Source organism: Phyllostomus hastatus, unplaced genomic scaffold, assembly GCF_019186645.2.
Source record: "Phyllostomus hastatus isolate PE091 unplaced genomic scaffold, TTU_PhHast_1.1 phas_contig_148, whole genome shotgun sequence".
Classification (NCBI taxonomy): Eukaryota; Metazoa; Chordata; class Mammalia; order Chiroptera; family Phyllostomidae; genus Phyllostomus; species Phyllostomus hastatus.
In genome coordinates this window covers 22,952,062-23,061,987 of record NW_025333607.1, presented here as the reverse complement: position 1 = coordinate 23,061,987, position 109,926 = coordinate 22,952,062, and the positions used below count along the sequence as shown (strand labels likewise).

The 109,926-nt window shown below is 69.8% G+C and overlaps 4 protein-coding genes across 8 annotated transcripts; 3 read left to right on the top strand and 1 right to left on the bottom strand.

Annotated features, from left to right (window-relative positions):
• Window positions 1-11,892: 11,892 nt before the first annotated feature.
• IGFN1 (immunoglobulin like and fibronectin type III domain containing 1) lies at window positions 11,893-36,302 on the bottom strand. The gene is made up of 27 exons (XM_045861512.1): window positions 36,211-36,302; window positions 34,217-34,267; window positions 33,915-34,028; window positions 32,718-32,857; window positions 31,911-32,010; window positions 31,407-31,448; window positions 31,141-31,180; window positions 30,468-30,645; window positions 28,781-28,894; window positions 27,598-27,766; window positions 26,371-26,643; window positions 25,697-25,740; window positions 23,516-23,518; window positions 23,374-23,402; window positions 21,247-21,338; window positions 20,670-20,794; window positions 19,950-20,091; window positions 19,367-19,666; window positions 18,569-18,868; window positions 17,931-18,104; window positions 17,197-17,325; window positions 16,322-16,624; window positions 15,479-15,567; window positions 15,055-15,250; window positions 14,203-14,502; window positions 13,224-13,550; window positions 11,893-12,352 (listed from the first exon to the last, which is right to left on the bottom strand). The coding sequence occupies exons 2-27, from the start codon at window positions 34,221-34,223 to the stop codon at window positions 12,339-12,341; spliced, it is 3,744 nt and encodes a 1,247-aa protein (XP_045717468.1). The 5' UTR covers window positions 34,224-34,267; window positions 36,211-36,302; the 3' UTR covers window positions 11,893-12,338.
• Window positions 36,303-51,019: 14,717 nt separating this feature from the next.
• On the top strand, window positions 51,020-61,604 carry TMEM9 (transmembrane protein 9). Of its 4 annotated transcripts, none has more exons than XM_045817776.1 (6): window positions 51,020-51,113; window positions 51,489-51,587; window positions 53,186-53,277; window positions 53,975-54,074; window positions 54,692-54,823; window positions 60,893-61,604. In XM_045817776.1, the coding sequence occupies exons 2-6, from the start codon at window positions 51,513-51,515 to the stop codon at window positions 61,043-61,045; spliced, it is 552 nt and encodes a 183-aa protein (XP_045673732.1). In that variant the 5' UTR covers window positions 51,020-51,113; window positions 51,489-51,512; the 3' UTR covers window positions 61,046-61,604. The 4 variants fall into 4 exon arrangements, with proteins under 4 accessions (XP_045673732.1, XP_045673722.1, XP_045673715.1 ...); XM_045817766.1 differs by lacking the exon at window positions 51,020-51,113 and adding an exon at window positions 51,119-51,243; XM_045817759.1 differs by lacking the exon at window positions 51,020-51,113 and adding an exon at window positions 51,127-51,298.
• A 7,660-nt stretch (window positions 61,605-69,264) lies between these two features.
• Window positions 69,265-69,774, top strand: ASCL5 (achaete-scute family bHLH transcription factor 5). The gene has a single exon (XM_045859488.1). It carries the CDS (start codon window positions 69,265-69,267, stop codon window positions 69,772-69,774), a length of 510 nt encoding a protein of 169 aa, XP_045715444.1.
• A 1,431-nt stretch (window positions 69,775-71,205) lies between these two features.
• CACNA1S (calcium voltage-gated channel subunit alpha1 S) lies at window positions 71,206-108,633 on the top strand. Of its 2 annotated transcripts, none has more exons than XM_045860040.1 (44): window positions 71,206-71,466; window positions 72,899-73,004; window positions 77,066-77,205; window positions 77,954-78,096; window positions 78,266-78,418; window positions 78,605-78,810; window positions 80,389-80,492; window positions 81,210-81,355; window positions 81,768-81,849; window positions 83,797-83,957; window positions 84,427-84,652; window positions 85,300-85,507; window positions 86,513-86,633; window positions 87,427-87,541; window positions 87,736-87,829; window positions 88,544-88,613; window positions 88,744-88,876; window positions 89,459-89,588; window positions 90,465-90,524; window positions 91,608-91,714; window positions 92,152-92,239; window positions 92,513-92,620; window positions 93,496-93,548; window positions 93,822-93,968; window positions 94,316-94,517; window positions 94,848-95,006; window positions 95,482-95,592; window positions 96,225-96,308; window positions 98,606-98,662; window positions 99,413-99,541; window positions 99,675-99,740; window positions 100,190-100,281; window positions 100,780-100,939; window positions 101,685-101,812; window positions 102,681-102,777; window positions 103,077-103,179; window positions 103,275-103,376; window positions 103,661-103,785; window positions 105,053-105,181; window positions 105,619-105,869; window positions 106,985-107,055; window positions 107,697-107,788; window positions 107,894-108,037; window positions 108,155-108,633. In XM_045860040.1, exons 1-44 carry the CDS (start codon window positions 71,315-71,317, stop codon window positions 108,404-108,406), a joined length of 5,607 nt encoding a protein of 1,868 aa, XP_045715996.1. In that variant the 5' UTR covers window positions 71,206-71,314; the 3' UTR covers window positions 108,407-108,633. The 2 variants fall into 2 exon arrangements, with proteins under 2 accessions (XP_045715996.1, XP_045715988.1); XM_045860032.1 differs by having other exon boundaries at window positions 71,207-71,466; window positions 107,891-108,037.
• Window positions 108,634-109,926: the final 1,293 nt, after the last annotated feature.

Here is a 109,926-nt window from a genome sequence, read left to right as displayed (position 1 = left end):
CTGGAGTGCGGTGTTTCTCACCGGTGCCCCTCTGACACCGCTGTGACGGGAGGTAGAGGCTCGGGGAGGCCGGCCACCCACTGCTCAGCGGCAGCGACAAGCCCAGCGCGGGCAGCCTGGGCCCCGGCCTGGGCCCGGACACTGGGCACGCTCCCCGGGACCAGTCCCTGCAGCGCCCCGTCCCCGCTCCGGGCATGAAACCGGGCCGCAGGGGTCCCGGCTCCTGGGGGCCCCTGGCTGGCTTCCCGAGGCTAGACGGGCCCCTTCCTCTGGGCCCAGCGCCAGATGTGTGAGCGGGCGGTTTGCTGGCTCGCCAGACCCCTCCTGCCCTAACACCGCGGTGCTGCCGTCCACTGGGGGCCTCTGGGGGGCAGGAGCTGGCGGAGGAGCCGGTCAGGGCTGCGGGGAGGCCGCCGGGGGGCTGATGGCCGATCCGGAGGGGTTGGAGGGCCGTGTGGGAGGGGCCAGAAGGCTGAGTTGCAGCTGCCCCCCTCCCGGGGCAGGGGCTGCTCCCAGCACAGGGACGGTGGGTGTCGGGGCCAGCAGCTTGGCCTGTCCCGGGAGGTCGGCCGGTGTGGCCTGGACGACGGGCTGGGCTGGCCCAGCAGAGGGGCGAGGCCGGGGCGTACCCCCGGGTCCCGACACGCCCGCACTCTCTCGGAGCTGCCATTCTGGTCTCTCCAGGCGAGCGGGGTGGGGCGGCGGCCGGGACGGCGATGCATGACAGGGCAGCGACCCAGCCCCGTCCCAACCGCGCCGTCAGCACTAGGCTGGCTGGGCCTGCCGCCCTCTGCCAACCGAGAATTCCAGTCCTGTCCTCCCGAGGCCGGTGCCCTGGGACTGCCTTTCCACTGGCCCCTCCCCCGGTCCACGGGGCTCCAGGCCTGAGCCCCGGCCTCGGGCTCCAAAGGGCCCCTAGCTCTCCCCAGGACCAGACAGCACCCCGGCACAGACCCCGGGGCCCGCCCAGGGAGGGGGCCTGGAAGCGGGACAGGCATGTGCCCAGCTTCCCCACCGCTGGCTGCGTGGCCTGGAACAAGCCCTCAGCCTTCTGGTGCCTCAGTTTCCTCGTTGGTGACACCGGATTAGCAATACCTCACTCACAGGGACCCTGTGACCAGAATATGTATCTAAAAACACATAAACGGCCTGGCCGCATGCTTGGCATACTGTGGGAGCTTACTAATGAACCGACTTCCTCCCTCCAGCCGCACCGCCTGGCCTTCTAACTGCCCTCTCCGCTGGACTCCGCCGTCCCCTGGGGCCAGGTCCCCCAGGGCCTCTCCTCCTGGCCCGGCCCGCACCCTGGGCTGCCGAGTGGCCCTCTCGTTGCTGGGTGGGAGCTTCGGACCCCCAGAGGGGGAGGAGCCTCACAAAACGCTGGTCTAGCCTTGGGTTTGTCGGAAGGTGTGCTGAGTGCTGAGAGGCAGGTGGCTCGGCCTTGTGAGGGCCTGGGCGCCTGGCCCTGCACCCCCTTGGGGGCATGGGGCCCCTCTCCCTTGTGGGGGGAAGTAGTGGGGGGACCTGGCAACAAGCTTGGGGCTCGAAGGGAAGCCAGGCAGGGAGGCATCCAAGAGGGCTTCCTGGAGACGCCGCTCCCGCTGCGGGGTGCTGGGAGATCGCGGCCCCGGGAGGCGGAGCAGGGCCCCGGGAGAGGCCGTGGGAGCTGCAGAGCCGGCGGGAGCCTGCGGCGTGGGCACAAGCAGCCAGCCGGCCCCGCGCTCTCGCCCTGCGTCTCAGTCACCTGCCCAGCCCCAGCCCCAGCCCCAGCTCGGCACGGCCTCCCGGTAATTTGATGAGTCACCCACCCGCGCCTGCACACCGGGCGGCCACACCCAGGGCAGCTGGCACCCTGGACAGTGTTTCTGTTCTGAGCTGCTGAGCCGGCAGCCCGCCAGGCTGCCGAGGGGCGCTGCCGGGGAGCCAAGGCGCTCCGGGCCCTGGGCCGGGCTACGAAGCTGCTGAGTGGCAGAGCCGCCTCCCGTCTGCGTTGCCCCATCCCTGGGCGGCCGGCCCAGGTGCCTTCCCACGGGGAGCGCCAGTCCCGGGCCTCGGCCAGCCCCTCCCAGGTCTGCGCTCCTGGGGCCCGCTTCAGGCTGCTCCGGAGGGTCTGTGGTGGCCCCGAGTCAGGGACCCTGTGGGGGGCCGTGCGGCAGGCGTGGGGTGTCCCGCCGGCAGGACGCTGCTTGTCCCTGCCCACCCTGCCCCCCACGGGCCCCCAGACGACCTGCGACCTGCACTGGGAGGGCCCTGCCCCCCCAGAGCCCCCTGCGCCTCCTGGGAGAGCCCCAGCTCCTGGAGAGCCCTCGGGTCGCCGGTGGGCCTGCCCTGCGCCCTGCACCCTGAGCGTCGCCCCCTGGGAGCTTGTCCTGGCCACCGCCACTCTCGGTGCGGCCGGGCCGGTGACAGCGCCCGACACCGACGCCGGCCCCTGTCCACCCCCTCCTCCCCCACCCTCTGCACAGGCCGGGTCTTCCCGCCCGAGGCCCTGAGTTCCGGCCCTGCTGGGTCGGGGCTCGGCTCGGGGCCCATTTGGGCAAAGAGCCCTTGGGGGGCTGGGGGTGGGGGTGGGCTCCACGGCACTCTGACCCTCCGGCCGTCTCTGGGCTCAGCCCTCCACTGGCCACCACTGGTCACGGCCAGGGTCCTCCTGCCACCGCAAGCCGAGTGCTTCTCCAGCACACAAGCCACATATGCACCACACGTGCCACACATGTCACAAGTGCCACATGCCACACACGTGTGCCACATGTGCTGCACACGCCACACGCCATCTCTGGGCAGCAGAGAGCCGCTGCGGCGCGGGGTCCTGGGGTCGAATGGCGGCACCCCCAGCAGCTCCGCCCGTGGCGCAGCCGCAGACCCGGTGAACGCAGCCTTGCCGGGGAAAAGGTCCTCTCAGCCACGGGGATCTCAAGGTGAGGTTGTCCCGGATTTAGGGGCGGCCCCAAACCCAAAGGCCAGCGTCCTTCGGAGAGAGGGGGAGTCCGGGGCCAGGGCGGAGAAGCCACTGGGGACCAGGGCAGGGCCCGGAGCAGGGCCGGGAGCCGCGCCAGGGGCTGGAGGAGCCCGGTCCTCTCTCAGAGCCCCCGGTCCCCTGGAAACTGCGGCGGAGGGGCCGGCCCAGAGACAGCCATGGGCCTGAGACTGTCCCAGGCACCTGGTGTGAGCGGCTGGCCTCTCTCGGCGAACACACTGGGCACCGGGCTCCAGGGGACGGACCCGGGACTGGCCCCAGGGGGCCCAGCAGAGCCACACGGCCCTCAGAAAGGGCGCCAGGCCCGGGCCCACCGACTCCCGCCAGCCCAGATGGCCGGCCCCTCGCCGAGAACAGGAGACACCCCCCCCCCGAGGGCCTCCCCTCCCCCGGTGGGTGGGGGTTCGGGACGCCAGGCGTGCCCTGCCCGAAGTCGGGGGCCCGGCCCCCAGCGCCCCGCCGCTCCCCCTCTTGGTCCCTCTCGCCGGACGGGTGGCTCTCAGCGGCCAGAGCCGCGCCGTGGCAATTAGACGAGGACACAAAGGGACTCTGTCTCTCCACGGCCTTTCATCCTGAGGGCTGGGCACTCAGGTGGGGAGCCTGGGGGAGGCCTGTTCTCCCTCCCCAGGTGGGTAAACTGAGGGACCGTCCAGGCGGAGGACCGGAACAGGGGTCAGGCCACTTCTCAGCCAGTCTCCAGGCCGAGGACTTGGCCCCGAAGGTCCCCCCGGCCCCCCCCTTCTCCGGGTCTGCCAGGCTCCCGAGGAGGGTTCGCACTCTTCCAGAGGAGTCTGCGGGATTGGCTGCGCCTTCTCCGAGGTGGTCGGCCTGGGGCTCAGCCCACCTGCCGCAGCCGAGGGAGGCCGGGGGTCACGAGGGCGCATGCGGGGCTCCGGGGGTCCCGGGGGCCTCCGTCTGCTAGGCCAGGCCGGCTCTGGGGCAGAGCCCACTGAGCAGTGAAGCCCGGTTATGTGCGAACAGAACAGTCACCCCAAGTGTCGTCTGTGCCGGGTGCCCGGCCGGCACCGGTCTGACAGCAGCAGAGGTTGTTACAGTCACCCGGCCTGGTCCGGGGGGCCCCTGGGCCGCCCAGAGCCCAGGACACTGGGGGGTGGGGCTCGGAGGGACCCCAGTGCCCAGTCCCGGCCCGTCTGGGCCTCGGGTGTGCGGCTTGGTCCCCAGGTTTAGGTCCGTGGCCGTGTGGTGTTCACGTGGCAGGCACCCCGAGTGTGGGACCCACAGGGGGGCCCCGCTGGAGAGCCCTGTGCGCCGACCAGCAGAGAAGCAGTGCCCGGCGAGAGCCACGGACGGTAGAGGAGCGAGGAAGGACAGGCCTTGCCGCGCCCCCGGGATGGGGACCCGCGGCGACCGCGGACGGGCCGCGTGGCGCAGGGCAGGGCGGCGGCCCGGGCGGCGGGGATGAACACGGGGACTGAGGCAGCTCCCCGGCGCCTGGCGTGGCCACGAGCCCTGGCTGCCGTGACCCGGCACGGCCCTGCTGGCCGCCAGCCAGTGTCCGCCCTTCCCCAGGCACCTCTGCGGAGATGTCCCCGTGGACGAGCCCGTGTGGACGAGGAGTGGGCCTGGGGCCCGGCCACGCACGGGGCGGGGTCACGGTGCGGCCGGCCCTGCCCGCCCCAGTGCCGCTCGGTCCGAGGGAGCAGCTCTGCGGGCGGTGGGGGACCGGGCCGCAGAAGGAGCGGGTGGACCCCCGGCCCCGCTTGGGTGCGGGGTCGGTCTGCGGGGAGAGGGTCCGGGGAGGGTCGGACTGTGACGTGACATGCCCAGGTCTCCTGCAGGCTCCCGGCCAGCCCCCCGCCCCCCCCCCCCGCCTGGGGGGTCCCGGCCAGGTCCGCGCCCTCCGCCAGCCCAGCTTCCTGTCCCTGACGCCTGAGCCGGTGGCTCGCATGTGCCCTGGAGAACACGGAACCAGCGGGACGCTTTTCCGAAGGCCCGTTTCAGGAACCCGCCCAGGCGGGGGTGGGGAAGCAGCCGGGGGGGGGGGGCATTTGCAGAGAGCCCCCCCGGCCCAGCTCTCCGGGCCCAGCTCTCCGGGGGCGTTTTCCACGTCGTGGTGAAACGTGGCCTGAAATCCACCACTGTCGCCATCTCTCAGGGCCCCGCGCAGGGGCCTGAGGCGCACCCACCCTGCTGCGCAGCGCTGCCGCCGCGGCCGTTGCCAGAACTCTCTGTCGTCCCAGACAGAAACTCCAGGCCCCCTGGAGGTAGCCAGGGAGTCATTGGCCCCACCCTCGGCCCCGCCCTTTGCTGTGCTGTTTCCCAGAGCTCGACGCGTCCGGGACACAGCAGTCCCGTCGCAGCCGCCGCCGCGTGTGCGTGTCCTGCGGCGACGGGCTTGTCTCCCTGGGCCTCGTGTCTGCGGGGGCCACGTGTGCTGCGTGATGTTCTGTCCAGGCACGGACCTCCCCGTGTTGGCCCGTTTGTGCGCGGGGGGACACTTGGGCTCCCCCTGCCGCCGTTTGGCTGTTGTGAACAGGGCGGCCGCCGTGCGTGTGGGCGGCAGACGTCTGTGTGGGTCCCTGCTCTCGATGCCGTGGGGTCCTGCCCGGCCCCGTCGCCAACTCCCAGCTCCGCCGCTCGCTCCCCGGCCCTGGAACAGCCCCTGGATTTCTGTGTCCCCGGCCCCACCCTTGCTCCTCTGAGCCCAGCCCCACTCCTCAGGGCCACCGTGGGGTGGGCGAGCGGGGCGGGGCCCGCGGGGCCGGGGAACAAGGTCCGGAGCAGGAGGGCGGGGCTCCTGCGGATGAGGCCACCCCAGGAACAATGGAGGGCGAACGTGACTCACCTGCTCTGCCTCCGAGCCCGGGGAGGGTGTGGCCACGTGGCCACGTTACCCTAAGCACGGGAAAAAGGGACAGCACAGCAGCTAGGGACATACCCGTGGTGCCCCGGAGGTGGGAGGGACCGGGGGAGGGGGGGACAAAGAAACTAAAAGCCAAAACATATTCCTTGCCCAGGCCCACATTTCAGAGAGCATGCTCACGCAGTGCGTTCAGACGAGGCCACAATTAAAACGAGGAGGTGCAGAGAGATTGCCACGTAAGAAAACAAAATTGAGAACGAAATACAATCGCTTGTCTAATAAAAGGCTGAAGAAAAACAACAACAAAGGCTAAAAATAGAAGGGCACAAAGGCTCGAAACCAGTGCAGTGAGCCGGATGCAGGGAGGCAGAGATACATTGTAACCACACGGGCAGGCAGGGAGGCAGAGATACATTGTAACCACACGGGCGGGCAGGCAGGGAGGCAGAGATACATTGTAACCACACGGGCAGGCAGGGAGGCAGAGATACATTGTAACCACACGGGCAGGCTGACCGCAGACGGAGGGGAGAGGATCTCCGGGGGAAACCAGGGAGAGGGAATCGGGAGCGGCTGCAGCAGGCTCCGATACGGTCGGCTGCAGGCAAGGCGGCGGCAGGAGGCAGGAAGGGACCCCGGGTTTCGATGAGGTGGTCGAGCCACCCTCCCACCGAAGAAGTGAAGGGACTTTTGGGCCACCCATTGATGAGTGGCTTGGGGCGCCCGAGGAGTCACGTGTGGGCTCTAGGCGCGTGGCCTGGGGCAGCGCTGAGCTCTGTGCCCGCAGGCTCCGTGGGCAGAGTCACCACCTGGGTCTGCTCTGAGAGTTCGGTTCTCCCGGGCCCAGGGTCTCCGGGGAGGACCTGCGGCTGGACCAGGCACCGCCCACTGTGGGGGGTGGGGTGGGGGAGTGGTCCCAGTGCCAGTTGCTGCCCCCTCCCCAGCCCAGCCTCCTCGCCCTCACACCCTAGGCCCGAGGGCCATCCCTGAGGGTGGCACCCAGTGTCACTCAACGTCCCCCTCGCTGCGCCTGGAGCACACCCCCCCCCGGGAGTTCCATCAGGTCCCCCAAGTCCCTGGGCCCGGGGCAGGGCCCCACTCTGCAGGCTGGCTCCCGGGCCGCCCTGGGCCCCATGCTCTCCACCGCCTGCCACGGCCTGCCCTTGCTCGCTCTCTCTCCGGCCTCGGTTTGCTAGTCTGTGACATGGGCAGAGTAGGGCGCAGTCCCCAGACCTCGGAGGGTCGAGGGAGTCGATCCGGGAAACGTGAGGCCAGACCCCCCTCTGCCCAGGGCTCACCCATTCGAAGCGTTTCTTCTCCGACACAGTGAGCTCGGTGGTTTTTGTCCAAATGGTACGTGCTGACGGTAAGAATTCAAGCTGCGCTGAAACCTACCCACGGACAGTAGTCCAGACCCCACGGCCCAGAAGAGCCAACGTGGGTGGGTGCTGGGTGAAGGTGCCTCCTGACCGTCTCTGGGGGTCCGCGCAGGCAGAGCGGGGGGTGCGTGCGGGACAGAGTGACGGACAGAAGCAGTGTGTGAGAACGGGCTTTGGAATGCGGAAGTGCTGAATTAGTGTGTAACAAAATTACAACGAAGGGAGAGAAGAAGGAAGCCGAAGGCGTGATTCTATCTTGAAACCAAGGTGTCCTAATCACAGTAGGCATTTGTACCTGTACGATCCCTCCAAAGATAAGACGAAGAATTATTTCGCAAAATCCTTTTCAAATGTCGCAGTCATTGATTTTTTTAAAACTATGTTTCCGTTGCTGACCGGGCAGCTGACCCCCAGCTGTGCCGGGCTGACCCTAACCCTGCGCTGGGCCCTCCCCCTCTCCGGAGGCCGGACCTTCGGTGCTGACGGTATCTGTTTTGTGGGAGTTTTAGATGTTTCTGTGCTGCGGTGAGACAGCCCTACACTCAACTGATACAATGTTTCCACCACCTGGACCAGGGTCTCTCCCCCGGGGTCTCCCCCCCCCCCCCCGAGTTCCTCCAAGGCTGCGGCCATTCCCGGTTTTCCACCTCCTAGGATCACGTAGTTTGTTCGAGGGGGGTGCCCAGGCCCGAGGACGTCTCTGTGGGCCCACGCTCTGCCCCTAACTGTGGGCGTTGTGGACCTGACCTCGAGGTCCCCTGGCGTCCAGGGCGGGAAAGCGTGAGCCGGCCTGAGCGTCCCTCCGGTGCTGGCCGGCTTTTCCCCCCGGGCACCTGGGAAAGCCCGGATGCCTCGGGGTCCGGTGACCCAGGCAGGCCGGGCCTCGGCGTCGGCCGTTCCGCTTCCTTCTGCTCTGTTTCTGTTTCTTTTTTCTTCTGGCACGCCCTGCGTATCTCCCGGTTCCCGTTGTGTGGCTGTCTGCCTCAGCGATGTTGATTCTCCTCAGACCAGCGGATCTCCACTTACTTTTGCCCTCCAGACCCCTCTCCCCTCTGCACTTGCTCCTGTGGGGTTGCCCAAAAAGCCCGTTTCCTTTTTTATGGAAAATAAAAGGCACGTTTTTTTATGTTCACCAGTAACTTCGTTGGTTTGGACATTTCCAGTGTGCCGGCTCTCTCCCGAGTGGTATGACATGGACTGTTCTCGATCAACGTCTCCATTCGATCGCTGTCAACCTCAGCCGTTCTGCCTGGCCGGGGAGCACCGTCCAGCGAGGAGCCTCCAGCACGTACGTCACAAACCACTGGGCACGCCCGGTCAGCCACGGGGCCTTCTCCACACACGCACGGATCCCTCTCTCTCTCCCCCCCCCCCGTCTCTCTCTCCCTCCCTCTCTCCCTCTCTCTCCCTCCCCTCTCTCTCTCCCTCTCTCCCTCTCTCTCCCCTCCCCCCTCTCTCCCCCTCCCTCCCTCTCTCCCTCTCTCCCCCTCCCTCCCTCTCTCCCCCCCTCCCCTCCCTCTCTCTCTCTCCCCCCCTCCCTCCCTCCCTCTCCCTCTCCCTCTCTCCCTCTCCCACCCCCCCGTGTGTGTGTGTGAGTTTCAGCTGCATCTTTCCCTCCTTGAAATGACAAAGCAAAAGTATGTGGAAAATGCTGCTTGTCTTCCATCTTCAATTTTAAAATGGCTACACAAAAGTTCACCAGTTTGGATAAGTTTTTATTTAAAACGGACGTCGATGCCACAGCTGTCACATTATCACCAAACAAATTTGTTTCCAATGAAGCTGAAGACATCGAAACGCTACTAGAGCCGTCCCACAGAAGAGCAAACAGACTTCTCGGCCAAACCCGGGAAGCGAACAGACTTCTTGGCCGGCCGGCCGAACTGTTTGGACAGCCCGGTACAGAGAGCACGGGGTCTGGGCCTTCCTCGTCTCCCCCTGAGCCCGGGGCCCGGGGCCCCGGTCCCCAGGGGCCTCTGCGGAGGGGTCTCCGGGAGCCCCCGAGGATAGGGCGTGAGCTGCCTGCGGCGTGGGGCGGCGGACTGCGAGCCGTCTCATCGCTTGGGAAGCCAGAGCAAGTGCAGACAGCTCCCCTGACGCAGCCGGGGGGGGGGCGGGGGGGGCAGGTGTGCCCGACAGTCCCCTTCCCCCCCGCAGCCTCCCAAGGCCTAGAGGTGGGGGAAGCCCCGCGGTGAGCACCCCAGGGACCCGGGGTCCTTCCCGAGGCATCCGGACCCCACAGCCCGTCCTGGCCCCGCACAGGAGGGGGGCTTCCCGGCGGCAGCACCCTGGGCAGGGCCGAGCCTCCGGGAAACAGCACAGCCACAGCCCTGTCACCTCCGGCAGACAGGGGGGGCCCCCTCCCCTCCCGGGGCCAAGCCCATCTCCTGCTCGTCCCAGCCTCCCGTACCCAGCATGGCGGCACGCCCGCCGGCCCGCCTGCTGCTACCTCGGCAGACCCGGCTGCCGCAGCACCAGCGAGGCCAGCCGGCACCCTGCCCCCGGGCCACACGGAGGGCCCCAGGAGGGCCGCCGCAGGGCTCGGCGGTGCCTCCAGGAGGAGCCAACAGGGACTACCCCCTCCCCATTAAAAAAACAAAAAACCTCTCAGGAAAGGGAGTAAAACTGGTAGGCTCAGCAGAACGGGGACCCCGCCCCCCAAACTAAGAGGCAGAGGGAGGGACTCCCCTGAGCCTGCAGGGCCCCCAGGACAGTCCGGGGCTCTGGACCCCAGGGGCAGTCCCACACACGGGCGGTCCCACACACGGGCGGTCCCGCACACTGGTGGTCCTGCACACTGGTGGTCCTGCACACGGGTGGTCCCTCACACGGGTAGTCCCACACACATGTGGTCCCACACACAGGTGGTCCCGCACACTGGTAGTCCCTCACACTGGTGGTCCTGCACACGGGTGGTCCCTCACACGGGCGGTCCCTCACACGGGCGGTCCCACACACAGGCGGTCCCGCACACTGATGGTCCCTCACACGGGCGGTCCCACACACAGGCGGTCCCACACTGATGGTCCCTCACACGGGCAGTCCCACACACGGGCGGTCCCTCACACGGGTGGTCCCGCACACAGGTGGTCCCGCACACTGGTAGTCCCTCACACGGGCGGTCCCTCACACGGGCGGTCCCGCACACGCGTCTGCTCCGACCTTTGGACGCGGGGCAGGCCGTCCCGGTGGGGCTGCCCGCAGACGTGGACAGCACAGCAGAGGGCAGCGGGCCACCGGGTCCGCCGCCCCGTGGAGTCAGGCCCGCTCCGCAGCCGTGGCCCCAGCGGAGGCGCTCTGAGCACCGAGAGCTCGGGCAGGCGGGGTGCGGGTGGGCTCCCGCCCCAGGGGCACCTGTGCGTTTCCTCCGTGGCCCGGGCTGAGCGGAGAGGGCGCCCTGGAGACCCGGCCTGGCTCACGGGCCCCTGGGTGGGGGAGCGGCTGTGGGGGCTGGGAGGAGGGGGTGAAGGGGACAGAGGGGCAGGGCCGGGTTTCAGGGGTCCCACGGGAGCAGAGCTCCTCTGAGGACCGCCAGGGCTCGGTGGGCAGCCGGCACCGGCAGGCGCGCCCAGGGCGCAGGGACGGGGTGGCTGCGCCGGGCGGAGCCCTCCCGTGGGTGTGCGGGCAGCCCCCGCCTCCCGGTCCGGCACCTGCTGCGGTACGTGCCGGAGAAGCGCCTGCCCCTGCCCCTGGGGTCCTGCCTCTGGGGCCCGGGCCCAGCCCGTGGCCCACATCCCAGGCACCTCACCCAGGACACGGTGTCCCGGCTGCAGCCCTCTGTCAGCAGTCGGCGCACCCCGGGGCCCTCCCTCCCTCCCGGCCGGCTCCCGGCTGAAGTAGGCCAGAGCGAGGGGAAGGGCTGCACCCCACACGGCCGCCGCCCGGGGCTCTGGGCCTGACCCCTGGCCGGTCCGGCCTCAGTGTCCCCTGCCAGCAGCCCTGTCCACGCCTCCTCGGCCTAACTGCATGGTGTCCTCGATGGGACGCTGCAGTCCTGTCCGGGTCAGCTGCGCCCAGGCCTTGAGGGGCTGTGCCCTCTGCACCCCTCTGTGACCTCAGGGAGGCCCCAGCTTTGGGCCCAGGAAGGAGGGGCTCTGCTCTGTGGAGCTGCCCTCCTGTGTCCCGCAGAAAGTCCCCCAGAGAGGCCCACTGGTGCCCCCGCCAGCCCCAGCCCACCCTCTGTCCCTCCCTGTGCCCCTGCCCCCCCTCCAAACACCGGCCCCCACGGCGGTCCCCAGGTTTCTCCTTCTGCAGCCTTCCAGCCATTGCAGGGCCTATGGCGCCACCTGGCGGTTAAGTCAGGGACGGCAGGCCGCTTGACCTGGGGACGCTGAGGAGGCAGAGGTTCCCTACCCCTGGCCGGCAGACCCCACCCCCCTCAGGAGACAGGGGAGGCTGGTGCCTGGGGCCTGGAGCTGCTGGCCCCCAAGCCCCAGCCCTGGTAGTCGTCCTGGGACAGAGAGCCCGCAGCTGGGGGATGTGCTTGTGCAACATGTGTCTCCACCAGGGCCAGAGACTCGGCCTGGGAGTGGGGCGCCCACCCCCCACCCCCCACCCCCAGCGGGCCTAGCTGTCACCGGACTTTGACCCAAGTCTTTCCATAGCTCCCCCTCCCGCCGCCCCCCCACACTGGAGCCCAGTCTGCAGGTCCCGTGTGTCTCTCCGGCGCTCCAACCTCCGGCGCATTCCACGCGGACTCGCCTGCCCCGGCCCAACGCTTTAATGAGCAGAAGTACAGACACCAGTGCCCACCCCTGGCACCCGTGTGCCCTCCAGGCCCGTCCCCGCCCGGCTCCTCGGCCCCTGCGGCCCCTCCCTGGGCTGCAGCAGGCCCGCTCCGCCACCCACGGCCGGCAGGTCGCTTGTCCCCGGGGGGGCCGGAGCGAGGAGAGAAGCCGCGCCGGGCGGGGGGTTCTGGTCCTGCTGCTCAGCGGAGCCGGGGCCGGGCGGCGGAACGTCCCGGATTCTCCCTCTTCTTCCCCGAGGACTCCAGGCTTCCCTGGTGGCTCCCCCAGCGGCCCCCCCTCCGGCCCCCCCGGGGCTCCGGGCAGTGCCCTCCGGCCCCGCCAACGGGCCCTCGGCCAGCGTGGGAGTCGGGTCGGAGTCTTCACCGTCCGGGGCCGTGCGGCCGGGCAGGGCCGGCCCGGGGCGCCCCAGGCTAGGGGCTGGAGTCTGGAAGACACGGGGTGCCGGGTGTTGTCACTGGGGGAGTGGCGGCCCGTCCCCCCAACCTGTTACTGTGAGGGTCACACGGCAGGGGTCAGGCCTGGGGTGCTCTGCCATCGGGAGCTCGGGCTCAAGTCCCGGCCACCAGGCGCTCTCAGAGCTCAGGCAGAGCCCTTCCCGGCCCACAGGCAAACCGAACCGCCTGGACACTGGCGTCTGCCCCGACCCGACCTCCAGGAAGCCCCCTGGGTGCTGGGCACAGAGGGCTCGGGCCCGGCGGGGAGGGGGAGGGAGCCCCGGGCCGGAGCGGCACAGAGGACTCTTCTGAGTAATTAGTGTTCCGGGTTATTGCTTATCTGTGGATTTGTTCGGCTCTTCCAACTAGAAGATGTTTCAGTATTATGGGGGGCGGGGGGTGAATGTTTTCTTATCAACATATATCATTTGCTTTGCTGGAAAGTTTACCAAGAGGGTCAGCGTGGCTTTGGGGGTGCTGAGGTCCAGACCAGGGTGTATTCAGGAAGGCACGGCACAGAAGCAGCCCCCCCGCCTCATTGAGAGGGGTCATGAGCCCACCCCGGGCAGCTGAGGTGGGTGACAGGGGCCCCTGTGCCAAGAGCCATTCATCAGTGACACAGCGCAAACAGCTCGGAAGTAGACAGCCAGTCAGGGCCCTGGAGGGCTGCTAGGGGCCAGTGACAGCCAGGTTCAAGGGTAGAGTCCACAGGCCGCTGCTTGGAGAACCTGGCATCCTGGTGGATCTCTCCAGAGAGGGCGGGTCCCCTGTGGGCCCCGGGGGTGGGGGCAAGCTCGTGGTCCCTCCTCTGACTCCCACCCCCCCTGCTCTAGCCCGGCCTTTGCCGGGGTGGCGCCTTACCTGTGACGAGGAGCGTGGCCGTGCTGATGGCCTGGCCCAGCGCGTTCTCAGCCACGGCCTTGTACAGGCCGCTGTCCTCGAGGGAGACGCTGGCGATGACCAGGGAGCACACGCCCAGCGTGTCCGTGCTGTACACGGCGGGGCTGCCGTCCAGGTTCTCGCCGTTCTTGAACCAGGTGACGCGGGGCGGGGGCCAGCCGCGCACGGCGCAGCTCATGCGGCACTCGCAGCCGGCCGGCAGCAGGTGGGAGCGCAGGCCCACGGCGAACCAGGGCTTCTGGTTCCGGTCGGGCTCCCGGCGGCTGGGGGCCTTCACCGTGACCGTGTCTGCGGGGCGGCCGGGGTCGGACGGGAGCGTCAGAGGCGGACAGGCTGGCCGGGGTCAGCCGGGCTGGGCGGGGTCAGCCGGGCTGGGCGTTCCCGCGGGGACGCGGGCTCCTCCCTCCCGCAAGCCGCGCCCCCGCGGCGTCCCTCGCCCTTTGGTCCTTTTGTGCAGACCAGGGTTTGGGGTGTTTTAAACTGTAGGCCGACGCACATCCGCTGCGGACATGCTAGAACCCCAGAGTGAGTCGTGGGCGGGGGGGGCGGGGAGAAGGAGTGAACCCCGAGCACAATCTCACTGCTCGGTGCGGGGCGCTGTCACTCGGGCACTAACGGGAAAAGGAAACCCCGCCCCCGGCTTTGGCAGCGGTTTCCCAGCGGCGGCGCTGCAAGCCCCTCTCTCCGGCCACGAGTCCCTCTCGGTTTTCAGAGGGGCCTTGGCCTCCCCCCTGCCTCCCGGAGGGCGTCCCGGACCCCCACAGCCCCGCCCCTCCTGCCCACGGGGCAGGGCCCCCCCCCGAGTGGGGGACCTCGTGCGGGTGGGGTGGGGGGACGGGAGCGGGGGAGGGACCGCCCCAGGTCCGGCTGTGCGTGCGAACGCGCCGCGGTCCTTTCGGGCCCAGCGGCCCCGGCGCCCCCCTCCGCCCGCGGAGCTCACCTCGCTGCCGCGGCAGGCACCAGGGCTGGCTGGTGTCGGAGGGCTCGCTGGCGCCCAGCTCGTTCTGCGCCACCACTCGGAAGTAGTACTCGCGGCCCGGGAGCACGCCCAGGAGGGTGAAGCGGTTGGTGTAGACGCGGCTGGCCGCCTCGCGCCAGGGCCCGCTCCCGCAGCAGCGCGTGAGCACCGTGTAGTGCAGCGGGACGCCCTTGGCCTCGCTGGGGGACGGCTCCCACTCGGCCGTCACCGTCCCGGGCACGTTCTCCTTCAGGCTGATGGGCCCCGGCGCCATGGGCTTCACTGCGGGGCAGAGGCCAGAGGAGCCGGGTTGGGGGCGCCCAGCGGGGCGTCCGCGGGACCCTCCCTGGGTCCCGGCCCCCTGGGGTGGGGCGGGGTCTTGCTGGGCCGGAAGCCGCCGCCAGAGGGCGCTCTCGCAGAGCGGGCGCCTCCCCCGGGTCTGCGAGTGACCCGACCCCGGACAGGGACAGCGGGGCTCTCTCTGCTGGGTGACAGAGCCCGCTAGTCACTGGCTCCTGCCTTCCGGGGATCACGGCCGTGGGGACAGCGGCGGCAGCTCCCACGAGGACCACAGACAGGTCTCCCCGGGGGTTTTAAGGGACGCCAGGGGGTGACCGTCTGTCCTCTGAGACCCAAGGGGACGACTAGCCAAGGTCCAGATGGGGGCTCCCTGTCCCTGAGGTCCCAGCCCGGTGAACCGCCCCCCCCCCCCCCACGCACCGGGCCTCCCCGCCGGTCAGGCCTCAGCCCCCAGGGGGCTGGGGCGGGGTCTCTGCGTGGCCCGCCCCGGGAGGCAGGACAGCGGAGACCGGCCGCCGGCCGGGGCCGCCTCACCTGACACCCTGAGGAAGAAGGTGTGGGAGGCCTCCTGGCCCTGCGGGCCCCGCAGCACCACGGTGTAGGCGCCGCTGTCGGCCAGGCTGGCCACGGGCACCAGCAGCTGCGTGAGGCCGTCCTCCGTGGAGGTCACGCATCTCCTGGGCAGGAGCAGGCCGTCCTTCAGCCAGGTCACCTCCGGCGTGGGGGCAGCCTGGGGGCCGGGGAGGGGCAGGCGAGGGGGCCTGTGAGCCGGCGGCAGCGGCGTGCGGGGGAGGGGCCTGGGCCTCTGAGGCGGGCTCCTCCCTCCTTCCCCGCTCTGGCCTGACGCCCCGCACCAGCCCCGGGCGCTGACCGGGGGCCAGAGGGGACCGCCGGGCTGCGTCTGGCTCCCTCGGCCACGACTGCCCCCCCTCCACGCCCGCAAGGCAGACACACTCACTTCGAAGCGGACAGGCACGCGGACTGTGTCCCCGACTCTGACCATCAGCGAGTCCTTCGTGCTGGAGTCCACGAGGAACTTGGGAGAGACTGCAACGCAGGAGACGGCGTGTCACCTCCCTCTGGGGGCGGGGGCCCTGGGCCAGCTGCCCACGGCCGAGGGGGAGCTGGGCGCGGAGGGTCAGGCGAGGCCGGAGCAGAGGAGGACGCGGAGAAAGTTAGCCGGCCCCTCACTCTGCAGGCCAGGCCACTGCAGGTCTGCGGCAGGAGGCGACCCGCCTCAGCCCCCGGGGGCGGGGCGGGGCCCAGACGAGGCCCCAGGATTCTGGGCTCGGGTGCAGCGTCTGCTGTCTAGGTACGTCTCCCTTATCGTCACAGTGACACCAGGGGACGGGGACGCTGTGATGGTCTCAGGGGTCAGCCTGAGCTGGAGACGGGCCGGCTGCCTCCACGGTCCAGGGAGTGAGGCCGGCCACCTGTGGACAGCAGGAGGCTGGGACTCCTGGACCCCGAGCAGAGGGTGCTGAGCAGCCCCTGCGACTTGGGGCCGGGCTCGGGGAGCCGGGGTGCTGGGGACGGGCCGGCCTCTGGAGTCCGCGGCCCCTCTAAATCCTGCCTCTGCCCCAGCCGGCTTGAGACCCAGGGCCAAGGGCCTCGTCTGTGGACGGGGGTCACAAACGCCAGCCTCGCGGGGGTTTTACGAGAGGTCACGAGAAAGCGTTCCTGAGGCAGAGTCTGCCTGGCACCTAGCAGGTGCTCAGTAAACGCCACGTGATTGAGCAGGGGTGGGGCGAGGGGATTGCAGCTCTGCCACGGAAGGGTCCCGCAGGGAGCCGGCACTCACCGGACTCGGGCGCGGCGTGCACCAGCATGTCCAGCGCCTTGGGCGGGCCGCGGCCCCCCTGGTTCACGGCGACGACCCGCACGAAGTAGCCCGCCTGGGGCCGGAGCCCCTTGGCGGTGTAGGAGGTGGCCAGCACGGTGCCCGCGTGGCACGGGGCCCACTCCAGGCTGTCCGAGGCGCACAGCTCCACCACGTACCCCTGCGCCTCGTCCCCGTCCTCTGCGTCCGGCTGGGCCCAGCGCAGGCTGATGCCGGTGTGGGACGTGCCTGTGACCTGGAGGTCCCGTACGGGCCCGGGCGGTCCTGGCGGAGCGCCGCGGGGCGTCAGGAACGGGGCCTCCTCCAGGCAGTCTCCCCGACTCATCCCACGTGTCCGACCCCTGCCGGCCCCTTCCCCAACCATCCTCCTGTGGCTTGACCCCTAGTGTTGCCGCCGTGGGTGGCACTCAGGCTCCGAGACCCCAGAGCCTAGCATCCTGCATCTCTCTGCCCGAGCTCCAAGCTGCTGCTGGTCACCACCGCCTCCCACGGGGGGTCCAGAGCCGCCCGCCCGGGCTGTGTGCCTCCCCGTGAGGGGGTGGAAGGTGTTTTGTGGAAAAGGTATTCTCTGCTTAGATTTGGGGAACTTGGGTCAGACAGAGTGGGCCGGCCTCCTTCCTGGCGGCTCCCTGAGTGCCCCGCTGTACCCGGGACTGAGCACAGGGAGGCTCCTCCAGGGCAGACCGAGTTGTTGGGAATCCTGTCCCGGCACAGGCTGGTCCCTTGGGTGAGCAGCCAGCGGCCGCTGGACAGGGAGCCTCCGGGACCCTGCCCACCCTGCAGGGCCCCCCCCGATGCACCCCCACCACCCTCACTCTGGGTCGCGCCCCGCTTACTCATGGGGTCCCGAGCAAAGACGGCATCCGACGGGGGCCCGGGTTGCCCGGGGCCGGAGGGGGCCACGGCCGTGACCCGGAACTCGTACTGGCAGTCGGGCCTCAGGTCGGCCACGGTGCACTTGCGCTCTGTGGAGGTGTGTGCCACGTCAGGGCCACGTCAGCGCCACGTCCGCGCCACCAGGCGGAGCAGCCACTGGGACGCAGGTGGTGCCTGGAGAAGACCCAGTGGGGGCCCAGGCCTCCCCATGGGGGAGCGTGCTGCCCCAACCCGAGCCTCGGGCCCGAGTCCCCGCCGTGGCCGCACCCGTGGTCGTGGGCGCGTGCTCGACCTCTCGCCCTGCAGGAGTGGGAACTGAGTCCTGGGCAAGCAGGCAAGCTGCCTGGGGCAGGTGGACAGACAGGGCGACCGCTCCATCGCTGGCTTCCTTCTGAGACGCCCATGAAACCAGGGCCTTCCCCGCCCCCCGGCAATGTGGACATTTCAGCCACGTGAGTCTTTGCTGGGGGAGTCGGGGGGAGGGGCTGTCCTGCGTGTCACCGGGTGTGTAGTGGCATCTCTGGCCTGTTCGCACTGGGTGTCACTCCCCCACTTCAGTGGTGACAATTTGAAACGGCCAGGCATTGCCCGATGTCCCCAGGGCAGAGCCACCGGTGGGCACCCCGGGCACGCCAGGACCTGGGGCCAGGCTGCCGCTTTGGAGCAGCAGGGAGGCCAGGCGCCGGCCGCTTACCGGGCACGGGCTGGTCGGCCACGGCCGTCCACGTGTTGCTGCCTTTCTTGCGCTTCTCAACCAGGTAGCCCAGGAGGTGGGCGCTGCCCGGGCCGCGCGGTGCCGTCCAGGTCAGAGTGATGCTCTTGCTGGAGGCCGACAGGATGGCCGGGGCCGAGGGGGGCCCGGGGAGTGCTGGGGGTGGAGGGGGCGGTCAGCCAGAGGCCGGGGGAGCGCCTCGGGGGCGGGTGGGCCGTCTGGGGGAGACACACTCTGTCCCTTCCTTGGGAGCGCTGGGGCTGAGCCGGTGCTCGGGGACACTCTTCTGGCTCCTCAGGGAGCGATGGGGACAAACAAGCCCAGCAGCCTGGGGGTGCAGCGGCCCCCAGGCCCCGGAAGAAGGCTCCAGACGGGGTGCCCGTGAGGGTGACGCCAGCCCACCCAGCGTCCTGAGAGTGGGTGCCGTGTGTCCGTCCCCTCCGCCAGGAGAGCCTCAGCTGGGAGGGACCCCATCAGCCTGGCCCCCAGACTCCATGGTGCCCTCCAAGGGCTGGAGACCTTTCCCTGCCTGGAATGGCCCCCCGGGCCCCGGCCCCAGCCCCAGCCCCAGGCCCAGCCCCAGCCCCGGCCCCAGCTCCAGCCCCCGCCGGACCGCTCACCATCGGGAGCCACCAGCACCTCCTCCGACTCCAGGGCCTCCCCCGGCCCCTCTGAGGTCACGGCCCGCACGCGGAAGGCGTACTTCTTGCCCTGCTCCACCTGGGCGTCCGTGAAGCTGGTGCTGTCCGCGGGGGGCTCGCCCACCTTCAGCCACGTGCTGCGGCCCGCCTGCTGCCTCTCCACCACGTAGCGGTCCACCGGCCGGCCCCCGTCGTCCCGCGGGGGCCGCCAGCGCAGGCAGACGCCGGACCCCCGGCAGTGCTGCACCTCCAGGGGGCCCTGGGGCGGCTGAGGCTTGTCTGGGACCCAGGAGAGCAGAGGGAGGGAGGGGGCGTCCGTCAGAGGGGCCGCAGCGGAGCCGGCTGGGCCCCCTGTCAGCAGAGAAGCCTGCCCTGGGGACTTGCACGCACGCAAACACATGCACACACATGCACACTCATACACGCACATGCCCAGGACGGCCCCGTGGGGAGCGCCAGCCCCGGCAGTCCACTCCCCTCCGCCCTCCTGCCCACCTTGTGGGCACCATTCCTGCCGGGGCCCCATCCCACCCAGCGAGGCTCTCAGGGCCGGTCCCGTGTCAGCACAGCCAGCCCTCCACCCGCGGTCAGGGCTGCTGCTTTGCACCCAGGCCGCGGAGGGTGGCCAGGGGACCTGCAGTGTCAGGCGGGGGGCCGCACAGCCAGCAGGGGGCGCCCGGAGCCACGGCCCCATTGGGAAGTGGGCAAGCAGGGCGCCGCACAGCCAGCAGGGGGCGCCCGGAGCCGCGGCCCCGGGCGGGGGAGGCAGGCAGGCACCTATGACTTGCACAGTGACGTCGGCCCGTGCCGAGCCTCCCTTGCTCCTCAGCGTCACGCTGTAGCGGCCGCTGTCCTTCCTGCTGGTGCTGGGGAGGCACAGCCGCGTGATGTCGTCGCCCAGGGACACCTGGGCCCGCCCGCCGCCCGAGCCGTCCACCTCGGCTCCGTCCTTCGTCCAGGAGGCCCGGACCGGCAGGCGGCTCTGGAAGGCCACCTTCACGGTCAGCGGCTTCCCGGCCTTCACCACCAGCGGCTCCTTCAGCCTCTCGGCCACGTCCGGCGCGATGACGGGCGGATCTAGGGAGGACACGGGGCCAGGGGTCAAAGAGGCCAGGGCTCCGGCACTGGGGCCCGCAAGGAGGGACCCAGAGACCAGAGTTTGGGCCCATGGGAGGCAGGAGCCCCACCCCCACCTCTTGAGGGTTCGTGGGGGATCTCATCTCCAGCTGGAAGGACCCCTGACAAGGAGTCTTAAAACCGTCTCCTCCAAACTGGACGCAGACCACCCAACACCCGGGTGACCGCGTACCACCGGGGGCAGGCGGGCGGGCGGGGCGGGGCAGGGCGGGCTGGGCCTCACCTCGGACGGTCAGGGTGGCCTCGCTCTTCTGGCCGCCGGCCTCGAAGGCGTACCGCCCCGCGTGGGCTTCCTGCACGCGGGCGATGAGGAGCCTGTGCACCAGTGCGTCCTGCTCCACGACGAACCCCTCCTGGGTGTCGAGCTGCGGACAGGCCGCGGCGGAGCCGGTCAGCCCCAGCCCAGGGCGCCCCCAGGCCCGGCAACCAGGCGGGAACCTGGCGGGACCGCCCGCCGGCCACGTGCGGGCGTTCTGCTCCGCCGCCTCGCCGAGTGGCCGCCGCGCCCTCACGCAGCAGGGGGCCGCTCGTGGTCCCAGCTGCCGATGGAGCCGGAGGCCACACCGGCGGCGCCGGAAGCCGGAGCTCTGAGGCCCTGTGACGGCCCTGCCCGAGATGACAGCCAGGCTGGAGGACAGATGGCTGTCCCGGGGCCAGGAGATCTCGCCTGGTGAGGCCGGCAGGGCGGCCCTTGTGTGGGGCCGTGAAGGGCGCTCAGAAGGCGACAGGTGTTGGGGCAGAAGAGGCATTTGGGGCAGCTGAGAGCTCGGGGTGGGGGCGGGGGGCGGTGACCGGGACACAGGAGGCTGGAATCCTCGGCGTTGTAAACACTGAGCGGCTGGCTGTCACACTTGCAGAGGCACCGGGACAACCAAGGACGAATGTGCCCCTCTGCCGCCCTCTGCCCCCCCCCCACTGGCTGGTGGAGGTGAGGGGGTGGTACCTTGACTCCGTCCTTAAACCAGGTCCCAGGTCCCAGGTCCCGGCTGAGGATGCAGGACAGCACGGCTGCCTCCCCCAGCCTGGCCTCCGTGTCAGCCAGGCCCTGGGAGAAGTGGCCCCGGGGGCCTGGAGAGACACAGACAGAGGCTGGGGACGGTCCCTCGGGCCCCCAAGGCCGGGCCTCCCAGGCCCTGGCCCGCATGGCACCCCGGAAAGCCACCGGCTCCTGCGAGCTACGCTCTGACAGCGGCAGCAGGTAGCCCCCTATTCTTCTTGGTGGGGCAGGGACAGCGTGGAGACCTGGGGTGCACGGGGGTGACAGGCCCCTGAGCCTCAGAGATGGGTGTCAGGGTGACCCACCGAGTCAGCGGGACAACTCTGCACTTGGACTTTGTGTGTCTGGACAGACGCCCAGGGGACTGCCAGCCCCTTGGCCGGGATCTCACCTGAGCAAGGAGGAGAGGGCTGCTTCCTGGACTTGGGGGGAGGGAGGACCACCCCAAATGGGGGGGCACTGGCAGGGAAACCCGCCTGGGGCTGGAGGCGGGACCGGGCCCGGGCCAGGCGAGCACACCCACCTCGGGCCTCCTCCAAGAGACCACCAGCGCCGGGCTTGCGTCTGGATCGGGGGCTCCGGGTGGCGTCCTCCTCGTGACCACCGGTGTCCAGCCTGCCCGCCGTGCGACCTCTGCCGCCGCCCCGGTGACCCGAGGGGTCCCAGCTCCCGTCCTCACGCGGAGTCTCCCCTGCGTCCCCTGCGTCCCCTGCTCCAGCCAGCTGTCCCTTGCCTCGGGCCACATCCGATGCCTGCCCCTCCGTGGCCGCGACCTTGGCGCCCCGCCGTGTCCGGGGCCTGCCCCCAGGTGGGCCAGGCCTGTCCGACCCTCCAGACTCGACGGCTGCCTGTCCCGTGTCCTCCGTCAGGGCCCCTGGGCCTTGGCTCTCGTCATCCTCGGCCCTCCGGGATGTCGGCTTCCCCAGGGGCCCCCTGTCCGCTCTCCGTTCTCTGCCGAGCGGGGAGCCCGGGCCCCCCAGGTCCCCGGGTCTGTCTCCAGAGTCTGTGCCGCCCAGAGGACCTTCTAGGCCATTCCGGGCTCGGTCCAAGTCCCTCCGACCAGCAGACCTGTCCCTGCCGGGGGCTGAAGCTTTGCCGTCCAGGAACCCCGGGCCCTGCCCCCCGCCGGCCTCTCCTTGGCCTGCACCCCCCGCCTGGCCCCCGGAGCCGGGTGGCTGGGCCCCAGCTCCTGCACGCTCTCCCTCAGACCTCTGGCCCTTCCCGCCTGTGCCCCGAGCGTGCTTGAGCCCCGGCCCAGTGGAAGCCTCTGACACGGACCTGCCCCTCTCCCGGGGCGCCTGGCCGCTGTCCGGACCCTGGCCTGGGCTCATCCCTGATGCCTCCGCCTCCTTCCCACCTCCCAGCGAGCCCTCCGCTCCCTGAGGCCCCGGTCCTGCCCGGCCAGCCGCTCCATGCCGGCCCGCTGCCCCTGGGCCTGCTTTCCCGGAGCCCCCTGCGTGTCCGGGTCCCGGGGCAGCGGCCCCTGCCCAGGCACCCCCGTCCACTGCCCCCCGACCGTCACCAGAGCCAGAAGCCCCCACGCCCCCTGCCTGGCCTGCAGACCCACCCTCCCCCGTGGGAAGCCCCCCACCTCCAGAGCCGACCCTGGAGCCCCGCCGGGCTGCAGCGCCTGCCGCTCCGGGCATCCCAGAGTCCAGCCCGGGACCGGTCCCGTCCACCAGCCCCAGTCCCCTGCCCCTCTTGGGATCCCCCATGGAGCTGGTGCCACCGTCAGGCCCCTCTGATGCTGCCCAGCTCCCTGACCCGGGACCCTGGGCTTCTCGGCCCCGGGGCCCACCCTCATGTGCCCCCGCGGCCAGAGAGCCTGTCAGCCCGCTGCCCCCGGGACCGTCTCTGTAGCCCTTCTCACTCACTGGCCCAGTTTCCGCAGACCCTCCTGAGCCCCCTCCGTGACCCGCCTCTCTCCCCGACCCCATTCCCTTAGGGCCCCCCAAAGCATCCCTGTGACCCGCCCCATCTACTGACCCCATTCCCTTAGGGCCCCCCAAAGCATCCCTGTGACCCGCCCCATCTACTGACCCCATTCCCTTAGAGCCCCCCAAAGCATCCCTGTGACCCGCCCCATCTACTGACCCCATTCCCTTAGAGCCCCCCAAAGCATCCCTGTGACCCGCCCCATCTACTGACCCCATTCCCTTAGAGCCCCCCAAAGCATCTCTGTGACCTGCCCCATCTACTGACCCCATTCCCTTAGAGCCCCCCAAAGCATCTCTGTGACCTGCCCCATCTACCGACCCCATGGCCCCAGCACCCCCCAAAGCACCCTTGTGACCCGCCCCATCTACTGACCCCATTCCCTTAGAGCCCCCCAAAGCATCCCTGTGACCCGCCCCATCTACTGACCCCATTCCCTTAGAGCCCCCCAAAGCATCTCTGTGACCTGCCCCATCTACTGACCCCATGGCCCCAGCACCCCCCATCCCGTCCCTGTGACCTGCCCCATCTGCTGACCCCATTCCCTTAGAGCCCCCCAAAGCATCTCTGTGACCTGCCCCATCTACTGACCCCATGGCCCCAGCACCCCCCATCCCGTCCCTGTGACCTGCCCCATCTACTGACCCCATGGCCCCAGCACCCCCCATCCCGTCCCTGTGACCTGCCCCATCTACTGACCCCACGGCCCCAGCACCCCCCATCCCGTCCCTGTGACCTGCCTTGCTCCCCCACCCCATGCCTTCGAGGCTCCCTGGACCGTCTCTAAAGCCTCCCTCCCCCACTGACGCCATCCCCCTGGGCCCTGGACCCCCTGCCTCTCCTCCAGAACCTTCCACAAGCTGCGACCCTGGGATTCCAGACCCTTCCCCATAGCCCGGCACACGGCCAGGCCCGCCGGGCCCCCAGCTCTCAGAACCGACCCCCAAGTCAGAGGCCTGTGCCTCGGGGCGCCCGGACTGCTCCCAGCGACCCACTCCAGCCCCAGGGACCCCGGTGCCTGGTCCCTTGGAGCCGTCACCCCCTTTGTCACCTGCTCTCAGGGCGCCCAGGCCCCCCCCAGGGCCTCCTTCTCCAGGGACCCCCATCGCCCCTGCGGCTCTGAAGCCCCCACCTCCTCCGGGCGAACCCCAAGGCCCTGTGCCTCCCGAGGCCCCGGGCTGTGCTCCTGCGGGTGACCCCCCTGCAGGCCCTGCCGCTGCAGTGGCCCCAAGTCCCCCTCTGCCCCCAGGGCCGGCATCGCCCTGGGCTCTGGATGCGCCCCAGGCCTCTGGGTGCACCCCGGCTCCCCCGGGGCCCCCCTGGAGACCAGCCGGTGTCCCCCGCCCGCTCCGTGCAGAACCGCTGCCATCTCGGTTTCTGGCCCACCTGTCCCCCTGCGCCCACGAGCCACCCCCCTCCTCAGGCCCCGAGTCCCCAGGGGCCCCGGGTCTGGGAGCAGAGCCCGTCGCCAGCTCGCCCGAGCCTTTACCGTGCCCAGCCCCACCCTGGGGTCCGGCCCCCCCGAATCGCCCCAGGCCGCCGCCGTCCCAGGGTCCCGCTGAGCCGGCCCCAGCGCCCGCTCTGCCTCTGGGCCCTCCTTCCCCGGAGCCCCAGGACCCGTCGCGGGAGTCTGGCCCGGGCCCCGTGGCCCCCCACCCTCCTGCTCCATCCACGCCTCCCCGAGCCCCCCAGGGCCCCTGAGCGCCCCGGTCTGGGGACCCGGTCAGCCAGTGGCTGCTGGCATCGCCCCCCTGACCAGACCCCGTCGGCCAGGGCGCCTGGGCACCGGCTGCCCCCTCTCCCCCACCCCCAGACCCCTGCACGCCAGGCCCGGGGTGCGCCCCCGCCTGGCTGAGGCTGAACCCTGCACCGCCCCCAGGCCCTGGGCCCCCTGTCTCCATTCGGCCATCGCCCTCGGACCCCTTCTGACCTGCCATCCTGCCGTGGGGGTCCTGGAGGCTTCCGCCACCCCCCGCCTGGCCCGAGGCCCCCAGTGCCCCCTGGCCCTCGCTCGTCCAGCCCCCAGGCCCTCCGGGGCCGTCAGGACGAGTTTTGTAGCCCCGCCCCTCACCCACAGGCTGCCCGGGGCCCCAGCCATTGGCCTCCTGCCCTGCGCCCTCAGCACCCCAGCGCCCCAGGAGGCTTCTGCCCCCCGATACTGCAGAGCCCGAGAGTTCCTGGCCGGCAGGCGTCTGTCCTACAGACTGTCCTGGGGCCCCGAAGCCCTGGGCTTCCCCCTGGCCGCCAGAGCCCCGACCCCGAGAGCCCCAGGCTCCAGGGCCCCAGCCTGCCTCAGAGCTGGACCCCCCGCTCTCAGGGGACCCCAGGGCCCCTGGACCGACTCCTGCCTCGGAACCACCCCCAGCCCGCCCCAGGCGCCCCTCCTGCTGTGACCTCTGCCCCCCGCCCCCCTCTGGCCCAGACCCCCCGGGGCCGGACTGCCACCCCGCCTGGGCCCTCTTTCCTGCCCCGGGGCGCAGCCGAGCCCCCCAGAGCTGTCCCTGGCTGTCCCTGTCCAGCTGGCTCCCATCGTCCCCTCTGTGCCCCTGCCCTTCCCCACTGCCCCCGGGTCCTCCAGCCGCACGGGGCCGGGACCCAGCGCCCCAGCCCCCCGCTGACCCGCCGCGCCGGTCCCCATCGCTGTCTCCGCCCTGCTGCAGCTGGTGACTGTCCGGGCGGCCCAGCCCCGACTCCCCGCCCTTTCCTGGTGGGTGGGGCCTCCCCTCGAGTCTTGGGTCCCCGCCCCTGTCCCTGTGGAGCGCGTGCTCCCCGCGGAGGGAGTCTCTGTGCCCGTCTGCTTCCAGAAAGCCGTTTCCCGCCTGCCCAGGCCCCCAGGCTGCCCCCTCCCCCCCTGGCAGGGACTGGCCGTGCCCCCCGAGGCCGTCCCCCTCGAGGCCGGTGGTGAGCTGGAGCCCCAGAGCCCGCCCAGCAGCCTCAAGGGCGCCCCCCTCGGGGCCCTGCTCTCCGGGCCCCCCACCCCGGCCACGGGGGCTCCTGGACTCCCCTTCGTCTGCGGTCAGGGCTCCTTGCGCCGGGACGTGGCGGTCGGCGCCTGTGGGCGGAAGGCCTTTGTCCTTGCCGGCTTTGGTGACAGGTCGCCGCCCCCGTGGAGAGAGAGACAGAGAGAAGAGCCGTGAAACCAGGCTGACTGTCACTTGGCCAGACCCAACCGCTCCTCCCCCGACCCTGGGTTTCCCAGTAGAGACGCCGGCGGTCCTGCACCCCCCCGCCCCCACGCCGCTGTGGGGAGGCTCGGGGGAGGGGCTTCAGGGGAGAGTACACGGGCCGTCACGTGCTCATCAACACGCCACAAGGGCCACGTGGTTTTTCCAAAGACCCCCCCTTCCCTGCGGCTGCTTGCTCCTTGTCTCCTGGGATCCCCTCGACCCCCAAGCCCCCCGAGGTTCTTGGGCCTCATCTGGGGACTTCTCGTCCCCTGGACCTCAGCCCCTGTCTCCAGCCTGGACTGGGACCCCGGGGCTGTCTTGGGCCTTTGTCTCCAGAAGAACCCCACAGGCCCCGTGGATGGAGCAGAGGCGGCTGGGGGCACAGGGCTGGCCGTGGCGGCCCCACACTGCAGGGGCGGACAGGCCTGAGGAGCGGAGGCGCCGTCCAGGGGGGACTCGCGTGACCAGGGGCGGCCCCTGCCCCGCCCCCCAAGTGCTGCCCTGGGCCTGACCTCCGGCCTCGGCAGACAGCGGGGACCACTCACCTTCGACCACCAGCCAGGCAGTGGAGGCCTGGAGCCCGGCCTCCAGGGTGTAGGGGCCGGCGTCCGAGGGGCAGACACCCTTCACCACCAGCCGGTGGGTCTGCCCGTCGGGGGAGATGGACACTTCGTACTTGTCGCTGGGCCGCAGCGGCCGGTGCTGGAACTTCCAGGAGGCGTCGGGGCAGGCGTCGGCGAGGACGCACTGGAAGACGGCGTCACCCCCCTCCTCGCAGCGGGTCTCGGTAAGCGGCACCACCACGCCGGGCAGGATGGCTGCCGGGGAAGTGGGGACAGGCGGTCAGCTCGGCGGGGGGGTCAGCTCCGCATGACCTGGCGTGGTGGCGCTGGCCGTCTAGAAACCCGGTTTCGACCGGCTCAGCCACGAACCCCCCCGGTCATCTTGGAGGGGTCCCCTCTGTCCCCCGTGTCGGTAAGAGGGTGATAATTAGGCTGTGGACAGGGAGACTCTTTTCCGGCCTGGGATTCTGTAGCTCCAAACCCCAGGGCGGGTGCGGGGGCAGGGCGGGCGCCTGAGGACGCGGGAGCACACGCAGCGAGCGAGCGCTCTGCACTCGTCCCCGCGTCCATCCTCCCGGTCCCCTCCCAGGCAGGCATGGCTCTGTCCCCGTCACAGGTCAGGAAGCCCAGGCCTCTGAGGTCAAAGGGCCTGCCTGTCTCGCCCGCCAGGCTCCGCACCCAGGCCTGCGGGGGTCTCGCCCCTTCTGCCCCCTCCTCCCGCCTCAGCTTTCTTCCCCGGCCTCTCCTGCTGCCCGCCGGCCCCCTCCCGGTGCCCGGGGGCTCAGGGGTGGTGCGTGGGAACCTGCGTCCCTGCGGCGAGTAGGGACGCTGCCTGTGGGAACAGGACCGGGCGCGGTGGTGGGGGAGCAGTGGCGCCCAGGTGCGGGCGGAGGCCTGGGAGGCAGGGCGCTGCCTGGGTGTGCGGGCACCGTGGGCTGACCCCGAGGGTCGCTGGGAGCCGCGGGCAGGGAGGGCGGGCCGAGGACGGCGCCAGCCCCAGAGGCTGAGGAGGGCAGCGCGGCCCAGTCCCCAGGCCGCAAACGCCGACCTTGGCCGAGACTTTGGGAAAGAGGTCATCCCCAGACCCCTCCTCAGTCGCGGGCGCCCCTCCCCACCGTCATCGTCACACTGCTCTCTCTGCACCGGTGTCCCTGCCGCGTCCAGATACCCTGTCCCCCGCCCCCCCGGCCCCGCAGGGTGGCCCCTCACTGTCGGCCTCCAGCTCGGTGGTGAAGATCTCCACGTCCTCCACCTTGACCTCGTAGATGCCGGCGTCCTCGGGGCCCACGTCCTGGATCTGGAAGCTGTAGCGCTTCCCCAGCCGCTGCAGGCTGTGCTTGGCGTGGCTGTCGGAGCTGAAGGGGACTTCCTCCCCATCCTGAGGCCGGGAGAGAAGAGGGCGTTCGGGGCCTCTGCGGGCCCTCAGGACCTCCTGCCCCTGTCCCCCTCTGTGGCCCGGGCACCCGGCCAGTGTCCCTGGGCCTTGGAGGAGATGGGACAGGGGAAGAAGGGGGGGGCGGGGTGAACAGGCTGCAGGGAAATGAACCCTCTAGCAAAGCACACGACCCCGACCACAGAGCCCAGCGCCCGGCACTCAGATGCCCGGTGTGTGCCGGGCTCTGCGGCAGGCACGTGGGACAGACACACCAGGGAAGGGGACGGACAAGGGCCCTGCTCTGGGGACACGGACACATGCAAACATCCCAAGTAGGTGAGGTAGGGCGTGCTAGAAAGCGACAGAGCCGGGGGCAGGAGAGAGAGGAGGGTGTGGGTGCAGGGGTGCCCCGACGGGGCTGGGGGCCAGCGTCACACAGGGCGGTCGGAATCGGCCCCGTGGGTTTCGGGGACTGTCTGGCAGGCCGAGGGGGCCACTGAGCTGCAGAAAAGGGAGGCGGCCAGGCGGAGGGAGGGAGGGCCCCTCGCGCACCAGCTCGCCGTGCCCGCTCGGGATGGGCCTCCGGCTCCCTCCCGTCACCAGCGAGGACACTGAGGCACAGCCAGTGCGTGGTGGAGCCAGGACGGGTCTGACCGCAGAACCGGGGCTGTGCTCTGCTGCCCCTCCCGCCGGCCCCAGCGAGGGGTGACGGACCACCCCTGGGCCCGGGCAGGGGGGCCCCGCCTCTGGAGCGCCCCCAGGGAGGGGCACACTTCCTCAGAACCTCTTTTCACCTGCAGGTCCCGGAGGGAGAGCCTGGCTGCTCCGGGGAGGCAGGAGGTCTCCGGGCACGTCTGCCCCAGGCCCGGCCCGAAACGGGCCAGTGCGCAGGGCTCACCACCTGAGCGTCACCGCCTGTGCAGGGGCGCCCAGGACACCGAGGCCGCTGCCCCAGTCCCGCAGCACTGCCCCCCCCCCCGTGAGAACCCACCCCTCGTGCCAGCCCCCGGGCCCCACCTTGCACAGGGAGATCCTGCTCTGGGGGTCCTTGAGGTCCAGCTCCATTCCGAAGGAGGCGACGCCCTCCCTGCTGACGGCGATGTGGGTCATGTCGGAGGCGCTGTAGACGTACTAGGGGAGACAGGGCCCCGGGAGAGCTTGCTCCAGGGCACCCAGCCCCTCCGACCCCAGGCCCCCAGAAGCTCAGCCCAGCACGCGTCCCCCCCCTTCAGAAGTGGGGTGCGCAGCCCCGAGAAGCAGAAATTCTCCAGGAGGAGACAGTAGGTTGGGGGGGGCAAGAAAGAACCCCGGTGTGTGCAGGGGTCCCGGGAACATGGGGGGCTTTCGTGTCCGTCCGGTAAATGCGGGGGGAGCACCCGCCGTGTGCCAGTCCCGTGCTGGGGCCCGTGTCCCAGGGATGGGGGAGTGCGGAGGGGAGAGAACGGGCCTGGGCTGGCAGGTGGGTGAGGCACCAGTTTCAGGATGGGGAAACCTAGTCGTCTGTGTCCCCAGGACAAGGGTTACCACTAGACTGTGGTTGGGCTCAGCACGGGAAAGAGCCTCCCGTGGACGTCGTAAGACACTGGAAGTAGGAGGCCACTGGGGACCGTGCAACCCCTTCCCTGGAAGGTTGGAAATAAGACAGGTCCCCAGGGCCTGCGACGGTGGTGATGACGGTGGTGGTGGTGGGATGGTGACGGTTATGGTGCCAGTGGTGATGATGATAGTGGTGGTAGGATGGTGGTGATGGTGTTGGCGATAATGATGGTGGTGGTGGTGACGATGTTAGTGATGGTGGTGGTGATGATGATGGTGGTGATGATGGTGGGGATGGTGATGATGGTGATGATGATGATGGTGGGGATGGTGATGATGGTGTTGGTGATGATGCAGTGACGTGATGATGGTGTTGGTGATGGTGGGGATGATGGTGGTGATGATGATAGTGGTGGTAGGATGGTGGTGATGGTGTTGGTGATAATGATGATGGTGGTGATGGTGATGGTGATGATGGTGATGATGGTGATAGTGATGATGGTCATGGTGATGATGATGATGGTGATGATGATGGTGGTAACGATGGTGATGATGGCGGACAATGATGGTGGTGATGATGGTGATGATGATAGTGGTGGTAGGATGGTGGTGATGGTGGTGGTGATGGTGAGGATGATGGTGGTGATGGTGATGATGGTGGTGAAGGTGATGATGGTGGACAGTGACAGTGATGATGGTGATGGTGATGATGATGATGTGGTGGTGATGATGGTGGTGAAGGTGATGATGGTGGACAGTGATGGTGGGGTGGTGATGATGGTGGTGGTGACAGTGAGGTTGTTGTTGGTGGTGGTGATGGTGACGACAGTGCTGGCTGGCGGGAAGCCCTCACTAGGTGCCAGCAACAGGCACATGCCCTCTGCACACCCCCTCCCAGCCCCGTGAGGCGGGCGTGACTGCACCACCCGTGCTGGAATTAGGGAAGCGAAGAGAGTGGCCCTGTCCTCCCAGAGCCCAGACTTGGTGCCACAGACAGGTTTCAAAGCCAGGACGCCGACGGCCAGCCCGGGCCCTTGGCCGGATGGCGCGGCAAGTCTGGAGGAGGGCGGAGGCCTCACCGGGCTTGCCCGCCCCGCCCCCCAGGCCCAGCTCCTGCCCCCGCTCCCGGGGGTGGCTGGCGAGGCCCGGCGGGGCGCGGCGCGGGCACCTGGGCCATCCTCTCCTCCCGCTCCTTGCGCATCTTCTCCAGCTTGCGCAGCATGCCACGGAAGTCCACGATGCCGTACTTGATGCACAGCCTCTCGTAGTCCTTGCGGTCCGCCGACAGCAGCAGCTGCCACACGTACTGCGGGTCCACGGCTTTCTGCGCGCTGGGGGGCGGGGCCCTGGGGAGCGGGGCCGGCAGGTCAGGTCGGGGGCCTGGGGGCCTCAGGGGCTGACACCCGGGGGTGGGGGCTGTCTGGGGGGCTGCCCTCTCTGCCCTCGAGGAGAGGGGCGCACTGGCTGGGGTCTGGGGGTGAGCCGTCCCCCCGCACCTAACAACCTGCGCAGTGCGTTTCCGAGCGACATGTCTTTAGGGGCAACTAGGTGCTGTTGCTGCAAAACACGCTTTAAACTCCCTGGGCTGGCGGAGCGCCCGCTCTACTGAGGAGCGAGTCAGCCCGGGGGTGGGGGGGGTGTTCACTCGGGGTGGAGCTCAGGAGTGGCCGGGCTGCACCCGGAGCCCCACCTCCCTGCACCCTGCTCCTGCCCCTCTGCACCTGCAGCCTGGCCCCCCGCCCGTGCCCAGGGTGGATTCAGGGGCCGAGCCTTGCACGCACACAGGAGCTGCAGGGATGGGGACCCTGCAACCCCTGCCCCACGGCCAGGCCCACACCTACTTCAGTGAGCTCCGTAGGTCCATCAGCTCCTGCCTGAGGTCTGCGGAAGGAAGGGGAGTGAGGCCCCGGCCCCAGGGAGGGCGTCCGAGGAGGGGCCGAGGCTGGGCTGTCCTTGGGGAGCGGGGGTGATGAAGGGGGCCGTGTAGTTGGGACGGGTGAGGGCCCAGGAAGCCCCCACATGGGCCTGGCCAAGTTGGGGGCACCAGACAAGGAGCCGCCCACCCCCCCGAAGTCACCAAGGAGACCTCGACGACCCTTGTACCTACCTGGCTGGGGCTCCTCCCTCTTCCGTTTCTTCCGAAAGCCAACTGGGCCGTCGGGGAGGAGAGGAGGACGTCAGTGCGGCCGGCAGGGGAGGAGCCAGGCACACTGGTCGTGGCTGGGAGGACAAGGTGCACCAGGGCCCGGCCTCCCGGTCCCCCAGGCACGGGCCAGCCCGGCCACAGGGAGGAGCAGGGTGCAGGGTGTGTCCGATGTACACGCTGACACCCCGTCCCTGCAGGGCGACCCACTCGGGGTCCGCAGGGGCCAGGTGGCGGCCCACAGGAGGGGCGTGCCCCCCACGGCCACAGCTGACCCACATCTGAAGGGGCAGCTGCCCCGTCCCGCCCAGCGCGTCCGAGGCTGTTTGGCCGGCCCTGCAGCCTCCGCCACCCCTCGGTCGCCCACATCCCCCGCCGAGGGGCTCCCTCCCCTCCCCTCCCCCACCAGGTGTGGCCTCTGCCTCCCCTCGGCCCCCAGCAGCCGGCGCAGGGACCGGACGAGCCCACCTTCGATGACAGTGAGCCTGGCGGAGCACACGGCCTCGCCGTACGGGTTCACGGCCATGCAGCGGTACACGTCCGTGTCCTCGCCGGTCAGCTTGCTGATCTGCAGAGGCCGAGGGCAGAGGAGTGGGGCCGGCCCTCCCCTCCTCCCCCTCTGTCCCTGGACGTGGCTCTGGGCGGGGGGCGCAGGGGCCTGGCCTCGTGCCCAGAGAGCTGGCGGCGTCCCTCGGGAGAGAGATGGCCCCGGACGACCGAGGCCACGGCGGAGCATGGACGCGCCAGCTTCCGCCCGGGGCAGAGGGAGCCGTCTTTCGGGCGCGTCCGGGGCCGAGTGTCCTCTCTGTTGTGCGTCCCCAGCTGTGTGACCTTGGGCAGGTCCCCTGACCTCCCTGAGCCTTTGCTTCTTTCCTCCTCAGGGGAGGATAACAGTGCCTCACACCGTGGTGAGTGGTCAGGGTCACTAGACCCCGTCTAGGGAGCAGTCAGTCCAGGCTGCAGCACCTGGTGGGCATCTCATGATCGGCAGCTACGGATCTTACTCGTACTGACCGACATGGGGGGACACCTGCTGGGGGCCAGGGCGCTGGCTGCCGCTTTGCCCAAACCCGTGGGGCTCGCAATGGCCTTGAACCGGACACCGATATCGCCCCGACTCCCCGATGAGCAAAGGGAGGCTCAGAGCAGAAAGTGACGTTTCCAGCCAGGACGGTCATCCCGCAGCCCAGCTCCGGAGATGGAGGTCCCGAGCAGCCTCGCGGGGCGAGAAGGGACGTGGAGGCCTGGGGGGGGCCGGGCCCAGAGGGCTCTCACCTGCAGCGTGTGGTCCTTGCTGCCGGGGGCGGACAGGATCTGGTACTTGCTGGAGTTCCTGAGCTCCCCCTTGCTGCTCTCCCAGCGCACCTCGGGCAGGGGGTCCCCGCAGACCACCGCCCGGAAGAGGGCGTTTCTCCCTGGGGAGGGGAGGGGGAGGCGGGGGGGAGGGGTGACAGTGCATTACTGAGTCGCTGCTGTGCGTGGCCCCCACTGCCTAGGCATCTCAACCATCCGCCTCCGGAAGGGGGCTGGCGCGGCCCACCGGCGCAGGGGCCCCCACACGCCTGTTTCCTGGCCCCCTGGGGGCCCCGAGGTTGTGCCCGGCAGGGGGTTCTGTCCTGGAGGGAGGGACTCTCCCCGGGGAGCAGGGCTGGGAGGGACAGGCCTTTCTTTGCAAGGGGCGGGGCAGAGGGGTCTGAAGGACTGTCCCCAGGCCGGGGAGGGGACGAGACTTGTGTGGGTCTCCTGTCACTCTCTGCGTGCAGGTGGCAACCCCAGGGAGGACTGGCTCCTGGGTGCCAGGGGAGAGGAGCTGGTCCTGAGAGCCCAAGCTCGGCCTGGAAGCCCGGGGCCTGCTCCCCTCCCAGGACTGCTCAGCGCCCCCGCCAGCCCTGAACGGCTCTGTCGGGGCGGTATACACCGCCCCCCCCCAGGGGAGAGAGTCCCCCCTGACCTCGTTGCTGAGGACCTGAAGTCCGGTTCAGGGACACGATGCGTCACATTTTCTGACACCGGGAGGGTGTAAACTGAAGTGCTTCGCACGGTCAGGGAAGCTCACCAGCCGGCACAGCGGCCAGCCCGGCCTGCCCCCCACCCCGCTGGGCACTGCTCTCCAGGGGACCCCAGTGAGGGGCTGCCTGAGCCCAGCCCGGACCCCAGGGCCGGGGAGCGGTGGGCGCCTGGACGGAGGAGCCTGAGGGAACTAGCCCGGTGGGAATGGTGGTGCCTGCAGCCCCCGGGGGCTCGCCGGGTGGGCACAGCCGCCGCCCCTCCCCGCGCCCAGCCCAGCATCTCCCGGTCCCGCCCGCTCGCCGATGTGTCTCCTTTCAGAGCCGCGTGGCATGGGCCCGCCCCCCCCGACCCCCTCTGCCCTTCCGGGGGCCCGGGCAGGCACATGCGGGGTGGCTGGTGAGGACCTGAGGACCGGGGGTTGGGGGGGTCCCCTCGGCAGCTCCCGCCCCCGCCCGTCCTCACCCTCCGCCAGCGCCATGGTGACGGGCTTCTGCTCAAAGTCCGGCAGGCTGCACCCCGCGGGGACATCCTCCACCAGCTGCCGCACGGTCACCCCGTGCTTCCTGAGGGGCTTCCCTGGGGGCACGGAGGGTGGGGGACAGCGCCCTCAGCACGGTGGAGCTCCGACCCGCCGGCCCCCGGGGGGCCAGGGCCCCTCCCGTCCCGCACCGGGCAGCTCGGGGACTCCCAGCTCCTGCTGGGACGGAGCCCCCGCCCGCCGCGACCCTGGGGCACAGCGGGGGAGGAGGGCGGGAGGTACTCACCTGCCATGGTCAGGGTCAGGCTCTGCTCGGCTCCCGAGGGCGCGGTGGGTCCTGAGAACAGGAGGCGGAATCTCTCCTGGGAGGTCGCTGGCCCTTGCCTGTCCCTCCCTGGCACCATCGGCCAGTACCCGGGGCCCCGGGTTCAGCTGCTGCCTGTCCCCCCGAGGGCCTGTCTGACCCCAGCGGATGGCCCTGATGGGTGTCCTGCAGCTCCCCGGCCCCAGCACGACCCCTGTCCTGGAGACCAGCAGGGGCCGGGCGCTGCCCTTGCCCCGGGGGAAGACACACGGGGGGCCGAGCCCGCAAACTGTGCGGTGGCCGGGCCTCTCACGGGGGGGGGGGGGTGACGCAGCGTCCGCACTCGCAGGAGGTCGAGCTCCCGCCCCCAGGACTCTCCCGGCTCCAACGACCTGGCCCCCGGGACGTGGGACGTGACGGTCCCCGGGAGAGTCCCAGGTCCGCAACGGGTCCCAGCAGCCCCGGCCTCCCTCCGTCAGCCAGTCCGGGTCCTTCTAGACACCAGGTCCCCAGAGGAACCCCCCTCCCGCCCCCGCCTGCCCTCAGGCTCTTGTCCCGGAACCCGCCTGCCCTGCCCCGAGGCCAGTGAACTATGGTGTCTGGGGGACAAGTGTCTCCCAGCCTCTCCCAGCCACCACCGCTGTCTCCCCCCACCCCGTGGCGTCTGCGCTGTGCCCCCAGGAGCGGGAGCTGGCTCTGGGCTGGGAGAGACCCCCGAGGAGACCCCTGAATGGGAGGGGAGGGGATGTCTCGGAAGGGCTCTCCGGCCACCCCGCATCCGGTGCGACTGGCCCGTGGCCACGGCTCTCGGTTTCGGCCATTCCGCGTCCTGCCCAGACGGCCCTGGGTTCACAGTGGGCTCCCGGGACAGAGCTCTTCGAGGCACACACGCCCTTTCCCCGTGGCCCGCCCCTCCACGCCTGCCCCACGGCACCGCTGCCACGGCCCCGCCACGCTGGAATGCCACGGAGCGCCAGCGGTGTTCTGGAGTGGTGACGGCCACGGCCACGGGGCAGCAGGGAGTCACGAGGGCGAGGCAGGACGAGGGCAGCCGCCCAGTTGGCGGAGGGGCCCCGTCCCACCCACGGCCAGTGCGGCCGCCCGGCACCTGTCCACAGCCCCACCCGGCAGCCACTCAACATGGGTCTCCTAGTTGTCACCTCCATCACCTGTCATCATCGCCACCAGCTCAGTGCCTCACACTCGTCACCTCGGGAGGTGACACGAGCAGTCCTGTCCTCCAGCCTCCTGCCTGCAGGTCCCCGCCGAGAGGGAGGGGCGCCCGGCCCTGCCTGTGGGGCTGGGGGTCCCGGGGACCCCGCACCACCTGCTGCACCCTCATTCCCTTCGGGAAGGGCCGGAATTGGTGCCAAGTGCGTGACCGGTGGGCGAGAGCTCGGCTGGGCCGCAGACCGGGGACTGTGGCGTCCCCTGGACGGCGGAGGGACGGAAGGAGCCCACGTCCCCACGCTCCCCTCCCCGCCGAGAAGAGCCCGACCCTTCCCAGCGCAGTGCCCCCCCAGCAGCCTCTCCCAGGGGTGTGGCGGCCCCCGCCCCTGCCCCCCCGCCCGGGTTCACCCTGCAGGTCCAGGTGCCCACTGCCTTCCTCTCCTCGGCTGGGGCTGCTCCAGCCGCGCAGGGACGCCCCGGTCCAGGCCCGAGACCCCTCTCCGGACGGCTCGTCGGGTCTCTGACCGGGTCACCGGGACTGACTCTCAGCCAGGCGTGGCCCGGAGAAGCCCGGCCGGGACAGAGTACCGGCTGGATCCCCGAGACGCTCTCCTCCAAGACCCCGCAGCTGTCCCCAGGGGTGACCGGGCACCCCGGGGCGGCACTGGCTGCCGGGGCATGTCCTGGGCGAATCTCACCCTCCGCCCGCCCCTGCTCGAGTGGCCAAGCTACGGAGCACTGCAGCATCCCCACCGGCGCCCCACCCCCGCCCCAGGTGGGCAGCCAGGTGTGCGGGGCCCGCTTACCTGGGCTCGCTGCTGGCCTCCAGCCCCGGTGTGCTCCTCCCTCCCCGTCTCCAGCGGCTGCGCCCTGTCCTGCTCCAGCCTCCGGAGGGACTGCGGTGGCCAGGCGGTGCTGGGGCAGATGTAGGTCACGGCGGCCTTTTTGGGCTCCGCTGCCCCTCCCACTCGCCCCGCCTCCGCCCCCCCCTCCTCTCACAGGGCTTGGCAGGGCCAGGCCCCCCAGGGCTGGTGCCCGGCCGCCCAGAGGTCAGAGACGGAAGGGCCCTGTGACATTTGGCTGCTCCGACGCCTGGTCTTGCAGAGCGTTGAGCTCGGAACCAGGCGGGCTCCGTTACGCCTGCAGCCTGGGGGTGAGCCCGCTCTGCCCGGGTGTCCCTTCGTCCAAAACCCTGGCTCTCTGGCTGAGCGGGTCCCCGGGGCCCAGGACACCGCCTGTCACACAGAGGCAGAAAGCCGCCGTCCCCGTGGGAATCCCAACCCAGTGTCCCCAGGCAGGCAGCACATTTTGGGAGCTAGGCAGACCCAGGCAGACGAGAGGGCGCGACCCCACAGGCTCTGCGGGGCGCGTTCCCCTGAAAGAGACCCCGGGGGCGGTGCGCATCCCGGAGGGGTTCCTGGAGGAGGCAGGCTTTCTTGGGACAGAACGGGTGACCCCCCAGGCGGGCAGATGGTCAGCTGTGTGGAGGGAAGGTGGGGGGCTGGGGAAGAGCTGCCTGGTAACAGACCTTCCTAAGGAGAGCGACGACCAGGGGAGGCCCAGAAGGCCGCCTGGCCTGCCACCTGCTCTCCCCTTAGGGGCGGGGACCTGGGCGGTGTCCCCCCCGCGCCAGGCTCGGTGGAGGCTTTGAATGAGGTAAAATGGGGCCAGCACGGCCCCGGGGGGCCCCGGAGAGGCCCCCGTCCTCGTGAGCACGGAGCAGCGTGGGAGGGCACAGGGAGGGTGTGCGCAGGTGCACGTGGACGGGGTGTCCCCGCGCACTCCCAGCGCCGCGTGACACGACAGACACGGGCTCCTCTGCCTGACCGAGCGCCCGCCCCACGTCGGGCCCCGGGGGGCACAGGGGCCCAGACCGCGGGCCCCTCCCCATGGGGGAGCTTACAGCCCATGGGGTGGGCCGATGTCAAGCTGCCAGCCACACGCTGTCACCTGTGCTCCCAGGGGCCGATGGGAGCAGGGAGCTGAGGGCGCCAGGGCGGGCGGGGCGGGGCACGTTTGCCCGGGTGGGCTCTGGAAGCCCCCTGGAGAGTCAGATGTCCGTGCTGGTGACTTGGGGGGCCGTCTTGTCCAGAGGGGTGACTGGGTGCAGCCTGTACTTTGAAACCTCCCTGGGGTGCAGGGCGGGGAGGGAGCCAGAGGGGGTGGGAGAGAGAGGCAGCCCCCACTGGTCCTCCTCACGGTGTGGCGCTGGGCTCGGGGTGCGTGCTGAGCCCCAGGATGGCACGGGGCCCCCCCTGCGCTCCGGGTGCAGCCCCGTCGGCCCCCAGGGCGCTGGCGCGTCTCCCCGAAGCCTGGGGGTGGCCGACAGACCGAGAGGGGGGGGCCTGTCCCCTGGCCCCGCGCCCCAGTGGGGTCCCGCTCTTTGCCATAGATGGAAGTGTCCGGACTCCAGGAACTGCAGTGAGTCAAATGGCTCTCACGCGCCTCTGCCTGCCGTCCGCCCTCAGTGACACCCAGCACCCCGTGTGTGAAGGTGGCATCCCCCGTTGGGCGACGGGCCCTGGGTCAGACGCCAGTGTCCCTCCCGGGACGGACAGCAGGGTCGGGGGGGTGGGAGGGGGTGTCCGGCCTTTTTCGGAAATCTCCAGGCCACCACTCGAGCCGCGACAGGTGTCCCGACTGTCCTCCACTGATCCCTCCCGGCCAGACTGGACGCAGCGGCGGCATTTGCTCCCCGAGGTGCAGCCTGGTCCCTCACACCTCCTAGCGGGCGTTTCCCTGGGGGGGGCAAGCCCCTGCCGTCGGCGCCCGAGGTGGACAGGACGTGCTCTCGGGCCCCCTCGGGCCCAGGACCCTGGGGACGACGCGGTCCCCCCCCTCGGACACGAGGGCAGAGTGTCTCCTTCCCCGGGCTCAGCTCTTCCCCCTCTGGCTCCAGCTTCTCAGATTCCCAGCAGCCACACACAGCTGGTGGCAAAGATCAGGCTGAAACCCCATCCCTGCCCCCGGCCCGGCCCCGGGGCGCCACGCCAGGGCGGGCACCACAGGAGAGCCCAGGCTGGGGGCTGGGCGGGGGCCGCGGGCACTTCGCTGTCCTTGGGAGGCGCGGCCCTGGGGGAGGGGAGCTGACCGCCAGCCTCCCGCTGAAGACACTCAAGGACAGGACCCTCTCGAGGGGACAAGGAGCCGGCCTTCCCGTGGTGGCGGCAGCGGCGCGGCCCCGGTGCTCAGGGGGAGCTCCGTGAGACTGGGGGGCCCCGGTACCCGCAGTCAGGTCCCTGCCGGCCGGTGCCTGCCGTCGCTGTGGTTTGCCAGGACCACCCGCTCGCTCCCTGCGGCCAGTAGGGATGGGGACCGGCGCGCATTCAGCCCCGGGTGACTCGGCTGGGCCCTTGGTGGCACCGTGTCACTGGGCAACGTCCTTTACTGCTTCCGCTGGGCTGTCGGGAGGGGTCGGCGCCCGCCCCGGCCTCGCCGACTCCTTGTCGCTCGGCTGGAAGCATCTGGGACGCGGGGACCCAGTGGCCCTGTCCCGTCCGAGTATCTGTTTGTTGGTTCTGTCCCCAACTTGAAATGCAAACCCCTTGGGACAGAGATTCCAGTTTGCTCCCTGAGTTGAGGGCTCACTCTGCCCCCGACTCTAACTGGGGGGCAGGATAAAGTCCCCCACCCCTCATCCCACCCCCCAGCTCCTGGTGGGAGACTGCTGTGTCACCGCGCTCCTGCCTCTGTGTCACACGACGGAAGGGACAGGTCCCCAAAGTGCAGAAGGGGCAGTGAGGCCTGGGGCGGAGCTCACACAGCCCACTGGGGCAGCTGTTGGGGGTGTCACTGGTCGTCGCCAAAGCAGGGGGCTGAGGTCGAGGGTCAAGAGGTAGGATGGACGGACAGAAGGAGGCTCCCCTGCGTCAGCGTGAACTGCAGGGCCACCCAACGGTCACGCGGCCGCCCGTCCCCAGCTCCGCGCCGAGAGCCAGTCGGGCAGCCTCCGCAGACAGAAGGGAACCGCGCCGGCAGCTCCCCGACTCCTCCCCGCTGGTTCCGGCTCGGAAAGAGCCGTCCATCCGGGGTTCAGCTGCCCCACCAGGATCCGAGGGGCCAAGCGCCTGGAAGCCCGCCCCGTAATGAAATACTCTCGCGACACAGACACCAGAGCAGCCGCGGACGCGCCGTCGAGCCGGAGAGGACAAGGCCCACCCCCCCACCCCCCGCTCCGGGACAGCTGTTTGCTCAGGGTCCCCACGGGGCGCAGGCGCCACGCCCACTGGGACTTCCTGTCCCGGACACACGTCCCTTCTGTGACCTCCCGGAGCGTCCGCTCCCTGACGGAGTCCCACCCATCCGATTTCCCAACGCGGCTCCGAAGGAACGCTTGTTTCTTTCCCGAAGATTGAGTTCCACATTCCAGGAGGTATGATGAGCAGTGGTCAGATTCCAGCCAGGGTGGACCGGTCAGGCGGGCGTGGGGACCTTTACCAGCAGCATAGCTGAGAGCCCTGACCGGGCGCCAGGCCCCGTGCTGGGCGCGAGCCCCAGAGCCCTTTCAATCCCACAGCCTCGGGGCGGGGGGGGGGGTGGCGGGGCTCCTGCCCACGTCCTGTCCTGCGGAGAGGGGGCCTCACGCAGTGACAGGCGAAGCGACCTCAGGTCACAGGGCCGCCCTGATGGCCGCAGAGCTGGGCGTGGGGTCAGACAGACAGGTCAGTTTGCTCCTCAGAACCTGGGTGTCTCCCATTTGTAGAGCAAGAGAGAGCCCCTCTGACTGACCGAAGCTCTGTCCCCTGTCCCCTGTCCCCTGGGAGCTGCATGCCCTCCTGGGCGGCCAGGGCGACAGGAGAGCTAGGGAGGAGGGGGAGAGAAAGGGAGGGAAAGACCCCCTGAGAAGGGGAGAGAGAGAGAGAGGGAGAGAGAGAGACAGAGAGAGGGAGAGAAGGAAGGAAGGAAGGAAGGGAGGGAGGGAGGGAGGGAGGAAGGGGAGGAGGGGAGGGAGGGAGGGAGGGAGAGACAGAAAGAAAGAAAGAAGAGAGAAAGAAAGAGAGGGAGAAACAGAAAGAAAGAGAAAAAGGAAGGAAGGAAGGAAAGAAGAGGGAAAGAAAGAGGGAAGGGAGGAGAAGAAAGAAAGACAGCAAAGAAAGAAGAAGAAAGAGAGGGAAAGGAAAGAGAAGGAAAGAGGGAAAGAGAGAGAGAGAGAGAGGAGGGAGGAAGGAAGGGAAGGAGGGAGGGAGGGAGGGAGGGAGGGAGGAAGGGGAGGAGGGAAAGAAAGAAAGAAAGAAAGGAAAGAAAGAAAAAAGAAAAGAAAGAAAGGAAGAAAGAAGAAAAAGAGGGAAAGAAAGAAAGAAGGAAGAGGGAAAGAAAGAGAAAGAGAGAAACAGCAAGAAAGAGAAGGAAGGAAGGAAGGAAGGAAGGGAGGGAGGAAGGGGGAGGGAGGGAGGGAGGGAGGGAGGAGGGAGGGAGGGAGGAGGGAGGGAGGGAGGGAGGGAGGAGGGAGGGAGGGAGGAGGAGGGAGGGAGGGAGGGAGGGAGGGAGGAGGGGAGGGAGGGAGGGAGGAGGGAGGAGGGGAGGGAGGAAGGGGAGGAGGGAGGGAGGGAGGGAGGGAGGGAGGGAGGGAAGAAGGGGGAGGAGGGAGGGGGAGGGAGGGAGGGAGGGAGGGAAAGAAAGAAAGAAAGAAAGAGAAGGAAAAGAGGGAAAGAAAGAGAAAGAGAGAGAAACAGCAAGAAAGAGAAGGAAGGAAGGGAGGAAGGAAAGAAGAAAGCGAGAGAAGGAGGGAGGGATGAGAAGAAAGAAAGAAAGAAAGAAAGAAAGAAAGAAAGAAAGAAAAAAGAAAAGAAAGAAAGGAAGAAAGAAGAAAAAGAGGGAAAGAAAGAAGGAAAAGAGGGAAAGAAAGAGAAAGAGAGAGAAACAGCAAGAAAGAGGGAAGGAAGGAAGGAAGGGGAGGGAGGGGAGGGAGGGAGGGGAGGAGGGGAGGGAGGGAGGGAGGGAAAGAAAGAAAGAAAGAGAAGGAAAAGAGGGAAAGAAAGAGAAAGAGAGAGAAACAGCAAGAAAGAGAAGGAAGGAAGGGAGGAAGGAAAGAAGAAAGCGAGAGAAGGAGGGAGGGAGGAGAAGAAAGAAAGAAAGAAAGAAAGAAAGAAAGAAAGAAAGAAAGAAAAAAGAAAAGAAAGAAAGGAAGAAAGAAGAAAAAGAGGGAAAGAAAGAAGGAAAAGAGGGAAAGAAAGAGAAAGAGAGAGAAACAGCAAGAAAGAGAAGGAAGGAAGGAAGGAAGGGAGGGAGGGGAGGAGGGGAGGGAGGGAGGGAGGGAGGCGTCCACCGGGAACCTCCACTAGCACCAGGCGCGGAGCAAGGTGACAAGCCCTGCTGGTGCGTCAGCTCAGCGACACCTTCCAAAGGCTCAGCCAGCATCGACAGGAGCTCTCAGGACCCAGGGCGTGTGCCCCCCCCCCCGGCCCCCACTTCCCTTCCCCCGAATCTCGCACACGGTCCAGCTCCCCGCCGTGAACTCAGGGAAGTGCCCCCGGCGGGCCGTGGCCGGGCTCCACCAGAGACCTCTGGTCCCAGGGGCCACCTGTCAGCCGGTCGTTAGTTAGACGCCGGGGAGATTGACAGGGGCGGCTGGGTCTCATTAGAGCCCGCGGCGGAAAGGGCTTTGCTGTCTAATGACCCACCGGTGGCCCGGAGGAGCGCGACCAGGAACCTGTTGACAGGGCTCCAGCGAGGCGGCTCCAGGCGACCGGCAACCTGCACAGCTGGGGCCGTCCCCGGGCCGTCTGTGTCCGCCCCGGCGGGCAGCTGCCGCCCTGGCCCCTTCGTGCTCCCCAGGGTCACCCTCTGACCCCCACGGGCTTGCCCTGGTGACCCAGGAGCGCTGTCACGGCCGGCCACCCCCCCCCAGCAGCCAGGCCCTGGGTCCCCTCCCCGCGGGAGGCTGGGGCCGTCCTCCGGCTCGTCCACAAACACACACCTGGGGGCGGAAAACGGCCCGGACCCTGTGCGCAGGGAGCGAGAGGACGTGAGGGAGGAAGAGTCCCCACTTCCTGAGACGAGACCACACTGAACTTGGGCTGCACGGACGGACGGAGGACGGAGGCCACGGGCCGAGGAGAAACCACGTCCAGGGGAACTCGGCGCACGCGCCGGGAACTGCCGGCGGCGCTGCTTCCCGCTGGGCCCTGGCGGGCGTCTGTGACCTTGTGGGGGGAGGAGCAGGCGGCAGCGGGGGTGCGGGGGTCTGTGCTGGGATTTGCAAACCGGCAGATGATGGAGAGCATGAGGAGCAACAGCGGCCGCCCTCCTCGCGGGTCTCCGTCCCTCCTCGCCGGTCTCCGCCCCTCTCTCCTCGCCTGCCGCGGCCCCCACCGGGAGGCCAGCAAAGCCGCTAACAACCCGGGCAGCTCACAAAACACTTGAGCTGCGCGAGGTGCTAAGTCTTCCCCGGCACCTCGCTCCAAGGGCGCCCGCCCGCCCCAGGCCCTCCCGCAGGGCGGGTCTGCCTCCCGCTCCGACACTGGCCTCGTGGGCGTGGGCGGGCGGGGAGCCGAAGGCCAGCATCCCGGGTTCCTCGAGGCAGACGCCCTCCCCCCGCCCCCCCCATCCTGCCCACCACAGACTGCCCGTTTGGTCGTGTTTCCTGGTCACAGGCCTGTGGCCTCATCTTCAGCTTCTTAAACACGGGTTTCCTCATTGGCAACAGGGGGTGACGATGCCGGCAGGCTGGAGGCCGGGAGTCCGGGGGGGCCCAGGCCGAGGGCAGGTGGGGGACACCACTGCAGAGGCGAGGAGTCTGCCGGCAGCAGCAGGGCCACACTCCCTGGGCACCAGGAACTCCGTCCGTTTGTCCTCGGAGTGGACGCCTTTCCCCCTGCCTCATCGCTCCTCTCCGGGGCCTGACCTGGGGACGGACCTCCTCCCGCTGCGCTGTATCCCCAAAGTTCTGGGCAGGCCCCCAGAACTTTGCTCCAGCCTGTCCAGCCGACGGCCCCCTTGGCCAGCCCTGAGCCTGGTGGTGAGGGCACCTAACCAGTCTCTTTTCTCGGCCCAGCCCCCTGGTTCGCTGCTCGTCGAAGGCCCTGGTCTGCCAGCAGGTCCCGGGGACCCGCTGGCCTCCTCCCGCCCCTGCACCGGCTGTCACTGCAAACGCAAGGAGGCCGGCCTTGGCTCCACCCGAGTCTCGTCCCCTGCCCTCTGCCCCCTGCCCCCCCACATGGCCCTGGGGGGCTCCCCAGGACATCACCTTCTCCATCTCCCTCTGGTTCACCCCCTGGCACCCCACCCTTGGTTCTGCGGAGGAATGACCCACCCCTGGGCGCCCTGGTCCCCCTGCACATTCATAGGTGACTCCGTGGTGGGCAGGATGGGGGAGGGGGGTGGGCGTCTGCCTGGAGGAACCCGGGGCGCTGGCCTTCGGCTCCCCGCCCGACCGCCCACGAGGCCATTGTCAGAGCGGGAGGCAGACCTGCCCTGCGGGAGGGCCTGGGGCAGGCGGGCGCCCTTGGAGCGAGGTGCCGGGGAAGACTTAGCACCTTGCGGCTCGAGTGTTTTGTGAGCTGCCCGGGTTGTTAGCGGCTTTGCTGGCCTCCCGGTGGGGGCCGCCGTGGGCGAGGAGAGAGGGGCAGAGACCGGCATGGAGGGCGGCCCGCTGCCCACGGCAGGGCGCCGGGGGGACCTGGGCGTCGATGGGGATCTGGGCCTATAGGCCTCGCCCCGAGGGCCCCAGGAGGAGAGGTCAGCGGCAGAGGGCCAGGAAGGCAAAGGGAGAGATGTGTTTGTTTGCATCTATTTTTGCTGCCCTGTCCACATGGTCTTCTTGTGACCTGGGCCTGGCCGAGAGGCCCGGCAGGCTCGCTCCGGGGCCCCCGAGAGCATTTCTCAGAGGCTACCCCTCGAGGGCACGGAACCCTGTGACCCAGAGCGCGGCTCGCCGCCCCAGGCTGGCACTGCGGGTGGGCCGACTGGCCGCGGACACCCAGCCCCAAAGGGCAAGGCGGATACCCCCCCACCCCGCCACCTGGGACTCGGCCAGCTGCGGCCCACGGGCTGCAGTCTGATCTTGTAAATAAAGTTTTATCGGGAACAGTCCCACCACCAACCACTGCTGGGGTCAGTGGTCTCTAGTGAGGGCAGGCGGTCAAGTCAGCACGGGTGCCCACAGCGGGGGACACTCCCGGCCCCCGGCACCTGCCTCCCCAGCTCGGGAGACGCCGCGTCAGGCAGCCCAGCCTCACTGGTGGAGGCCGCAGGCCCTGGAAGGAGGAGACGCCCCTTCGTCTTTGGGGGAAAGGCCCAACGCCTGGGCCCTGGTTTCCCCGGGGTGGGGAGGCTGGGGGAGGCAGGACGTGGCTCCAGGAGTCTCAGAGAGACCCAGAGCAGACCCTGGCCACCAGCGGCGTGCCCGGGGGGCAGCCCTGGCCCCATCGGGGCCTCTGTGTCCGTCTCCCTGACACAAGGGCTACAGCTCTGAGGGACGCCCAGCCTCCTTCTCCGGTCAGCAGACTGACCCTGGCTCTGCGGGCAGCCGTCTGGACAGAAGCCACCCCCCGCCCAGACCTTCCTCCCAGCCCTGCTCCTCTGGGACAACCCGCAGCCCCCTCCCACGGGCCCCCCGCCCTCCCGACCAAGCAACTAGGTGGGTTTCCTTCAAGTCAATTAGAGACGTTTTAGAAAAATAAACTGCACCCTGCCCAGCATGGCTCCCTTGGTTGGAATGAAGAAACGTCCTCGGGGGAGAATAAATATATATATTTATATTTATATATTATATATATATATAAAGTGAGCTTCGCCTCCCTGGGCGAGCAGGCGTGCACCGGGAGGGGGTGAGGCTCTCGGACAGAAGGGACCGCTCCGCTTCCGGCTGGCGTCCCACCTCCGACGTCCCCCGGGGTTCCTCCCCGTTTGCCCTTCTGAGGTGGGTGTCGTTTGACCCGACGTCCGGGTGGGGACACCGAGGTGCAGACGGAGGTTGGGACGGACGGGGTGGGGTGCGTGGCGGCTCCGGGGTCCGTCGGCCCCCCAGGCTCAGTCCCTCCGGGGCCCAGGACACCGCCAAGCGTAAAACCCCCCAAACCACCCCCTCCTTTGGCTCCGGGGGTGACTCGTGCTACGTAAGTGTGAAGCAAGCGTGTGTAAAAACTGGATTAGCGTTTCTGCCCTGCCATGTGTCCTGGGATCAGCAGGACCTGGGCAGCTGGCGAGGACACCAGCGGCGACCTCAGGGCTCGGCCGGCGCCGGGGGCCGCCGCAGTGGCCGGGCTCACTTTCTGCGGCCCTGTGCTTCTCGCCCAGGCCCGGGCAGGCAGCCAAGGTCTGAGGCCCGGGGCGTCCCCACCAGGTCCGTCCCAAGTCCTTCCCCAGCCCCCCTCCCCAGGAAGGCGAGGAGACCCCCGCCCCAGCAGGCCTCTCCCCCCCTTCCCGGCCCTGTCTGGGTGGGCAGCCAGCGGGAGGGGAGGGCGGAGGCCCTGGGAGACTGGCCACGTTTCTGCCCCGGGTTTCGCCCGGGCGGGAACCTGAGCTGCCCCTGTTTCTCTACAACAAGCCTGTCGCCTGGTGGGGTAATCTCCGTGCTTCTCGGATGACAGCTGCTGGCCGGGGCCAGAGGTGTCCTCGCTGGGAGGGCGCCGCCTCCCCCCGAGGGTCTAGGCCAGGCCGAGCGCTGGGCTGGCCAGGCACCGTGGGCGGGAGCGTGGGGCCACGGGCGAGTGGGGCCGGGGGGCCGCATGCAGGCCCGGGAGTCCCCCTTCTGGGCCGCCCCCCCCCCCCGCCCCCCAAGTTAGCCCCTCGCACCGGGCTTGTCCTCTGGGTGTAGTCGCAGGGCAAACATTTACCCTTTCCATTTTTGCACCGGCTCGATGACCGGCGGCCCGGCGCGGGGCTGGACGCGCCGCGGCCACCTGACGCCTGTCTGTCCACTCGCACGTCCGTCCGCGCGTCCGGCTGCCAGCAGAATCGTGTTCTCGGCCCTGCTGGAATTTTCACCATGCACTCGGGACAAGTGGCCGACACGCTGCCAGCAACAGCATGGGCGTCCGGGGCGGCGGGCGTCCAGGGCGGCGTCTCTCCCCCCCCAGGACCGGCCGGCGAGGAGCGAGGACCACTCCTCAGAGCGTATCGAACTCTCCTCCCTCTGGCTCCCCAGCTCCGCCCAGCCGTCCCCGGCCTGACGGACAGGGTGACCTTGGGCTGCCCCCCCCAGGGCAGCGTGTCCCCTCTTCCCGAGGGAGGGGCGTCCGGGGCGCGGGGCTGGCTCTCTCTCCTGGACCTCGAATGCGGGACAGTGACTGGAGATGAGGAGGCCGATCGGCAGCCAGTTCTCAGGACCCTGGGCCCTCGCCCCTTGGTGGGCTGCGTCCGGCCTAGGCGACTCGGCTCGTCCCGGGCCACGGTGACTGGTCCTCAGAGCAGCCTGCCCTGACTGCACGGCCCGCCTGGGCCCCCCTGGCTGCCTTTGCACCCCTCCGGTCGGGGGGGGGACTGCTGGAGGCCTGTACCCCGTCCTCCAGTGTGGGGGCTGCCCAGGGAGGGCCCCTGGGGGTGGCCTGGCCTGGACCAGCCCGCTGAGGCCACCTTGTGTCTCCTTAGAGCACGGGCGGCAGGCACCAGGCCCGCGGGTCAAGTCCGGCCCTCCACCCTGTCTTATCCGGCCTGGCACCTTGTTTTGACCCGGCGGCAGCGCCGACCGAGCTCCTTGCCCCTGGTTAAGGAGCAGTTACATGTACACGGTCCTGAAATGACATGTGGCCCTTTGAAGGGAACCGCGAGGCTGATGTGGCCCCTGGTGACAGTGAGTGTGATGCCCCTGCCCCAGAGGATCTCCTGGAAAGTGGCCAGAGACGCCGGGGACGAGGCTGGGCTCGCATCTGCGGCGTCTGGAGAAGCTCCTGCTGCGGAGTTTCCGGAAGCAGGAGCCCCGGGAAGTCGGGGCACCGCCACGGCATGTGCCTCTGGAGCCCTGGGTCGGGGGTGGACAGGGGACGCCCCAGTGGTCTCCCCGCCCGGCTCCGCCTCAGACGGGAACTGGCTGCCTGTCTGTGTAGGCGGCCCCGGGCTGGCCGTCCCCCAGGCCGTCTCGGTGCTTGTGACGATGACAGCAGCGCAGCCTTCGCCAGGGCCCCTGGGCACGCCCGGGCGCAGCCAGGGTCCCAGCTTCGAGGACACAGAGCAGGGTCCACTCCCAGCGCTGCACTCTGACCAGCCGGGGATTCTGGGAGGGCACGACCCCCTCGGGGCCTTCCCTGCGTCCCCTTGACGGCTCCCACGCTCCCCGCCGCCACCCGGCGGACGCGGTCTCGTGGGCAGCCGACGAGCCCCCTGCCCTGGGCGCGGCCTGCAGCAGTGACCGCACAGAAGACGCAGAGGGATCCAAGGTCACTCCTGAGATTCGGCTCTAGAGAGCCGGCCCCTGCCCCGCTGCCCGCTCGGACCTGCGCTCCCTCTGTCTCCCTGTCTCCCTGTCTCCCTGTCTCCCCATCTCCGCCTCAGGCCCGTCTCCGGGGAGCCAGCTTCCATGTCACGCATGAGCCGCCCTCTGCAGAGGCCCATGCGGCCTTGCTCTGAGACAGGCCAGCAGACTGAGGGCGTCCATCTGCACGGAGTCCAGCCAGGACCCCCGGCTGAGCCGGGTCCTGCGTGGGGCAGACAGGCCACAGCCCCGGGGACCCGAGAGTCCTGGCAGAAGCCTCCGCTCAGCCACACGGACTGGAAGGTGACCGGTGTTTGCTGGTTAGGCCACTGAGTGTGGAGTGATGGTGTCGCACCCAGCAGGCCGCTGTGTGTCTGTCCGGCAGCAGCCCGGGCCCTGCCCTGCCCCTGCCCCTGCCCCCGTCCCTCCTTCCCCCCTCCTCCCAAACGCCCTCCATCCACACCGACCTCCTTTCTAGCCTCCTCTCTCTGTCCAGACACCTTCCGCCCCTGAGCGTCCGCCAGGTTGGCCTCCTGCCAGGCTAAGTATGCCTGAGTTAGTGCCGGCTGGCTCCTCCGGGTCACGATGATGCTGGGACCACAAAGGTCGCCTCACCCAGCGGCCTCCTCGGAGGCCCTGTCCTGTGTGCACACAGCCATTGCCCCTGCCTTCCATAGGCTTTTGGTTTCGTGGGGTTGTCCACTTCCCCCCGAGACTAGGAGCTCCGGAGGGTGGGGACCTGGTTCTCCAGCCCGGGGCAGTGTGGGTGCTCCAGGGGCAGGTGCCGAGCGAGCAGCTGGGAAGGTCCGCCTCAACACTGACCAGCTCAGTGGTCAGAGCCGAACTGACTGTGGTCACTGCAAACGGACCAGATCGATAACTGTGTCCGTTAGTCCTGTGATTCTAGCCTTTCGGGTGTGTTGAGCTGGATGGCCCGACAACCCCCTCCCCCAGGTTCTGCAGCGTGTCACCATGCCCACGTCCCGGTGCCAGGCGGGTGTGCAGGTCGGAGAGACACTCCTTTAAGGTGGCCACTCAGGAACCCAGAGTTCTTCTACCACGAGCCTTCTCCATCCCTAGGGTGTTACCTCCCCCTGCCCAAGGGGACAGAGCACGGAGCAATGCATGCTGGGGGCTGTGCCAGCCGGGCCCGCAATGGTGCACATCAGTTCCTGTCCCGTTCCCCTAGAAGTGACAGCGTCCTCGGGCCGCAAGGGAGGCTGGGACGTGCCATCCGAGGTGACTTCGGACTCTGGTGGACAGGTCAGCTCCTCTGCGGCGAGGAGCAGCTCGTTTAGAATTGCAGAGTTTCTCGGGTCTTCCCTGAGGGCTCACACTCCAAGCCCCGTGCTGCGGGAGGAGCTCCTGGCCCAGAGAAGGGGGTGAGACGGGAGGTCCCCCGCACCCTGGGAGAAAGGGAGAAAGGGACCATGTTCCGACGTCCGGGAAATGGTCCTCGATTTGGGGGCTGCCTGCAGCTCACGGCAGGGGGGCCCGACTCTCGGAGATAAAGAAGGTATGGCTGGTGGGCGGGGGGGTGGGGGGGCAGCAGCTGGGACCCCAGAGGCAGGTCGGTTAGGCAGGACATCTGACAAGGAACACCACGCTGCCGTGAGAACCGTAGACCCAAGGGTATGACAGCTGTGGGGGCAGGGGGGGGCGGTTACTCACACTCAGTGAGCAGTGACTGAGCGCAGGGCGATCTTGTTTTTGCGAAGGCTCTGTGTCTGAAAGTCGATGGCAGCGGGTTAGTGTGTTCCGGTTCCCTTACATGTTTATCGTTTCGTATTGATCACGCTCCGGTCTCGGGTGCTGTGTTCTCCAAGCGGACACCAGGCTCCGCGCGCAGACCGGCCACCCCCAGGCTTCCCCGCCCCACCCCCGCGGGGCCGCATTTCCGGTCCCCGCACCCCGGCCGGCCCCAGAGGCTCAGCACACCCTCCCCGAAAGGCGGGACACGGGACGAGCCCGCGTTCTCCTCGTGGGAAACGGCGGGATGGTGACCTCTACTAGAAGGCACCCCCAAACAGTGGCCCCCACAGAGTTCATTTCCATCTAGCAGCGAGCCCCGCCAGACGTCTCAGTTTGTCCTCGGCTTCTACTGAGCGGGGAAGCCCGCAAGCCACGTCTCCCGTGGCCAGCAGAGGGCAGTGCGGGCTGCTCAGACCATGACATTGACCCGCTTCCGCCGCGTTTTCCCAGTTCGCCTGGTTCAGAAGCGTGGGGTAACCTCAGAGCGGCGGTTCTCAATGTTCTGCATCTCATGCACCAGTTACTAAAATGCTGCAGCCCTCCAAAAAGATATGTTTTGAGGATCCGACCCAAAAATAGGTCTAATTTTGATCCGCACCAGGCAGCTGTGGCTGGGTTGGCGGCTGTCATTTTGTGACGACAGCCTGAGGGGGAAGAGGCCGGTCCCCAGATCGGCAGGCGCTGCTCGGCGGCGCAGGGATTCCTGCAGGCCGCTTGCAAATCGCCGCCTGGAAGGACTTCTTTAAGGCGGATTTATTTACTTTTCACTTGCCAGCTCATGAAACCCCCTCCCTCCAGCCGACAGTATAAAACGAGGCTCCGCCCAAGGTGTTGCTTGTGACCAGGCAGGTGCGATGACCTGTCCCCCCCCCCACCGGCTCTGAGCCCACCGCCGTTCCCACCTCTCCCCCGCCCTCCATCCGCAGACGCCCCCCCCCCCGTCTTCGTAGAGCATCTTGTGACCCTGGATGCAATGTCTTGGAGACCTTTGTCCACCACGTTGCCCCTTCCTGGCGCCAGGAGTCCGTGGGCAGCGAGTGGGCTGCTCGCAAGACCGGAAATGACCCTGAACCCCGGAGACCGGTGACGGCGGGGTCCATCCCAGTGGGAGAGCGGCCGGGCACGGCCAAGGTCCCCAAGGCCCTGCGTCTGCTCCCCCTGCGGGGACTGGCTCAGACCCTTCACATCCCTGAGCAGCGCTTCCAGATTGTGAGGACAAGGCCCCCTCGTCCATTTTTCTCGCTGTCGCCTGTTTGCTGGCTTGTTTTGTACGAAGTGCTTTCCCTTGGAAACAGCTAGGTGGCGGAGCCCGCTGAGCCCCTCTCTGCACCCGGAGTTTATCATCCGAGTGTCCAGGGGCTGCTTCTCGGAGGCCCACGAGGGCCGGGCCCCTCCTACCACCCGTTTGGAAGGCCGACGCTCCCTTTTCTCGTCTGCTCGGGGTTGGAAAATGCCCGCTGTCCCTTGCGCGGAGTCCGGCGCCCAGGCAAAGGCGGGCCCTGTTGCCTGGGCGACAGCGCCGTCCGCTGAGGGACTGTGGCGGCAGCCAATGGAAGCCTGGAGGGGCGTGGCCAGCCCGGTCTCGCGCAGCCACCGCTGGGCCGGCAGGTAAGAGGCCGGGAGTGGGGGAGGGGTGCGTGATCGTGACGGCCCAGAGGGGCCCCGGGTGACCCCAGGCCGCGGGTGTGGCGGCGCCGACTTGGCCGCAGGGTCAGAGCTCCCGGACTCTGCGCCCCAGGTCCCGTGGGGCCTCAGCGGGCAGAGCGGGCTGTGGGCCTCGGAGCCGGGGATCGGTGGGCCTGAGCGGGGATCGGGGCCCCGGGACACCCCCACTGTCTTCTGGGAGTCACAAGACTGGGGAGAGGGAGGGATCGCAGCACTTGGCGCCGGGTCGAGGAGGCCCTGGAGCCCGGGAGCCCAGCCCCACCCATCCCAGGTGAGGCCGCGGCCGCTGGCCCCGTCTGACCCCGCGACCTTTCCCAGGTGTCGGGTCCCCGGGCCCCCAGGATGACCGGCGTGAAGCTCCTGTGCGTGGTGGCCGCGGTCGGCTGTTTGCTGGCGCCCCCAGCCCGGGCCAACAAGGTGAGGGGGCGGGGCCTGCACCCCGGTGGACAGACGGGCACCCGCACCCCCCCACCCCCACCGCCGTTCCCCTGCGGCCCTGCCTTTGGGGGTTTCCCAGGGGGCGGGCCCTCCGGGTGGGATTCCAGCCGGGGACTCTGTGTTTGGGGCAGTGGCCCGAGCTGTCCGCGCCATGCTCGGCTCTCGGCTCACCGCAGTGGTTCTGTAGCGCCGCGCTCCCGCGGGGTCAGGTCCTCAGCAGATGGGAGCTGCCGCCTGGAGGGCTGCCTCCCCAGGGCTGGGGCTCCTAGGGTCACTTCCAGGCTTTCAGGGGCAGCGGCCAGGGCCTGGGCTTGGGTAGCTTCGTCCGGAAGCTGCGAGGGAGGCCCGAGCTGTTAGCAAAATTCAGCAGAGCACATCTGAAGATGATGACTTTTTTTTTAAAAAAAAAAAAGCATGAATGGGAATCTACATGGTTTTAAAAAATATTTTATTTATGTTTAGAGAGGGGAAGGGAGAGAGAAAGAGAAAGAGAGAAACATCAGTGTGTGGTTGCTTCTTGCAAGTTCCCCACTGGGGACCTGGCCCACCACCCAGGCAGGTGCCCTGACTGGGAATCAATCTGGTGACCTTTTGGTTCGGAGGCCGGCGCTCAGTCCACTGAGCCGCAGCAGCCGGGGCACACATTGGCTTTTCCAAGTGACTCCTGCACCATGGGGCAGCCCACCCACCCAGCAGCCAGATGGGCTCCGAGGGGGTGTGCAGCATGGAAGGATTTTACAGGAAGAAGGGTGGGGAGGGGAGCTTTTGACTGGAGAAAACAAGGGGCTATTTGTGGCCTGGGCATCTTTTCTTCGGGGAAGAGAGAGGGAAGGTGTTTACCCCGCAGGCTGCCCCTTCTCTCTGTGGGGGAGGGGGAGGGGGTGGGGTGGGGGTGGGGAGGGACCGGGTCTCGCTTGACCTTCCGGCACCTGGCCAGAAAACCCCAGAATGGTGGGAGAAGATGGTGTTTCCGGGAGAGGCTGAGGCTGCGGTTCGGCCAGGTGCTCCATCCGGGTTCCGAGTCGTGGGCCCTCAGCCCGAGGAACAGCACCCGGGGCCTGTGGGGTTTTCTTTAGGCAGGGGTTGCATGCACCACCTCTGGGGGGTCCCTACCCCGGGTGCAAGTCCCTGTGGCCGTGTGTCTCACGGCTTCAGAGGGGCAGCGTGAGTGTCCCCGTGGAAACGACCCACTTTTTCTCCCTCCCTCAGCCCGTCTCTTCCCCCAGTCTGAACCCAGGAGGTTGGAGGTGGGGGTGGGGGGAGAGGCCAGCTACAAGACTGGGACAGAGGTGCACATGCAGGTGGGGGCGCAGGGTAGGGACCGCCACGCTCCCAGCGCCCCCAGCCCTCCGGCCCCCGACCCTCGGCAGCTTTCTGTGGTCATCTGCCGCGTGGACGGCTTGTCTGGAAGCCCCGTGGTGGCGCGTCCCTCCTGCGAACGTCCTCCTTGGCCGAACGTGGGGAGGAGGAAAGGTCAAGAGCCTTCCCGTGGCTGCCATAGGGAACGGGGAGCCGGGAGCTGGGGTCTTGCTAGAGGGTGGGCCCGCGACACCCCTGACACTTGCCGTCTCCCCCAGAGCTCCGAGGACACCAGGTGCAAGTGCATCTGCCCGCCGTACAGGAACCTCAGCGGGCATATCTACAACCAGAACGTCTCGCAGAAGGACTGGTAAGGCCGCTCGGGCGGGCACGGGGCCGCCGCCCCTGCTGCGTCCGTCACGCGCCGTGTGGCTGGGGCAGAGGCGGGGCCGAGGGTGTCCGTGGGGGTCGAGGGCGAGTCTCTGCTCCGGGCTTCTCAGGACCTGGGGCGCCCGTCCTGCCCGGTCCCGCAGGGAGCTGAGCACAGACGGGGGGATCCCGTGATGAGAGCTCGGACTTTCGTGGAGGTGGGTTTTGCTCGGCTTTATTGAGATCCAGGTCCCACGCAGCACTTGTGCGAGTTTGAGATGCGTGGGGATGACGTGATACACGTATGCAGGGCGGGTTAGCACCTCCGCCCGCTCAGGCGGTTGCCGTGTGTGTGTGTGTGTGTGTGTGTGTGTGTGTGTGTGGTGAGTGCAGGGAGGCCTGCCCTCTTAGCAGCCTTCCAGGGGACGGTAAATGCACAGTTTTGTCAACAGCAGTCCCTGTCCCTCCCTCACATCCCCCCAGCGATGTGCGTTCACAAAGCCCTAGGACCCGAGGTCCTGGGGCGGCCGCGGGACCTCGTCTGTTGTGGCCACAGTCGAGAGACCGCCCGGGGGTGGGGTGAGCTGACAGACAGCCCACCCCAGACGCCCCCACGGTGCTCAGTCGCCCGGCCCCTCCCGGGCCGGCCGGAGCGGAGGCCCGGAGCCCACGCCCTGCCGCCTTCCCGTCTGCCGCAGCAACTGCCTGAGTGTGGTGGAGCCCATGCCGGTGGACGCGGAGGCCTACTGCCTGCTGTGCGAGTGCCAGTACGAGGAGCGCAGCACCACCACCATCAAGGTGAGGGCGCGTGCGCGGGCCGGGCTCCCTTCCAGAGCATTCCAGGTGGCTCCGGGGCTGGCTTCCAGGCAGGCCTGTCCCGGGCACGGAGACACACTCCTGCCCCTGGAGCCAGCCGCCCTGGGCCCTCTGTCCTGGGCCCGCCCTTACACTCTCACCTGGACTCCGGCCTTCCCAGGGACTCTGGCCCCTAGGCCGGGTCCTCACAGCCCCCAGCCCGGCCCCGCTTCCTGATTGCTCACGGCCCCCCAGGGCTGGTGTCTGCGTGGGTCCCTGCTTGTCCTGCGAAGGGCCCAGAGCAAGTGTCACTCAGAAGGGACTCGGGGATGCAGCCACCCAGCTGGGTCCCCCTCCAGGCTCACGGGGAGAGGAGGTGACCCTCGAAGGCCCCATGTTCTCGCCTCTCAGGTGGAAGCAGCTGCCCCTCCCCTAGGCTCTGTCCCCGCCCTGCCCCCACCCCGGGGCATTGCAGGGCATTCTGGTCCACAGGGTTCGCCGTTTCTTCTCGCTCTGGCCTTGGGAGACTGGCGGGCAGGAGGGGACGCTCGGAGGAGGGCCCGCGGCCATCCACCGTCCCTCCGAGCCGCAGCCAGGCTCAGGGCCCGGTGTCTCCTCAGGTCACCGTCATCCTCTACCTGTCGGTGGTGGGGGCCCTGCTGCTGTACATGGCCTTCCTGATGCTGGTGGACCCCCTGATCCGGAAGCCGGACGCGTACACGGAGCAGCTGCACAACGCGGAGGAGGACGAGGTAGCCGGGCCGCGGTGGCCACACAGGGTCCCGCGCCCCCAGGGTCCCGCCCCCCCCACTCCCGTCCACCGCCCCACTCAGTGTCCCACTCAGCCCCCAGATGCCAGCTTTCTTCCTCTGTGGGGACTGCCCGGTGCGCCCCCAGATGACGCAGGGGGTGGCCCTGGGTTTCTGCAGATGTCCGGCGTCGGCAGCTTGGGGGGCAGCCGGGCAGCCGTGTCTCCCTGCCACCCTGAGCTGGGCAGGGGGCCGGGCCCGTTGCGAGTGGCGTCCTGGTTGCTCGGTGGTGTCAGGCGGCGGTGGGCTCCAGGGGGCGGGATTATCTCCCGTGACCCCAGACACTGCTCGGTGCATAGCACGGCCCCGCGGGCTCCGGGGAAAAGTGGGCCTTCAGGTGCGAACACGGGGCAGGCAGGTGGTGGGCCCGAGGAGCTGGGCACGTCAGGGCCGAGGAGGGCCGTCGGAAGTGCGGCTGGGAGCCTGCAGCAGGTTATCGAAGGCCCCCCGTGTCTCGCTGAGGAGTCTCTGCTTCAGCAGATGGGGAGCCCCTAACTCCAGGCACCCTGCATGCCCCTTGGGCCCTGGCACGATGGAGGCGGGCATGGCAAATGGCCACTGCCCCCCTTCCCGTCGCCCCCCCCCCCGCTGGGGAGGTCTGCACTCCCTGCAGGGGAGGGCATCGGTGGGCAGAGGGAGGGCCTGCGCTGTGAGGGCAGCAGTCCCCACGGGAGTCTGGGTCTCAGCCCCGCCCTGGGACCGTTGGTTGAAGGAACGAGAGATGTTTAGCTTAAAAAAACATAAACAAAAACAAAAAAAATCCTCCAGGAGGTGCCTGATGGCGGCATTCAGATGGGAGTCTGTCTTCCCCCTGAGCAAAGCCAGGGCAGCAGGACCCACGGCGGGGGGGCGCGGTGCAGGGGGCGTGGGGCCGGGGGCGGGGACTTAACACCCTGTGAGGAGCAGCCTCGCAGATGGACCATGAGTTTGGGGTTCAGGGTCACCGGTCCTGGGCTGAACTGCCCCGGGGAGCCGCAGGCCGGCGGTGGGGCAGGGCAGGCTTCCCAGTGGGAGGGCCGGGGCTCAGGCCCAAGTGCGCCGCTGCCCGGCCCCGCGGGTGCGGCCCTGCCCCGCTTCCGGGACCCGCGGGACCCGCGCCAGCCGCACCCGGCCCTCGGCTCGCGCCCGCGGGGCCAGAGGTGGGGCGGAGAGGCTGGGCCTCGCCTGCCGGGGGGTGGCGCTGGAGTTGGGTGGTCCGTGCTCGGGAGGAAACTCCGCGCGCCTACCCGGTTATTAATGCACGGTAATAGCAGCTCTGGGGGCGGGCGGGGGACATCGCTAATAAACACTCGGCGATGAGGGCCCGTGCTAATTGCAGGCCTGGCTCGGGCGTCACTGAGAGATGAGGGCTGATTACAGCTCCGGCGGGCGGGCGCGCGCGCGCGCGCTCCTCCCGGAATGCCCGGCTCCCCGCCTCCGCCGCCGCCGGGATGGGGGAGGGGGGAGGGGCGGCCCCGCCCTGCGGCCTGAGCCCCCGCCCCCGACCCCTGGCCTCTGCGGGGCTCCCCCCTTTGGGTCTAAGTCAGGGCTGCCTCCGTGGGGGGGGCTCCGGGGAGAAAGGGCCAAGCGTGGTCAGTGCAGCTCCCGGAGCAGAGCCCCGCGGGAGGGGGCGCGTCTGGGGGCAGATTTGGGCGGAGTCGGAGGGAGGGCTGTCCACAGTGAGGGGGGGCGCTGTGGCCGCGCGGCTGGGTGCTGGGGGGCAGGGTGGGGGTCCGGGGAAAAGGGGGCTCTGGAGGGAACAAGGCGTGTGTCCAGCGTCTGATGCCTGACCGAGGGGCGCCCCCTCCCGGCACCCGGACCCAGGACGGCCCCGTCACTCTGCACAACCTCTCGGGGCCTCGCCTCAGGTGCTCCCGGCCGTCCCCTCCTGGGGCCCAGCGGCTCCTCTCCCGTGCACAGGCCTCTCTCCCTCCCTCTGCCCGCACTGCGTGGGCTCCCGGACTCCAGGGGCTCCCGCCCAGCACAGCCCAAGCCAGGAGCGCGGGCAGGAAGCACGCAGGTGCGGGCAGGATCCGGTCCAGGAAATGGACGGCTGGGGAGGCCCTTCACTAGACCGGGGTTGGGGACTCACCCTTCCTTCCTGTCAGTCTGGGAGGGCTCCCTGGCAGAGGGGGCCTCCAGAGCCAGCTCCGAGGACAGTGACCGCCCAGCTGCTGGGGAGCACAGGGCTGAGGAGAGCCTGGTCCTGGATGGTGAGGACACTCAGCTCGCCCTCCCCTCTCTGGGCTCGTGGCGGTGGGGGTGTTGGAGGGTGGGGGTCGGGGCAGGCAGAGGCCGTGTCCCTGAGTTTGCTAGTGGCCTGGAGAACCCTCCCAGAGAGCACCAGGCAGGGGCCGCCCCCGGGCTGGGGGGACTCCGCTCTCGCCCCAAGAGGAGCGAGGTCGGAGCAAGACCCCCCAGGGTCTTCGGGCGCTCGCCCCGGCCAGCACAACTCGGCGGCCGTGAGACCCGACCTCTGTCTCGGCCCCCGGGCTGCGCCCCTCACCCCCGCCCGAGTCTGGGACCCCGCCAGGGGCCCCATACAGAGGCCGGGCATGCCCCAGGCCTGGGGCCCTGGGCTCCACCCCCCAGCTCCCGAGGGGGGCTCTCCTGCCCGGGGACCGGGAACCGGGGACCGCGCCGCGCAGGGAGATGAAAGCCGGCGTGTCCCTTTGAAGGCCTGGCGGCTTCGGCGCTGGGCGCTGCCCACCCCCCCGGGATGCCAGCGGCATTAGGGCCTAATCCCCGGGCTCAGACGCCCTTTGAAAGGAGGAAGCGGCCGTGTTTGCCACGACAGGAGCGGGGCTGCTCAGCCGTGTGGGCTCGGTCCTCTTTGAAGAAGGAGGGGGCGGGCCTCCTCGCAGGCTCGGGGCGTCTGCTGCCCACAGCGGGGGCCCCCGTGGTCCCCCGGCCCCGGGGCACGGGGACGGCGGCGTCGGTTCTCGTGGGCGGGGTGAGCGGGGAGTCCAGGAGAGACGGTGACGGCACCTGGGCGCGCAGGGACCGGGCGGGGGGACTCAGGGCCGCTACCACGGCCCCCTCTGCCCAGGCACCGGTGGGCAGCTCCGAGTGGGAGATCCCCGGTCCCGGGGTCCGACAAGGGGGCTGGGACAAGACACGCTGTGAAGGGGACACTCCCCTGGCCTCCTGTGAGGACGGGGCAGAGAGGTGCAGGCCAGGCCGCTCCGACGCAGCCTTCCGCCTGCCCGCCGGCGCCTGGAGAGGGGCGCTGGCTCCGCCCACCGCGCGCTGCCCGCCGCTGTCCGCGGTGCTGAACCCCGGGTCGTTCCCTGAGCCCGGGGTCCGTGTGGGGGGTCTCACCTACCCCGACGGTGCGCGTGGGCAGCTTTAGAAGAGCTCCTTTGTCCTTAAGGACGCGGCGGTTCGCTCAGGTCTTCATACCTTTGAGGCCTAGTGACTGTAGCAGGGTCGGCGGAGGGCAGCAGGAGGAGCGCCCCCCCTCCCCCCGCGGGCAGCCCCAGTCTCCGGGAAAGGCCCCGGCACCCGCAGAGTGGGGTGGTCAGTGGGTGCAGTCCACCGTTCTGCTCCTCTCTGCGCTGGGGCGGGTGCATCGCCCACCGCAGCAGCGGGGCGGCCAGGCCAGGCCTCGGAGCAGGGACTTGGGGCCTTGAGGGCAGTGTCCCGAGGTGGGTGTGGCCGGGGCTTGGGGCCAGGGAGAGCCTGGCCACGCAGACATGGTGGGAGTGGTTGCAGCAGAGAGGACAGACAGGCGGAGACCTGGGGGCGGCCCCGTGGCCGCCTCCTGACGGGCTGGCCTGAGGGCCGTTCTCGGCTGTGTGGCCAGGTCGGTGACAAGATGGCCTGCCCGGCTGCGGGCCCAGGACCGGAGATGGGGTGGAGCCTTTGTCTCATCTCCTTGTCCTCAGCGAGGGGCTCACCCCTCCGTCCTGCTGTGCCCCGCAGCTCCCCGAACTGCCTGAGACCGAACCTCACAGGGAAGCGGGGGCCAGTGCCTGTCCAGCCCTCAGCTGCCTCCCCGCCGCAGCACGGGCCACGCCGAGGCCACGCCGGCGTCTCTGGGACAGGAGTGGTGTCCTTACCACCTTTAATCAGACGCTGGCGCAGAGCCTGTCGGCGGCAGCCCCCCACTGCCCGAGACCCCACCGCTTAGGAGCCGCTTGTCCTGACCTTGTATGAAGGGCGGCGGGTGAGGCCTTGGTCCTGTGGTGGGTGTGGGCTCAGCCCCGGCCCGGTCTCCCCTCCTGAGCAGGGGGAGGAGCTGGCTGAGCCTTCCCTGCCCTCCTGCCCTCCGGCCGCCTGCAAGCCCCCCGGGCTCCTCGCCCTCCCGGAGGGACGGGGTGGGCTGGGGAGGGAGAGGCCCGGTGGCCAGGGCCTGGTGGCCCAGAGCATCCTGAGTGGGCCCCGGCGCCCACCGCAGCCATCTGGCCGTGCGGGGGCCGGCCCTGGCACCGCGGAGCGCCCACGGAGCGCCCACGGAGCAGCTGAAGTGGGAAGGTGTGCAAAGCCGCGGGAACTCCCAGAGGCAGGTCCCCCTGCCCCTGCCTGGGCCACCGGAGCTGGGTCCGATGGGAACGCCTGCCGTGCGTCGAGGGCCCGTCGAGGGCTCTGCTCACACCACCTCGCTCACCTCGCTCACGGACAGGGACGGGGGCTCGGGGGGAGGCCACCCGTCCAGGTTGTGCTCCAGGCGGCGTCAGCGCGGGACTCTCAGTCCGCTGTGGCCCCAGCCCCACACTGAGCTGCGGGGGGACACGGCGCGTCCCCGAGCCCCTGCTCCTGGGCGGCCCGCGTGCTGTGGGCCTCATTCTCTCACGCGGTCCACTGAGCTGGCCACACCCGCCCCGGCTGTCGGCCGTGGTTCTCCAACGGTGGGTCGCAGCCACCGGGTCGTGACGCGGGCTCGGTGGTGGGAGCAGCAGGCTCCACCCGTGACGCGGAGCGGGGCGCACCGGGACGCGCCCGGCCGCTTCTCAAGGCGCCCGTGTTCTGTGTGCGTGTGTGTGACCCCGTCTGGGAACAGGGGGCTTGTTACACCATCACACTGAATCCTGGAGAAATCACTGTCCAGGGGCAGCTGGCCGCCGCCCAGGGGTCAGCCGTCCCTCCCTCCTGGTGCCTGCGGCCAGCCTCTGCGACGGCCCCGGGCGGTCGGAGGCGGGAGCAGAGTCCTGGCACCGCTGGGCCCTTCCTGGGCCCTGGACGTGGGCTCCTGGGGCACGGCCGCCTCCGACTCCCCGGGGCCGTGATCCGGACGAGAGGCCCGGCCCCACGGAGGCCACGAGCCGCCTGCCAGCCTCAGCCCCAGCCAGGCCCCTCTCTGCAGCTGCCCCTCACACCCTGCTGTGTGCCTCTCCCTCCCCACCCCACCCCCCACCCAGCCTGGCAGCTGCGTGGCGACAGAAGCGGTGCCAGCCCGGTGTTAGAAGCAAGGTTGCATTTACAGGGCGGCTCGGGCTTAGAGGGCCGTGCTAATCCCTTAAGAGACGGTGGCGGGAGATGAGAGGCAGGGAGAGCTGGGAGGAAATCCCCGCGGGCGCGGGGGCCGGCCTGGGCTGCGGCTCCCCCCGAGATCAGGCCCGGGTCCTGCAGGAAATTCGCCGGCTTCAGAGGCAGCGAGGTGGTAATTAGGGGCGGATGCCACCTTTGAGGACGGAGAGGGAGCAGAGGGGAGGGGATGGGGCAGAGGGGGGGCGCCGGCCGTGCGGCCCGGTCCAGGGCGGGCTCTGCGGGGCGGTGCCCAGTCCAGCTGCGGAGGCCAGTCCCTGCGTCCCCCTCCAAGCAGGCCCCAGGCCCCTCGGGGCAGCGGACCCTCCTCCCCCTGGCTGGACTTCCTGCCCCTGTGTGGGCTGTGGCCCTGTGACCCTGTGGGAGGACCCTGTGACCTCCGGGGTCCTCTCCCTGTGGGTCAGAAGGAGCCTGTGCCGTGCCCCCAGACCCTTCCCAGGCCCCGGAGCTGGGGGGCAGGGCCGCCCCGCAGACCCCACAGCCCGGGGCCTCAGGAGGGCAGGCCCCCCTCGGGGCTCAGCGTCTCCTCTCCTCCTCCCGCTGCAGGACCCTCGCTCCACGGCGGCCGCCGCGGCCCCCCTCGGAGGCCCCCGGGCCGACTCGGTGCTGGGCCGCGTGGAGGGCGCGCAGCAGCGCTGGAAGCTGCAAGTGCGGGAGCAGAGGAAGACTGTCTTCGACCGGCAGAAGATGCTCAGCTAGGCCGCCGGACAGAGCTGGGGCCTCGTCCCCCCACCCCGGGCCGCCCTCCCGGGCCTTCCCTGGACAGGCCTGCGGCACAGCCTCCGTCTCCTCTGTGGCAACGTCCCTGGCGGTCGGCAGCCCGTGGGGAGGGAGGCATTCGGTGCTGCCCTTCCTGCTCCAAACGTCTGGAATGTTCTCACCTCTGGAGGGCGGCGCTGGGCCATCGCCACTCCGTGGGGGCGGACAGCCACCGGCAGTCAGCACACGGGGACACTGGCCCCCTCCTTCCCCACGGTGTCCCTCCACCCCACGAGCGGGCTGGGCCATGTCCTTGCGGGCAGCCACGGCTCGGGCCCTCACTCCGCTTCAGGACGCCAGGCGGCCCCACCTCCCGTGTCTGCGAAGCTGAGCCAGACGGTGGTGGCACCCCGGGACACGAGAGGCTCTGCGCGCCCGAGTGCCCGCGCCCGGGTCCCCACCGGCCCCGAGCCCCGCCGTGCCCGAGCAGGGAGACGGAGAGAGCTCATGTCCTCCGTAGTCTGTAATCACGGGAGCCACCATTAAATTGTTTCTCTCACTCTCTGCGTTTCAAGAGGTTCCGAGGGGGAAGTGTGTCCCCCGTGACCTGGCGAGTGCCGAGGGACAGAGACAGTGCCCGCGGCGCCTGCTCCCCCGGGAGCCACGCTGCTGCCCTCTGGCTGGAGGCGGCGGCTCTCGGTCCCTCCTCTCCCCGGAGCTCGGGGCAGGCAGCCCCTGGAGCTGCCCCCAGAGCCTGTGTGCATCCCCCCCTTCGTGGGCGGTCCCCTGGGACCGGGAGCGAGCCCGTGTCATCGGGGTCTCTCCGACACGGCTGGCACCCAATGCAAAACCACCGCGGGCGGGTCGGCAGGGAGAGACGGAGGTGGGAGCCCGCTGGTCACTCCGCCTCCGCCCGGGAAGCGCCGTGGGGGGTCTGGGGCCCGGGCAGAGGCAGGGTCCTGGAGGGACCCGGGACCCGAGTGTCCGTCCCCAGGCCGCACCAGGGAGGCTGGGTGCTGGGTGAGGCCGGGGCCCAGGCTGCAGGGTCCCGTGCCAGTGCTGGGGGAGTGGGCGGGGCGACCTGCTGGCCCGGCTTCCAGGAGGAGCAGAGACTGGGGCTGGTGCTGGAAACCCGGAAGGACGCGATGGCCGAGAGGCGACGGGGTCGGCTGTGGGGCCCCGAGCAGGTGCGCTCGGCCAGCGGGGGGGTCCCCGCGCCACAGCCGTGAGCGTGAGGGAGGCCGAGCCCGGGCAGCCGGCGCCGGGGACGTGTCTGCCCTCGTGGGCCCTGCACGCCCGACCCCCCGCCCCCCCGTCCACGGCGCTGCTCTCCCCAAGGCAGACAGGGACCCGGCAGAGGGCTGGGCCTCTGCGGGCCCGTGGCTGCCAGGCCGTGAACCCTTTTCCTGAGGCCTCTGGCCGCAGGCCCCGCCCCCCCTCCCCCCTGCACTCCCCGTCCACTAGGAAACCTCGCCGCGCGGACCCCGGCCGCAGGTGTGAGCTCAGCCTCCCCGGAGCCGAGCTCCACGCCCACCCGCGAGTGTGTCCTCGTGCAGGACCGGACCCCTCCCACGGCCCAGGGCAGCGTGTCCCTCCCGCTCCCAGCCATGCCCCCTGCTGCCCCTCCCCCCCACCCCCCTGCCCCTTCCATGCCGCCCGTCCCGAGTCCCCCTCCGCCTGGGAACGAGCACGAGCCCCCTGCCCACAAAGAGTCTTCCGTGGGCTCCACGTCCACCTCGGGCCACGGGAGCACCCCCCATCTCCGCACCCTGCCCCCCCCACCTCAGGCCTCTAGCCCAGCCCTCTGCAGCAAGGTCACGCGGGGGGAGTCCTGCTCTCACCTTTGCCCCTGCCCTTTGACCGGAGGGGACGCCGTGGGCCTCCCTTGGGGAGCTGCTGCGCTTGGCTTCTGGGGCCCCAGCCTCTGGTGCTCCCTGCTCTGGGCCCCCCTCCCCCCCTAAGGTCAGGGGTTCCCGGGACCCCACCCAGCCCTGAGGCTCTTCCCCACACTGGGCTGCAGCATCTCGCCAAACGTCTCCTCTCCTTCTCGGTCTCCCTGTGTCTGTGCCAGAGTCCCCCCTGGTCCCAGGCCCAGACCTGACCCCGGGGCTCCAGGCCTGTCCACCCGGGTCCCGGGGGACTCCGCCCCCCACCCCACCCCAGGGTGCCACACAGCCATCAGAAGGAGCATCCAGGCCTCCGCCCATCTGTGGCTGGCTTCCTCTCTCTGCACCAGAGTCACTCCAGCTGAAACCTGGAGGCTCTGCCCTGGTCTGCCACCCCTCACTCACCATCCCAGCAGCTGTCGTCCCTCTGGGTGGCTGAGGAACCCGTCCCCTCCCGACCCCTCCGCCCTAGCACCACAGTCCCCATCCACGTCCTTGTCATTTCTCAGGGGCCACCACGCATCATGTCACCTGCCTCCTGCACAGCCATCGAAGGCTTCCATCTGGGGTTTGAGGTCTTGGCAGAGATGATGACCTGCCTGCTCCCCGGCTGGTGGCCCCAGAGCCACTCTGCAGGAGCGACGGGGCCCCTGCAAGCCCGTGTGGGGGCGGGAGGCGTTGGGAGGTGGCTGGCTGCCCTGTGTGGGGCTGAGGAGAGAGCACAGCCTGGGGGAGTGGCCGGAGGGCTGGGGGACAGATGCCCAGACCTGCGCTCCGGGGACCCAGCAGCTCCCAGGGGCCCCTGGAACTGGCAGGGCGGGTGGGCAGGTGGGCAGTGCACCCTGAAGGCCTGGAAAGACCTGGCTTCCCACCCCCTTGGCCCTGCGGTGGCCCCGGCCATCCCTGAACCCGTCTCCGAGGACACCAGGGTGTCACCTGCGGCTGCCCATCAGAGGACGGTGACCGTAGTGGGGGCCAGGCCCCAGCCTCCGAGGGTTAGTAAAGTGAGTGGCCCAGCCCAGCGGAGACCCATGCTCCCCAGCCACCCGGGTGCAGAGGCCGACTCCCACGCACCAGCAGGGCCACCACGTCCCCCTGAAAGCCCCCCCCAACCTCTGCGTCGTCGCTGGGATGTGGGGTGCTGGCCTCCAGCCCCCAGCGGCGGTCAGAAGTGGACAGGGAACCCATGCGGAGCCGAGGACGAGCCCTGTCCACGCAGGACCACACCCAGAGCGCCCGCTGCCGCTGTCCCTCCTGCCGCGTGCAGCGGGGGGGGGGGCCCCTCGGTCCGGGCTCTGAGGGGTCACGGGGGCCTCCCCGCTGTGGCCAGACACCCGGTCTGCAGCTAGACCAGCCTTGGGGAAGCTCCACTCAGAGCCTCCTGGGGCGACACGACGGCGGCTCCCCCGGCCTCGGCTGCGTCCTGGCGTGGAGCTGCCGGGGGAGGGGGACGAGCCAAGGCCACAGGCAGGCTGGCCCTGAGGACGCTGGGCCCCTCTGGCCAGGCGGTGGGCAGGGAGGGGGGGCCGCAGCCCCGAGGCAGGAGCCCCGGCCTCGCCTGGAGGGGCAGGCCTTCTCCAGCAGGGCGGGGGGTGGGGGGGGCTGGCGGGGGAGCAGCCCGTTCCTCCCCGACGTGCGGCACGCACCGCGAGCGTTTCTGGCGGCGCCCACTCGCCAACTCTTCATGCTCGCGGTCGTGTGATTGTTTCAATGAGGTTCAGGGAAAAGCCACAGCACGTCAGCTTCGGGGCTCCGTGCGCACCCGCGGGGAGGACAGGTGAGGCGGGGAGTGGGTGCAAAGAGAACGCAGCCTGACAGCGCGTGCCCTCGGGCTGCGGCGGCTTTGGAGGGTCCCGGTGCCACCGTGGCGGTTCAGGTCCCCGTGGAGTGACCCCTGACGGCCGACTCCGGCCCAGGCTCCCCGGGGGCCTCAGGGGGTGAAGGGAGCTGAGCGGGGGTCTTCCTTCTGCTGGTGCCGTGGGGCCAAGGGTCTGCAGCCCCACACCCAGTGTACCCACACATGACAGCCTCCTGCGCCCGGTCCTGCCCAGGGGCCACCTGACAGCCCCCGACCCCCGAAGTCAGAGAGAGGTGTGCCCCCCCACCCCGTGTCTTCCTGCCCTGCAGGCGGCCATCGGCCCTGGGAGCCCACCGGGCAGGGCGGCGCCCTGGGGCATCTCCACCTGCCCTTGCCAGGGCGCGGGCGGCCAATCACAGCAGGCCAGGAGTGGCCCTCTCTCCTCCTCCAGCCGATCCCCCTCCGCCCTCCTCCCTCCCCTTCTGGGTGTGTCCCACTTGAAGCCCCGTCAGGTAAAGCGTACCTGGATCCCGGTGCCGTGGCGGGGAGCTGGGCAGAAGCTGCGAGACGCCGGGGCAGGTGGGCGGCACGGGGGCCCCTCTGCCCCCGCTGGAAGCCCACGGGCCGCGGGCCGCTGTGCTGGAGGCGCCCACCCAGGAGGTAACCGCGTCCAGGCGGCGGCGGCCGGGGAACACGGGCCAGGAGCACGCTCCCTGGGAGCTTTGTCCCCGGCCACCTCCCTCCGCAGAGGCAGGGACGCAGGCCGCCTCCCGCTGGCTGGGGGGGGGGGGGTGCAGGGCTGCAAGGGTGCTTCTGTGGTTCTGCCCCCGGACTCTGGGCTTGGCCAGACGCCTGACACCCCCCAGAGGCAAAGCCGGGCTTTCCCTGGGCAGGGGGGGGGGTGCCGGCTGGGGGTTTCCCTGGAAGGGAGGCTGGGGTCCCGGAGCACTGGGCTGCTGGGGGCCCCGGGAGGCTGTGGGGTGGGGGCGCAGGCTCCAGCGCCCACTGCGGGGGTCAGGGCCCAGCCCCGTCCCCGAGCAGCTGGGTGTCCTCGGGCCTGTGTTTGTTTGGGTCCCTGCCCCGACCCCGGTACAGGGTCAGCCGCCACCGCGTCCTCCCCGGAGCCCTGTCGTGGGCGGCACGCAAGCCCAGGTGAGTGTCCGGACCAGAGCAAGGTCTCTGTGGGCACGCTTGTTGCTTTTAAACCCTGCTGTCTGCTAGGAGCTCACCTGAGCTCTCGGAAGCTCTCTGAGCCTCAGTTTCCCCATCTGTAACGGGGGGGCGGGGCGTTCCCTTGAGGGGATCCGGTTTGTGCAGCAACAGCAGTCTCCCTGGAAGCCAAGCCCAGACCCAGAGGGGTCTGGCTGCACACGCCCAGAGAGTTTGCGGGGGACCAGACAGAGCCAGGGGCCCCCTGGCCCGGCCCCAGCCCCAGCCCCAGCGGTGGTCGCTGGGCACCGGCCCGCCCCAGCACGGGTGTTTCAGCCCTGGTCTCCCCGCACGGCGCGGTGACTGCAGAAGGAAGTGTGGCGCTGGCCCCCCTCCCACACACACACAGGACAGAAGACTGGCTCGCTCACGGCCCTGGAGCTGGGCGGGGCAAAGCCAGGGTCCGAAGCCCCTTCCGCTGGCCTGAGTCCCCAGTCACCAGCTGAGTTTCTGCGAAAAACACCTGTTCCCTCTGAAACGTGGGGGACCGCATGCAGGGGCGAAGGGCGGGGCGAGCTGGTGAGAGACCGCCTGCCCGGGGGGCCGCCAGGACCGCAGCCGCCAGGACAGGGGCCTGCGGTGGGGACGCGAGGAGCCGGAGCCACTGTCCCAGTGGCCACACGTGCAGGCTCTCGGGGGCCCAGCTCCCCCCCCCCAGTGGAGTGGGACAGGAGACACCTCCTCGTCGGGACACCCCGCGTGGGACGCACCGAGCGGACAAAGCAGCGTCAGTTCGCTCCGAGGAGGTGCCGTGTCCCCAGAGCCTGGTGACGGGGGCATCGCTCCCCACCCGCGGAGCCTCTGGACCCGGGGTGGCGCGGGACCCCGGACACCTCACAGTCCCGCCATCCCATGAGCCCAGGGGCTTTCTCCTGGAGACACTGATCCCCAGGAAAACGGCCTTCCGGACCAGGGAGAGAGCCCGCCTGGACCGCCTTTCTCCCTCCCTCACGTCTCGGCTTCACTCGCGCTCCGGGCTGTGGAGGCGGACTCGTCCTGCAGGGGGCGGCGAGCCCGCCGGCCCCAGGGAGTGTCCCGGTTTCCCCCGAAGCCCAAGTTCACCATTCGTCGTCGGCTGTGTGACCTTGGGAAGCTTGCTGTGCCTCTCTGTGCCTCTGCTTTCCCGTCTGTGGAATAAGGGGAGTGCCAGTCCCTGCGGGCAGTGAGGATTGCACGGCCGTGCGTGCGTGTGTGTGTGCGCGTGTGTGTGTGTGCCCGCGGGCGTTCAGGACCCTGCCCGACGAGGAGGAAGCCTGGGTGGCAGGCTACTGAGTTCTCTGGTCCCGGATGGCGGATTCCCGGTTCTCGGTGGCCCCCGAGCCCGCAGGTCCCTTTCTGAAGGTCAGTCCAGCTTTTCCCTCTCTCGCGGGTACGCAGGAGCCCAAAGGCCTGGAGGTGACCCTCAACTCTGCCCCGTAGCAGCTGTGCCACCCTGGGCAAGTGGCCGTCCCTCTCTGAGCCTCCGTCCCCTCGTCTGTAAGCCGGGGGCGCTGTCCGTGGCTGAGAGGCTGAGACGGGAGCCCGGCATGTGGGTGAGCGCTGGCAGCGTAGCCGCACCGGGACAGCCCCGAGGCCGTCCCCCGGGAGCCCAGCCCAGCCGGGCCTGAGACGAGAAAGCCAGGGCCGAGTGGGTGGGACTTTCCTCTGGACGTCCTCCAGGACAGGTGTGTCCGTGCGCAGCATCTGGACGCACATGCCTGTGCCGTGCCCAGGGCCGCACGGGGCAGCCCTTGCTGCCCGGGGTCTTTCGCAGCCACGACCCGGAGCCTCAGCGCCTCCAGGAGCCCTTCCCGTGGCTGTGCCTGCCTCACCGACAATCCCAGACACCAGTAACTGCACTCCTATAGGTGCCACCTGCATTTCCCCGAAGACCTGGGGACTCCCACGGTCCCCAGGGGTGGGGACGACAGGGAGGGGAAAGGTCCACCATGGGGAGGGCAGGACCCGGCATTCTCCACACCTGCGGCTGCCGTCGCTTCCCGTGGGCACACGGCGGCTCTGTCTCCCGCAGTCTCCGCCCCGTCCAGAGGCTGGATGGGGTCCTGTCTGGGTTCTGCACGGGTGGTTTGTGTGTGGGGGGGGGGCGCTGCTACTGAGTTTTTCTGAGCACAGACAAGGGGGTTCCTCGTCGCTTTCCTGGGGTGCAGCAGTGATGAGGGTGGTGGACAGTACATCCAGCGCTGGCCAAGCTTCCCGGAGTCCGGGGAAGGCGGGTGGGACCCCGGCTGCAAGCGCGCCGTTCTGCCCGGCTTCTCCTGGCTCTTCCACAAGTTTCTGCAGCGTCTGCGCGTGCCCGGAGCCGGGCCCAGCTCTGCACTCGGCCACCCTGGGGCAGACACTCCGGGGCCTGCAGACGGCTGGTGTGCAAGTCCGCGTGGGGTGTGGGGGCTCGGTGATGTCCCTCCGCCTGGCACAGAGCGGGCCCTCAGAGTCCCAACCTCGTGTGCAAACGCCCATGTCCTTTCGTGCCTCGTGAGACCCCGAGGCCGGCTGTGGTGGTCCCGGAGCTGCTGTGGTCTTTGGATGGAAGGCCCCGGGAGGTGTCAGCGATGAGACTCGTCCCCACCCTCGGAGGACGTGCCGTCGCTGGCACTCGTCTGAAGCCAGGCCCCACGGGGGTTTCGGGCATATTTTTTCTTGTTGGATTCTCATGGACCAGCGCCCTCCTGGGAGGGGTTCCCTTCCCCGCGTCTGAGGAGTGGGGCTCAGTCCCCCAGGACGGAGGCCGCCCCTGGGGCCGCAGCACCTCTCGGTGTCCTTCTTCAGCAGGCGGGCGCCCTGCCCACCCCAAAGCCCACATCCCCTTGGGAGGCGGGTGACACGGGGCCCATCCCTGCGGGCCTTTCTGACTGACGTGTCTGTCCACTCTCTGCTCTAGGACCCTTCCGGGGACCCTCTGCGGAGCTGGCGCGGCCCTAAGGGGAGCAGTCGGTTCCTGCCCTTGCATCCCCCCCCCCAGGCGGCCTGGGGTCTCCTAGGCGGGAGGACCCAGGCCCCAGCGCTGCGGCTCCAGCACGCCTGGCTGCTGGCAAGGCAGGTGCCCATGGGCGGCAGAGGAGATCGAGCACCCGGAGTCCCGCCTCTCCCGGATGGACTGGAGCCCATGCGCTAGGAGCCTCTGCCCGGTGCCGCCAGAGTCCGCAGCGATGGCGCCCGTTAGGGGGGCCGCGGAAGGCACCCCACAGAGCGAAGAGCAACCCTAACCAGTCCTGGAACCCCAGAGCTGCTGCTGGCGATGTGACTCGTCCCCGCGGTGGGGACGCACAGACCCCGAGCAGGGGCGATTCCGGGAGCGCCTGGCTGTGGGCGCGGCCCCCCGCGGCGCCATGAACAGTCACTTCTGCCGGGCGCTGATGGACCGGGCGCCCGCGGCGCCCCCTGGCGGCATGCAGCTGGGGACGGCGCCCCCTCCCCGGCCCGCGCCCCTGCCCGCCGAGCCCCCGGGCGCCATGCCCTTCCTGCTGTTCCCCGGCCCCGCCGCCGCCTACGCCGGCCTGTTCCCCTGCGCACCCGGGCCCGGCGCCCTCGGGGGCTACGACTGCGCGTTCGAGCCCGCCTTCGTCCACAAGCGCAACGAGCGCGAGCGGCACCGCGTGCGCTGCGTCAACGAGGGCTACGCGCGCCTCCGCGGCCACCTGCCCGGCGCGCTGGCCGAGCGGCGCCTGAGCAAAGTGGAGACGCTGCGCGCCGCCATCCGCTACATCCGGCACCTGCAGGAGCTGCTGCGCGCCGCGCCCGACGGTCCCCGGCCCGAGCGCCCCGGCGACGCCCCGCCACCCGAGGGCCCCCGCTTCTCCTCCTCGCCGGGCTTGGAGTCGGAGGAATCCAGCCAGTGATCGGAGTTCGCAGGGCCGCCCCACTGCCGGAGGCGCCCGTGACTGCGGGGTCACAGCGAGGCGGCGCAGCAGCCACTCCGAAGGGCGAGCGCTCCGCGTCTGCGTCCCCTCCTTCCCTGCCCCGCGGCTGACTTCCTCCTCAGCAGCTGGACCGACGTGCGGGGCAGGAACTCGAGGGGCCAACACGTGCCCAGGAGCTTGGTGGGCGCAGCGGGGCGCCGGCCTGGGGAAGCGCCAGTGCTCTCCACGCTGTCCCACAGGCCGCAAGAGAACGGCCCAGGATGGTCGCCCGCGGGACTGGCTCCCGTCCAGCTGCAGCCCCGCGCTGGGGAAAGCCGGGGCCCAGATCCTGGCTGTGCGCAGCCGGCCGCGGCGTCCTCCGGCGTCCCCAGGCCGCAGGCGGAGCCCTGGGTCTGCGAGTCCGCGGGAGGAGGGCTGCGCTTCCGCCTGGATGCGCCCTGTCCGACTCGCCACCAGAGGGCCTCAGACGCCAGCGTCCTCTTTGGAAGCCTGTTTGCAACCCGGCCCTGTCCCCGCGGGGGCGCTCTCTAGCCTCCCTGACCGAGGCGATCCGCGGGCCCTCTGCTCCCCAGGGGCCTTTCCCTGGCTTCCCAGCCTCTCCCCTGCCGGGCCGGGCGAGGACTGGTGTCCCCCTCGGCTGCCTGCCTGTGTGGGCGGTGGCACCGCATGGGTTTACCGGCACCTTCCGAGCCCAGCGACGAAATAAAATGTGCGTTGAGCATGTGACTCCTGGACTGTGGTCCGCCCTCACGCCCCCCGAGTCTCTCTCTCATCCCCACTCCCTCTGGGCTGCGAGCTGGGCGGGGCGTGCTCCGCCCCCACTTACCAGGGGCCGGGCGGGTACCCTGCCGGCTCCGGGGGGCCAGAGCCCCAGAGAGAAGGCACTGGACCCTCGCAGCAGCCGGGGAGGGGACACAAAGCAGACAGGGCGCCCCGGGGTGGCAGGTGCCGACTGTCCTGGGAGCCTCCTGCCCTGCCTGCGGGTTTCACTTCCCTGACCGGGGGGTGGGGTGGGGGGGCAGGGAGCATGGGGAGGGGCCCTGGCCCGGTAGCAGCCAGTGCTGAGGAGGGAGGGCTGTGGGCTGTGAACTGTGCCCAGCGGGCCACCCAGCACCTTTTCTGGACTGGGGGCACCGTGAGGCTGGGGGCGGTGGAGCTAATCTTGGCATGAGGGAGCCAGTCCGTAGTTGGGGGTCCACGCCGAGGGTCTTGCCCAGCCACGAACCTCCCTCCCGTCTCCCACTGCCCACCCCAGGCCCCGGTGCCTCCCACCGCCCCGCCCCCACCCTCCCCGGCACACTTCGGGATGTCACTGCCCGGCTGCGACGGAGTGACAGCTGCCCGGCCTGAGGGGCTAATTTTACTCCGACAGTAATCCTCAGCCCCACCCCCGCCCGCCCAGCAGGCGGCCGGGCCCTGCCGACGCCCCGGCCAGTCCCCTGGGCCAGGGCACAGGGGACGCGGGCAGGAGAGGCCGCGGGGCGGGCAGCAGGAGGGAGGAACCCGGGCCGCCGGCAGCATGGAGCCGCCCTCGCCCCAGGATGAGGGCCTCAGGAAGAAGCCATCCAAGAAGCCGGCCCCCGAGGCCCTGCCCAGGCCCCCCCGGGCCCTGCTCTGCCTGACCCTGGAGAACCCGCTGAGGAAGGCCTGCATCAGCGTCGTGGAGTGGAAGTATCCTCCAGGCCGGGCGGGCGGCGCGTGCCACGACGCAGGGACGGGCCGGCCACGGGCCACGCGCACGGGGGCCGGGGGTGGGGGGGGACTCGGAGATGGGACGGCAGCGCTGCAGAGGTCTGCGGGAACGCAGCCCTCGGCCGGGAGGGAGGAGGAGAAGACTTGGGGGGGGCGTTTCTGAGGCCCGAGTGGGCGGCCAGGTCCTGGTGACCCCCCTACCCAAGATGTCCACTGACCGCTGGGGCCGGGCCAGGGGTTCCTGGGCATGTGCGCCCAGGTCCACGTCACCTCGGGACTCCCCGGCCTCATTCCTGTATAGGGTGGAGGAGAACAAAGCGGGGGCGGAGGGGGGCTGCAAGCAAACCTTCCCCTGGATGGGGGGGGGAGAGTGGGGAGAGGCAGGCGCTGGGGTGGGGTGGAGGGACGGGCGTGGAGGATGGGCCGCCGGCCTGGCCACCCACCGAGCTCAGACCCCACCTGGGTTCAGGGCCTGCAGCTGGGGCTCTGCACTCTGGGGGGGAGAGTCCCGCGGGCATGGGGGCTGCTTGGGGGAGGAGGGAGGAGGCAGGTGGGGGAGGCCGGCCTCCTCGGGCCAGCGGAGAAGAGCAGGCGCATCTGAAAGCAGAGCCCCTCTGGGGGTCCTGGGCGTGGCCTCCCTCCAGCTGCTCCCGAGGACAGGGGGTGAGGAGCTGGGCAGGGAAAACGGGGGCCGGGTTGGAGTCGTTTGGGTCATGGCTCCCCCATCCAGCCCCAGCTGGCGGTCCCCCGGCCCTGCCCCCGCGGAGTCGGGGGGGCAGGAATCTCCCCTGGCCTCTGCCCTCTGGACCTCCCTTCCCAGGCCTCTGCTCCTGCAGCTCCTGGGGAACAGGGTTCCAGCTGAGCCCCCCACTCTCTCTACCCCCTTTCCCTCAATGCCGCCTGCCCTGGCTTGGCCTGGGCCGCCCCAGAAGACGGCCATGCGGGGGCGGGGGGCTGTGTGTGGCTCGGAGGGTGCTGGTCCAGCCGGTGGTCACCCACGCCCTCCTCGGGCTCTGGGACACTGGGGGATCTCTCCCCACTGACCCTCGTCCAGGTCCTGCTCTGCAGGCCCCTCGCCTGTCCCCCGTCAGCCCCATTTCCCCCAGGGGGCCCCCCCCCAGGTTGTCTGGCCGGAACCTCAGAAGGCCAGGGCTCCTGGGCAGAGGGCAGGTGAGGCGGGCGTGGGGTGGGCGTGGGGCCTTGAGGCTCCCTGGCCCTGGAAGCTGCTGGGCCTCGGCCCGAGCCAGCGCTTGGCGGCCTCAGAGCGCGGGAGGGAGGTTCCCTGCCCCCCAGGGGAGCCCGGGCCCCTCCCCGCCGCCCGAGAACTCGGCCCTCCCTCCCGGGCGCCCTTCTGCCCCTCACCCCGCGAAGCCGCGCCTCACGAGAGGGCTCTCCTTAACCCCGGCGCCAGACCCTTCGAGACCCTCATCCTCCTCACCATCTTCGCCAACTGCGCGGCGCTGGCCGTGTACCTGCCCATGCCGGAGGACGACAACAACAGGCTGAACGTGGGCCTGGTAAGAGGCGCCCTCCCCCGCCCGCGGTCTGCGCCAGGCTGGGGGGCACGGGGCTGCAGCCCTCGCCCCCAAGGATGCAGACACCCCCAAACCGCCCGCAGGGCAGGGCTGGCCAGCGGCTCCTCCGCGCCTCTGGGCTCTGTGAGGGGCCGGCCCATGCCCTCGGGAGTGTCACCGGGCCCGGGCGCCTTCCTGGGTCCCCGGCACAGTGTCGAGTGACAGGCGCGGACACCCAGGCTCAGGGGGCTGAGCGCCCACCCCCCTTCCCGGAGAACCCCGTCCCCACCGCGCTCCCCTTCCTGGCCGGCCCGTCGAGGACCGCAGGCAGAAGGCACAACCCGCGAGGGAACCGGAACAGGCCGGGGCGGGAAGGACTGTCCAGAACCGGGTCCCTGCCTTCAATCCGCCCCCCGGCTTTATGGGGGAGACGGTGGAGACTTGATTTAAAGGGCCCACCCACCCGGAGCCAGTAAGAGCACTTCCCGTCTACAGGGTCCGTACTGGGTGCCGGGCTCAGCGCTGAACACTCCCTCCACGGTCCGTCTTAGTCCCCTGTGGGGGGTGGCGTCACAGACGAGGAAACTGAGGCTCAGAGAGCCGGGGGGGGGGCGGCGATGCAGGGCCCAGGGACACCGCACGGGCGCCCCCTTGGGGGGTCTCCCGTGCAGGCCGGTGACTCCCAGCCCTGCCCCCGGAATGAGGGCTTGAGGACTTCCAGGGGACGCCCCTGGGAGCCGTGGTCCCGAGGGTTGGGGACAAGGGGCACGCATCTCAACGGGCTTGTCCCTGCCCCACCTCGCCGGGGGGGAGGGGGGCGGAGTTTGGGGGAAAGAAGTTACCTGGCCCTCTTCGCGTGGTTCCCAGGATTCCGGGGAATCCGTCCCAGGTGGGTGGGCTCCTGCGTAGGCTGGGCTGTACGTGGGGAGCTCCGGCTCGCTCCTGGGCTGGGCAGGAGGGTGGGGCAGCTGTGGGCGGGGCCGGGGCCACACAAACTACTGGCAGGGAGGTGAGTCTCAGAGCCCCGCCCCCTCGCCTTCACAGCGGGCTCCTCCCTCGTCCTGAGTCTGGGAGGGACGAGGTCCAGGCCCCTGGTCCAGGACCATACCCCGGGCCCACCCACCCTTCAGGGTTTCAGATTTGGGTTCCAGGTCACCCCCGGAGAAGCTGACCCCTCTGAAAAGGGTCTGCCCTCCGGGAGGGAGTTCAGCCACCCCGCAGCCGTTTTCCATCTGGAAACAGAACGAAGGCCCTAAACGTGTCCTGGGGTCCCGCGCACGTTGCCTTAGACGCGGCTAGGGTTCCCCGACCTGGGACTCCAGGGAGAGGGGGACAGGTCCCGGGGAGAGGACGTGTTTCCAGGCGATGACACCATCTCTCGGACGGGCTGTCCCCGGCTGGTCGGCCCAGGGGGGCAGGTGCTGCTCCGGCCCACAGACAGCTCTAGCAGGGGGCTCAGGAGGACCGGGGGTGGGGGGGGCGGCAGGTGCAACTGGCTTCCGGTGGGTGGGGCCCAGGGAGGCCGCGAGCACCGCATGATGTGCGGGACCCCCCTCCCGCGCACAAAGAGCCGCCCGGCCTGAACGTGACCGGGGCTGGGGCTGAGAAGCCCCGGGAGTTAGTGATGGGACAGCCCTCGGCCGGGCCGGCCAGGTCACCCTCCACTGTGACACCTCGGGGACGTGGTGCCCCCCGTCTGCCGGGTTCCCAGGTTGCGGGTGATTTCTGGTGGCAGGGGGCCTTGGTGCCGTCCAGGGGTGGGGGGCTGGCTTCGCAGTGGCTCCTGCAGACGGGGCGAGGCCTCTGGGACATTCCTGGGGTTCGGGTTGCTGCCCGGTCCTCGGGAGGCGGCAGCATAAGCCTCTGGCAGGCAGGGTGGCTGTCTTTTTATAGGGTCAGGAATGTGCCCGAGACGGCCTGCCGCGGCTCCGGCCTTGACCATCAGACGGAGAACCAGGGCCCGCGGGGGTGCGGGCAGGGAGCCCGGCCACCCGGCAGGGGCCCGGCAGAATGACCTGAGACCCCACCTGATGCTGCCCGCGCCCCCGTGGGCCCTGCCACCCCTACCCCAGAGCCCTCGCTCCCTGAGGGTGAGCCCTCGGCCCAGCGGGGCCGTCACTGGGGCCGTCACTGGGGAGGCACAGGGTTTCCAGCTGGACCAGCTGCCCGGAGCTGGCCCTTCGCTGGCAGCTCGACGCCCTCCCTGAGCCCCGGCCCCCCCCTCTGCGCACGAGGACCGCAGAATCTCCCGGGCAGCATGGGCTTGTCCTCGAGTGCCGGCCTCAAGTCCGCCTGGAGCTCGGGCGGGGCTCAGGAGACCTTCGTTTCTTTCCTTCGCTGCACTCCCGGCCCCAGCCGAGGCCCCGCGGAGCTCGGACCCGGGGTGGGAGGCAGGATGGACCCGCCCGGACTGGCCTAGACCAGTCGGTGGGGCGAGAGTTCACCAGCTAAAGATAGCATCTTCCCTCACCCCTGCCAGGGTCATCTTCCAGACCTGGCGGCTGCGGTGGACATGGGGACAGAGGTCCGGGCCCCGGGGGCTGGGCGGTGCGCCCGGAGCCACACAGACTGGCTCACCAGGAGCGCGGCCAGCTCCGTGGCCCGGGTGGGCCGGGGCCCGGCAGCCCGGGCGCCCACCGCCCCTCTGAGCCCAGCTCCCCTCACTGGCGAGGAGGAAGCATAGCTGGGGGGTGCTGGGTCCCAACAGACGCTGGGTGCCCCCAGCGGAGACAGGGACGCCTGGGGACAAGCGGGTCCGGGGGTGGGGACATGTCAGGGCGAGTGAGATGAGATCGGGGTAGGACAGGCCCCGGATGTGGCCCGTCCACAGCCCCGTGAGAACCAGTGGACAGGGGGCTGGCAGGGGAGCGGCCCCACGGGCCTGGGGGTCACGGCGCCTTCGAGGGCGCCGGCGATGGTGAACACGCCCCTGAAGGGCGCAGGCGGTTTCCGCCACCTCCGTTCTGCAAAGAGGGAGCTCACTCTCCTGGGGGCTTCGGGGCAGGTCAGGCCCAGAGCTGGCGAGAGGCGTTCGGTGCACAGCGACAGCCCCCGCCCGCCAGTGGCAACCCTGGGGGCACGTTTTGGGGACGCTGATGACGTGGACCTTGGAGGGGCAGCCAGGTCTCCCTTGGGTGCCCAGGCCAGCCCTTCCTCAACGTCTGGGACACACGTCCCTGTGAGACCAGGAGCCCAGGCCGGAGGGGCCCCGGGTCGTGCGACCCACGGAGCTGGGCCTTGCAGCTGACGGGCGAGGACCCTGGGCGACCCGTCTGTGGACCGTGGACAGGGACAGCCTCGCTCTGGGTGGCGGCAGGACAGGCGGCCGCAGGTGCAGGCCGCTCTCCCATGCACAGGGCTGGCCGAGAGGCCGGCCACTGTGTCCGCCCCTCTGCCCCCTGCACAGCCCCACCCCGTCCTGCAGGGCCCCTGGGGCTGCAGCACCTTGTTGGGCTCCACCTGCTCCCCGCCCTTCTCGTGGGATCGGGCCCCGGGGAGCCTGCCCTGTGCAGGAACGGGGCCCCTGCCCATGCCCAGGGGGCACCCCAGGTGGGGGAGGGTGACCGGGACACGGACGGGGTGACAGAGGATCAGGCTGCGGGGGGGGGGCCTGGGGGAGCCAGGAAGGCACCTCGACAGGTGGAGCTGGTGAACCCCCGGCCCCTCCCCTGCCTGATGGTGCCGGGCCTGGGGGTGGGGCTGGGTGGGGGGGGCTGCCTGCAGAAGAAGAGCAGTAAACCTGCATGGCCCCCAACCGGCACAGGGTCTGTGTTTCCAAGGGCGAGACGGAGGGCGAGGAGGGTGGAACTGGGTCTGGGGTCTTAGCGAGGGGTGAGTGCGAACCAGGGGAAGGGGCCCAAGTGTCCGCGCAGGCTCGGACCGAGCTGGCGGCCAGCGACGGACTCGGTGAGGGGGCACCTGCAGGGAGTGCGGAGCCCGTGGGCGGGGGGCTCCAGGCAGGTGCCCGGGACTCGGGGCGCCGAGGGCCAGGGTGCAGGGGGTGGGGCCCAGGGGCGAAGGTGGGCTCAGGGAGCGGCGTGAGGCGTGACGGCCCCCTCCCGCAGGAGAAGCTGGAGTACTTCTTCCTCGTCGTCTTCTCGGTGGAAGCCGCCATGAAGATCATCGCCTACGGCTTCCTCTTCCACCAGGACGCCTACCTGCGCAGCGGCTGGAACGCGCTTGACTTCATCATCGTCTTCCTGGGGTGAGGCCCAGAGGGCGGGAGGGCCTCGGGGGCCCTCGGGGGCCTGTGCCTGCCACCGCCACCGCCAGCACCCCAGGGCAGGACAGAACCCCCTCCGTGCACGGGGCGGGGGGCCGCCTCGGGGGGGGGGCCCGAGAGGACGCTCTGCCTGGCCGGTCACACCCCGCCTGCCCCGGCGAGGACGCGTGCGGCTCCACTGGCTGCCTGTTTCCCCCCCGGACCGTCTAGTCACTTGTGCCACCCCCGTCTCCAAACACAGTCAGTCTGAGGTCCTGGGGGTTCCGTCTCCAGCCCATAACCTCGGGGGCCCCAGGGCAGCCCCTAAGGCAAAGGGTAAGAACAGCCCCGTCCTTGCAGCGGCGGCCTCCAGCAGGCCGTTGCTGCGCGCCGTGCTGAGACGTCTCCGGCAGTCCCCCCGCCCCCATCACCGGCTGCTCTCTCCCCTCAAGGAAGCTGAGGCCCCGGGGAGCCCGGCTCTTGCCCAAGGTCACACTGCTCCCCAGGGGCCGGGCCGGACCCAGACCCAGGGTGTCCCAGACCCAGGGTGTCCCAGCCCCAGAGGTGCCCGCCTCCCCACCACGTGGCCCTTCAGGGCACCGCACGCTCTGTTGACTGTTCACCACGTCCCGGTGCTGCCGTGGGCAGTCTCCCCTCGGGTTTCCCCTCGGGTGCCCTGAGCGCAAGGGGGACACGGGGTCCCCAGGACAGTGCTCATCTGACCGCTGGGCCCTCTCCGCCCCCCCCCCAGGGTCTTCACGGTGATCCTGGAGCAGGTCAACGTCATCCAGAGCAACACGGCCCCGCTGAGCAGCAAGGGCGCCGGCCTGGACGTCAAGGCCCTGAGAGCCTTCCGCGTGCTCAGGCCCCTGCGGCTGGTGTCCGGGGTGCCCAGTGGGTGGCAGCGTCCCCTCGCCCCCACCCCCGCCCAGCCTGCTCCCCGGCCCAGCTCTGGGTCCTCCTCCCGCCCTGGTGTCCCAGAGGCTGCCCAGGGTGGGGAGAGCGGGAGGGGACCCCGGGGCGCTGACCCTCCCTCGCTCCTCCCCGCCCGCCCCCGCTGCAGGCCTGCAGGTGGTCCTCAACTCCATCTTCAAGGCCATGCTGCCGCTGTTCCACATCGCCCTGCTGGTCCTCTTCATGGTCATCATCTACGCCATCATCGGCCTGGAGCTCTTCAAGGGCAAGATGCACAAGACGTGCTACTTCATCGGGACCGGTGAGCCCCCGGGCCGGGCGGGAGCAGAGGCGCCCCCACAACTCCGGGGTGGGGGGGGCCACCCTGCTGTGGAGCAGTGCATGCTGGGTCCCTGCCGGCCACCACCGCTGGCCTTGGGAAAGACGCCAGCAGCGTTTCTGCTGTCACCGCCCACCGTCTCCCGCTGTCTGGTCCTCCTGCCCGCAGACGTTGTGGCCACGGTGGAGAACGAGAAGCCGTCCCCCTGCGCCAGGACTGGCTCGGGCCGCCCCTGCACCATCAATGGCAGCGAGTGCCGTGGCGGCTGGCCGGGGCCCAACCACGGCATCACGCACTTTGACAACTTCGGCTTCTCCATGCTCACCGTGTACCAGTGCATCACCATGGAGGGCTGGACCGAGGTCCTGTACTGGGTGGGTTGGCGGCACCGCCCGCACATCTCCCGTCCTCTGGGCTGGGGGGGGAGAGGCGGCCCCGCCTCCTGTGGCTCTTCCCTGGGGAACTCTGGGCCCCAGGCGTGTGTCCCAGCGCCCTGGAGACACCCCCAGTGTGGCGCCTACCTGTGCAGCACGCGCGAGGAGCAGGGGAGCAGGAGCCAGGAGCTGCGGGTGTGGCCCCGGTTCCCCCTCCTACCTCGTCCCTAGGCCTGGCTGGTGTCACTCACTCCTTGGGGCCCGGAGTCTCAGACCCCCTGGGGGGGCGACAGGCCCTCTGAGTCTCTCTCCTGGCCACTGGGCGGGACTGCTTGCCCGAGTGATAAACACTGGCCGTGAGTCTCCTCGTCCGTGACAGGAGAGTGCTGCCCACGTCCTCGGGCAGCACCGACAGGGAGTGGGAGGATCCGCTTCATCCCGGCAGAGCGGCCCGCAGCCGATGCCATGGAAACCTTCGTGTGGCGTCTGCTGTTTACGTGGTGTTACTGAGAGCTAGGCTGCACTTCCTGTTTAATCGCCTCACAATGGGAGGCATCGTTCCCATTCCACAGATGGGGAAATTGAGGCTCAGGGAGGTTCAGTAACTTGCTCACAGAATCGGAGCTCATGAGCAACAGAATTAAGAACTCTAGTCCGTCCAGCTCCCATGCTGAAGCTGCAGCAGCGTGAGCTGCCAGTGGGAGAAACATTGTAACAGTGGGGAAAACATTATAACGTATGGGAAACATAGTAATGGTGGGGGAAACATTGTAACAGCTGGGGAAACATAGTAATAGTGGGGAAAACATAGTAACAGTGGGGAAAACATTGTAACGGTGGGAGAAATATTGTAACAGTGGGGGAAACATAGTAATAGTGGGGGAAACATTGTAACAGTGGGAAAAACATAGTAACGGTGGGGGAAACATTATAACAGCGGGGAAACATTATAACAGTGGGGGGGACATAATGGTGGGAGAAACATTGTAACGGTGGGGGAAACGTTATAACAGCGGGGGAAACATTGTAACGGTGAGGGAAACATAGTAACGGTGGGGGAAACACTGTAACGTGTCAAACGCTTTGCGGGTGTGGAGGATTCCTATGAACAGTTCTTGGGAGCTCCTACCATGGAAGCAAATCACTCACCACTTGGAAGGGCAGTCCCCTGTGTGGCCTCAGCTCTGCTACAGGGACCCAGGGCGCATTACTGTGCCCCCGGACGCTGATTGTCTCGGGTCACGTGTGATGGTCACGAGGCCGCGGGACCGGCTCAGGCTGAGACCCCTCACTGCTTCTTCTGCGTTGAAAACGTTTGACTGTAAGAAAACCAGGCGGAGGTGGACTCCATGAGAGAGTCAGGCCAGGGAGGTGGCCCGCTGGAGGGAAAAATGGGTCAGCGTCACCTGGGCCAAGTAGAGGGTCAGCAGGCACCCCCCCGAGAGAGGTCCTAGGTGTTCAGGGGAGAAAAAGTCCCCCGCCCCCACCACGGCCCAGCCAGCCTGTCTCCTTGTCCCCCAGGGTCGGTGGAGTGGGCCCCTCAGTCAGGGGGTCAGACTCACCCCTCTGTCCCTCCAGGTCAACGACGCCATCGGGAACGAGTGGCCCTGGATCTACTTTGTCACCCTCATTCTGCTGGGGTCCTTCTTCATCCTCAACCTGGTGCTGGGTGTCCTGAGCGGGTAAGGAAGCCCAAAGGCAGCTGGGAGGAGAGGGAGCGGGAGGAGGCACAGGGCGGGGAGAGGTGACTGGCTGTCCCCACGTTCCTGCGCCCCCTGCAGCCAAGGGCCTGCTCCCTGGCTGGCAAGGGAGAGACAGAGGCTGCAGGCGGGAACCCTTCCATCTTTCCTTGTCCTCCCTTCCCTTCGAGCCTCCTTCTGCCCCTCCGCATCCCCAGCCTGCCGGCCCCAGCCGTGCCCGGGCTCGGCACCAAAGGGGCCACGAGTCCCCAGCTGTGCCGGGGGGTCCTTTCTACCCTGCTCGGTGGCCTGAGGGTCCCTTCCTGACCCTCGGGCCCTTTCTTGTCACCTTGTTCTTTCGAGGCCCAGGAGCACTCCCTGGGAAGCTGGAGTGCCCATGGCTGATTCTGTTCGGGCCACGGACTGTCTGGTCACTGACCCCTGGTGCCCCCCAAGGCGAGGTGGGAGGAACTGAGGGGGGGGACAGGAAGACATGAGGAGGGAGGCCGAGCATTCCCAAGGGCTCCTGGAGGGGGGCAGGGAGGGGCAGGGAGAGCCGCCCCTCAGCCCCCGGGAAGGGCACCTGCACCCTGGGGGCCAGCTGGGCCACGGGGCGGGGGCGCACTAGCCACAGACTGGGCTCTGTCCGTCTTCGAGAAGCTCAGTCCTCCCCACGCTGCCCACCCTCTCCTCCCTCCTGTCCTCCCTGCCCCGCCACAGCGAGTTCACCAAAGAGCGGGAGAAGGCCAAGTCCAGGGGAACCTTCCAGAAGCTCCGGGAGAAGCAGCAGCTGGAGGAGGACCTCCGGGGCTACATGAGCTGGATCACGCAGGGCGAGGTCATGGACGTGGAGGACCTGAGAGAAGGTTCGGGCCGGGGCCCCCCCATCTGCCCCAGCTCCCCTCCCGGGGGGGCACCCCCGCCCTGGAGCCCCCGCCAGCCCGGGCGGCCCATGGAGCAGGCGCAGCAGCATTGCGCGGTGCAGGCGAGGGAACCGAGGCCCCGGGAGGTGAGCGAGAGGTCCGAGGCCTCGCAGCTCCGAACGCTGGCCTACTGTGGGTCAGCGCCCTCCCGGGGCACACGGCCCCGCCCGCCTGCCCATCCCCTGTCCACCCATGCCCCTCCTGTGCTCCTGGCAACCTGGTCCTGGGAAGGCAGGGGCACCCAGGCCCCCCAGGGCCTGCCGTGCCAGGGCCACCCCAGTCCATGGCCCTTTCTGGGTGTGTCTAGCCACTCAGGGCCCGGGGGGCCGGCCTACCGAGGCTCTCTCGTCCCCAGGGAAGCTGTCGCTAGACGAAGGGGGCTCGGACACTGAGAGCCTGTACGAGATCGAGGGCCTGAACAAGCTCATCCAGTTTGTGTGAGTGTCTGCCCGCCGCCAGGCCCTGAGCCCCGGGCCTCCCCCCCCGCCCCGAGACACTCGTCACAGCCCCACCCCCTCCCTCCGGGTGCCTCAGGGCCGCCGCCCCAGTCCCGTAGCCCCCCGGAGGGTTCCCCGTTTACGGACTGCTGCCGCCCGAGGACCAGGGTGGCGTGGGTGGGGCAGTGGGCTGGCCCCAGAGCCTCGGCCGGGGAGGCACGGGTGTGCACCCGGAGAGCGAGGCACCACAGAGCTTCGTGGGGTGGGGGCTGGCCCCGTCGTGCCTTCGTCCCCAGAGGACGTGTGGCGGTCTGGGTGGCTGCTGTCTGTCCCTAATTCCGACGTCACCGAGGTGGCGAGAGACCACACCACCGAGAAACACGCCCAAGGGAAGGTGGAGGCCCCTCCCCCTGCGCAGAGGTAACCACGGTAACAGCAGCATCCCCGAGGCCGCTCCATGTGTTCCTCTCGCTCTCGCTCTCACACACATGCACACACATGCACACGCACACTCACACGCACACACACACACACACACAGACACACTCACACGCACACAGAGCGGGGTTCCCGGGTTTCGTTGGGGACTCTCCCACTGCGGGGTTATCTACATAGTTACTGTCGCTTCAGGGCCGAGGGCGGGGCCCGGCACCTGGGGGGGGGGCTGCCAGGTGGTCGGAGAAGGAGGTGAGCCAGGCGCGAATTAGCCGCTCACGTCTGCAACTCAGAATGAGCCCCGGAGGCCGACGTCACACACACGTCTCTGGTCGTTGTAACTGAGACATTTCTTACGAGTAGCTTCAGGCTCACAGCAGAAGTGAGCAGAAGGTGCGGGGAGTTGCCATCTCCCTCACGGCCCACCCAGACACAGCCCTCCCACTCTCAACGCCCCCACAAGACGGTGCATTTGGTCCCAAAATGAACCTGCACCCACACGTCACCGTCCCCCAGCGTCCGCAGCTGCCGGGAGGGGCGCTCCTGGTGCTGGACACCCTCTGGGTGGGGGGGCACGACCTGTGCCCCCACTGTCTCAGCACACAGGGCAGTCTCACTGCCCCACTCACCCCCCCGCCCCTCACCCCGGCAACCACCGCGCTCCCTGCGGTCTCCATGGCCTGGCCGGTGGCGGAGCCCCACGCAGTTTTCCGATTGGCCCCTTCTCGCAGTGCCGTGCACCTGACACCCCTCCCAGCCCAGCCTACAGGTGGCTCCGCCGCTCCCACGCCTCCTTCTGGCGTGACTTTGGACACGTTCCCCAGTCAGGGCACTTAGCAACACTGTAAAGTGGCCCGCCCACGGTGCGGGCACTCGGTGCTGCTTAGGGACGTCTCCCGGTGTGCAGACTGAGGGTCACAGCCGGAGTGACGCTTTCAGGTCTGGGCTGGAGAACTGACTCCCCGCGGGGAGCAGTTTGGCCACAGTGGGAGTGTTTCTGCTGGAAAGCCCCCGCCCAGGACCTGCTGGGTCAGAGGTGCACAGGCGGCAGCCCGGGGTGTGCACGGCCCACGTGCTCTCCCAAAAGCCCCCACAGTCCAGGCGCCTGGCTGGCGGCCCCCCGCCCCACCATGCCGTCGACTTGCTAAAGAAGCCCTCCTGTGAGGGGCACACCGTGGCACCCAGGGGCACCCAGGGGCACCCATGGGCACCCAGGGCCAGCCCTGCCAGGACAGGAAGTGTGGCGCCCCACTCCGCACCGGGCACTGCGTCCAGCGCTGCATTGTGTCCTCTGCCGCGGGCACCGCGGCCGCTCTCCTTTGAAGGAGGGAGCGCACGGCCAGGAGGAACAGAGGTCTCATGCCGCCGCTGCGGCTCCGCCGCTCACGTGGCCGGGGGGGAGGGGCGGTCGGACCCGTGTGGCGGCCCGGCCAGGGTCTGCGGGAAGCCGTGCGGGAAGCCGGGGCTCGGAGAAGGCAGCGCCCCGCCCTCCCCCTGCTCTGCCCCCCCCAGGCGACACTGGCGGCGGTGGAACCGCGTCCTCCGCTGGAAGTGCCACGACGCCGTCAAGTCCCGAGCCTTCTACTGGCTGGTGATCCTCATCGTGGCCCTGAACACGCTGTCCGTGGCCTCGGAGCACCACCACCAGCCCGAGTGGCTGACCCACCTGCAAGGCGAGCCGGCGGTGGGGGCGGGGAGGCCAGGCGGCGGTGGCGAGGGGGTGGCAGAGGAGGCCGGTCCGATACTGACGACGTGGGTTTCTAGAAAGTGCGGGCGGGTGGGACCTCCCTCCCGGGCGGTAACAGCAGCGCTTTGGGAGACCCCCACGCATGTGCGCGGGGGTCTGTGCAGACCCTTCCCGCTGGCACCGGGCATAAAGCGTGCCCCTCGTCTAGGGGTCCGAGCTCCCGACCCCACGATGTTTCACCACGTCCGCGTTGCCCACGTGCTCTCCGTGAGGCGCGGGAAAGGACCTCTCGGTGCAGCGCGGAGAGAACGAACACCCACTCGGGAGCGCGCTTAGCCCGAGGCAGAGACAGAGGCGAACGAATAACCGGGGAGGGGGCGCGGGGAGGGGCAGGTGGCGGCCCGGAGATGGGGCGGGGGCCCGGGCGCCCGGCTCAGCCCGCGCTGCGCCCCCAGACGTGGCCAACCGCGTGCTGCTGGCGCTCTTCGCCGCGGAGATGCTGATGAAGATGTACGGGCTGGGGCCGCGCCAGTACTTCATGTCCGTCTTCAACCGCTTCGACTGCTTCGTGGTGTGCAGCGGCGTCCTGGAGCTCCTGCTGGTGGAGTCGGGCGCCATGAGCCCCCTGGGCATCTCCGTGCTGCGCTGCATCCGCCTGCTGCGCATCTTCAAGATCACCAAGTGAGGGGGGGGGGGCGGGCGGCGCGCGCCCCACCCTGGCCAGCCCACGTCCGTCTCAGCGGTCTGGGGTCCTCCGGCTCCCGCAAAGGCACCCCCGTCTCTGCAAGAGAAAAAGTCCGGCCCCCTCCTTGGACCACACTCCTCCCCTTCCTTCCTACCTCCTCCCCTGGCCTTAGGGCGGGAAGGGGGGCGTGGGACCGAGGGAGGGAGCAGGGAAAGGAGAGGGTGGCCGAGGGAAGAGGAGAGGGGGAGGGAAAGGGGCTGGGCGTGGCTAACAGGGAGTGGGCGGGGCCGGGGAGGGCGGGAAGGAGAGGGGGCGGGGACTTGCGAGGCTGACGGAGTGCCCCCGCCCCGCCCCCGCCCAGCCGGGTGCCATGCAAGGCAGGGGGCCAGGGCACGTGGACCAGGGTGGTCCTCACCTCCGTGGGTGGAGAGCGCCGCGGTGGGACCAGAAGTCAGGCAGCAAACGGGCGTGAAATGGCACGGAAGACGCGTGCCGCGAGGGAAGGAAAGAGCGGAAGGCACCGCGCCCCGGGGCCGCCCCTTCCAGGCTGCGCCCCCGCCCCCGCCGTCCCCCAGCCCAGCCAGCCAGCCCGGGGACACCCGAGGGAAGGGCCGCCCCTCCACCTCTCGACCGCCCCCGGCAGGTACTGGACGTCGCTGAGCAACCTGGTGGCCTCCCTGCTCAACTCCATCCGCTCCATCGCCTCGCTGCTGCTGCTGCTCTTCCTCTTCATCGTCATCTTCGCGCTGCTGGGCATGCAGCTCTTCGGCGGCAGGTACGACTTCGAGGACACGGAGGTGCGGCGCAGCAACTTCGACAGCTTCCCGCAGGCCCTCATCAGCGTCTTCCAGGTGGGTGCCCGCGGTTCCTCCAGGGAGCCCCCCGGGGCCTGCGGGTTTGAGGCCGAGGTCCCTCCGCAGGCTCCCTCGTGCCCCCGTGGCGCTCTCCATCGTGACAGTTGCTCGTCTGCCCCCTCCACGCTCCTGAGCGAGGAGCTGTGCCCAGCTCGTCCTGGGTGCCCGCCCCTGGTGCCCCGCAGGGCGCTGGCCCCCAGGCGGACGGCAGCTTGTAAATGAATGGAGTTGGGGGGGGCTGGGAGTCCAGGCGCCTGTTGGTCTGTCTGTGCCGCTGCCGCCTCTGAGTGCCAAGCCGGGCCGGGTGGGCCCCCCTGCCCCACGGCCGTGCGTCCCCCCCCCCGCCCCACGGCCGTGCGTCCCCCCCCCCACGGCCGTGCGTCCCCCCCGCCCCCACGGCCGTGCGTCCCCCCCCCCACGGCCGTGCGTCCCCCGGGAAGCACACACCATCGCCCCCCACTCCGCAGGCATGCTCAGCCGGCGCGCATGGGAAGCCGCCCCAGGGAGCGGGACCGGGGCGCCCCGAGAGGAGCAGCACACTGGGGGGGCTGCCCCGTGCAGACCGAGGCACTCCCCTCCGCTGTGCGGGCCCCGAGAGGAGCACCCCCAGGGGGCAGGGGAGGGGCAGTGCGTGACGGTGACAGTCGGCCGGCCCAAGGCAGGGCTCCTCTGTCTCCCGTTCACCCCTGGCTGGGCGGCCGCAGTGTCTTGGACGGCAGTTAACTCCTCGCGCCCTTTCTGGAGGTCGGGGGTGGGGGGCAGGAGGCCCGGGTGCACACCGTGCAGTTGGGGACAGAGCTCGGGGAAGCAGCGGCCCCGCTCGGTGACAGTCACACTCCGGGGCCCTGGAAGCCAGTGATAGGATCTCCGCTCTTTGCAGGGCGTGCAGGGGGGAGTAGAGCAGGGACCTCTGGTCCCGGCAAGGGGTGGAGGGGAGGAAGGTCTGGCGGCGGGGGCAGAACCTCAGTCCCTGCCCCGCCCCCGCCCCCACCTGTCCCCCAGGTCCTGACGGGGGAGGACTGGAACTCGGTGATGTACAACGGCATCATGGCCTACGGCGGGCCCTCCTACCCCGGCATGCTCGTGTGCATTTACTTCATCATCCTCTTCGTCTCTGGCAACTGTATCCCTGCAGGTGCAGGGAAGAGCGGGGGGAGGGGCTTAAACGGGGGGTGGAAGGGTGCCCCCTGGCTGGGCGCCAGGCCTTCTGGCCGGAGGGCAGCTCCCGGGCTCCTGGGGGGAGGAGGGAGACAGCACAGGGCCAAGGGCAAGTGCCCTTGCGGGAGTGGCCCCTCCCTCCAGACAGTCAGGCTGCAGGGGAGGATGGCAGGAGGGCAGGGCTCGGGGGAGGAGCCGGGAAGAGCCAGCCTGGGGCAGAGGCAGGGGGCAGGTAGGGGGGAGGCAGGGGGAGGCAGGGGGAGGCAGGGGGCGGGTAGGGGGGAGGCAGGGGGAGAGGCAGGGGGAGGCAGGGGGAGGCAGGGGGAGGCATGGGGAGAGGCAGGGCACCAGGCAGCAGGAGCCTGGGCAGAGCTAGCAGTAAGCGGGCAGACTGGGAGGGCGAGGCCGGCGGGCAGAGGGGGCCCGCGGTGCCCTGTCAGACGCCTGTCCCGCGGGACTGGATAGCACGAGCAGGGGCAGGGAGGGGACCCCCGACCCTTGAGCTCTTGCGTGTCCGGCGAGGAGGAGCTGGGCTCAGCCTGGGCAGGAACGGGGTCGTGCTCGGGGCCAGAGGGGAGCCAGGCCCTCTCTGGGCACGCGGGGCAGGAGGCTTCCCGCGGATGCCCGTGTCCCCGGGCCCAAGCCCTCCTGAGGGGGAACTCCAGCCAGAGGGTGTCCAGCGACCCCACCAGGGAGGGGGCGGGGCGCACCGGAGCCCCTCCCACCCGCAGCCCCGCCCCTTAGCTGGCCGCCCCCAGACATCCTGCTCAACGTCTTCCTGGCGATCGCGGTGGACAACCTGGCCGAGGCCGAGAGCCTGACCTCCGCCCAGAAGGCCAAGGCCGAGGAGAGGAAGCGCAGGAAGATGTCCAGGTGAATGCCGTGTCCTGGGCGGGGCGCCGTGCAGGGGTGCTGGCGCCCCAGCTCCGGGTGGGGGGGGGGCGCTCTCTGCGGCTGGATCCTCAGGGCCTTCGGTGCAGGGCCCCCAGCGGGCCTCCAGCCTCAGCAGATCCTCTAGAACGTTCTGGCTCCGCCCCCACTTTGGGTTCTCTCGGTTCTCGGCGCAGGGGCCTCCCAGACAAGCCGGAGGAGGAGAAGTCGGTGGTGGCCAAGAAGCTGGACCAGAAGCCCAGGGGGGAGGGCATCCCTACCACCGCCAAGGTGAGCGCAGCACAGGAGGCCTCAGAGGCAGGTCGGGGCGGGCTCCTCGCGGCAAGTCCGTGGTCGCCCCCACCCCAGGCCTGAGGGTGCTGGCGGGGGGGGGGGGGGTGGGAGACAGGTGCTCAGCCAGGTGAGGGCACCCTCCCAACCCCAGTGGGGACAGTCCGAGGCTCCAGCTCCCACAGGTGAACCTTTGTGCTGAGCAGTGCAGATGCCCAGCCCAGGGCCCAGACGTCCTCAGAGTCCCAGCGCCCCGCCCCCCGCGACTCGGCACCCCTTTCCTGCTGCCTGCGCACTCGTTGAGTGCGGCCCAGGCCGGCCTCCCACCGTCCTCCCCCACCCGACCTGCCCCAGCCTGGCCCCGCTCAGCCTTCCTGGGGGCCGAGGCTCCCCGGGTCGGGTGGGAGGGCGACCCCTGAGGGGCTGGGGGCCCTGGTGGGGGTGGGAGCCTGGGGAAGTCGGCGGGGGGAGGGCACGGCGCACCACCCGACGGGTGGGGGTCCCGGCTCCTCCCGCAGGAGCTGGGGCAGTTTGTTGGACTGCCCAGGCCTGGCTTGGCCTCTGTAACCGGGGGCGACCACAGTGTCCCCGTCCCCAGGCCATGGGGGAGACCCCGGGAGCGGAAGCCCACGCGGGCCCCCACCCCGTGAAGGTCCCGTACGGGGACACGCAGGCCTCGTTTTCACCGTCCTCTTCCTCGCCTTTCCCCTGCAGCTGAAAGTCGACGAGTTCGAGTCCAACGTCAACGAGGTGAAGGACCCTTACCCTTCGGCTGACTTCCCAGGTGAGAGCCCGGGCCTGCTGCTCCCCAGGGACCGTCTCCCGCGTGCCCCCGGCCGGCACCCCTCCGCCCCCCACCCCCGGCCTTGAGCGTCTGAGACGGACGGCCCGACAGCCAGGCCCCCTCCCCGCAGGGGACGACGAGGAGGATGAGCCCGAGATCCCGGTGAGCCCCCGGCCGCGGCCCCTGGCCGAGCTGCAGCTGAAAGAGAAGGCGGTGCCCATCCCGGAGGCCAGCTCCTTCTTCATCTTCAGCCCCACCAACAAGTGCGTGTCCCCGCGGCCGGCCGTGCGCGGCGACTGTCAGAGCTCTGGGGCTGGGGCCGTCCCCTGCTCTCCCGAGACCCCTGTGTCCTGACTCTCTGCCCCGGGAGAATCCACTCCTGGGGCCTGGGGTCTCGTGCCCTGCCCGAAACGCTGCAGCCCAGGGGCGGGGATGCCGGGGGTGGCGGGGGGAGGTCTCAGCCTCGCCCCCTGCTGGCACCAAGCAGGCTGGGTGCACTGGCTCTTTCTGGGGGCAGCTTTACACAGGGCATGGGGGCTGGGGACGCTGCCGTGCTTACCGGCTTCTCAAGTTCACACCTTTACCCGCACACACAGCCGAGGGTCCTCACGGAACTTCTCTGGCTGGGGAGCAGAGGGTGGAGGGAGGGGCCAGGCTGGGGTGGGGCGAGGCTGCAGGGACAGGAGGGGCCGGGCTCTGCACGTCCAGCAGAGGCCCACCCAGGGGGAGGCTGCTGTCCACTGAGCCGGGAGGAGGGAGGGGTCGCATCTGCCACGCAGGACAGAGGCCGGTGGGGCCCGAGCACCCAGCAACTCGCCGCTCCCCTGACCCCCCCGTCCCTGCAGGATCCGTGTCCTGTGTCACCGCATTGTCAACGCCACCTGGTTCACCAACTTCATCCTGCTCTTCATCATGCTCAGCAGCGCCGCGCTGGCCGCCGAGGACCCCATCCGGGCCGAGTCCATGAGGAACCAGGTGCTGGCGGCAGACCGGCCCTCGGCCGGCTCGCGCCCCCCATCCCTGCCCCCGCTGCAGCCCCAGCCGGCCCACGCCTCCTCTGGGGCTGGTGGCGGCTGTGTCCTCGGTGTGGCTGTGGGCACCAGAGCTTCTCAGGGTCCAAGTCCCTTCGGGGTGAAGACCGCCCGGTCCACTCCTTCCACACACTGTCGTCCCAGCGCAAGCACGGCCAGGCTCTCGTGGTCTGGGTTGAGTGATGACGGTGACGACAGTGGTGACGGTGATGACGGTGGTGGTGGTGGTGATGGTGGTGATGATGGTGATGATGATGGTGAGGATGGTGGTGAGGATGGTGATGAGGATGATGCTGATGAGGATGATGGTGGTGATGATGATGGTGATGGTGGTGATGATGGTGGTGATGATGATGGTGGTGGTGATGATGATGGTGGTGAGGATGATGGTGATGATGGTGATGATGATGGTGGTGATGGTGGTGATGATGGTGGTGATGATGATGGTGGTGATGGTGATGATGGTGATGGTGATGATGATGGTGATGATGGTGATGGTGGTGATGATGATGGTGGTGATGGTGATGATGATGGTGATGATGATGATGATGGTGATGATGGTGGTGATGGTGATGATGATGATGGTGATGGTGGTGATGATGATGGTGGTGATGGTGATGATGGTGATGGTGATGATGATGGTGGTGATGGTGATGGCGATGATGATGGTGGTGATGGTGATGATGATGATGGTGATGATGATGGTGAGGATGGTGAGGATGGTGATGGTGGTCGTGGGGATTGTGGTGGTTTCGATGGTGACGATGATATCGTTGCTTCGCCCTCCCGCTCGCTGACCCCTCTCCCTGCCTGTCCCCAGATCCTCGGGTACTTTGACATTGCGTTCACCTCTGTGTTCACTGTGGAGATCATCCTGAAGGTGAGTGGAGGCCGCGGGAGGGCTTTAGCGTGGGTGTGGGGCGTCTGTGGGTCAGGAATCCAGACCCAAAACAGCTCTAACTTCCTCACACGTCACTCACTCGGGCCAGATGGCAGGGGCGGGGGGAAAGCGAGAAGGTGGAGGGAGGCTGGGACGAGCCAGGAGACCAGGAGACCAGAAGGGGTTCCGGCTCACAGCCGGGGCGAGGGCTGAGTGGGCGGGCAGCCGGAGACGGGCAACACAGCCGACCTGCAGCCCGAGTGCCTCTCAGCCCCACGGCCGAGCGTGTGTGGAGCCTCAAGTGTCCTCCCCACGCTGAGGGCACGGCCAGCAGGACAGCGGACCCCTGGAGCTGTGACTCGCTCCCAGCCTGCATCACCAGTGGCCGAGAGGCCTCCCCTCCAGGCGGCCCCAGAGTGTTGCCCTGGGCGGGTTTTGAAGTTGGACAGGATTTCATTAGGAAGAGAGAACATGGGCAGTCCAGGAGGACTGCATGGCGGCAAGGGCGTTGTGAGGAGACGTTTGGGAGGGGCTCAGAGGGCAGCCCCTTGTGGTGGGGAGAGGCCTGCGTCCAGGGGCGGCCCCGCCAGCGAAGGCCTCAGCCCCATCAGATGTGGAGGGCACAGGTGGCTGAGCAAAAGGCTGGGAGGTTATCGAGAATGTATGAAAGAAGCTGAGAGGTGAGGGAGGGGGGCAGGGTCCCTAGGGCTGGACAGAGAGAGGCCAGGGGCCTGGTGACGGTCTTCGAGTCCCTGAGGGCTGTGCAGCCGACTCAGCCATCTGTGGGGCCGAAGGGACGTCTGGAGGAGCGTCCGAGGCAGAGGAGGAATTGTGTGGTGTCCTGCGGGAGTGGGGGGCCAGGGCTTCCCCGCTCCGTGGCCCCACGGGGAACCCCATGTCAGAGTCTGGCGTGGCTGCCCCAGACCTGGAGTGGAAAACAGAGCACACAGACCCCCCCAGGCCGCCCCACCTCCTCAGAGCAGACAGAGGTGGCCCGCCCTCCAGCGGCCCCTGCTGGTCGGCCGCAGCCCCATCCCCGCCCGGCCCCAGCCCCAGCCAGGACGCTGCCTGTCCCCCCCGCAGATGACCACCTATGGTGCCTTCCTGCACAAGGGTTCCTTCTGCCGCAACTACTTCAACCTCCTGGACCTGCTGGTGGTGGCCGTGTCCCTGGTGTCCATGCGGCTTGAGTGAGCAGAGGCCAGCGGGGGGGCGTGGGCCCCTCTGCCCCCCGCCAGGGCCTGAGAATGGAGCCATCCACTGGGGAGGGTGTCTCAGAGCCACTGACGGGGAGCCAGTCCCTTGGGGTGCCCCCAGCTGGACTGGAGTCACGGTGCCCAGGGGGCAGAGCCTCGGGCTGGAGACCAGGAGGGGGTCAGAGAGGGGAAGGCCGTCCCGGCAGCCCTGCGGGGAGCCTGGTCCTGCACTTGGGGCTCCCAGTCTGATGAGGCAGACGAGCCTGCACCCCGCCCAGAGAGCCTGTTCTGTGCTGCTGGAGGCAGCTTCCCCTGGGGCAGCCCACACCCAGCCCCGGGTGGGTGGGGGTGGGGGGATGGCAGGCACCCAGAGGCCCCAGGGGAGGGGCGGAGGAGCAGGGGCTGAAGCCCCACCCCCGGCGCCTGCCCAGGTCCAGCTCCATCTCCGTGGTGAAGATCCTGAGGGTGCTGCGGGTGCTGCGGCCCCTGCGCGCCATCAACAGAGCCAAGGGGCTGAAGGTGAGGGGCCCCAGGTGCCCCCCCGGGGGGAGGAAGCGGGGGCTGCGGGGCCGACTGTCCGGGTTCAGCTGGGCGCGTCCCGTCCCCCGCTGCGTGTCTGCCTGTCGTCGGGGGTGGGGCTGGGGCTGGGGCTGGGCGCCAGGCTCCCACGCACTCGCTGCCTGCAGCCAGCGGGGGGCAGGCGGGGGGGCCGACGGTCAGGGGTCCCTGGGGCCGGGATGGGGATGGTGGGGGGCTGCACCCTGGCCACATCTCGCCCCCCCGCCCCCCCAGCACGTGGTGCAGTGCGTGTTCGTGGCCATCCGCACCATCGGCAACATCGTCCTGGTCACCACGCTCCTGCAGTTCATCTTCGCCTGCATCGGGGTGCAGCTCTTCAAGGTGGGCCCGCCGGCGGGGGGCCCGCCCTCGGGCCGGGGCCGCAGTGCCCATCCCCCCCGCAGCACGGGGAGCCCCCCACCGGGAGGGCAGCCGTCCCCCAGGTGCCCTGCGCACCTGCCGTCCCCCGGGTTTCTGGGGTTCCCCCTCAGGATGGGGGTGTCCCCTGCACCTGCGGGGCCCGCAGCGGCCCCCTCCGTCAGTCTCGCCCACCCCCACCAGGCCAGGCCTGCCTGGAACTCGCCCCCACCCAGCCCAGTAGCCCCGCCCCCTCAGTCACCTGGGCGTCTGCAGCCGTGCGCTGCAGGTGTGTCCCCACCCTTCAGCCTCCCGGGAGCTTCTGAGGGTGGGGGTCCGTCTTCGCTTGTTCGTCTGGGAGCCGACCCCCTGTCCTCAGCTCCTCTCCCGGGGCCAGCCCTGCGGCGGTGTCCCTCCCACCACGCGGATCTCTGGACCCCCGGCTTTGGGGTACCCTGCACTGACACCTGAGTGCGTCACCTGCACCCAGTCTTCTCCCTCCCCCCACGTGTCCTGTTTGAGAACCACAGGGTGGAACCTCGGCCACCCCCAGTCATGTGACAGCGTTCACCCCTTCATCCTGGGAACCTGGACGGGGCTGCTTCTCCGGGCTGGGGCCTCTGTGGCGGCAGCCGGCCACAGGCCCGTGAGCAAGGTCCTCCAGCCCAGCCCCGGGTCGGGAGCAGGCTGAGGGGGGGCCACGGTGGAGGGGGACCGTCTGGGCCCCCGGCCTCCGGTCTGGCCGCCCTCTGGGAGGAAGACCAGGGCTCCTCCTTCCGGACGGCCCAGTGTCCGTCCCCCCCCCATGGCCCTCCCGCGGCCCTGACCCCGTGCCTGTCCCTCCCTCCTCCGGGACGCAGGGCAAGTTCTTCTACTGCACAGACCCGTCCAAGATGACCGAGGAGGAGTGCAGGTGCGCCGTGCGGGGGGAGGGCTGCCGCACGGGGACACGAGTGGGGGGCCGGCGCCCCTTCCGGCCGGTGGGAGCCGGGAGCCGGGCCCCTCGCCCAGGGGGGGTGCTCATGGCGGGGAGCCACCGACGGGAGGGGCTGCCCAGTGGGTCCCCTCAGGCCCCGTCCGGACATCAGCTGCCCGCGCACTTGCTGCCCGGGGCCTTGAGGACGAGGTCGGGGGGACGGCGCAGCCACGCACGGCGCGGTGACCGCGGGCCCCCCCCACGGCACAGGGGCCACTACTACGTGTACAAGGACGGGGACCCCACGCAGATTGAGCTGCGCCCCCGCGAGTGGATGCACAACGACTTCCACTTCGACAACGTGCTGTCCGCCATGATGTCCCTCTTCACCGTCTCCACCTTCGAGGGCTGGCCGCAGTGAGTGGGGGCCCGGCCGGGGCCCCTCAGCCGCTCCCGGGGTGCTGGGGGCCGGGCCGGGGTGCTCCCGAGGACTGGGGTGCTGAGCGCTCGCCCCGAACAGAGCTGAGCGGGGCCTCCCAGCAAGCATCTCTGTCCCCATCGGTGTAGGGCTCTCTCTCTAACCGGTGAGGGCGGAGGGGGCGCCCCACTGGAGGGAGGGCAAGGCAGCCTGTTCCGGGGTCTGTCCCAGCCCCCCCCCGCATGACCCCGACCCCTGACCCGACACGCGCCCTCCACAAAGCCTCCCGAGGGGTGGAGCCCTCCGGGCCTGGCCAAGCCCCCAGCCCGCCTGTCCCCCCGCCCAGGCTCCTGTACAGGGCCATCGACTCATACGAGGAGGACAAGGGCCCCGTCCACAACCGCCGGGTGGAGATGGCCATCTTCTTCATCATCTACATCATCCTCATCGCCTTCTTCATGATGAACATCTTCGTGGGCTTCGTCATCGTCACCTTCCAGGAGCAGGGGGAGACGGAGTACAAGAACTGCGAGCTGAACAAGAACCAGGTGCCAGGCGGCGGGCGGGGCCGCGGCCCCGGAGGGGTCCCCCCCCCGGGGCTCCCCCCCCTCCGTGCACCCCGCCCCGTCTCCACCCGCCTTCGCCGATGAGCTGGCGGGGGGGGTCTTCTCGTGGGCCCCTCAGGACGCCCCGAGCGGGGAAGCCCGTCAGAGCCCGGGCTGGGCAGGAGCCACGGTCGGTCGGAGAGGCCCGTGGTGACGCGGAGGGAGCCCGCCCGCCTCTGGGATTCCCCCGTCCATGGCTCGCAGGGGGTGGGGGGGGGCATGGAGCCGGAGGGACAGCCGCCCCGGCTGACGTCCCCGTGTGCTGCGTCCCAGCGCCAGTGCGTGCAGTACGCCCTGAAGGCCCGCCCGCTCAAGTGCTACATCCCCAAGAACCCCTACCAGTACCAGGTGTGGTACGTGGTCACCTCCTCCTACTTCGAGTACCTGATGTTCGCCCTCATCATGCTCAACACCATCTGCCTGGGCATGCAGGTGAGGGCCCGGGCGCCAGGGCCAGCCAGTGTGGGGGGGAGCGGGGGGCCAGGCTGCCCCCACCCCGTCCGCTCTTCCTGGCACCTGCCGGGTGGGGAGGTGCCGCGTGGGACAGCGGAGTGAACTGGACCCGGGCCGAGCGGTTGGCTAGCCGTCGGTTCCGTGAGGGGTGGTGGGTGGGCGTGTGGAGGGTGAGGGGGCGGAGGAGGTGCAATCTCTCCGTCTTTCTTCTGCCGCCGCACATCTGGGGGGCGGCGCCGGCTGCGGTTTTGGCTCCGGCCCAAGTCCGGGTGTCGAGTTCGCAGAACAGGTGTCCCGGGAGCCGAGAGCACCGCACAGGCCACGCCGCCGGCGGCGTCCAGCCCGTGTTACGCGTCTGATCTCTTAAGCCCCATGGCCTCAGCGGCCTCCTCTGCCCAAGGACAGGTGGCGAGGCCGCCCCCTCCCCAGCCGCCCTGCGCCCCTCCCCCCACAGCACTACAACCAGTCGGAGCAGATGAACCACATCTCAGACATCCTCAACGTGGCCTTCACCCTCATTTTCACCCTGGAGATGCTGCTCAAGCTCGTGGCCTTCAAGGCCAGGGTGAGTGCCGGGGCCGCGGGGCCCCGGGAGCGAGTGAGGCCCGGCGGGGGGCCCTCTGGGGGTCGGCCCCCCCACTCCGCAGCCTCGTTCTACGGAAGGCCCCTCCCCGGCTCCTGAGCTGCCCACCCCTGGGGCCACACCCGCCCGCAGAGCAGGGCGGGCGCGGGAGTCGGGCCGCAGAGCCGGCCGAGGGTGCAGCGGGCGCTGGCTGCCCCTCCCGAGCTTCTGAGGACTCGGCCCGGGGCCGGGGTGCTTGTGGCAGCCTCAGTTCCCGACTCCACCGCCCCGTGTCCAGCCCAGCCGCCCCTGTCAGGGCTGCGCTGTCCCGCCCGAGGCTTCCAGGGGGACAGGGTGAAAGTGTTCCCCGTCTGCACCCCAAATCCTGAGCCCCCAACCACCCCCTCCCCACCGACCACTCTATGCTCTGGAGGAGACAGGGGCCAAAGGCAGAGGGCGTGGGAGCGGGGTTCCCGTGGGCTTGGGGGGCTCACAGGAGCCCCAGGGGAAAGGGGGCCGCCCCGGGCCTGGCCCCGGGTCTGCTCTCCCACAGCTGGCCGGGACCCCCACCCCCTGCTGGCCTCCGGAGCGCCTCGTCCAAGTGCTCCCCCCGATTCCCACCCCTGTCCTCCCAGGGCTACTTCGGGGACCCCTGGAATGTGTTCGACTTCCTGATCGTCATCGGCAGCATCATCGACGTCATCCTCAGTGAGATCGACGTGAGTGTCGGGGGCGGGGCCATCGCTGGGCGGGGGGGGGCGGGGGGCGCTCACTCGGTGAACAGATGTGTGTGGAGGGGCACAGAGTGTGTGCAGCCTGGCACCCGGGGGACAGTCCCGCAGAGCAGAAGACAGTGCAGGCTGCAGGCGGACCTCGGGGCGTGCTGGGCTGGCCAATCCCAGAGCCGCTGGGTGGGCGGTCATGGAAGGCTTCCTGGTGGTGGTGGCATAGTCTGAGGTGCGGCCGGAGGGAAGGGGAGGTGGTGAGGAGTTGGTGTGGGTGCCATGGCCGGTCTTGGGGACCCTGGCCTCAGCGGGGAGGCAGAGAGCCCCGGGAGCTGGACTGAGAGACGTGGGTGGAGTAGGAGCAGCTGCAGGGGTGGCGGAAGCCCCCCGGCAGGCAGCCGAGCCCTCCAGGCCGGGGTGGCCTTCAAGGGTCTGAGGGGCCCTGTAGGGCGGAGGTGGGCTCGGAGCGCAGGCAGGAGGAGCCCCGCCCCCTGAGGCTGCTGAGGCCCCGACCCTGGCAGGGGTGGGAGTCCACTCGAGGGCGCTGACTTGGCCGGGGGAGCCCAGGGGGGGATCAGCCCCAAAGCCAGGGGCTCCCTGTCTGCGGAGCCTTCCGTCTGAACCTCGCACGCCCTGCACCGAGCGCACGAACCCCACGGCGGGCTGAGTGGGGACCCGACGGCTCTAGCGACTCCTGACTGACCCGGGCAGGCGCGTGAGCGCCCAGGGCAGGTCTGGAGTCTGACAGGAGGGGCTGGAGACCCGAGCCGCCCGGAGGCTGAGGCTGGGGGGCGGGAGCGTCACCTTCTCGGGACTCAGCGGCCAGGCTGGCCAACCTGGGGGGCGGGGTCCCAGCCTGGGGGTCCTGTGCACCCCCACGTGCAGCTCCGAGAGTGAGAGACAGGACTTCCAGCCCCGGTCCCGAGGGGCGTGTGGGCTCGGGAGGAAACCAGTGCGTACACGCGTGTGCGTGCGTGTCACACATTTCCACCGTGCTCCGTGTTTGCTGGACACAGACCCCGCACGGGCCCGGGTTGGACCAGCCTCTGGCCGGCTGGGCCAGGAGGGAGCTCTGCAGGAGCCGCCCGGGGCGGCGGTGGCTGCCTGTGACGCGTGCGGCCTGCGCAGGGGACGCCTGCTGCAGCTGAAGTTTCTTCGAGGGCGGAGGACTGGGGGGGGGGGGGCGTGTCATCGGTCATGAGCATCAGGGTCCCTAACTGGTCACATGGGTTCGACGTCACGCTAAGACCCGAGGTTCCAGTGTTGATGGCTGCTCCCGACACACAGACCAGGGGCGGACCAGGGCAGCGCCGCCGTGTGTCAGGGCTTCCCGGGATGACGGGCGCGTCACGCTCTGTCCAGTACTCGGGCCACCGGCCACACGTGGCCGCTGGTCACTCAGAATGTGGCCAGTGCAGCTGAGGAAACATATTTCTGATCGTGTTTGATTTTCACTGTAATTCGGCCCCTGAGCCTGGTGGCCGCCGTGCGGGCAGCACAGAAGGCGGCGGTCACTCTGGCTGCCCACTAGGACCACTTGGGGTTACACCTGGAGGCCAGGCCCCTCCCCCGATCCTGGCTGGGGCCCCGGTGAAGGGACCTGTTTCTCAGTTTTCCGTGTGGTTCTGATACCGGGTCAGGGTCGAGGCCGGGAGTCCAGGGTGGAGCTGCCCTACAGAATGGGGGGTGGGGTGGGGACCAGCCCCCCCGTAAGCAAGGACACCCCCCTCCCAGGACCCCAGAACAGGCTGCCCCTGACGTGTGGCCAAAGGAGAAGCTGGGTATAAACAGGGGCACAGCTGCTCCCCCTGCCCACCCCCCACTCCCGCCTGCTCCCCCAGAGCCGGACACAGCTGGAGGTCGCCAGCCTCTGCCAGGCCAGGGCGGGTGCACCTGCTCTGGGGTCGCCCCACCCCCCAACTCTGTCCCTGGCCCAGGGAGCAGGGGCGGTGGGGGGCGTAGAACTCACTCATGCGGGTGGGCAGGCCCTCTCCAAAGTCCCCAGCGACGCACAGCAGAGCCCAGGCGCCTGGTCGGCTGCTGCAGATGGACCTGGAGATGAGGAGGGGCCTGGGGGCCAGTCCTCCCCCTCCCTGCTCCCGCCCCCAGCCTGCGGCCCCCCAGCCTGTGGCCGCCCCGCCCCCGCTGCATCCTGACGTCCAGCACGGGCAGCCCCCTGGGTCTCCGCCCTGCCTCCCTGTCTCCTTCTCTCTCTAACTGACCTCGCACCTGTCCTCCCTGACACCCCCTCCCACCGTGTGCCCCCCCCCCCCCGTCTCTTCTCTCCGCAGACCTTCCTGGCCTCCAGCGGGGGACTGTACTGCCTCGGCGGTGGCTGCGGGAACGTTGTAATTCCAGGCTGCACGGGCGCCCCTGCGGCTTGCATGCTGGCCCGGCCGCGTGGTGCATGGGGCTCCAGCACGCAGCACTGCCTCCCCCCCACCCCCAGCGGCACCCCCGCCCCCAGGGTCCAGGGCGGGGTGGGGCAGGGCTCTGTGCTAGATGGTGCATGGACCCAGCGGCTTCCCGAGAGCCCTGGAAGGGGGGCAGGGGGCTCCCCGTGTGCAGATGGGGACCCCCAGAGAGGCCTGTGATGCCGATGGGCACGGGACCGCAGGGAGAGGCCCCAAACACGAAGCCTTTGGGGACATGGGGAGCTGGGCGGGGGGGGCCTCTCCCCTCCTGAGGCCATCAGCCCGGCTGGGGCGTGGCCCTGCCATGGGACAGCGCAGTGCGTGAGCCTTGGGGGCGCTCTGCACCGGGAGGACCTTGGGCGGGGGCGGGGGTCAGGAGAGCGGCCAGGGTGCTCAGCTCAGCGGCAGCTCCAAGAGAAGGGGAGATGGGGCAGGAGGCCCCGGGCCGGCCGGCTGTGGGCCTGGCCTTAGCCTGACCCCGGCCGGAGGCCTGGGCCCCTCCTGCGGGGACTCGCCACAAGGGGGCGCTGCACGCCCACCGCCCTCCTCCCGGCCAGACCAGCCCAGAGCCCTGGAGGCCTGAGCCCCTCCAGGACACCTGTCCCGTCCGCCCCTCCCGCCCCGCCCCCGGCCCCGTGGAGGTGCCGCCGCCCCCAGACTGACCCCCGGGCCGCTGCCCCGCAGGACCCCGACGAGAGCGCCCGCATCTCCAGCGCCTTCTTCCGCCTGTTCCGGGTCATGAGGCTGATCAAGCTGCTGAGCCGGGCGGAGGGCGTGCGGACCTTGCTGTGGACGTTCATCAAGTCCTTCCAGGTGTGCGCGCCCGGCCCTCCCGGCCAGGGCGCCCCCCGGGGGGGCCGGGGACCCTGGGGCCCCGGGGGAGCCAGACGCGGGGGCAGGGGGGGGAGGCGGGGCCGGGGGAGCCTCACGCCGGCCCCTCCCACAGGCGCTGCCCTACGTGGCCCTGCTCATCGTGATGCTGTTCTTCATCTACGCCGTCATCGGCATGCAGGTGCGCGGGGCGCCGTGGGCCCTGGGGGGGCGCTGTGGGCCCTGGGGGGGCCGACCCTCGCCTCCTGCCCGGCTCCCCCCCCACCCCCGGCAGCCCCGCCAACCCCGGGGGCTGCAGCGGGAGTCGGGGGACACCATCCCGCCGTCCCAGGGGCCCGGCTCCGTCTCTAAGGCCTATTAGTGGCCCCGGGGGTCCTAGCCCACCTCCCCACAGAGCCCTCTCCCCTCCTCGGAGCCCCAAGTCGGCTCCCTGTTAGGGGGGCTTGCCCACCCCTGCTTCCCCGGGGTGGATAGGAGCAGCCTCCCATCACAGCCTCGCAGACAGGCCGGGTGTCCAGAAGGGACGGGGGCTTGGGGGAGCTCGGGGGCAGCGGGGGCGGGGCGGGGGGAGAGGGCGGTGTGCAGGCCGCGTCGGGGCCCCCAGGCAGCCCCCCCCCGTGTGCTCTGCAGATGTTCGGGAAGATCGCCCTGGTGGACGGGACCCCCATCAACCGGAACAACAACTTCCAGACCTTCCCCCAAGCCGTGCTGCTGCTCTTCAGGCACGGCCCCGCCCCGGCCCCAGGGCCTTTGCACGGAGCAGAGCCGGGGCAGGTGGCTGGGGCGACCTGTGCGGTCGCGCTGGGCCCTGGGCTCCCCTGTCCCCGTCTCGCCCCACAGGGCCCCGCGTGGGGTGTAGCTGGGCCTGAGTGCAGGGTGGCTGTCCCCCAGCCTCACCCCAGGAGCCGGAGACAGAGGTCCAATGTCCTCCAGGGTGGGGGCGGTGGGGCCTCGACGACCTCTGGCCCTGCCTCCCCTCCAGCAGCCCCGTGTCCTCCCTTGCCGCCCCCTCCCAGCGACAGGAATCGTGGGTTGGCTTGGCCCCTCCCTCCGAGGGACCCCCTTTGTTTCAAGTCCCTCCCGCGCTGCTGCCCCAGTGGGCGGGGCAGGGGGGCGGCCGTGCAGAGGGGAAGCTGAGGCCCGGTTCACAGCGGACCTCCCGGCTCAGGGGAGGGGGGGCAGCCCAGGCGCGGCGGGGCCAACAGGAGCGCCCCCTCCAGGTGTGCGACGGGGGAGGCGTGGCAGGAGGTCCTGCTGGCCAGCAGCTACGGCAAGCTGTGCGACCCGGAGTCGGACTACGGGCCGGGCGAGGAGCACACCTGCGGCACCAACTTCGCCTACTACTACTTCATCAGCTTCTACATGCTCTGTGCCTTCCTGGTGAGCGGGCGGCCATCCTCACGGCTTGCCAGGGCCGGCGGGGGTGCGGGGGGGGGCTGGGGGGGGGCTCGGGGAGGCTGGGCGGGGGGCTCAGGGAGCCGCTGCTCCGACCTCCCGGCTGGCTCTGGGTGTCTGGGCATCTGGGCACAGCTCAGGTTCCTGCTCGCCCTCTGGTCCCCAGAGGGGTGCGAAAAGGTTCCACTTTTCTGTGTTAGTGACGAAAAGGGGGAATGAGCTTCCGCTCTCAAGAGGTGGGCCCTCCCCAGGCCCTCACTCCTCCGCCGTCGTCTTTCCTGAGTTCAGTCAGAACGCGGGTGCGAGCGTCTCCCCTGGGCCCGGCCCCGGGCTCCTTGCAGGGGACTGGGATGCGCGTGAGACACAGTCTCGGCCCCACAGGCAGGCGCTTGCTGGGCACCGGGCCGGCAGTCGTGTGTCGGCATGCCCTGCAGTTCCAGGGGAGCCCCCACCCCCGTGTATGCAGAGGAGGCCGGTGCGGGGTCGGGGTGGGGCCCCGTGAGGGCTCCTGGGTGGGATGCTGTCTCCTGGGCGCAGGGGGCTCAGGCCGGCACCCAGCACCGGGCAGAGACACCATCTGGGTCCGAGCCCAGGGGCACAGCTGCTCCCGTGGGGGCCGAGGGTCACTCGGAGGGGCCCAGGCAGGGAGACAGCAGCCAGCAGACGCCCCCCCCACCTCATCCCTCTGCCCCCTGCCTTCCGCACTGGGGGACCCCCGTCCCTCCCGCAGATCATCAACCTTTTCGTGGCCGTCATCATGGACAACTTCGACTACCTGACGCGGGACTGGTCCATCCTGGGCCCCCACCACCTGGACGAGTTCAAGGCCATCTGGGCCGAGTACGACCCCGAGGCCACGTGAGTCCGTCCGCAGGCCCCTGCCGGGCCACCCCTGCCACCCCGTCAGCCCTCCCTCCGGGCCCGTCCTTGCGTCCACCAGGGGGCACCGGCCAGGCCACTGGGGACGAGCCGCTGCCTCTCCCTCCAACATCCGAGGCCCCAGAGACTCAGAGAGCTGGAGCTTCTCAGGGTCGGAAGGGACCCCACAGCACCCCCAGCCCCACCGGGGCAGAAACCGCCTTGGTCTTACTGGGAAGTGGCCGCCCAGCTCCTGCAGGCAGGGATGCTTCTAGGAGCGGACAACTCAGCGCCCCACCAGGCTGCTCCGAGTGCGGTCATCGGACCCACAGCTTCTCTCTTGACAAAGACGCAGGCCCCCCGCCCCCGCCCCCACCCTCCGGAGCGACTGGGTCGGAACCGTGTTGCTCCTAACCCAGCCCCGGAGGTCCGCGTGCCCTGCTGCCTGGCGGTCTTTCCGAGCGGGCAGCAGGCTCCCGTTCCAGGGTTGTTTTCCGGCCGCCAGGCACCATGCTGACCGCTGCCTGTACGGCCTCATTTAATCCTCACGGCCGCCAACCAGACAGGTCGCAGGTGGACGCGCACCTGCCCTGCCCCCCACCCTCCACTTCTAGTGACACAGCCCCGGGCCCCCAACCAGCGTGACCAGAGCCCGAGGGAGGCCCCGCCACGGGGGACTACCGTCCAGGGCCCAGGCCTGGAGGGGGCCCCGGCCTCCACCCGCCCCCAGAAGAGAGCCCGTTCCTCCTGGTGGGCGGCCGTGAGCCCCCACGGTCTCCTGGCTCCCTTCCCCGGGCCGTTCTCTGAGCGGGGAGGGCGGTGGGGTGGGGTGGGGGGCGCTGCCAGGCTCACGGCCGCGTCCCCCCAGGGGCAGAATCAAGCACCTGGACGTGGTGACCCTGCTGCGGAGGATCCAGCCCCCGCTGGGCTTCGGGAAGTTCTGCCCCCACCGGGTGGCCTGCAAGGTGACCGCGGCTGCCGGGGAGGGCCCTGGGGACCGGGGGAGGCCCGGGCCCGGCGCGGGGAAGCTGGCGTCCCTCTGGAGCCTTCGTCTGCTGGGCCCTCACGCCCCTCCCCGAGGACCTGTGGTCTGGACAGCGTCCCCCAGCTCACCCTTCCACCCACCCCTCGTGAAGGGGTCCCGGCCAGCCCCCCCGCCCCGGCCCCATGTCCCGGCCCCGCCTGGCCCACAGGCCGGGCAGGGACGACCTGCCAGGCCTGGGCTGGTGCCCCTCAGCCGCGAGCTCCCCCTGTCCCCGCACAGAGGCTCGTGGGCATGAACATGCCCCTCAACAGCGACGGCACGGTCACCTTCAACGCCACGCTCTTCGCCCTGGTCCGCACGGCCCTCAAGATCAAGACGGAAGGTGAGGCGCTCGCAGAGCCCTGGGTGGCTATGTCGGGTGCAGCGGGCTCGGCCTGGTGACTCCGGGGTGACGCCCGTGCCTGCCCCCGTCCCCAGGCAACTTCGAGCAGGCCAACGAGGAGCTGCGGGCCATCATCAAGAAGATCTGGAAGAGAACCAGCATGAAGCTGCTGGACCAAGTCATCCCGCCCATCGGAGGTGTGCGCGGCTCTGGGGCAGCAGACCCGGAGGCAGCTGGGGTGGGGGGAGGGCAGGCTTGGGGGGGGGTCCTGGGGGCGTCTGGGAATGGCCCGGACCCTCCACACATGCCTCGGATAGACCCCAGGGCGGCCCCCAAGGCACGCGGCACCTGGGGACAGGAACCGTCCCTGGCTCAGTCAGCGGGAGCGGGGCTGGCCTGCAGCGCCCCGCCCGGGGGCTCCGCCCGGGGGCTCTCGTGGGCCTCAGGACGCTGCCTGTCCCCCCCCCCCCGCCCCCCACAGACGACGAGGTGACGGTGGGCAAGTTCTACGCCACGTTCCTGATCCAGGAGCACTTCCGCAAGTTCATGAAGCGCCAGGAGGAGTACTACGGGTACCGGCCCAAGAAGGACGCCGTGCAGATCCAGGCAAGCGCCCGCCCGGCTCCGGCGGCTCCGGGCTCCGCTCCCTCTCCGCGTCCTGGAGGGCGGGGGACGGGGGCACAGGGGGACGAGGGGGCCAGGAGGGGTCAGGAAAGGCAACGAGGGGTCTTGGTGGCCCTCGCCGGAAGACGGCCCGGCCGACTGCAAGGGAAGAGCCAGCGGCCCGTCCGTGCCTGGAAGGCAGGACCTAAGCCCCGGGGCTCGGAGGAAGGCGGGGTCAGCGGTGGGTCAGAGCAGCAGTCCCCAGGGCAGACTGCTCTCCCGGGAGGCGCTTAAATGGGCCTCGGGGCGGCCACGCCGTGGACAACCGTGTTCTAGCTCCTCCGCCCTTTATTTCTGTTTTCTGGTGTTAATTGTGGCGCACGTGATTTGTGAATTCGAAAATAGACGCGCCCGTGGGCTGTGTGTTCAGAAGTTTATTCCCATCGCAAGTTTTAGTTTGAAACCGTCTCACAGCTGAGAACGTGGCATGTGTAACACAGGAACCTTTTTCTTTTCTCTTCCTGAACCTTCTGAGACTAATTCCCAGCGTGGGGTGCTGTCGGCCCAGGGCGCCTGAAGGCCGATTTCCTGCACACGAGGGCGTTGTCTTATGTAACCCCCCTCCGTGCCACAGGGCCGCCACCCACACCGGGCGGTGGACGTGGCGCGTTGCCCGGCCCAGAGCCGCACGGCGTCCAGGCCTCGTGGCCCTTCGGTCTCGTCCATCTGGAGCCGCTCTGGGCCTTTCCCTGGCCGGACCGGGACGCCGTGCGGCTCGCAGGACGGGAGAGCCCTCCACTTGGGTCTGCGGGATGCCCGCTCTCGATAGGTCTAGGGCACGCCTCGCGCACGGGAACATCACGGAAGTGATGCTGGGCTCCCGTCGCAAACCGTCAGGGGGTCAGGGGGCGCCGGTCTGCGTGCACCCCGTCCTGGCGGGAGGGGCTCTGATCAGCTCAGGGACTCGTGCTGGTGGCACGTGCAGTCGGAAGAGGTCGTTTGTCTGGAAGCCCGGGCCGGGCACGGAGAGACGCCACCCTGCGGGCCCAGGGCCGTGAAGCCATCCGTGCGGGCGAGAGGAGACCCCTCAGGGGCCATGGGGGTCGGAGCGCCCAGAGGCCTCACAGAGCCCGGACAGTGTGGGGGCCGGGGAGAGGGGGTCCCCCCGAGCTGGAACCGCGGCGGCGAGGGCTGGCGGGGAGGGGGGGCCGTGGGCCGCGGGCTGGTCCCCGCTCGCATGGGGGGTCACCGGGTGTCCCCTCCGCCCCAGGCCGGGCTGCGGACCATCGAGGAGGAGGCGGCGCCCGAGATCCGCCGGACCATCTCCGGGGACCTGACCGCCGAGGAGGAGCTGGAGAGAGCCATGGTGGAGGCCGCCATGGAGGAAGGGATATTCCGGGTGGGTGGGTGAGGCGGGGCCTCCCGCGGGCTCAGGGCAGCCGCGCCTCCCGGGAGGGAGGGCCGGGAGCCCCGCGGCACAGGAGGGGAGGGGGCTCGGAAGCAGAAGACCCCCCCCACATCTCTGGGGGCTCGGAGACCCAGCCTCCTCAGTCGAGGGCTCCAATCCGGCCCACCCAGTCCCGCCCGCCAAGCCTCGTGCTACCCTCCCCGTCCGACCCGCGCCACCTGCCTCTCTCACGCGCCCTCTGGTGTCAGGGTCCGCGCGGGGCCGGCCCTAAGGACCACCTGGTCACACCTCCCGGGGTTTTCGTGGGGGAACGGTGGCCCCGGGAGGGGCCCTGAGATGTCCGACGCCACGTAGCAGCTGGTTCGCCCCCAGCCTCCCCCCTCCGCCCGCCCCTGCTCTCAGCCCCGCCTCTCTCCCCCCGCCCCCAGAGGACCGGAGGCCTGTTCGGCCAAGTGGACAACTTCCTGGACAGGCCCAACTCCCTGGCCCCGGTCATGGCCAGCCAGAGACCCCTCCAGTTCTCCGAGATAGAGATGGAGGAGCTGGAGTCACCCGTCTTCCTGGAGGACTTCCCCCAGGGCCCCGGCGCCAACCCGCTGGCTCGCGCCAACACCAACAACGCCAACGCCAACGCCGCCGCCGGCAGCAGCCTCCGGGGCAGCAGCCGGGTGTTTGCCAGGTAGCGGCGGCGCCTGCCAGCCCTGGGGGTAGGGGTGCTGGGGTGGGGCCGGGAAGGCCCGGTCTGCAGAGGCTCCCGTGGCCAGTGGGGGGCAGCGGCGAGCGGACGCCTGCTGAGGGATGCTTTGGCTGCCGCACCTGGGGCAGGGCGCGGGGCCCAGGCCCACGGGACAGACTGGGTCAGAAGGGGCGGGGCGTCAGCAGCGCACGCACAGAATGCTGTGCTAACAAGGGAGGGCCGGTCGTTGGGCCGGGAGGCTGCCCTCCCACTGCCCCAAACCCGTGGCCACACCGGTGTCCAGAAAACAGCAGGTGCCGGGCTCCACCCAGAGCTGCTGCTCCAGACAGGCGGCTGGGGACCGAGGTCTCTGGCCAGCAAAGGCCCCGTCCACGCCCCCGGGACTGGGCGGGTCGGGGCAGAAGCCCAGTGAGCTGTCCAGTCCCACAGACCGGGCTGCCCACGTGCCCTCCAATCAGAGGCCTGGAACTCAGCCCGCACGGCAGAGGGCTGGGCGCTGGGGGCGTGGGAAGGCAGGAGCACCAGACGTGGGCGGGCCCTGTCCTGAAGGGCCGTCGTCCTGTTGGGGGGCGTGTCACATGACCCGATGGGGACAGAACAGCTGTGGGGCGCTGATGTCCCGAGAAGGCGGAGAGGATATTGGTCACCGGGGCCGGCGGGGCCTGGCGCTGAGCTCACTGAGCCCCACGGGGATCACCCGGGAGCCGTCAGAACCGCGGGTCCCGGGCCACTCTGCGTGGGGGCCCCGGGGAGGGACTCGGCCACTCGCAGTGCTGGGGGCTGCGGGGGGCTGTGTGCAGCCAGCGTGGGGAACCAGAGGCCTCGGGGCTGGGGGACGGAGGTGGGACGGGTGGGGCGTGGGGAGACACCCGCAAGGACATGGAGGTGTGAGGCTGGCGGTCTGGCCGGCCCTGGGAGAGCCGGGGCGGCAGGGTGCTGCTGCGCTGGGACCTCGGGCCCGGAGGCGAGGCTGCTGCCGAGGACACGGACGGGTCAGACCCCGAGGGGGGAGGACGTGGGGGCCACGGGGGCAGGAGGGCAGGCGGCCCAGCCGCCTGCCCCAGCTTACCGGTTCCCCGGCCTCGCTTCCTTTTCAGTGTCCACTATGAGAGGGAGCCCCCCAGAGAGGCGGAGCCGCCCGCCGCCGCCGCCGCCGCCAAAGCCCCGGGTCAGTGTCTCCTGCGCTCGGACGCTGAGCTTTCTCCCAGAGGCCACTGAGCCCTGACCTCGGGGGCGCCCGGCTGGGAGTCCGGCAGGGAGGCCCCGGGTGCGAGAGCCGACCGAGGACAAGGGTGCCGTCCAGGTGGCTGAGCGAGGCGGGCGGGGGCGTGTGTGCATCATTAAAGGGGCCCTGGCCAGCGTGCGAGGAAACACACGCCCGAGGACAGTCCCCGACACGCTGGCACCCGGGCTCCGGGTCCCGCGGCAGGTGGCCCGCAGTCTCCCAGCAGGCCCTGCAGTGCCGTGCGTGACCGCAGGGACCCGGGGGGAGCTCCATGGAGATGTGGGAGCTCGCCCCGCTCCACCACTCACACACACTCACACACTCACACTCACTCATGAGCACACCCTCCTGCTTGGCCCAAGCTGCTCAGGCTCTGGCCTGACCCCTCCCCCGCCCACAGGACAGAGATGCCTGTACAGTGGGGGTTGGGGCACACAGGGCGTCCTGCTGGCCTGGAGTGCTCGCCCCGGCGCATGTCCACCCTCCAGGACGCCCTTCCTAGCCCTTGGGTCTCAGAGTGCGGCCCGCTGGCCATGTGGGGGTCTGCTGACAACGGCCCCGCCCTCCCCCCATCTCTCCCACAGTGCCGCACAGCAAGTTCTGTGCAGGGAAGCGGAGAGGACAGCTGACCCGGGGAGCTGCGCCTGGAGTCCGGGCCCCTCCTGCCCCCTGCCAGGTACCTGGGTCTTGGCCGAGGTGCCCTCGGAGGAGCTGGGGTTTCGCTGGGTTCCAGTGGCCCCAACACCCTCTCGGGGTCTCTGCCTTTGTGCCTTTGCAGCAGCGCTCCAGGGCGGTGCCCCCCGTGCCTGAGGCGAGGAGGAGCCCCACGCCAGGGTCCCTGCCGGAGGAAGCCCCCCACAGCAGCAGGGCCCCGGAGAGTCCCTCCGGGTGCCAGGCTCCAGCCACTGCCCGGCTGATCCAAGAGGTGAGGCCAGGCCACAGGCCGTGTGCAGGGCTGGCCCTGGGGCACAGGTGGGGGTGGGGGGGGCAGGTCCCCAGGGCAGACCCCCAGAAGACCCGCCGGCCTCCTCTGCTCCCACAGGCTCTGCTCCGAGGGGGCCTGGACTCCTTGGCCGCTGACGCCGGCTTCGTCAAGGTGACGGGCCAGGCCCTGGCAGAGGCCTGCCGGATGGAACCGGAGGAAGTGGAGGTGGCAGCCACGGAGCTGTTGCGAAGGCGAGAGTCCTCCGGGGACACGGCCAGCACCCTGGGGTCCCTGAGCCTCCGGTCCTCCCTGGGCAGCCTCGACCAGCCTCAGGGCTCCCAGGAGACCCTCCTTCCCCACAGGCCATGAGCCGGGGGCGGGGGTGGGGGGGAGCGGGTGCTGGAGTGGAGAGCACCTCCCCGTCTCCTCGGGGTGAACGAATGGCGGGGGTGGGGGGCTGGGCAGCCAGCCAGAGGGGAGGGGCCAGCCGCCCCTGCCCCACATGGACGTGCAGGGACAGTCAGTGTGTGGCACAAGCCCACACCCCCCAGCAGGACATTAAAGTCTCCAGGCCCGTGATGTGGGCACCTGGCGTCTGCTTGTCACCTGTTCATTCGGGCTTCCCCAGGAGCCCTCCCGGTGGGGTCGGCCGGGGCCTGGGGAGGCCAGAGGGGCCACCTGGAGTGTCATTTTGCATATGCCCAGCAGCCCCACCCCCAGGGAGCCGTCACCGCGGCCCCCTGCTCTGAGCCCTGGCCGCGTCTCTCGGGCCAGCGTCTGCTCCGGCCCAGGCCCGGAAGCCCCAGCTGCGCCTCTTTGCGGCCTCAGACATCGGCAGGCCCCCGGGTCCCCACGGTCCACGCTGAGTCACAAGTCACAGCAGCCACGACGGACCAGGCCCCTCCCAAGCCCACCATCCGCTTCACAAAGCACCTGCCTGCACGACACCCCCCGCAGCCGGGGAGGTGGGGGGGGCACACGGAGGTGACGTGGGTGCCTGGTCACATAGCCAGCCAGGGGCAGTGAGGCCCCACGTCCGGTCCCTCCCGTCCTCCGTGGCCCCTTCCCACTCTGCTGCTCTCCCCTCTGCTCCCCTCCCTCCAATGAGCACTCCGGCTGTTGCTATGGAAACTGTACTCCCCTCCCCCAGCCTCCCAGCATAGCCCCAGGGCCCTTGGCTGCCCCCAGAGCAAGTGCCTGGGCGGGGGGCTCAGTGGTCTGCGGGGTGGGGCAGCCGCCCCAGTCCCAGCCACTGTCAGGGGTTCCCTGTCTCTCCCGGGGCACCCCTTCCTCTCTCCAGGGCACCCCACGCCTGGCCTTCTGCCTTGGGGGCGGACCCCCCAGGCCTGGGCCTCCATCCAGGGTCGGGGGAGGGGGAGAGGGGGCAGAGGCCGAGGCTTGCCCACTGGCCCTTCCTCGCCTGGGCTAGGGCCCGGTGCAAACCCCGGCCCCCAGTCCTGGCCTCCCCTCTGGCGCCTGCCCCCCGCCCCCGCCCCCCGCCCTGGCAGTTAAAGAGGGAGAAGGGCCCTCTCCACTCCTCTCTGCCCGCCCACCAGTCCTGCCCACCAGTCTTGCCCCCAGTCCTGCCCAGCAGCCCTGCCCCCAGTCCTGCCCCGGTTCCCCCACGGAAGGCGTCTCCTCCTCCGTCCAGGGCACGAGTGTCCGGAGAGCTGGCTCCAGGGGAGGACGCAGTTCAGAGCTGGCCCAGCCCCTCCAGCTCCCTCTTTGTCTCCGGCGCCCTCCCCCCGCTCCTCCCGTTTGTAAAGGGTCAAATGCTCAGCTTCTCGGGCCCTCAGAGCTGGCCAGAGGCAAAAGTCCCATTAAAATCCAAGGAAGGGTGCATCCTTGGGGACCGGAAACTGGGGCTGGTCCTGGGCCGGTGGCCCTGT

Bases quoted from the DNA above. Each gene is read 5' to 3' on its own strand.
- IGFN1 (XM_045861512.1), bottom strand. The intron at 20,092-20,669 runs GTACCACCCCCT...GCCTGTCCGCAG, and splicing joins GGTTTAAGGACGGAGTCAAG to CTCGACACCCAGGAGGGGTT. The intron at 18,869-19,366 runs GTGCCTGCCTGC...CCTGGGTCCCAG, and splicing joins CGTCACTGTGCAAGTCATAG to ACAAGCCTCAGCCGCCCCAG.
- TMEM9 (XM_045817776.1), top strand. From the start codon at position 51,513: ATGACCGGCGTGAAGCTCCTGTGCGTGGTGGCCGCGGTCGGCTGTTTG. The intron at 54,075-54,691 runs GTGAGGGCGCGT...GTGTCTCCTCAG, and splicing joins GCAGCACCACCACCATCAAG to GTCACCGTCATCCTCTACCT. The intron at 54,824-60,892 runs GTAGCCGGGCCG...CTCCCGCTGCAG, and splicing joins ACAACGCGGAGGAGGACGAG to GACCCTCGCTCCACGGCGGC.
- ASCL5 (XM_045859488.1), top strand. From the start codon at position 69,265: ATGAACAGTCACTTCTGCCGGGCGCTGATGGACCGGGCGCCCGCGGCG.
- CACNA1S (XM_045860032.1), top strand. From the start codon at position 71,315: ATGGAGCCGCCCTCGCCCCAGGATGAGGGCCTCAGGAAGAAGCCATCC. The intron at 92,240-92,512 runs GTGAGGGGCCCC...CCGCCCCCCCAG, and splicing joins ACAGAGCCAAGGGGCTGAAG to CACGTGGTGCAGTGCGTGTT. The intron at 107,056-107,696 runs GTCAGTGTCTCC...TCTCTCCCACAG, and splicing joins CGCCGCCGCCAAAGCCCCGG to TGCCGCACAGCAAGTTCTGT.